We start from the raw sequence: 144,179 nt of genomic DNA, 5'->3' as shown, positions 1-144,179 counted from the left end.
ATATAATTTTTGTTCAATTTCTCTCATTTTTCTATGCAGTGAATTTTTCATTACATTTACTCTGCTCGAATTATGCACCGTACTTTTACATTATATATATATCAGGCGAGCGAGAATAGTTAAGTTTACAACATACTTCAACTTTTACTCCAAGATATAAGATTTTTTATTAAAGTAACGGGCTTTCAGGTCTGCATCAACTATGATCATGTATTGCTTGAAAACTGAAAAACTTAGATACAACCAACACACAATGAACTCTGACTTGCTCCATTTTAAATAGAATTCACAGGTTACCGAGCGTTAATTACCTGAGGTCAGGTGATGACGTATATACTGTAATTGCCAAATCCACACATTAACTCGATGTCGTCGGATATCCCGACACAAAACCACTATACGGCGTGTGTAAATTGGAACTGGAGCTGGTTCTTGTAAGATTGAGATGATAAATATAAGAATATAATTAGACAAAACGTTAAATCGATGATGAATATATCGGTAGAATAAAAGTATTTTGCATGATTTTTAACTATGTAACGCTTTGGGAGTTCAGGATAAGACAACAACTTTATTGCATTTAATATAGTTGAAATTGCCGAAGCGATGATTGTATGAAGGTGAAGTTTAATACATGGAGTATAGTTGTAGAATGTAGACAAACAATACGAAACATTTGGTTTACGCTTAAGGAGCAGATTAGGGACATGGAAGAAGTTGATAAAAACATATGCCAGTCGAGTACGAATGATTATAATTTCTGAAATTTTCCATAGTGCGGATCTGCATAACAACTGCATATTGCGTCCATTACTAACATTATATAACATCCATTATATAACATTTTAGTTGACTGATGATCCACTCGGCTAATTTCAGTCCTCATTGCAAGTACTTTCCAAACAACATAAATTCATTTCCCCGCGTAAATTAATATATAACGTAGGCTATTACATTCATTTATTCGTATAAAAACAAGGTTGGCGGAGAATTGAAACTATTTAATTTATTAGAAACAAGACAAAAAAGAGCAACGATGCATATCCATCCATATTTATTTCATCAGAAAAAGCTATATATCGCAAATAAAAGGATTCCGGCATTAACAATATTAATAAATAATTTAGCTTACGTCGTGAAATGTATATACCATGGAATCAGTGTATTGCTATCGTTCATCGTGTAGAATTCACAGGCAAGGCCATTGAGGTGTCTCGCCTGGTATGTCCATTTATTTGTTGATTTAGATATCTTCCGAAACTAAGTAATTGTATTAGAGAAACATATTAGATTTATATTGTATATACAGAATATAGAGATACAACAGAATATACGCAGGTCAGTCAGGCGCCAACACAGGCGTCACATAGAAATGATATGGTATGAATATTTTATATGGTTTTAGATAATGGCCCAGCGAAAATTATTGCGGTCGCATTGACGCCTGTGGTGCCCAACTCTTAAGCTAAATTCCGCAGCCATGAACTCCTTTTCGTATTCGCCAATTAGTTGCGTTTTCCACGTAGATGAAGCACGTAGAGCTGAGGTCTATCAACTCAATAAGAAAATTTGGGATTATGTACCACATATCGCCAACCAGAATGGTAAAAATGCAAAAGTGGCGCGCACTTTATAACATTTAGAGTCGTATGCTACGTAAATGATGTGGGTGCTTTGCTAGTCTCTGGCATGATACTAATCTTAGGTTCAAAGACACATTTGGGCATAAAATGTTGAATTGTTGAATCCATTCCCAAACTCGATAGACTTACAATTCGTACTGAAATAGTACAACATAGACGTAAATGAAAACGCAAGAACAACCATGTTCGCAAATGGATATTAGTCGAAAAAGTAACTTATAATTTAATTTTTGTCTAAAAGCTTTCGATTTTCCAAGACTAGCAGGTGACCTCCAGCTAAAATTAAAACGGAATTAATATAAAATAATTTTCCCGCAGGTTCTTTTATTTATTTGAGAGTGTTATCCTACATCAGTCTGTGGTTTTATACCCTTCAACATTCAGTAATGTCCAACCGATATGCAAAATGAAAGTTAGAAAATGGATGATGTGTCTGTTGATTTTGACTTGTTCTATGCAAATACGGATAATAGCTGGAGAAGATGACAATATCGAATGCCCCTTGGGATGTATGTGTTTTCCTGTGGAAGAAAACGAGATGTACGATCCTCCTACTTACAGCAGAGTTAGCGTACTCAGTAACGAAACCGTGATAGCCGTATCATGTTTGAGGTATGGAACTAAGCAAACGAGAAACACGATTGTTCCGTAATGGCAATTAGATAGTTTTGTGATGTACGCGGAGCAAATAGTAAAACGCTGTTAGGATTTCTAATGGTATTTCAGAATTAGCTGTCAATCGTTATTAAATATCGTCTTAGACAAAGTATATCGATAATACTTTGACAAAAAGCTATTGCGTATATTTGGACTACTCCAGATATAACTGTTACAAATCGGTATGCGGTATTTCTTGATACCAGCGCAAATTCGTTGAAATATGATTTGATATTGGATTTTAAAATTTCATATATACTTCACCGTTGTCGAATAATAAGCGCCAGTAAGTCGCTTTCGAATAGCCGACTAGCAACGATTTTTTTTATCAAATCGTCTCTTTTAGATCGTTACAATGCTGAAACGCCAATAGCTATCAGACTTGAATTCCCCAAATATCCACGGTCATGTTCGCCTTATTCGCAATAAAATAGGCACAACCTACAGAATAATTTGCGGAATGTCTGATACAATCCTAAAAATGATTTCATCATTTTGTTTTATTTATTTAGTCCAAATTTTAAATACAATAATAGTTGCGATATATTTGATGAACTGCATTTTGATCTTGGAATATTTATATTATTAAATAATCAATAAGCAACATTCACTACATGGGCAGATCGAAAACTTGCATGTAATCAAGTAAATACTACAAGGTGACAAAAAAGGTCATTTTTTGGTGTGAAAAATATAGACATTTTTCTTTAGCATTCTCAATTCGAACAAGGAGCCTCTGAACGCAAACGAAATTTTCCTCACGACAGTATATCTCTATGAAGGGACTCTATAAGAAAAAAAACTGTGAATGGGCACAAACGCTTGTTACAGCACTTATTATAAATCTTTCTATATGATTTGCCTATTTTCCAGATCCTTTCGTCGCCCCTGTCTGTAATTTTTATTTTTTTGTTCGTGTTCTAGAACTAGACGAAAGATTGAAACAAAATTGTATTGTATATTCGTCTAGGGTCATTTAAAATTCGACTATTACATAAGCGTCATTTAAAACTAACTAATATATACATTTTTTCCTGATATACCGATGGAAGACAAAATTTATTCAGATACTTTATTACAAAATCCATGATTACATGCTAAACTTTTGGCGGAATATTCGGCAACGTATTAAGATATAACATTTGGTGAATAATTGATGAGACAAATTGAATGAATTATGTTCAAATATAAAACCCAGCAATATTTCCACGTCGTATATTTATTCACATTCGATATATTATGCTACGGTTTTACGTCAGTATAAGCAGAGATAATAATGTTGGAAATGAGGTCGATTCTTGTCAAAATAAATAACATACTTTCAAAACATAAAAGGCGGTTGGAGGTCAAAAGACTCAAGATTCTTAAAAGAAATGAGATTTCTCGTATTTCAAATGTATATACATTGATGCTGATTTTATTGCTGGACCGCATATCCGTCATTGATATTTCATCTCGATTTAATTAATTTTAATTTCCTTGAGAATCAGTTTTATGCGAATACTCTTATCATACCCGCATGTTAAATGTTATCGGTTCAAATCCCAATTAGTTCAACTATATTCTATATTGTAAACCAAAGATTGGGCAAGCTAAGACAAAGAAAATATTGTAATAAAAATTTAGGATTTTAAAACGCATATCATGTCACGTGGAATGCAGTGGTTTGATCACGTGATACTGGCATATAGCAATAGTGTTTACTGTTTAGTGAGAAAATTAAACGATGTTCACTATTTTCAAAATTCAGGCAGCAGCTGACAAAAGTTCCCACGGGATTCGCACCAAACACAGCGGCGTTATTCCTCTCCTACAATGACCTAAGTCAACTTAATCGAAGCATGTTTGCTGGGCTAAACAAATTGAAGATCTTGGATATCAGTCATAATAAATTAGTCAGGTAAGTTCGTCAACAAAACACACGTCCTCGTGCTTGCCGAGAGCTGAATAAATGTGATGTTAAGCAAAGTCACGTTGTCTTCATTACCGTTCGGCACTCAATTCGGGCATGACACTAAGCTGAATTAAATATAGAGTTAAAATATAACGGATGAATTATCAAAAACGAATATTAATACTGTATGTATAATCAATCCAGCATTAATCAGCAGTCAAAGCGCAATTAGCTGATTAGCAATTTTATTTTTAGATTAGATTTTTTCTTTTACATAACATGAATACCTTGAACCAAAATTTTTCAGTCCCTCTTTTCTATAAAGCTGCTAAAGGGCCCAAGCTGCGGCCAGCGTGTACAATCACATAATAAACCACATAAAATTGTGAAACAAACGAGGGTCACTAAAACGTTTATTGCGGGTTATCGAGGGCCGCATTGCATTTTGCGAATTGTACATAGGGCCGCAAACAATTTTTGATATATTTTGATAATGTATACTTGGAGCATATTTGTAGATGGGTGTAGTCTGTGACATATATTGTGTTATTTGTGATGCAATAAAACAGCCAAATAAAGTTTTGTTATTTTCTTAAATTTCAAATGCCATTTACATATTAATTTTTGCATTTCACTATTATTGCAAATTACTGTATTTATTACAAAAATCAAAAATGTACAACTATCAAAACATTTTTGAACAAAGTTTTACAGTACCAACTCTAATTAACAAGATCACATGATCATCGGTTAATCGGGATCGTTGAGAGTGTTCGATTAATTTCAGTAATGCAAAAATATTACGTTTATCATTTCATGTATAGATCATTAAACAAACAAATGACTGACTTTTCGGACCAGACTTTTCCTACCATTACGTGGCATAGGACCGCTTGAGTTATGATTGATATTGATTTTTATCAACTATAGGTATAGTGTATAATTAGAATAATATACAAACACATAAAAATTTTCTGTTCGAAGTTGATCTTTGAATTTGTCATATTGACTGCTGAGCTTATTCTGATAATGTCTACTTATATTGTATTCTTTCATTGTACTGATGAAAATGTGACAAATTAAACGATGTGCTTTAGAATTTTGAGAAATGCAAAATTATTGTAACACCCATTTTTCTTTAAAAATGCTACCTTCTTCATGTACTTTGCGTTTCATTTCATGCCTGGAGTTTTTTTTTTTCCAAGCATACTTTTGCTAGCATGATGTGTATCCATAATTGGGAAAAATTGAAAACAAATTTTTTTTAATTTTTTAAAACTACTTTTAGTAATTGACGTTTTCTGTGTAAATAATCAATTTCACTTTGAAAGATTTGAAAAATGTATTACATTTAGATAAAAAAAATATTACAATCATTGTCAAGCGTTCGAGGGCCGCATTGGAAGTTCTCTGAGGCCGCATGCGACCCGCGGGCCGCGAGTTTGACACCCCTGATTTAAGTCATAAGGTACAAATACGAAGTGCGGTTTCTTCCTCCTAATCCAATAGATTTTAATCCGCAGAAAGTGCCACTCAAGAAAATGAAAACATCCTGGACTTGCGTTTTTATTTCAATTGCTTAGTTGGGGGTGTTGCATGTACGTCTTTATTTGAACACATTGTTTTTAATCATACGTACGCAAAAACAAGTCTGGACGGCTCTCAAACGTTAGCCACTTGAATAGTTGCATTTCGAGGAATTAAAAAAAGACTTTTGGCTGAATGGCTTTGCAATTATATTTTCGTTAATATAGTAAATCACCGATTTATATGTCTTTAACTATCTTCATATTCACAGCATTGCGAACGACACATTCGATGACATGCGTGAGTTGGAGCAACTTGATCTTAGTTACAACAAAATACGATGGCTACCGAATGGATTCTTATGCCCTTGGTATCGACAAGGATTCGGCACTCATTTGAGCAATCCCATCAGTTGCAAAGGGTGGATCACAGCTAAAACCCAGCTACAACTTGTATTGGGAGAAAATCCATGGCATTGCAATTGCGCGCTACAGCAATTCGTTGAACAATTCTCTTGTGCATACGAGCAAGCTCCTTGCATAGAGTAAGTTGTTGCTATTACGATTATTATATGTTCTTAATATAATTTAATAACTTCCAGTGTTGCGTTTAAGAAAAAAGTTTGCAAATTCTCTTACAGCCCAAGAAGTACATAAAATATAATCACAAATTTGTGTAAAATGCATGTTTGATCATGTGGACGCGTGCTAGCGTTAATTCGCTAAGTTTCCTTGTTTTCCAAGGTGTCAAAGCTATTTTGCGGGCAGGTAGACATCAGGGCACAGCTGCTCTATTGTCCGCCTAACTACATTGTCTCCAATAAAAATCCAAAATTTTACAAATCAATAAAATAGGGAATTTAGGTTGAGCTTTTTCATTAATCAAATAATATTGGCCTTCTATTAGAATTGCCAAATCCCAAACACATCTTTATCGTTTCGAAAAATTTGATTGTCACCCATGCAGGCTGAGGCGTGAAAATCTCTTCTAAAGCTTTCATATATATGCCACTAAATTACATCATCAATTATATATTTATTCAATTCATCAAAATGGCTGTCTAACACTCCAAGATATTTCAGAATGTGAACATTTTAATTAGATATAAATACATAAAAGCAAGTCACGTTAGCAAAACATGTGAATAACAGATTTAGAATAAAAAATGATCGATTCTATGATAATATATACGAAATTTAAGCTTTTTCTCTATTTGTTATTTGTAAAAACCAATCTCTTTCAAATTATTTCACTTTAAACAGTTTTTCAATTGGCAAGGATGACCCCATCGGACATTGCGGATCACCACCAAACATGCGAGGAATTTCTTTAACGAGGTATACAATTATAATAGAATGAATTTTTTCGTTTCCTTTGACAGCAGATCTTAATAAACATAACAATTCTGCATCTACAGGCTATCATCATTTGAGAGTCAGAAAGGTCATATCAATGTATGCAAATATCGCCAAGTTTATATAGACGTACCACTTCTGGTGACAATGTTTACATGGATAGGCGCGGTTCTAGGATATGTTGCTTATTTCATTTCCTGGAACAATCGAGACATCGCAAATCACCGATCATACTTGTCCACTTTAAATTTCAGACAACAGGTATGAGCGGATTCACACGCAGGTTTTTAAAGTAACTTCTTTATCTCCAACAATTTGCTATTTAAGATTCACATTTACTCATACGTTTGCTAGGAATCTCATCACAGAGGCCAAGGCGAACAGTCTGCGATGCGAACGACTAATTCATCTCCAACTGTGCCAGGCGATTCTTCAAATGCAAGGCGTATATTTCAGAGGCGGAACGGTATGTCAATTAGGGTTATAATTTATGCTATAATATGGCGTCAATTTGAAGCATTTTTAGCAAATTTTCGAAGGTACCATGAATACCAAATGCCACGTAGGGCAGTGAACACGCGAAGAAAAAGTGATAATTCGTTTAGTTTCTATTGAACATTTAAAAAATTTAAATCAAGATCAGATAAATAGAAAGCATAAATATGAAGAATCGCAAAGCAACAACTACTGCTCTTTTACCTTGTTATGCCTACGTCCGAGGTCGTGTCAGCATTGGTATCGGTAGTTGCATTCCGGCAGTATGGTATGGTTCACATATTTCTCAAAAGAATCAGGCCGCCTTTGTTACACGGCTACTATCGCTGAAATGTTTTCGTAACAATTAATAGTCTCAGAAAAGCTACCCTAGCTTTCTGGCTGCGTGTCAGTGGTTTGCGATCCCTCATCTGGGTTACCTCAAAAACCGATTAGTCGTTCGTAAACGCCTTGAACGCGGATTCAAAATAACAGTAGAATTTAAATGTCATGAAATTAACTTAGTTTACACTTTGTATGTGATATTTTTTTTTCTCAAAGTAGGTAGGCATATTTTCGCTCACCAGTAACTTCTGCATTGACTTGTAGACTGAACAGTATAACATGATTTAAAAAAATGTCGATTTATCGTTCGGCTCTTTACCAAATAGATAAAAATGCATTTAATTTGGGCAATGTCAAAGGAATCTACTTTAATATATGCACTAAATGCATCTCATGTAATTTGAACTTTCATGAAGTATAGAATTACCGTTTACATCCATCGTTCTGTGATGCGGACCAAGCAGATGCCACGCTGTTGGTAGTTCTAAAACTGTGACACGATAAGCCGTTGAGGCTTTCAAACCAAAAGAAGATTGTATCGCGAAAAATGCCAAGAAGGTCAGATAGAAGCAAGTTAACATATGATGTGGATAACATAACTGTGGAAAGAAATATTGAATACCAAACTTATACTCTTTATGCAGAAAATAAAGAGATTCAAAAAGATCTGCCGACTGTTGAAATAACTGAAGTAAATAGTCCGGACATATGGATTGAACGGCCCAATTGGGATTTCGAAACCCACAGTGGTAATGCACGCGATCAGATCTTGCACGTCTTCTCAATGTTTGTTGTAGTTTTGGTGAACTTAATAAAGTGTGAATAACCTTGAGAAGCACATTCACATAGAGCACACTAAATCAACTAACCTGCATGTACGCTCAATCTAACACGAATGAATGCAACTAAACTACGTGTCATCAATACAGCGAATCTAACGAGCGCAGCAAGCAATTTTTTTTACAACAGCTCTTGATGTTCTTCGTATCTTTTGCTCATTTCCATAGTTAGAGTTTCTTAAACCATGGGTTATAATTGAATTCCCCTTTTACTGATAAAATTGCAGTATAGTATATAAATGGTATAATAGTATATAAATATCTCTAATTTTCTTTACTATATTTAAGATAAATGATCGTGATCGCAGCATTTGAGAAATATAAGACGTCACTTTCATCATTGGATTTACATTCTTTTTATAGACGAATGTTTACTTCAACCAAGAGCTCGCATAATAGAGGTTGAACCTGCCCGAAGATCCAGTGAAGAAAAAACGTCTAGAGGTTCAATGGAAAATATTCAAGGGAATCATAAACAAATAGATATTTATCATCTGAGCAGCTTGTAGCAAGCACCTGGTCCTAGAAGATCTGCAATTTATTTATAAATCGTCTATTCCGATTGACCTTGGGAGTCATCTTGTGTCGAATATATATATATGTCGCACTTTATTCTATATATATATATCGGAGATGAGTTGGAAGGACTTTTTGATAAAATCTTTCAAACGAGGGGTCGGTATGACTTCTTTGAGCCTTGCATTATTTTTCTATTGTACATAATACACTAATTTTGTACATAATAAAAACGATTCCAGTTTTGTCTCATGTAAAACTATCGACAGCGTTGACAAATTCTTCAGGCAAATGTTTGTAGCGCTTTGGTAGTTCAAGTTTACCGGACGCAGGAAAAGGGTTGCCGATGCGTGCGCGGGCACTACTGATATATACAATGGCTTTTCAAAAAATGCAAATTTTTCCCAAACCTTGTGTTATAAATAATATATATATTTGAGAAATTTAGTTTTTTACTCTTCTGATCTTTAACTCGGTTCTTATCCGCACAGTAAAATACAGCACTTAATTTTAATCACATATGATATATACTGAAAATAAAGTGAAATGAACACATACGAATATAAGAATGTCGGCGTCTCAGTCGTACCACATCGCTAATAAACTTAGGCGAATTTTGTAAAAACAAGGTTAATGAATAGACCTTCCAGTTTTTACTATGGCGCCGGAGGACAACGCTGTCAAATAAAGATGTAATTATATGCGGTCGTGAGACTTTAAACTTTCCGGCCTCGCATCCAGCTTTCCCAAACTATCAACATTCGTGAAAAAGTAGCCTATACATATTCGATTCATCTGGTACGCTATTGCTAGTTTTCATTTGCCTACCTTCGGGAATACACTTTCTTTGGTACTCCCGTAGTTTGTAGGATTAGGCCATAATTTCATTCCAATTTACCTTTTTAGTTCTATTACGAGTTCAGGGACCGTCTGTGTCGGCCAAGTGAATACACCCCTGCCCATTAGATTCAGTCCATTTGCACAGCTCCATGTGAAGTAGGCGAACAAAATTAGTTACCTCCATATTGGTACACAAAACAACACTTCTCGGGCGCTCTTTCTAGTACGTACAACACGAGTTATGATTGTGATATTAACAATAAAAGAGGACCTCTTGAAGTATGCGCACCAAGATAGCGCACAACCTGAACTCAGGTTAGGTTTCAGGTTATGCGACATCTTAGTGCGCATACTTCAGTAGAACCATAAAAAAAGGATATGGCTTTAGCCATCTCGCAAGGACTTTGTAGATAAATGGATTGCATGCAGCCTTCATGCGGTTACTTAAACAAATTCCAAAACCATTTATTTCTTTAACTGTTAATCCGAACCCAGATATTTAATAAAAAGGTCAATGGAAAGTACCCGGCATCTCGATTGAGTAAAATCAAACGTCCGGAATAATTTAAAAAATATAACCTGCCAGAAGATCGCGCAGAGAATCACCCCAAACTGATTGCAACAGCGCTTGCTGTATTCGGACAATATTTAATAGATTTTCACAATTATTTTATGGGATTTTATTAAACAAAATCGGTCTATGCCAAGATGTTTCATAATGTGTAATCATTTATTTTGAAATAATGTTTTCATCCCAATGGGGGAGAATTGTCCGGCTCGATTCTTGCACTACTTCCAGCCCAGACAAGCTTACTTTCCACTCTATTCCAAATGTGCCATGCCCGAAAACCAAGAGCAGCATTATAAAAATTACGATTTCACAAGTCATGACCCCTCTCCATCAACTTCCAAACCGACTGCATACAAAAGGTCAGATATGCAGCATTCCGTGACGAAATCGGCTGCTCTTGCAGAAACTGGCTTGTGAGCACTTTTGGGTGGGTGTTTGAACTTTGGTCCAAAGTTAACAGAGACTGTACAGTTTTTGTATATTGAAATACAGGGATAATATGCTCCTTCATATACTTCGTCCCTCCATGCTGAGCCCTGAGAAACTCCATTTTTGTAAAATTCAATAAAGGCCCCTTTTAAGTGTTGCAGTGATTTCACTGTTTTTTCAACTTCATCCTAAACAAATTTTTATACAAAATAAAACCGAATGAGCACAATATGGTAAAACGTTCTTGGGATAATTTTTTTTCAATTTTTCGGGAGAAGGAGAAAATAAGAGTGAACTTCAACTTCTGTGATGATGAAGGTTCCAGCAATCATGCTACAATCATATATCATGAGAATGGAACCTGCACATCCAAGCAGAGTAATCAGCTATGCTAAGGCAAGCCTGTTCCACGGTAAGCACAATACGCCAGCCACCTAAGGTTATTCCAATAAGCCCACAAGCTTCTAATGCCACACTATGGACAGGTGTCACAAATGCTTTAACATTTGTAGTGATTTTCCATATTTGTTTTGGGATGTATCCACATTTCACTATGAAGAAATATTCAGAACTCAGAATTTGGTTTCAATGCTGATCTGGCAGAGTTTTCCATCAGTGAGCCTGAAGGTAGTCTACAAAGTCTGAAGGTAGTCTGCATCTACAAATTCAACAACTGAAAATCGCGAAGGAGCCTTATTGACTGAGGAATAAGGTAGCTGTAGCTCAGAAATGAGATTCCCTGCTAATGCTGGCCAAAATAAAATAGAATACACTTTTAAGGCTTCAGATCACTATCTCACCATGGCCAAAACTGTCAGAAAAAAGGCTAGGTGGGAAGGAATGCTAGACAGTAGAAGTTCTTGAAAGAAGCTTTTCAACAAAATTTAGTTCACAAGTGAGAACCTTTAAGGGGGAATTCATTGCTAAATAATAAGAATATAATCTAAAAATGGCGTAAATATGTGGAATATTTCATTCTAATCATTCACTTATTTTCTCAGAATCATTTAAGGGCATTATTCTTCAAGGCTCAAAAGTTTTCAATACAACAATACAAAAAATACCACTGCTTTCAATATTATATAAACAAGATGGGAACAATACATGCACATCTTTATCTCGAAAAGACATGAGAATTGTTCATATGCAAAATTCAAATGAAATAATTTAACGATAATAAAATGCAAATCACGTAGTATGTAGAAGGCTTTTGAGTGAATGAGTTACCATAAGCTATGCTATAAAGTGTAATACATAATGAATTACATACTACCTTTTCTTCAAAGTAAAAGAAACTTTTAAATTTGATCAATGCATTTTCTTTATGCGTGTCCGGCAAACATCGGGCAGTTTTTGTTGTCTCGGGTAGATGTATGAAGAAGCCTAGCACATCGCCAGCACCATAACCTTTGTCACTATAATGCTTCCCTGAACTTTGATGAAACCTACGGAAGCAATAATTTCAGTATGAAACATATCATATTTCATATTCATATTTCCATATTCTTTGCAACCTTCAATTCCAAAAAAAAATTTTTTGCTCAAGAGAGTATAAGAAGATCAAAATGACTTCCTTTAATTAAATTGATCTCCACTGAAGTAATCACCAAGGTTATGGGTAATATGGCGTAGTGTTGAGAGAATTACTATACCTAACTAAGTTTTGCCTGACTACAGGGTGTTAAAAAAGTTTCAGGTAAAATTTTTCGTCATGGCAACATTAATAAAGAAACTGTTAAAAGGCCTCAGTCGTGAAATGCTTAATAAATGGCACTTCAATAAAGATGTCAGTCGTTAAATGTTTCAAGTAGCATTTCATCTTAACTTCTGTTCCATTTGCGTTACTTTTTTAACACCCTGTATGTTTTGGGTGTAAACATTGGCAGGCAATGCTAACCTAAAACTGAAAAATTTTGATAAAAAAACACACTAGATGGGAATATTTATGTACAATTTGCAATTTAGAACGACGTCTCACCTTGTACCTTTCCGACTTCTCCATGAGTAACCAAACTTATCATAGCCGAGAGGTGCTTGAAGATTTCCCAATTTTTGCGACCAACCAAGGCGAACATGAGTGTTTTCAGGCATGTCTTGAACAGTAACTTCATAGAACCATGAGCCACTTTTAACATAATGACTAGCACGAATCATACTATATCCTTTTTCCCCAGTCACTGACAAACGATCATCACTGACTTTTAGCTGTGGTGCTCTACAAATGGAAGGAAAATGTTCAAAAGAAATATTTTTTTATCACGTAACTTTGCACAAGAATCTAAGTGATCACAAACGTAGAACCTTAATACTGGATAAACAGTTTTGTAGTGATGTGTGTGCCTAATATAAATGCCACATAAGCCAACAGTATGGCTTTGACTCCGCAAAGTTTGCTCCTGAAACATATATTCCAATTTCTTCTTTCTTTATAAGGCCTGTATTCACGCTTTTCAGCTACCACTATATTTGAAAGAAATTGCATAATGCATACCTAATTTATTGCATGGGAGTTTAACCCGATAGGTGTAAGCTCAAATGTGAACACAGTCTTTGAACACATTTCACTTTTCAAGGAGCAATTACATTCATTTTAAAATTAAATTTTACCTATCATGTAAAGATAGCAGCACCTTTTCATGCAGCCACCTTCGATACAATTTTCCAGGAATAGGTTTACCAGGTATATCAGGCTCTGGATCATTGTCTGGAATATGTGGATCCGGTTCAGCAAGAATGTAACGATAACCATCTTTGTTATAAGGATGTTCGAGAGGAAAGCCATGAGCCGGTAATCTCTAAATATTTAAAGACTGAAATTATCAAAGTTAAAAAACACAAAATAAGTAATATATATCTCACTGGGATGAAGTAAAGCTGGTAGGAGATTTACATATATATGGTGAACCAGTCTCCCTGGCTGCCATGCAAGGATACAGTAACAATTACCAATGCAAAGTTCTATATGTACATGGTTTATCAACTAATTTAATGTTGAATATCGTAAAAAATCTATACTTCAAATTATATTTGAGAAATTGGACTTTGTCTGTTTGGTCGACCAACTACCGATCTTTTCCTAGGATTTTAAGCTGCTTTCCTCGGGATAAATATGTAAGTCCCAGCCCATTTACTTTCAAATTGTATATTATTTATAAGATACTATTATTGCGGTTTGTCCAATCTAGAACATATCCGCCTTCCAAGATCATAAACATAGCCATGAATTTTGGGCTGATGGGAAATTATGAATGCAGATATGATGAATGATTAAACCGCACTGCAAGAATATTTTACCTGACTGTAAGGAATTTCAGTTCTACTTCTTTTGTTAGTAGATGACCCACTAGCATCTTGTTGTTTACGCTTCTTTCTTGTTCCCCTTCCTTTTCCAAGGTTGTTATTCAAAGATGCTGGCTGAGCAGGTGGCGGTGGTGCATTGTTGTATGGCGAATTCATTTTTCCTAATCAATAACTGCAGTTTTGCTAAACCAGATGTTAACTTTCAGGTTTGTATGTCCAATATTAGAACATTTAGCAATGCCTAGGCTATAAGTAATTTTAAATTTTTTTCTGCACTAAAAATACCAATATCATGAATATTGAATAGGTCATATCAAGTTATTTTTTATATTATCTAAAACGGTCTCGGGCATTCAGCACAAGAGAATTGTGCATTCATGATTTTATTTATCAGTTCACATATTACAGTATTAACGTTACATGCCCGCACTGGATGTTGACGGGTACAGGTAGAAGGACGAGAAGGCATGACTTGCAATACAAATTTTTTCCTTCAGTAAATCGGATTATTTTTTTTCGAGGAATCCAATGGTGACGATTTTAGATTGGGCTTCCTTTTAGTTTATTGTGCAGTCTCGGTTTGCGGAATTGTGCCGATATTGAGGCCTACAACTGTTTCATAAAGGAGGGTTTGCACTCACTGTTGGATAGGATAGGATTTACATATTTATCCCGGGGAGAGGAAAGCCGATAAGACGGCTTATCCATATGGCAAACCACGGCCTCTCGTCCGGTTACCATTCCAAGTCGGGTATGGGATTAGTTTTACTGTATTGTTTGTTTTCGGAAGCATGGACTTGGTGGTGGAGGAAGCCGTAACCGTCCAGCGGTTACATGAACCACCCAACGACGGCGAGGAGTCCAGCAATCCTCTCGCACATAACCATCCCTGCATGGGATTCGAACCTGCGAACCCACACAGAGTAATTAGAGGTGCGGTGGCGAGCGTATTCCTCACGCTTAGCCAGTTGTAATTGATGTCTGTCAATGCGCCCTATTCTCGAAATTGAATAACTGTGCTGCACTGCCCGACGGCAGCAAGGAGTCCGGCAATCCTTTCACATATCAGCATATGCAGACATGATTATTCCAGAGAGATTTGAACCCAAGCAGGGTACGGTAATACTGTAATAAGAGGTGCTGTGTGGAGCGTACGGTACCGGTATTCCCAGCGCTTAGCGCGATTCAACACACTGCCGAATCAGGATATTATTAAGCCATCTCATTTCAGACAATATAAACAAGTAAATGTATGGTACGCCAGGTACCGTACCACCGTACGACCACAGCCAATACAGCAATAGCAGGGGAGTGGTGCTCCTTCTCACAGTCTTATAGGCGACTTCCAGACTTCATGATGTCAGAGTATTCATACGGGACCTCATATTATATTTGTATCATCATGTGCCCGCTCACCAGCACACATTCACAACCCTTGTTATATTGGTAGACTACGGGTATAGCCTAGCCCAGGGGTCGGACAACCTACGGCCCGCGGAGCAATATAATCCGGCCCGCGACGCTTTACTGATTTATAGTACGGTACGGTAACAAATGATGGCTGTTTTGTCGATTATATTCTTTACGCAAAAGAATTTACGTGTAGACTAAATTATATTATAACGTATAAGTATAAGTATAAGTTTATTTCGACTCCATAATCAGCATAACAATACATTTGACAGATAAAAACAAATAAATAAAATCTGATTATGAAATCAGGGGAGCAAACAAAACCTTAGATAAGGTTTATAACGTACAAAATATAAGATGAAAGGTTTTGCTAAGAGGAAGTGGTACGTGTTTACTCACCTAAAATTATCAAGTTATTTCACACACGCTCACATGCTCCCACCAGCCACACACACACACAACCACTGAGAAGTTATTTAAGTAAGAATGAAACGCGATAAATTTAGGGTATACTATACAGTAAACAAAAAAAATAAATAAACAAATACTAGAAAAGAAAATTATCTGCCACACCATATTGATATTTTTGTAATGGTTGCCATTGCCAAATTGATCGATCTTCTAATCGTTGATTAGGTATATAAAAGGAAGATTCTATTGAAAAAATATTGCCAAGCTTATTATAGTTGGAGTCAAATGCCAAGTTGCCCAACCAAAGTTGCCAGAATTGGGTGCATGAAGAGGTGGGCGAGACCATTTCATTCCCCAAATTAGAGCCTATTATTGCCAAATTATAGTCCAGATTGTAATAAGTAATTAAGTTACCGGTAACAGTAAAATTACTATAATTAAGTAAAGTAGGATGTGGAAATAAATTGGTTACAAAGGGTGTAAGTGAGGTTTTTCATTCTTGGGTATTGATTTCAGACAAGGATATGGGAATGAGGTTGTTATTTCACAGGATATCGGGAGTCTTTTTTTGTTTTTTTCCTTATGTGTTTTACTTCATTTAATCACTTTGAAGTAACCTGAAAAACAAAAAATAAAACTGCGAGTAGATGTTTCAATGATTGAGTGAAGGGGAACGCTCTGAACTATTTATTACAGGCAAAAAATAATTGTTTAATTAAATGGGATGTATTGTCATTATATAGCGATGGATAGATGATCTATGATGACATTCTGCTTGGGACAGAGAAAAATTTATCACACCATGCAAAAACACACAAAATTTTACTATCTATACCTTGGCCAACAAGTCAACTCAAACACCATGCCTTAACATAAAACGCATGCATACATAAATGATATAAAAACCACATCCAATTACAATGACCCACAGCAAATTAAAATCTGAAGGGGAGAATCCAACATAGCTCTACTGCTCGCCTAGTTGCAATAATTAGTAACCTTGCAGGAACAATATTGTACTATCTACAACCCTTATACCACCACTCAAACATAAGACCAAGCGTGTATGATAGGGACATCACAGCTAGAAAAAGATAAAAACACGAGCGTGAAGTGATAGAATGTGTGCAGTTATTTAAAGAAAATATCATCCGAGTACGTTAGCTACCTATATATTTAAAAAATATATATATATACTCATGCATGTCACAATACCATTTCTTTGGTGCTGGACTAGTTCTGGCCAAGTCGTGGCAAGATATTATTATAGTCGTGGCACAATATTATTATAGCTGTTCAACATTTTCATTAAAACAATAATGTGCAAGTGTGGAGTGTCCCAAGTTTTTGTCATCGAATACCACCAGTAGTAATTTTTAATATTTAATATTTGGAAACTAAATGAGACTTGACTTGTTTTTGAAAAGATTTTTTGGACTTTAACGTCTTCAAATTTAAGGGAAGAGAATTCCAAAGTTTGGGTCCAGTAAAAGACAAGGAATGCTGACTCACGGATTTACTCATGAAAGGTACGAATAAATCAGAACTACTTCTTCGGTTGGAGGTATTTTTGACAAGTATGTCATTAAAGCAATTGGGCAGCGCATTATTATGGAAGTCGTGAGCTAGAGATAATATTTCAAATTTCATCATATCTTCAACCTTAAGTATATTTAGTGATTTGAAGTAAGAGTCTACACTTTCACGTTTTCTTTTACCAAAAACTATTCTTAAAAAATTATTACAAATACTCTGCAGTTTTGAGACAAGTGTTTTATTACCATGAAGCCAGACTGAACAACAATATCGAATATGGCTAAGTAGTAATGATTGAAACATTGCTAGTAGAGCTGATTGGTCAACACACTGGGATACTTTGGCAGAAACTGCTAGGTTTCTTTTTGTTTTACCAATAACATGCATTATTTGTGATTTCCATGACAGATTTTCATCAAAGATAACTCCTAGAAATTTTATTTCTTTCACTCTTTCAATTTCATTGCCATTGAGCAGTAGTTTTTTTGAACAACTCACACTTTTATGCTTGCTTGGATGGAATAATACAAATTTAGTTTTGTTAGCATTCAGAGATAATTTATTAACTAACATCCAGCTATGAATGTTGGTTAGTTCTTGGTTTGCAACTGTGAATAGATCTTCAAGGTTTTCCCCATGAAGAATCAAGTTAGTGTCATCAGCAAACATGATCGACTCAGAGGATTTCAGACACCTGGACATGTCATTAATGTAAGCTAGAAAAAATAATGGGCCAAGTAAAGATCCTTGTGGAACTCCGTGCTTCATGACACAAATATTTGTAGAGAATGAGTTGTCATATTGCACAATTTGCTTCCTGTCTTGAAGGTAGCTCTTGATCCAATTGAATGGAACGCCTCTAATTCCATAGTGATAGAGCTTACTTAAGAGGATGGAATGGTCAATGGTGTCAAAAGCTTTTGAGATATCAAGAAATATTCCAATTGCATGTTGTTTGCATTCAAACGCATTGGTCAGTTTGTGTACCAAGTATATAATTCACAATTACTCGTTTAATGAGCCTCTAATTTAGACAAATGGCAACCAAACGCAGAAAAGTTGATGCTAAGTTAGGGCTACTATATTTCAGTATTTGAAAAAGCAAAATTCCGGACAATGCGTAACTATTTTCATGGGACCGTATATATTATATATTCGCTACCGAAATGCTAAGGCTTTTTTTTTTTTTTTTTATTGAATTTTTATTAAATAAAAACAATATTGCAATAAACAATATCGCTCAAAATCAAAAAAACAATAAATAACAATATCATTTCAGATCACTCTATAGGACATGCATTTTTTGGATTTTCATAAATTATAAAACATTATATAGCAGCAAACAATATTAATAAACTCCTTAAATCATTCCATAGATAATTTTGGATTTTATACATAAAAACATAGAAATAAATAAATAGTAATGTTACTCTATAACACAGACATAAGAGTATTTTTTCATAACATGAACATAACAGTTTTAATCAAATTATCTTACAGAATAAACATGAGAGAATTATTTTTTATTTTTTTTCTAAATCTCACACTTTTAAATATATATTAGGCTATATAAAGACTATAAACAAATTAGAACAAAAACACAGTTGTCAGGTTTAAGCTAAGTAATCAATGATTATATAAATAAACGCCATTTTGTATTATGTATCATGATTTTACCATTTTTCATTGCGATATATTTCTCATTGTTTCGAATATCAGAAATGAATTTATAAAAAACATCAAAAACTGGTTTACGCTTTTGAATCCGACATCTATATATAAAAAACCGTGCAGCTAACAGCACACAGTTGATGAATTGTATATCAGAAATGTCATCGAAGCCAATAAAACATTCTTTCATTCCAAGATTAAAATCCAAGTTATCGGTCTTAAAGACAATCCATTGGTCTATGTCAGACCAAAATTCACTGGTGATTGGACAATAATAAAATAAATGCAAAAGGGTTTCAATATGTAATTTACAGAATTCACAGAGGTTTGTTTCCACTAGTCCGAATCCATATAAAACATTATTCAGAACTATAGCTTTATAAAAAAATTTAATTTGAAAAGATCTAAGTTTTGTTTCAATAGTTGATAAATATGAGTTTGTGAAATACTTGTTCCATTCCACACAAGGGATATTAAAAGATTCCTGCCAAAAGGATTTGTACATGTCTGGTGGGACAAATATTTTTCCAATCATTATTCTATATGCATTTTTACATGAGAAGTTTTTTGTAGTGGATGAAAGGAATGCACTAAAATCAAAATCACAAAAGTCATCACATGATTGAGCAATCTCATTCCATTCCTCAGGAATACTGCCTATGATTTTGTAATAAGTTCTATAATCATTAGCATTATATGGCATGCAATATTTACTAATTAACTCGAAATAAGTATAAAAAGTATTGCTAGAAATCAAGTGTTTCAATTCAGAAATACCATGCTCTTTCCATGTTGAAATATAAAAAGGTTTTCTGCTGTATTGCAACTTTCTATTGTACCATATGGATTGATTGAGTATATGTACATTTGTAACAATATTTTTAAAGTTATACCAGTATACTAACATGTCCTTAATAGTGATAAATGGAATATTTTTGATAAAATGAGAGTTCCGAAATAAATTTCCCTTTAACAAGGATACCAAATCTAAATCATTCAAATAATTAAGTTCAACAAGTTTCCACTTACAAACTTTGGCATCGTCTAATAGAAATCCCACCCACTTAATTTTTTGTGCTATTATAAAGCTATGTACATCAATCATGTCAATCCCACCCAACATTTTTGGACCAATTAATGTTTTTCGTTTGACTCGTTCCCATTTGGAGTTCCATAAAAAATGATATAATGCAGCATTCAGTGACTTTATATATCTATCTGGTATAGAAACGGGTATATACGTAAAACTGTAAGTGAAAAGAGAAGCAATTAATGTCATAATAATACACACCTTACCTAATAATGTAAGATTCCTCATCTTCCATACTTGAATAATATTTTTTGCCTTGTTTATGATTTGGGGGAAATTTACATCAAATAACTTGGATAAGTCAACAGGAATGTTTACACCAAGCAACTTTAAAGAGGAAGTCAATTTGAGGCCAAAATAAGCAATGTAATCTATGTTTATAGGTTTTCCAATTTGCATTATGTGCGATTTCTCCAGATTAGTTTTGCATCCAGAAATATTACCAAAAACATTTAAAATATTAAAAAGGTTTTCAGCACTGGTACTTGAGCCATCTGTAAACACAGTTGTATCATCAGCTGCCATTGCTAATTTAATAGTAGAATCGCCAATTCGTATTCCCCTAACTCCTTCATCTGATCTAATCATAATGGCCAAAACTTCGATGCACGCTATAAAAAGGTATGGTGAGAGGGGATCTCCCTGTTTTAACCCTCTTTCTAATAAAAAGTCATTTGATATGTAATTATTATTTATAACAGACGATGAGCTGTTTTTGTACATGATCTTGATCCAAGATATAAAATTTCTGTGAAAGCCAAATTTCTCAAGAACTTTAAATAAAAAGGCCCATTCAACGCTATCAAAAGCTTTACAAATGTCCAAATTAAAAATTGCACCCGGTATATTATGATGTGATGTATAATTTATCAAATCACATACCAATCTAATGTTTTCACCCATTTGTCTGTCCTTAAGAAATCCTCTTTGATCTTCATTGATGATATTGTTCATAACTTTCTGTATTCTGGTTGTTAATATTTTGCTTAAGATCTTATAATCTGCATTGAGCAAAGTAATCGGTCGGTAGTTTTTAATGTAATTTCTTTCTTTATCCTTCTTTAATATCAAGGAAATTAATCCATGTTGTTGGGTATCGCTGAGTGCTCCTATATACCAAGAATGATTGTAGGAATTTAACAAAGGAATCTTGATATCGTCCCAAAACTTTTTATAAAATTCACAGGGGATTCCGTCTGCTCCTGGGCTTTTATTGTTTTTCATTGAATTGAGTGCTTTACTGCAATCCGCCATTAAAATTGTGCCGTCGCATTGTTCAGTTGTTTCTTCAGCCATTTTCGGAATATCCAGGTAGTTAAGGACATCGTCGATCTCTTTTTCCTGTGGCATAGTTGAACAGAATAAATTTTTATAAAAATTACGAATTTCTTTTAAAATAATCTTCTGATCCGTTTCTGTGTGGTTATCAATTTTTAGTCTTGTAATAGATGAATTAGTCTTTCGTCTCTTTTCTAACCCAAAAAAATATTTAGAGTTTTTTTCACCTTTTTCGACCCAATTAGCCTTGCTTCGAATGATACATCCTTGAGTAATACTTTGATATAAATTATCGTATTCCCTCTGTTTTAGCAATAGATTGTTATATACCTGCTCAGAGTTGTCTGTTAACAATTGTGCCTGCAAATTATTTATGTCGTTTTCTATCTCAATCATTAATTTAGTACTTTGTCTTTTCTTCCTGCACGAGTAAGCAATTGTTTCCCCTCGGATTATGCATTTAAGAGTGTCCCAAAAAATATGAGGATTGACAGGATGATGTGAATGATCATATATGGTATTAGATATAACAGTGCGTATTAATTGAACATAATCCTCATCGTAGAGTAAGCTGCAGTTTAATTTCCAGTATCCATTACCACGTGGTGTTGGATCAAGCTGTATGTCCAAAGTACAGAGAGAATGATCTGATCTTATGCTTGGTACAATATTACAATCTTTAACTTTTTCCAGAAGCGTATTTGATAATAGAAAGAAATCAATTCTTGTGAAAATCTTTGTTGGTTTTTGTAAATGAGTATAGGCTTTTTCCGTAGGGTGAGGTAAACGAAATGCGTCGCATAAATTATATTCATTTATTATATTCAGTACGGTTTCTCTAGATTTTTGATTACTATGCTTCGGTCTACCACCATATTTGTCCGAGTCGTTATTTATTACAAGGTTGAAATCCCCTCCAATTAATAGGTGATCATACTCTAAATCATCTAAAACTTCAATCAAATCTTCAAAAAATTCAGGTTTGTCCATATTGGGTCCATATAGATTAAGAAGACCAATTTTTTCACCTCCAATAGTTGTTTCAAGAGCGATGTATCTTTCATTTGGGTCTGTCCGTATTTTGTGAATAATATATTTCATAGATGTGCTGAATAAAATTGCTACACCACAGGATCTACTTGTATGATGGTTAAATACACCAGGTCCTCCCCATTCCTTCAGCCATAAATCTTCATCTTTATCTATTCCATGAGTTTCTTGCAAGAAAATCATGTCGAATCTTTTTTTTTTGAGAAATAAAAAAATTTGCTTTCTCTTTTCAAAGTTTGCTATTCCCTCTGTATTGAAGGAACCTATATTTAATGTTGCATTATCCATTAGTCGGAGACACTTGGTAACTACCACAAGTACATGAAGGGCCATTTTTTGATCCACTTATTATGCCACATGTACAGAAAGTTATAATTTGATTGCATTGGACATTATCACAATTTTTGAACATTCCTTTTGCAGGTGGCATGATTAATGAAGAGCAATGAGATTTTGATAAAAACAGTTGAACAGGTTTTACAAGTAAGTAGATTTTTATCCCATTCACTTATGTCTAGACAGCATGGTGAATAATTGACAGGCTTTTGGCACAAGTTGCAAGGAATGGAATTATTAACATCTGCCTTGTCTTTCGGTAGAGCAAAATAACCATCATTTTGACAACATTGCTTTAAGATCAAATTAGATGTGCTACAATATTCGCACATTACTTCTTTTGATTTATCAGACAGTACTATTTCGGATCCACATTTGGCACTCATTAATAGTTTGCTTGTTTCTTCATCTACCATATCTACATCATGTTTTTCACTTGTTGGTACATAGTCATATTTTCGTTGAAAACGTGGCTGGTCATTTGGACTATCTGAATGAAAGCGTTTTTGTTGTCCGACTAACAAACTTGGATCTTCTGGTGTTCTGGCCGGTTGTGTTGTCTTTGGTGTTTCAGTATTTATATTCAAGTTGGTTAGCACCTGATTTGATATTTCTGTTGGTATTTGTGTAGAGGCTTTCTGATTACTTTGTACTTGAGCAGTATAAACATTAGACAATTTTATAACTTGTTCAGTTGAATTTTGTTGAGGTTGAGACTGTGTCAGGCTATCAATATTCACAATATCTGTTAGTATAGAAGTTTTGTTTCGTCTTTGCATTCTTTGTCTGTTTTCTTGGTTCTGAATTCTCATTGGGCAGTCAATTTTGAAATGATCAAATGAGCCACACTGTTTACATGTTTTCCTTTGGCCATAATATTTAACTGCAAGAATGTATCCATCTACATATATGTAGCTTGGTATAGGGTTTTCGTGAAGTAATTTCGGTTGTATCTGAATGTTCATGGTTCCTTCTCCTATTCCATCTTTATCCTTTGATTCAGAAACCTCAGAATTGAACTGAACAAATTTAAGTAAAGCTGATTTCACCATGCTTGTATTTAAATGGCCTGGTACCCATGAGATGTCAACCTTTATCTTTTCAGGCTCATATAAATGCCACATGCATAGAGGAAGAGGTTGTGATTCCAAAAATGTAGCTAATTTCAGTATACCTGCTCTTGATACACATGTAACATCAACAGAGTTGTATGGTCTTATTGCGATGGTTTTAACCTGATTTTTTGTTAAGCATTGTAGGATAAGGTTCTTAGCTGCATTTCTGATACCCGTCTCAAATTGATTTTCTTTAGAAAACTGTATATGCAAGCAATGCGGTCTATTAATTTCCCTAATTTTCATTTTGTCTCTAAACGGCGGTATAACACCAGAGTGATTCTTCAAAACCTCGGAGTAAGAAGCTGCCATGTCGCACACCGAACGATTGGTTACGGGTCCGAAATGCTAAGGCTGCAAACGTTGTACGATACTCGTGCTAAAGCGCCAGCTACCGAAGTGAAAAGTATTGTTTGTTTTTTTTTTCACCGCAAACAAATCACAGAAAAAACTTTTTATCGTCGACTAAAATACCGCCGGCACTCGACCAGGCGTATTTCGCGCTTGGGCGATAGGAACGGATTTATCAGCGACTCGAAATCCAAGATATATGTATTTTATTGGGAGCACAAAATAAATGTAACAAAACGCTTTGTTTTACTTTATAACTTCTATTTCCGGAAACCGGGTGCCGTGAAAAGTAAAATTTTATCTAAATTAATCGCAAAAAATGTTTTATCATCTAACGTCTGGTATTCAGCATTTTCCGAGAGAATTCGAAAAGTCATTTAATTTAAAATGGAGAATGTTTCACTATTCTAAAAATGAAGATTGTTGTAATCTAAAAATTGCCTGTATGATGGCAGTCGGCACCAAAAATAAAACGGTGCAATAACGCCGTCTTCGCGTTCTGAATATTCAAGCTGGGATTACAGTAGGGTTGGTTTATCCGGATAGCGGTTATCCGGATAACCGGTTAACCGAGAGCTATTTTGCTATCTGATATCCAGATATTATTGTAACGGTTAACCGGATAATAGCCGAATAGAGCAGTATAAACACTGCATATGCGCATTAGTGATTTTATATTTTTTGTTGAGTGGCGACTGACATCTCCCAGAGCATATAATAACAACTTTTATTCACACTACTCTGACGATATTTGAACCATCCGTGAAAGCTGGAAATGAACTTCACTATTACATCACAAAACACGTAGAACAAATGTGATTATTGCGTATTTGCATTGGAACTGGAAGGTCTTACCATTGATGACTACATAAGGTATCAATGTTATTGTTAAGGCATCAATGGTCTTACTACTTACTGAATAAAGCGCGAAGAGCACGAAATATTATTATAATATAGTAAACTATGGTCGTAGACTTAACGGACATCCAGCCGTTCAGGGATTCAAAGGACCTCTCACTAAGTTTGGTTGTTAGAAGAATACTACAAATCAATAAGAGTTTTAGAAAGAATAACAAAATTAATGGACATGCCGTCAATTCTTTGTATTTCACAATTTGCTTATAATATATTAATATTGGAATGTATTTGGCAAGGTCGCCGCGGGCCGGCGGTTGAGAACCACTGCTCTAGAGTCTAGACTAGTGTTTCCCAATGACAAAAGCAGTCAGAACTAATTTTATCATTACCGTATTTTACGGATCATAAGGCGCACTGTCAATAATTTGCCTAGATATCAAAATCGACGAGATCAAAACGACTGTCAGAGCAGGCACCGACTCCATCATACAGGCCAGTGTTTCCCAACATTTTGGCCGCGGACTATTTCCGAATCGAAATGTATCGCGGCGGACGCAAGACACGGAAATTAAATAAACGTTTATTTTATAGAGATTTTTTATTAGGAAAACTATAAAAACTCCGTTTATTGCTCAACATTCGCTACATTTAATGAAAACCTCGCCCCTGAACTTCTCTCCCCAAGTTTGTCGAAATTGGGGACTATGGTAGTTGAAGGGCATCTCATGTCATCTTCAGGTTGCCGTGCTTGGTTTTGAGCAAAGCCAATGTTAAAAAACCGGCAATAATGTTTTTTGTTGCTTGGCTACACAAATCTGCTCTTCTAGGCTGTCTACTTTGCAACTAAACCAGCTGGTCAGTAACGCGATCTTTATCTGGATGAACCTCTAACGCTGAAATTTCAAAACGACTTCGCACCCAATAATAAATATTTTGCTGTAGCTGAGGGATATATCTGTATCTGAGGGATCCTGTGGAGGGCTCGAAAAATATTGGAAATATATCCTTTATATCTTCCGCAAATATGTCTAAGGCGGTGAAAAAGGTTATCCTGCCACTTCCCATTCGATGTATCCGCAATTTCATTTTAGCTTTGAATCCGACAATGTCTTCCAATACATCCAAAAATATTTTTCCTTCCACCTTCAGCTGATTCAAATGACCGAAAAATCGGATGATAGCACTCTCACAATCCACGCATTGCCGCTAAATCCATACGCAAGTTTGTGATTCAGTGCTATTAGAAAAACACTAATTTCACTCCGCAGACTAGCAACTCTCTCCAACACCCTTTCCCGTGGTAGCCAACTGATAATTGAATGGAATGCTTAGTCTCGAAATGGTGTCGTAGTTTAGCTTTCCTCACTGAGTTGTGAGATAGAACCTCAAAGCACAACATACGTTGCGCTCTGGTTTCGCCATTTACCGGTACCTCAATCGAGGAAAACGCAAGCTTAAAAACCAGTGGCGGTGCGTGGTCATTTTGACAACCGGGGCAAGCTACTGCGGGACCAAGTCACCCCCATCTACGGGGACAGGATGAGCGCTGTAAGTTCTCCCATCATTTTATGAGTATAAAAACCATTCCATCGGTAACAACCAATCGGCAAAAGCGACAATTTTTAACGATAAGAAAGTGTCTTTAAAACCGGTCCAAGTCAAGGGATTAATAAATATAGACATAGTTCATTTTGAAACCTCTTTCAAAAGGAAAGGCAATATTTACCCAGATAAATACAATGACATATTAACAGAAACTTCGGGAAAGCAGACAAAACCTAAAATAAGGTTTAAAACGTTACTATGAAGAAAGGAAAGGTAATGCAAAGATAAGGACATGCGTCGCTCACTCATAGATATATATGCTGCTAGACTTCTACTGCTTGAACATATATGCAACACGCCGCGGTTTCTTGGAAGCAAAATGCTCAATAACGCGCTGATTAAAGTCATGCATCCCAGAAATAACGTCTCTGTGAATGGATAAAACAGCCAAGGAATTTAATCTATCTTGCTTCATTGTGTTTCTGAGATACGTTTTAATACGCTTCAGCGTGCTGAATGTTCGCTCTGCGTCGGCGGAAGAAATAGGCGTCGTCAAAATGATGTCCAGAAATTTTGCAGACGCCGCAAAGGTAGTTACTAGAGTGTTAGCTATGAGGAACCCATAGAGCGCGGAAGTTGATGTGTTGTTCAAAAAAGTTTGATTGGTGTATATACATCGCAATTCATTTTCCAATTTACCCACGTTTGTCATGGGGTAAAATTTGGAGACAGTAGCCAAAAAATGGATGGGAAATAGACGTGCAAATTTTGAAAAATTTTTGGGGTTCATCAAAGAGAACGCGGCAAGGTGTTCAGTGCGCAGACGATCGCCTATTTGATTCACCAGAATGTCACAGCATTCCTTTGCAGACAAAATCAAACGCTGCGTTGTTTGCCCGCGGCGTAAAGAAGCACTCCATGTGTCGTCGTATTTTGACTTCGCGTTGTAAGGCTGTAACACTTCTTTCAGTACAGCCGATATCCCGCAAGCCGTGCGATCAACGATTGGTACACAGCTGTGAAATCTCTCGGTAGGTTTACCATCTTTCACAAACCGAAAAATCACAGCCAGTTGGGAAACGCACGTGATGTCAGTTGTCTCGTCAGACTGAATCGAAAGGAACTGGCAATTCTCAATTTCCAGAGCCAAATGTTGTAAATAAATTTTATACATTGAGTCGAGCAAATCATTTTGGATATCCTTAGATGTCCCTTTCGAAACAGTTGCGGCATCAAGATGATCTCTCAATACTGTATCTAGGGATGCGGTGTATTCCACCATATCCAAAAATACCCCTCTATTAGAAGAGCCAGCGCGTTCATCGTGCCCACGGAGGGACAGCTCGTGACAACCAATGAACTTCAAAACATCTATCAATCGACCGAGAACATGGCGGTTTTTCTCGACGTTTTGGTTGTGCCGACGAATAGAAACCGCGCGTCCTTCATCCAACTGTGCTGCAATATTAACATTTCCGAATGTTCGGTATTTTACTGCATTGTCCAGATGCTCCATAAAAGATTGATGATCCCTGGCACGCTCGGAAAGATGTTTAAGATCTCTAAAACCAAATTTACACCAACGTGAGTCACGGGCGGTAGCAAAAAGTAGGCAATAAAAACAAAAAAGTACATTTTTGTCCTCGTTGTAACACAACCATTCGTGTTTTTTATACCAAGTTTCTGCGCAGAATGTACGCCGACGCTTTCCTCCGTCATGGGATTGTTCCAGTGAACAATTTTTTGGTTGATAAGGCCCAAGACGTTGTACCTCTAATTTTTGTTCCAGCGGCAGCTGCGAAAACGGAGTGCAAAGTAGTGCATCAACCTTATTCATTATGAGGTCTAAGGCTAAGAAATGCGAAGCCGGAAAGAAGTGAGGAGCTCAAAAGGAATGTGGAAAATCGAAAGCAAATGGACTAAAGGTCTCTAACTGATTCAAATAGCGAAACAAGCGACAAAAACGAAGGCGAGGAAACTATCAACTCTTCAAGCAACCAACGAACGAGAAGGAATGCGTGAATATGTCAACACGTTGTTGTAAGAAACGTCGGCATTGTGTCGTCATAATTTCGGGGCTAGCCCCGATGATTTAGTAAAAGAAACAGAAAACAAACGCGGCGAGTGGAAGATAAAAGAGAGAATACGATATACAATGAGCAACCGGGGCAAAATCGGCGTCGACGTTCGGCGAAGGCTTTGCGAGCGAAAAATGAACCATGTCGGGAGAATATGGCTAGTGTAGACAGTCTGTGCAACCGATATTGAGGTATTTTTCGAATATTTTTTATTATACCGAAAAAACAACCGGGGCATTGCCCCGGTTGGCCCTATTGACGCGCCGCCACTGTAAATAAAAACAATAAATAAAAACTGACTATGAAATCAGGAGAGCAAACAATTTAAACAAGATTTGAAACGTACATAATATAAGATGGAAGGTTTTGCCAAGAAGAAGTGGCGAAACTTTCCATCCTCTGATTACCCCGCGGTTACGACTTCCTCCGCCGCCACTTTGGGTGTCGCAGCTCGATATCCAGCTTTGGCTCCTCGCGGCTTGCCTTCCACATTTGAAATGTGTGATTATCTTTGTATTTTGTGTAAAACTTGCTTTTTTTACTGGTTGGAAAATATAAACTTGACTTGACCAACATCTAGTTCCAGACAGTCCATTTTTGGACACGTGAGTGGACCTGTGGATCGTTTTCATATTTTTGATAATCTTTTTCTTGTTGGTCATCTTCTACTTCGTATGGCTTTGAAAAAAATCGCTTTTCTCCTTGATTAATGGACCAATTGCTTTGAAATTTTTAGTGAGTAAAGATTATATTTTTCGCTAGAAGGCTATTACTTTTATTTATCGTTTTTGTGTGCTATGACGCCATCAAAATTTGCCACTATATTTGAGCATAACTCTCTTGTTATTACATAACAAATGAAGAAGATTTTGCGCAACTTAAACGTGGAGTCAAATCGAATGCGATTGCTTTACTGTTCTTATAATGTTTCTCTGTACAAATGATTATTGTAGCCAATGCGCCTGCGGACTTACCAGTGCCGCGGGTTAGGAAACACTGCACCAGGCCGCTAATGCGAGTTGCACTGAAGCGTGCTACCGAAGACAACCTCCGGCCAAAAAAGCCGGAGTTGCGCAAGGTGTTCTTTTATTACTTATCGATCTTGATCGGTAATTATGTTGATATATAGATCTGTTTGATACACGCGATTCTCACGGAAGGAAGGGTAAATCTAAGCATCCGTCATATCTCGGACCAGAAGCCTATTAAATTTGGATTAATTATGTCGTATGATTAGCGAGTTAATATTTAATTAGTGATGGGACACACGGTGTCACTATGGAGTAAGAGTGGAGTGGATCAGGATAAATCGAAACAGCAGTTTCTGTTTTGGGGATCACCTAATTTTCGATCGATAAGTCTTCGGTCTCCGACCGATATTCTCGTTTAATCAGTCAGGCCAGACCGCCTCAAACTAGTGCTGTAGTGGTTAGATCCGAAATGCACTCACGTTCACGCTATTTTTGCTCTCTTCAGCAATTAATTACTACCGGTACTGTACTAAGATTCTTGAAGTAGGTATCATTATGCAGTTCTGCAGTTAGGCTATGTCTGTTGCAAAAATTTGGCTTTCTCAACTACCGGTACCCGAATGGTTTTCCTCTTTCTGTCTTTACTGGGATAAGCATGAAAATCGTGAATCACGTCTTTGCACACAAAAAGGAATCCATAGAGGATAGAGCCCACAGAAATTTACAGAAATAAAATAGTTGGCACATGTTCACTAAAATCCGTACTTCTAGTTGGCGTGGCAAAAACATTTTTGCATATAGTAGGCTATTCCTAACTCCCACCTGACCTGACTACGTCATCTGGTACCGTAACTACTACCGGTAATTCTGAACAAATTATGGCTTACTTGTAATTAACAAATAGTGATTCATAATATGAATATTATGGAATTCAACCAAACTGTCATAACAGCATACCGTAACTGATTATAGCCTACTTATATAATACCGGTACTTGTACTTCTTATCCTGATTTGACATTTTTACAAATCATTGAATGGTCAGATCATATGAAAAACTGTGCACAGTTATTATGGTTGGAGCTTTTATTGGTATATCTTGTCGCATGGACTTGGTTGGTATAAATCACCATAATCGTCGGTGTTCATTAAACAGCAATTTTTGTGATATGAAAGAGTATTTTTTGCCTTTCATATTACAGTTTGAAAATTCTGGAAGATCTGCACTGAAGCCGTGTTGACCAATTTTGGTATGATTATTAGTTCACCTTTAAATCAAAGACCCTACTCTGTTAGAAATAAAATGCTCCATCTATAAAATATACTACATTTTTCCCTCTAGGCATAGGATTAACTAGTTGATCCTGAATAATAGGAAAACACTTAATTTCATGAAGCAGGTTTTCCTGTATTCAATCTGTCATGCCGGATTGTAGGATCGCCAAATGGAATACGAATATGGAGTGTTATTAGTTAGTTGTACACCAAGTATATTAGGACTGTATAACAAAACAGATGATAAGGAATTGAGACATACTGCACTTATCCTTGGGGTGCTAGCACTTGTTACTGGTGTCTTAGAAAAGATCAAATTGCCTGTTGCTCTCTCTAGAAATGGATCACCTGGTCTGTTCTATGGATATGTTGTTGTTGCTGCAGTACTCCTACAATGTTCGATGAACCAAGAAATGCATGCAAAACAGTTTATGGCTATGAGTATGGAACTCACACACTTCTCTATATGGATGATTTTGTTTTCTTTGACATCATGGCTGTTTAAGTGTTCTTCGGCAACGATTAATTCATACATCAGGGATTTTGCTTTGGTGACCATAATTGGGTATTTCATGCACGCTGCTTTGAATTTGCCAATAAACTTGACATTGTTTTTAAGAGTCGTATCCTGTTTGGTGGTCATTAAGATTACCTCGTATTATCTTCCCAATTGTTTTACGTTGGGTGAAATGCTCTTACTCTATAATTTGCTGACAACATTTCTGTTGAATGTGACTTATTTTGAATCAAATTTTGAAATCACTGTAATTGCTACTTGGGTATTATTTTTTGTAATGCTTTTTCTCATGTCACTAATTCCTATTTGCTTAGTTGGTATTATGTCCACTTGGTACTTTTATTCATCTGGCTTTCTTCTGTTGGCATGTTTACTTATTGTTTTATCAGAATCTATTGTTCCAAATGCAATTCATTGGACTATTGATTTTTTATGGGCTAATTGGCCGCACAGGCAATTGTTGTTAATTTCATGGCTGATAGAAATCTTCATAACTGTATTGTATGTTACCTTTTGGAGGGATCACAATGGGAAGTCATCAACTTCTGAAAGAAAGATTTTTCACATCATAATTTTACTAACTTATATTCCTGGTATTTGGTACGATATTCCTCTACTTCTCCTCTGCTCAGTTGGTTCTGTTTGCATATTGTTGATCCTGGAGACAATGCGGGTTTTAAAAATTCCGCCACTTGAAAAAGTTTTAAACGATAGCCTTTCTGTGTTCATTGACGCTCAAGACTCTGGTTGTTTAATCTTAACCCCGGTTTATCTACTTTTGGGCCAGTCTTTACCAATATGGATATCTTGCCTCCAAGACCCCAGTTTACTAACGAACCCTAACTCTAAAGTGCCAATCGCTGCATACAGTGGAATTTTATCAGTTGGGTTAGGAGACACTGCAGCTTCTGTCATTGGCTCTAATTTTGGAAGGCACCGATGGATGGGAACCAACAAAACAGTAGAAGGGACATTTGCTGCCTTTTTTGCACAATCAGCATTTGTGATCTTCTTGTCTGAAACTAATAGTTTAATATATGTTTTTATAGCAATTTTGTCAGTCTCTTTAATAGAAGCATTTACATGTCAAATTGATAATTTAATTCTTCCTTCATATATGTTCTTTTTATTAAATGTACAATCGTCATAAGTCACTGAATGGTTATGCAAGTCATTAGGGGTATTTCAGGACTTTCAAGCATTTACATACATATCAAATTCGTAATTCTCTCTGCATATATATAGGTTGTTAAGCAGTTGCGGATTCAATGGTTTTGTGCAAACTCATTCTTGTGATGTTGTTTAAACGTTAGACAACCCCAACAAATTGGTAACGTGCAGCGCAGCTTACGACTTTGGCTTTTTAACAATTCTGTTTTACCGATCATAAAACGCAACCGTTTGTCCTCAAAATCGTTCCTTATAAGCATGTGCGCCATATGCTTTATTGGACACGTAGTGGACATAACGATCGTTTCAATATTATGTTGTTGTTGTTGTTCTTTGACACGTTTTTAAAAAGTCGCTTTTCTATTCGAATACTGGACCAATTGCTTTGAAATTTTCAGTGGTTGAAGATAAAATTTTTCTCCAGAAGGCTATTACTTTTTTTTTCGCTATGACGTCATCAAAATTATTGCCATTGGGTGGCGCTACGTGTCCATATATTTGAGCATAGCTCTCTTGTTTCCTACATCTTATGAACAGACATCCGTTTTATGTTTACTTGAATGAAAAATACAATTACCATAAAAAACAAGAGAGCTATGCTCAAATATATGGACACGTAGCGCCACCCAGTGGCAATACTTTTGATGACGTCATAGCAAAAAAAAAGTAATAGCCTTCTGAAGAAAAATTTTATCTTTAACCACTGAAAATATCAAAGCAATTGGTCCAGTATTCGAAAAGAAAAGCGACTTTTTAAAAACGTGTCAAAGAACAACAACAACATAATATTGAAACGATCGTTATGTCCACTTCGTGTCCAATAATGAGTACCGTATTTGCTCGTTTTGTAGCCCGGGCCCATATTTTTTTCAACCAACTCACTATCCGGGTCCTTATTCAAACCCGCCCTTATTTAAGCACGGGCGCTTGTTATTTTCGATCAGCTTTTACATCGGGCGGCTATTCAAACGGGCCTCTTAATCAAGATCGGGCGCTAGAACGAGCATATACGGTATTTTCGTTTAATGAGTTCTGTGGAGTGACCCGATACTCCTTACCCGGTAAGCATTATTCATGGACAAAACCGAAATCTGAGCCTCAGGGTCCGTAAAATACGGTGGATTTACGTAAAGCGTGTAGTATATTGAAGTGGCATACCGAGGGATTGCCCAAAACGATTACAGTACTTTTAACTAATTTTAGAATAATTTCGAATCAAATCTATTTCTGCCGTCAGCAATGTGTTGGTTTCGTTTTCGAGAAAAATGTTCAGATGATTTTTTGCGCTTTGTCACGTGTTGTTGAGATAATGAAATAGAATCGGCACTCTGATTGTTTTTATTACCTTCTGTGCGATCGCGCGGCGCTTATCGTTGCAACATTCTTGCGCGGTGGACGTTGTCGCCATTTCTCTGCAAGGCGTGCACTTCATTTAATGGGGAGTAATATTGAACAGATACAACCAAGATCAGATATTAAATATGTTGTGTTCATGGCGCTTTGTTACGATACCCAAATTAATTGTCGCAAGTCGGAAAACGAGCTGATTTGTATGTGTATGTATGTATGTTTTTTCGTCTCGTAAAAGCAATTTGAAAGAATTAGTAAGTATAAATACTGAAGACGGGATGTATGCACAAGACCATACTGGCCTAAAACACAAATGTGCAATAAATTGCTCACAATAATTTTATTGTAATACTAAATTTGAATTAAAAAATGAGTCTCGAGACTATTTGTACCATATTTGGTCATTGATGATTAAATTTATTTGGACCAATCCCCATTTGCACTAATTGCTGTGCAAACAAACAGATATGTACACCAAGTGAATGGCCATATTCAAGGGCATTATATCTAGATGACTAAAAACATCAGCTTTAGAGCGAAAGACTACCCAGATTCGTTGTTAAAATTTGACCTGATTTTCTCTAATAAGTGCGTGAAAATTTTGTTAAAACCAATGAAAACAATCCGAGAATATTCAGTCTCTTTCAAGAGTAGGAATACCGTCAAACAATACACCAATTGGGCTCAGTTTTTTTTATTTTGAGGTTTACGCTGGAAAAGAAACGGTTGAATTTAGTGGAAGTGTCGGAAGAGAAATTGTAATGTAAATGCTGAAGGGATTGAATCGCAGGGGTTTCTTTGGAAACAAAACACGATGTGAGTCGTAGTTGCTTTTAGCACAACCTCTCTGCAATTTCAAAATTAGGCTTAGTTGTGAGATTGTGAATAAAGTGCCAAAAGTAGGGTAAATACACATTGCTTCATAAACGTTTTACTGGTACGAATGCACACCTGAAAATGTATGTACTGCCGGACATAAAAACATTTAGGCAAACTATTGGTCACATCGTAACGAACATGTTGTCATTATAAAATACGGATCTGCTTGTGAATCATAATTGTAGTTGCAAGCACAAAATCGATAGGAGCTGTGGAGTCGGGAAGAGAGTAGAAATTTAGAATTCTTTGGGGTGGGACTTTCAGATTTCAAAAAGGCCTAATATATGAGCAGAGGCGTGGCATTAAAAAATTATTGGTTTAAAGCAGCGCAACCCATCCCCATTCAAGACAATTGTTCACACTACCGAAATTGCTATTCTTATATGGAAAATTATTTCATCTGATGTCATTGTCAAATGTCAACGTAGCACACAAGTATAAGGCTTATATATATTTGTCCAACGAGTCGTAAGAATATACCCATAAGAAGGGAAGCACAGATTAATCTGCATGATGTTTTCCATATTGTATTCCTTTCACGACGCATTTTAGACATCATAAACAGGCTGCCCTGGGCGCATTGAAATCCTATGACACCGCTGTCCAGGGGCGTAGCCAGGAATTTTCAAAGGGGGGGTTCTGAAATTTAGGTGTGTACTAAATGTCGCACAACCTGAAAATAGTATGTGTGTCAGGCTAGGGTTCAGGTTGTGCGTCACTTTCGGAGCGCCGAAATTTGTAATTGCCAAGTTTGACAGCAACAGGTGCTCTGGCCGGAGGCCGTAAAACGCGAGTTTCTAAGAGAACTGATGTTCTAAAAATTGCTATGTGTGATACAGATTGTTTTTAGAAATCGAAACTGAATATGTCAGGATTTGCCAGGAATAAGGGCATCAAATGGAAATTGCGGACTGAATGGATGTTTCCCCGAGCATCGACTTCCTTGTTTACTTCGGGACATTGGCCAATCAGCAAGATGCAAAGAGTGACGTAGTTTCGCATCCGCTCAGACACTTTCTCGCTCAGACTGATTTTCAGGCGTCGTCGTAAACATTACCTCGTTTTCGCGTTTTTGAATTATATTCGTTAATTTTCAGTTCTGTTTCGGATATTTAAATATAAATCAAATAATTCAATGATCACTTAGTCTTCTTAAAAGTTTCAGTTTAATTGCAGTAATAAAAAATTAGTGTAGAAATAGCTGCAATAGACTAGGCTAAAATTCTTCACCGGTACTTTTAAAAAACAGAAGGTAAGAGCCGCAACTCGAAGGTAAGAATGTTACCTCGTTTTTAATGAATTTCTCTCGGCATTACGTGATGCCGGATGAGAGAAAATTTTTATGCATGGTTTCCTAGGTTCTTGTAATGCCCATACACATAGATCATGTAAAAATATGCTAATCACTTTCGTGATGACTCGTTTGTGACCAGCGATAGCTTGTTATTTTGTTCTACTTCGTTATTTTCCGAAAGATCCTCCATTCGGCGAGACACTGTCTATGCTTTGTGCCTCACTAAATATTTCTCCATAGAAACTTTTCGACGAATATTTCTAACCCATCATCGATTCACAATGCTATCGTAACTAGAAGAGTGTTTTGTACAATAGTGTTCCTTGCTTCGATAAACCCCAACTTGATTGTGCCGAACAACGATGTATTAAGGCACCACTAAGGGCTGAATTTCGACCATTAGTACTAAACCTTGCTTTTTATTGGTGGACATTTTACCTCTTTTTATCACAAAACGGCATCAATAAAACAGGGTACGCCCATAGTATGTGAATCAAGATGTCGTGCATCGGAACGTAGTATATTTATATGTACCAGGTTAAGGTTAGGCCATAATTTCAGGTTACAAATACTATGGGAGTCACTTGGCTAGTCCCTGAACTCGTAATAGAACTAAACTTTGAAAAAATTGGAATAAAATTATGGCCTAACCCTATCCTGGTGCACATACTACGTTCCGGTGTCCGCCATCTTGGTTCACATACTACGGGAGTACCTAAAAAAGTATCACGTTGATAAATTCTTGTCAGTCGAATTTCCATCCCAATATGGTGTAGTCGAACGTCGATGGTGTCGTTAAACTATTTAAGCATTCAAAAATAATGGGATATCAAGTCTATTACGGGCCACGTAACTCGGTTCCGCATGTCTTGTCGTGTCCTGCTTTTCCCTCTTGCCCTGAGACTAGGGCTCAACATTTCGAATCGAATAGTAAATTATTTGAATCGGTTCAGAGCAAAATTTCGAATCGCCGCCATCTTGTTTTTTTTTTCTTTCTGCCAATGTTCGAGGTGAATTCCTCAATTTATTTTATTGAAACCATATTTTTTCAGTGCAATTTTGACACGTGACTATTTTCTGTAGTGAGTTATTGATAAAACGTCGTTCTTATTGTGTGTGAGCGCTCAGCAATCTGTCTGAATAATGTATTTCATGTTTTTAGTAATTCATTTATTGACAGGACCAATTACAATAAAAGGTCGCATACAAATAAATATATCTCAAGTATTCGAAATTCGATTCGAAAAAAATATTCGATTCTGAAATCTTCAAGTATTCGAAAATGCCCAGCCCTACCCGAGACACGACATTTTCGAGACACTCGGTTGAATGTGAGCTCTCATCCGTTTACTGCTAATGAACCGTCTAACTAGATTAGAAAAATGCAATATATATACCAACGGCCCGCTGGTAACTGTACCGCATGCGGTACCGAGTTACGTGGTGAGACACGACATTTTTGAAACACCCGAGTGAGACGGTTGAAAACTAAGAATGGGTCGAAATTTGGATCCAGGCTCATTTCGGATCGAATCCAAGATTTTTTGGACTCGAATTCGAGTTTACAAGTATTCTCCCGACGTGATAATAAACACCTATCCTGTTTGGTATATAAATAATAAAAAAATAGGTGTTGACTCAATATATATATGTGAGTTTTCGGTTCATGTAGGAATAAAACATGCACTACTAGTAGCAAGTATCCCATTTGTAATTAAGGAGAAGCAAAGCAGTCGAAATCGTGTTTATTTTTCATAATGATATGTGCGAATTTGTAATTTCCGACGTTTTCTGTCTTCAGATGGCCACGTAACGGCGACATTACAACACCATTTGTGCTAAATAGTCGCACGGAATTAATTTGAGCCGGTAACAATTACAACCAAGGCAAGCATTGCACTTCAGTCGCGTTTATATTGGCCAAAATCATTTTAAAGTGAAGTAATCAGGTTAAAATATTTTGTATTTATTTTATAAATATCGTTTTGCTCCTGATAATTTGGACTGGACGCTGAATGATTTCCTCAAAACACATCACTTTTCACGGATATATATATGTTCAATTACGTTCAACCCAAGTAATATTTTAATGATATTCCGATACTTCGTAATCGAGCGTCGCTTTCTATTGCATCGCTGATCGGTGTTATCATGCCCATCAATCGACTATTATTTGAACTAAAATACTCTAGTGAAAATCAAGAAATATTTATTGAAAGATTTTATTCCGAATGATTTGGTATATTGGTGCTATGTAAAAATCTGTCTATGTCATCAATTTGAGCGAATGTGCTTGGTAAATAATTTCATTACATCATTATGATTGAACTCAAGCCGTCGGTAACTGTAGAGCAAATCCGGGCCATTCAGACGCAACTTTTCCATAAGGAACACAAGTAATTTTTCACGTGTTTCAGTGTACTAAAGGAAGGTTGATTCCATGCAACGTTGACGGGTAAAATACCTTATATTTGCAAAAGCACTGACGGAAATATATATTGATTTTGAAAATAAAAAAATGGCTGAAGCAGTATCATCTTTAATTGACATACTCTGTCATCCAAACATTTGCTTTCAGCTCTATTATACCAGTTCGAAAATGTTTCATTTAAATGACGTATGGTAATATAATACTAACGCATAGCAGTGTCTTATTGATCAGGGGTCGACATCCACCCAGTGAATTAATTTATCAATGTCATGAAACAGCAAAAGGCTTCCATATCTATATACAGCCCATATGCTGTATATGTTTGGAAGTTTTTAAAATGAACCAAATACCAGATAACGATTTGGAATATATACAAACCCGTCCAAGAGTAATCGAAAAGTCTTTCAATGTCAGATACACAAATTCAGCCAAAACATGCACATTCAGCTATTCATATGAAACCAACCAAATATGCGCATATAAGTGAACCAAATATCCACATACAGTCAATCAATCGATTGTATAATCATGTACATGCCCAATGTGGTTGCCTCTGAACATATGGATACATGCAGATCTCAAATAACTTTGATAACAATTTCCCTCATATAATACCAAATTCTGCAACTAGTGCCCAATTAGAAAAACAGCCCTATAACATTCAAATTATAAAAAGAATTGCCTCCCCCCCTGTAAACAATAGCTTAACGCATTTGTTTTTAGTGTTTACCTGTGTACTATTTTCTTGTAATTTATGCCTGTGCTATTCATTTATTTTTTACTGGTTGGAAAAAAAATAAACTTGATTGATTGCAGATTTAGCCGTGTGTAGTGGATGAATACGTAGAGTAGCCCGCAATTTCTGAAATCACGCCTCACAAAAGCTGATCGTTCATAACATCAGCAAGTGAAAAAAAAAGGGGGGGAATTTTTTCCTGAATAAACTATTGCTGGCCATTGGTAGGGGACAGACAACAAACCATAGTATTCTCACTCACTTCGCAATTTGTTTATTCATAAAGCAACGTCGGATTAATTTGTATGGCGATGATAAACTCGTTGACGAAATGTGGTCGCGTTCTTTCGCTTACACAACATCTAAAAATGGCAATTGACTGAAATATGAGAAATGCCTCATCACGAGTGTAAAACAAGTGTGATGAGATAAGAGTCTCCCTTTCGCTAAATCACTGATGATTGTGTTTAACATCGTCATGTCACCCTATAATATTTTACGTTGATACTCCATCAAAACCAACGACTGCACCCTGCTTGATCAGAAACGAATGAATAATAATCAATTTCACATCTCGAGAAAGTATTTAAATATAACAGAAATCGAATATAGTTGGGATTTTGGGAAAGTTACCGAATTGACATCAAGGCTAAGTTTGAAGATAAATCTCGTCGTCATATTGCTTGCGGCCATTGGACATAAATTTAAAACACACTTGTCTTTCACAGCCTCAAGTTTGAAAGCGGATTTCTCACTAAAACTATTGTGTTCCAAAAGCTATGATGCAATATCACAACACACATCACGCCTTCATACGACAAGTTTACTATACCATGTATATATAATAAATTATAAGATTTGAACAATTCAATAAACATTGACGCCATAGTGGAGTCACTGAGACAAAAATTGCCTCTGGTCACGTAGATATCTAAAAATGACGGTACTCCTGAACTTGTAAAAATTGGATTGCACAATTTGCTCGACAAACAATCGGATTTGGGTACACGGTGCTTTGGACTGACTTTTTCTCCGAATGTGTATGAATTATTCTAAGCATCCAGCAAGTAATTTCAAAATAAATATCTTCTTCATGAAGAAATCATTAACACATTTTAATTTAACATATCATAAATGCAATTATATATAACAAATTTGGTGGTTAACTGGGTTGGCCTAACTAATAATGTATACCAATTCGATGGGGACACGAAATGCAAGTTTGCAGCAATCCCACACTATTACTTTGGATCACATAGGGTCAACAAAACGTGCTTGTTCCAGGTGTGCAACTAACCAATTAGCTAACATTATTGGCAAAATTAATTCATATTCACATGAATTAAACTGCCAGTTTAATTTTACTAAATATAAGCAGAGCTAAAATAAATTTCCGAAGCAGTGAAAAGAAATAAACTTGAATTGGAGACGGGTTTGGCACCTCCCGACAATGATGGTATACTGAGAACTAAATGACATAAAATAAGAAAACAATTTTCATAAAAATAGTCAGTTCATAGAACTCACTTCTTTGGTATCCATAAAATAATAACTACATATCCAGTTAAGGTAAAATTCTGCGGAGAATTAGTATGCCCATGAAGGTTGCTGAACTATTATACCCAAATATTGATATACATGATCAACCGAGCAAAAAGGTTCCAAGCAAATGAGCATCAGTCATAGTTAGCTTTGAAAATTCATGGGCTTCGGGTCACCGTATACATGACAAATCGAACAAAAATTGGAAAACATATAAAATTGAATTCATGGTGATATTAATCGGCTGTAAAAAATATGCCCTTTCAAACATCCTAATTTCGAAATTGAGTGCTCAACTTGGACATAAACTCATGATAGAATATGTTTTAACTGGTCGAAATAGCAAACTTAAGAGATGAGATTTAAGCAAAACTATTCAAGTCGGTGTGCAGTTTTTTCATTAAATTTGTTCTATAAACTCATGATTGTCAGTTCATCTAAAAAAGAACATTTGGTGTTGCAGATAAGACCCACACAAAACATCATTATAAAGAGGTTCAGATATTAACTCATGACATACTATCGATATTGTTAGGAAAAAGATTCAAACGCATAAGTGCTCAATTTTAATAAAAGTGTTATAATGCAAAAGAAGTTTGGCGATCCATGTTCGAAACTCTGGTGATGAACATGATATACAGTTTACCAACACTGGATAAAGATCCAAAAATTGTTTCCAAAAAGATTGATCTGCAGATTTAGGATTCTCAATCAATGACTTAAGTAGAGTATCCATGAACTGTAAAAGTCGCATCGTATCATTAACTTGCTCTTGTGGAATTGGATAGCGCAATGTTAATCGGTCCTGTTCTAAGTATGACAATAGAGACGTGTGACATTGCTTGATCAAACTTTCCAATGACAAATCAGTTAGTTCAGTAGAATGCGAATTATGAGAATCATTGCTTTTGGAATTTGATTTCTTGGTGATGATAGAAAATTGAAGAAGCGTATCAAAACAAGCTTGTCGAAATAATTCTCTCGCTCCATGAACATGAATATCAGTATTGTTCATGGTGACAATGTGACTAGAACCTTTGTTGAGCATCTCGATGATATTGGAAATAAATTTACTTGGTATACTAGAGTTATGTGGAAGGACCTCATTTTTTAGCAATTGCACAAGCTTCACATCTAGTTTTTCCTGAGTCGCTTGCTCCTCAACCGATAAGTCAGCAGGTGTTTGTGACACTGGGAAAAGAAAATTTTCAATGCACTGATATAAAACATCCCAAAGTTTATCAAAATAGGAAGACTGGGAATACTGTCTAACAACCGGCATTCCAGTTTGCATAACATGCATTAACGAGTCCACTGCCAACAGCCAAGTTGACTTAGTTTTGGCATTATGCCTCTTCGATAATGGTATATGCAAGGCTGATAGGATCAATGTCAGCACATCATGTTGTATGACTGATTTGTGACATGCTGTTTTCTTGTACAGCTCTACAGCCAACCCCATTGAATATTCTGCAAACGGTGTGCAATTAGGACATAACCATTTATGTTTTCCATTTTGTAAAATCTTGTCAGATAATTTACCATATCTAGGAGGTTTAGACGCATATTCTACATTTTTCAACAAATATCGAAATATTGCTGGATACATTTCATCATCGGATTCTGATGAAATATTTTTTTGAACCAAGTTGATAGAACGTATAACTTCATCCTGTAAGGGTGTGAGGTGAAAACCAGAAAGTACAGGTAATTCAAATGCTGCAGAATCCCATCGTACTGGTATTGTCACAGCACCGACAAGAACATTCTCAAGATCTTGAAAATTTTGCAAACTGAACTTGGATTGAATGTGTTTGTACAATGTACAAAATAGAGACACATATGATGTCAGATAGCTTTGTGAAATAACATTATCCAGATCTTCAACATCGCTTGAGGGAGATTTTGTAACACTTACACCTATTCGACACCAAGTTTCCCACGCTTGAACCCACAGCTGTGTATTTTCACTCTCCAATCCCTTTGATAAATCTGACAATAACACATCTTCAAAACTGCACATTGCTGCTCCAGATACTTCAGAACTATTACACAATGCAGCTTTTTCAAGATATGCAAAAAGTTTTTCCCATGCTTTGGAAAATCTTGGTAGGTCAGTGAGAATGTTTTGTTTGAGTTTAAATATTCTTGATAATCCAGCCAAAGTTAGAACAAGTGTTTCCTGCCACTGTTTCTGTGCCGTATCCCTGGAATGATGCATTAGTATGTCATTATTGCTTCTTTCCTGTGACGCAGAGTCACAGGCATTTTGTACATTATCCATTAAAACAAATAAAACATCCCAAATTGCTTTATCCCAAGCAGCAGGAACCAGAATTGAACCGTGGGTGGATATAGTTGAGAACATCGTCTGTCCTGCACTCTTCCTCACAGCTGGTCTGCCATCCATACACAATTCACTTATTTTAACAAATAAATCCAACCATAATTCTTCCATTGTAGGAGATTCGGTGCTATTTTCTTCCTTTGATAAATTTTCACTTATTCTTTCACTGTTTTGAAACATAAAATCAGAGACACTCCACAACAGCCCGATTGCAGTGAGGCTTATATTGAAATCTTGAGTTTGTAACCCAAACTTTGTGACAACATTAATGCAGCATTTTAAATATTGACATGGCATCGAGGGCAAAAAATCTGATACAATCAGCTGAAGACTACGAAATCCAGTCCTGATGAGATTTTCCGATGAGGTTTCAGTTGCTGATTCAACAATATATAATAAGTCAGGCCAGCCAGATGATAAAATATCTCCGGATGAATGGAGAATTTGTAGAGTGCTATCCAATTGCTTTTGCTTAACATCTGTGTGACTAACTGTGCTCAATTGTTTGAGTGGATGCAGAAACATATGCAGCATTCTAGGATTCTCACTTAATGAAACATCATGCTTAAATCCTATGGCTGATTTTACTAAAGACGTCACACCTTCTGCACCCCATTCTCTCAATATAGAATTTGGATGCTGACATACTTCCAGGAGGTGCCCAGATACTGGTCTCCACAGAATCTCAATGCGACACATATTTACTAAACCTGTCTCCAACAGTTTGGCAACTGCAAATAGACTAGGTTCTTTAATATTGTTATTATATGCCGCATCCATCGCTTCAAGTGAAAGAGAACACAGGGCATTTATTAGATGATGCAATGCAACATCATCAAGGTCTTTTGATGCTTCAAAAACTTTGCTGAGTTTAGATGATAATATTGGCAAGTCTGTCAGCACAGCCGTAGTGAGAACGGTATTGTTCCCTGTGTTGGGTTCACTTGATGATCTGGGATTTGGTGCCATTTGACCACCAGATGTTGGTTTCAAACCCAATATCCAAACAAGGTGTTGTAAAGTTGTTAAAAGTATTTGCCACGATGTGTTCAATATAGACCCATGGCACAAAGCCAAATTTAACACTCCTTGCATGCACTGTATATTTTTTGCAGTCAGCATCACAGATATTTGACTGCTGTTAGTCACAAGTGATTGTCCCATTACAACTACTTGTTGCTGAAGACTACTATTGAGAACTTCTTGCTGTTCTGAACCAATCATTATTTTTTGAGGCAGATAGGCAAGAGATGCATTAAAAATTGGCAGTGCATAATGTGCTGGAAGACATGCTTTACATAACATGGTTATGAACGCATCCCTAGCAGGCACATTTACTAGATGACCACATAGTGCCGCACACAACTCAATACACTTCAAAACGGAGCCTGCGGTTGATTCATCTGTGCAGGAATCAAGTAATAATGACAAAACAGACAGCATTTCACACCAAACAGTCTCCAGCATTTCTTTACAAACGTTGATCAATTCTTCAGAGTTTTCTACATCTTGTGTCCTATTAGGCGTCGTTAACTCAGGATTTAAAACATTAGAATTAATGATTGAAGCAAGCCCCTCAACAAGATCTAAGTACGCATAAAAAGCCAATCCCAACACATAGCCATCTGGTACAGGTGGTGGTTCAACTTTATCCAACATTTCTCTATACAAGTTCTTACTGTTCTTTATGGAACCAATCGGCAACAATGGTATTGATACTCCTTTGTAATATAGATTTAAAGGTGCCACTATAAGTGGAGCTGTTGGAAAGGTTGAAGCTCCATTGATAACATCACCGCTTGTAGGAAAGGTGTTCAATGAATGTGCTGCCATGATGTTTTGTATGAAAGAACCAAGGGAAGATACCAAATTACGAAAAATCTTATTGTTATGTATTTTCATATCATAAACACAACAAAATGATCTTAGAAGTTCAGGCTCTATGCAAATTTGCTGTAAAACCTCAATTGCTAAGGCTCTCTGCCAAAACGGTTTATCGCTGTCAAGAAATTTTAAAAGCAATGAAATAAAAATTTCACTTTCTGTTACAAGGCAATAGAGATAATTTTTCAGCAATATTGACACCACTCGAAGTAGTCTCATTGAAATTGGAAAAAAAGGTTTTTCCTGAACTTGTGTTGAGGATGGCGGAGAAGGAGCTCCTTGCCTGTGTTTGATATTTGGTGAGAATAATTTAATAACCAGAGCACAAACTCGATCCTTAAGCAGAAATTTGAATTCTGCATGTTTATTGAAAATAGGTTGATAGTTCTTAAGAACTGCTTCTAGCAGTTCAAGTCCAAATGTACGGGTCATTTCTGTTATCCCAATCAACCAGTAAGGACTTTCCGCATTCACAAGTTGGCATAAGTCTTGAAGTAACATGTATGCATCTCTAACTGCTGAAGTGGTATTTGGAGGTGGACTATATTTTTCTGAATTCTTAGGTATATATGGTTCTCCATTACAATCTTCAATGTTTCTTAGTTTATCTTCTGCTAATAATCTGTCAAAAACCACTGCCACCACCTGACGAATTGTTGCTTCAGCAGTATGATTGGTCACCTCATTTTTAGTGAAGTGTAGTCGAAAGCACAGAACGAGAGCTCGAGATAAAATATCACCCGCCACAGCACTTCTCTTGCTTGTGAGTAACACTAAAGTTGTTTGTAGCAGTCGTAACTGCAACTCCTCAATACCCTGATCATACACTTGCCACAAAACATTCGCAACATTTCTAGCTAAAGATGGATCAATAATCTCATAGTTTATTAGTCTTTGTATAGAAGTTAGACATAACTGTATTATTGTCAAACTCTTTGTGTCACATCCCATTAGGAAAGGTTGCAATAAATCAGCACACGACTTTTGCAAGCTTTGAAGATAACTTGCTTGCCCAAGAGTTTCACCACATGTGGCTGACATTGTACGAATCTTCATTATTGCAGACTCTGACGCTTCCTTAACTGGGGGGTATTTTTTCTTCGTTTCATTAGACAGGCTCCTAAGGTCTCCTTGGAGAACTTCAATCAACTTCTTCTCCCGACTGTGGGCCATTTTGATTGATTTCTCCAAATATGACCAGTTACAAATAAATGGAATTGCTTATAATAAATCACTGTTAAAATAAATCAATTGATTAGTATATTGTAATGTAAGGACAATGCCATTAAAAACTTTTATAAAAAATTCACAATGAAATATATTATGAACTCAAAGATTTGTGGAAAACCAAGGTCTGCAAATTTTATTCCAAGGACAGCCCTTGACTACTTCTATTATTAATCAAGGACTAAAAAATAGTATGTGTCATTTTTATCTTAAAACTGCAAATTTGCCATATTTATTATTGTTATTAAATGTACTATGTACATTGTACCCATAGGAAAAGACATTGATTATAACAGTGAGTGTACAACCTCCTTTACGAGACAGTCATGATCTTTATTATTTGAGTCTTTAACTTGTGGGAATTGTGATAATATGAGAGGGTAGTCTAGGACAAGGCTCAACTCAACTGGCGGACCGCGCTCCGAATCCGGACCTTTTGACCATTCAATTTGGACCGCGTCTGCTTGTTTTTTGGCAGCACAAGCACCGTTTCATAGTTTCAGATGATTTTAATAATGTTTACATACACAGGATGGAAAGATTCATAGGATGTTTCCCCGACCTTTGACCTCAAAAAGGTTTTCCCTATACTTTACTATTGCAAAATTTTGGAGGCGTATTTTGCGAGTGTTTCAGAGAGTTGACATTTACAAACTGATTTACATTCTCAAAACCATTATTTTTATGAAAATATACAACCACGTGCCGCATACACGCTCATTTAAGCCTAGTCTATCGCAGCTTTTCTGAGACTCATTTTTGATTATTGTAACTAAACTAAAGCTTATCGGAAGGCATAATAAAAATTACAATACTTCATTTACAACTAATTTTCAGAAACACAACCAAAAACTGACAAATAACACGCAAATCCGAAAAACTTCGAATATCTCTGTCTGAGCGAACAAAGTGTCTGAGTGCCTTCAAAAAATTTAATTGTTTTGTTATACGTCATCGTTGACTTTTTGCTGATTGATCATTGTTACGGAAATAAACAAGGAAAACGATACTCGGGGAAACATCCATACAGTTGTCGATGTGCGACATGTGTATCCATATTTGTCAGCCATTCATTGCTTTTGTATTTATTAATTAATTAATAATGCATTTGAAGTTTCGTTTAGGTAATCAAATAAATATTCTGAAATGTCCGTACCCCCGGTAATTTTGAAGTTTTGTAAACGGACCTTTGGTGAAAATAGTTGAGTAGCCCTGGTCTAGTCTAGGACTTACATTGTCTTCAAAACTAAAATATAATTCAGTAATTGGTTATTTACAACAAATGGCAAAATAGGCATAGAAAAAAAAAAATCTGACACAGCTTAAATGCCTTAAAATAATATTAGTTAAATAAGGTAGGCCTACCGCAGTACCGAAAATCAAGATAAACCAATTAATTTTAAGCTTTTTCTATTAGACTTAAAATTGTGACATTGTTGACTTGCATCTGTTTTCTCAATTTCTCTCTGGAGACTGGATACCATTTTAATCTAATATCAGAATATTGCCCCTTCCCTAATTTTCTTATCTGCTTTTATTTGATTCTGTTTATCTTAGCTTCTTAGGTCTGTAGGTTGGGTTCGGGGCAATAAATTAAAGTGTAGATAGTAAGACATAATCAAAGTTGTGTGTTTTTGCATGGTGTGATATTTTCTTTTGCATTCCAAACAGAATTTCCTCTCGGATCCTCGGTACCTACTATACTGCCCTAATTTTAGAATTGAAGTATACCTGTATTTTATTTACCCACACGGTACCAGTACCTACTTCTGTACGTAACATTTAATACCGTACTTTATGAAATACAGAAATTTGGCCAATAATTTGGCGGGTGGTCTAACTCCCCTCGGCTAGCCCGTACGGTATTTCTGCATTTTATCGTCTATTATGCGGATTGCGAACTATCGGTATGAGGTCGAAATAAACTTATACCGGTACTTATACAGCCCTCAAGTCAAATAAATGCTATTCAATACCGGATACGGCACTACTGTCAGACCGGAGACAATGCAAAACATCTCACGTAGGGTACCGTACCGTAACATTTGTGATCAGAATGTACGGTACGCCGCCGACGGTCTGCTGTAATTAATTCGCCAGAAGACATTTCAATGTAAGCAGAGCCATTATATAATGGCTCTGATGTAAGTATCGCTTCTAACACTTTTGCGAGTGGCACTGTTATATTATATATACTGTACTGTGATATTCAGTAATTTATTTTTCTTCTACTCAAAATACGAACTATACATACACAAATTAAAAAAATCGCATTTCGGGATAAAATGGAGACGCCAAAAACCAATCTTGGTTATCGAGTGGCGGCACTCTTGGGACAGTCCAACACTGACAACGGAAAACTACGGCCCGCGGGCCAAATCCGGCCCGTTGGGTGATTCAATCTGGCCCGCGTAATGCTGTCATGAAAATATGCCTTTAATAAATGCTGGATGCACTACATAGCTGTTGTTATTAAAATCTGTATAGAGGACTTGCACGGGTCACGTGACTTTATTTACTGAACGGCAAAAAAACAAAAACGTCCAGCTGGCTCCTGTCAGTTGCAAGTCGGATTATACGTTTGCGTTTTTCTTGGCTGTTGAAAATGGTTATTTCGTATTGTGCCGTTGGCTGTACGTATAGTAGCCTATACTATAGACAACGAAATGGTTTCCCAGTTATATTCCACTTTTTTCAAAAGATCCGGAACGTCGCGCTATGTGGATATCATTTATTGGCAGGACTGCTTGATGATTGGTGTCAAGTCCAGACGTCATCTCGCTTGTGTTTCACTGTTTGCGGACAGCACTTCGTTGATGGTGAGTGATAATGTGCCGTTATCAATTTCTTTCAATTTTCATAAGCTCCCTCATTTCAATGTAAAGCAGATGACAAACTAGTGTTATTGGTAGGCCTAGTTGCAGACTTGAATTGCTGACTTGTGTATGGAATTAATCATCAATTGCCATAATGTATTGTTTCCCTAGTTAGCAGGTAATTTATTACTAAGTGTTAAAAGTTGAATAGATAACTAAAGTTTAACGCCAGTGGTCATGCAAAAAATAACCAGAATTCAATTGAATTCGCCATCTAGGAATACGCTCGCCACCACCTCTCTGATCACCCTGGTAGTTTTACAGGATCCAATCTCATGCGGGGATAGTTATGTATGTGCGAGAGAATTGCAGCTCTCCTCCCATTGAGGGTGGTTCACACGACCGCTGGTCGGTTACTTACGACATCCCCCACCAACCATCAAGTCCATGCTTCGGAAAACAAATAACTGGCTAACTAATCCCGACATAGAATGGTAATCGTGCGAGAGACTGTGGTCCGCCATATGATAAATCCTATCCCAAAGGTGCTTGTACAACTGACCAAAAATGTCTTTTCATTGTCATTGGTAAAAAAGATATGTTACCCGTAATCAAATTCATTTAGGACTAGAGTTTGTGGTGGGATATGGACATAAATTTCACCACTTGATCGTTAGATTTTATGAAAAAAATTATTACAAAGCTAGTGCAGGATCATGATATCGAATGAATCTGTATCCATTATCTTACAAATATGGATGCGACCATGGAATACTGTAGATAGATGGCAAAGTATAAGTTGCAACAAGACCTCAGCTTGCGTGACTTGATAATACATCCTCAGTATCCATTTATTGATGCTTGCCGTAATGACGAGGTAACTTGTGATTACTATGGATTGGTGGAGATAAAGTGTCCATTGTGCTTGAACGAAAGCAACTTCACTACGGCCCTATCAAAAATTATTTGTTCGGGTGGGTCTGGTAGTGAAGGTTTCAGTTTAAAAAAGTTGGACACCGATACTACAACCAAATACAGTTGCAAGTGAAACTTAGCGAGGCGTAATATTGCGACTTTGTGATCTGAAAGAAAATTCTGATGGGTAGCCAGCTAGCAGCAACCTTTTGTTCAAAGAATAATATAAGATATGACTTAAGAGTCTAAAATTTTATTTGAGACGGGTGTTATCCAAGCTAATTTGCAAATGATATTCCTGGTACCAAATGTATCACACACTTTACAGTAATTATAAATTATATTTGAAAAATGAAGCACATCAAAAATGTATTTTTAAAAAACAATTGGTTTTATCTGCAGATACCAGGTTTATTATATTAAGGTCGACCATTTCAATGCTAAATTTTCCTTAGTCAAAAGGCACACTTGATTCGCAAAGATTTTTGAATACGCACAGTACATCAATTTGGAGCAGTGGCGGCGCGTCAATAGGGCCAACCCGGGCAATGCCCCGGTTGTTTTTTCGGTATAATAAAAAATATTCGAAAAATACCTCAATATCGGTTGCACAGACTGTCTACACTAGCCATATTCTCCCGACATGGTTCATTTTTTCGCTCGCAAAGCCTTCGCCGAACGTCGACGGGGCGACGCCGATTTTGCCCCGGTTGCTCATTGTATATCGTATTCTCTCTTTTATCTTCCACTCGCCGCGTTTGTCTCGTTTGTTTTCTGTTTCTTTTACTAAATCATCGGGGCTAGCCCCGAAATTATGACGACACAATGCCGACGTTTCTTACAAGAACGTGTTGACATATTCACGCATTCCTTCTCGTTCGTTGGTTGCTTGAAGAGTTGATAGTTTCCACGCCTTCGTTTTTGTCGCTTGTTTCGCTATTTGAATCAGTTAGAGACCTTTAGTCCATTTGCTTTCGATTTTCCACATTCCTTTTGAGCTCCTCACTTCTTTCCGGCTTCGCATTTCTTAGCCTTAGACCTCATAATGAATAAGGTTGATGCACTACTTCGCACTCCGTTTTCGCAGCTGCCACTGGAACAAAAATTAGAGGTACAACGTCTTGGGCCTTATCAACCAAAAAATTGTTCACTGGAACAATCCCATGACGGAGGAAAGCGTCGGCGTACATTCTGCGCAGAAACTTGGTATAAAAAACACGAATGGTTGTGTTACAGCGAGGACAAAAATGCACTTTTTTGTTTTTATTGCCTACTTTTTGCTTCCGCCCGTGACTCACGTTGGTGTAATTTTGGTTTTAGAGATCTTAAACATCTTTCCGAGCGTGCCAGGGATCATCAATCTTCAATGGAGCATCTGGACAATGCAGTAAAATACCGAACATTCGGAAATGTTAATATTGCAGCACAGTTGGATGAAGGACGCGCGGTTTCTATTCGTCGGCACAACCAAAACGTCGAGAAAAACCGCCATGTTCTCGGTCGATTGATAGATGTTTTGAAGTTCATTGGTTGTCACGAGCTGTCCCTCCGTGGGCACGATGAACGGGCTGGCTCTTCTAATAGAGGGGTATTTTTGGATATGGTGGAATACACCGCATCCCTAGATACAGTATTGAGAGATCATCTTGATGCCGCAACTGTTTCGAAAGGGACATCTAAGGATATCCAAAATGATTTGCTCGACTCAATGTATAAAATTTATTTACAAAATTTGGCTCTGGAAATTGAGAATTGCCAGTCCCTTTCGATTCAGTATGACGAGACAACTGACATCACGTGCGTTTCCCAACTGGCTGTGATTTTTTGGTTTGTGAAAGATGGTAAACCTACCGAGAGATTTCACAGCTTTGTACCAATCGTTGATCGCACGGCTTGCGGGATATCGGCTGTACTGAAAGAAGTGTTACAGCCTTACAACGCGAAGTCAAAATTGATAGCTCAAACTTATGACGGCGCGGCAGTCATGAGTGGGTAGAAACATGGTGTTCAAGTTTATATAAAAGAAGATTTTCCTCATGCGCATTTTTTACATTGTTATGCACACCAATTTAACCTCGTTATTAAAAATATGTGTCTTGATTCCCCCTCTCGTCCGTATATTTTTTGCAAATGTTTCGGGGTTTTCTTCATTTTTTTCCGTTTCGGCGAAGCGCTCTGACCTCCTTCGCCAGATATATAGCCGCCGTTTCCCAGCTTGTGCACCAACACGTTGGAACTTCCAATCACGCGTGGTGCAGGGCGTGTCCGAAATTAGGTCTGAGCTCATTGAGTGTTTCAATGGCATTCAGAGCTCTCCGGTTTGGGACGAACGCTCTGTGAGGGAGGCGGCAGGTCTAAAGCGTCTGCTAGAAGATGGTGAGTTTTCATTTTTTCTCGCTTTTTTCTCCACAATATTCTATCACGTGGATGTATTATACGGCGCATTGCAGTCAAGGCTAATGGATGGAGCGTCTGTGCAGTCGTGTATTTCAGACTTCTGCGATGCTGTATCTCGTATCCGGGAAACAATAAAATACGACGACACATGGAGTGCTTCTTTACGCCGCGGGCAAACAACGCAGCGTTGGATTTTGTCTGCAAAGGAAAAAATTAATCTTCAACCACTGAAAATTTCAAAGCAATTGGTCCAGTATTCGAAGAGAAAAGCGACTTTTTAAAAACGTGTCAAAGAACAAGAACAACAAGAACAAGAACAACAACAACATAATATTGAAACGATCGTTATGTCCACTACGTGTCCAAAAAGACTTGATTACTTTTTTTATTCTATATCAGTGAGACCTTTGCTGCTGCATTAACGCTGATAGATATTTAGGCTTCCCGCTGCTTGTCAGCAGGGAACCTATTGTATTCCTGTGTTTTATTATTATTATTATTATTTATTTATTATTATTTATTTTTATTATTTTTTTTTCAAATTGTTCCTACAAACTTGAAATTCACCTCAAATGTGCAGAAGTTCTCAGCTAGCAATAAAATGCAAATTTTATGCATGAGTGACCACGCTTTCACGCTCCAGTGAGCAAAACGCGTTTTCAGTTTTTTTGCGATTTCTCAAAATTGATACATGGTATTGGTTTGAAATTCATAACAATGATTAATGGACATGTTCCGGATACGATATGTAAAGGATACGCATGAGTGACCTCGGCGATACGCTCCAGTGAGCAATATAGGATTTTCATCTTCTTCTTGAGAACGACACAACTTAGAGACTTGAAATTTACATCACATGCAGAGAATAAGTCCCCCATCATAAATTGCAAATTTTATGCATGACCGACCACGCTTTCACGCTCCAGTGAGCAAAACGCGTTTTCAGTTTTTTTGCGATTTCTCAAAATTGATACATGGTATTGGGTTGAATTCCATAACAATGATTAATGAACATGTTCCGAATGCGATATGTCAAGGATACGCATGAGTGACCTCGGCGATACGCTCCAGTGAGAAATATAGGATTTTACATTTTCATCTTATTCTCGAGAACGACACTACTTAGAGACTTGAAATTTACATCACATGCAGATAATAAGTCCCCCATCATAAATTGCAAATTTTATGCATGACTGACCACACTTTCACGCTCCAGTGAGCAAAACGCGTCTTCAGTTTTTTTTACGCGGGAAGCCTGTTAAAGCTGCACGCAGCTCTAGTTATTATTATTTTTTTTTCAAATTGGTCCTACAAACTTGAAATTCACCTCACATGTGCAGAAGTTCTCAGCTAGCAATAAAATGCAAATTTTATGCATGACTGACCACGCTTTCACGCTCCAGTGAGCAAAACGCGTATTCAGTTTTTTTGCGATTTCTCAAAATTGATACATGGTATTGGGTTGAAATTCATAACAATGATTAAAGGACATGTTCCGGATATAATATGTCAAGGATACGCATGAGTCATCTCGGCGATACGCTCCAGTGAGCAATATAGGATTTTACATTTTCATCTTCTTCTCGAGAACGACAATACTTAGAGACTTGAAATTTACATCACATGCAGACAATAAGTCCCCCATCATAGTTTGCAAATTTTATGCATGACTGACCACGCTTTCACGCTCCAGTGAGCAAAACGCGTATTCAGTTTTTTTGCGATTTCTCAAAATTGATACATGCTATTGGGTTGAAATTCAAAACAATGATTAATGGACATGTTCCGGATACGATATGTCAAGGATACGCATGAGTGACCTCGGCGATACGCTCCAGTGAGCAATATAGGATTTCACATTTTCATCTTCTTCTAGAGAACGACACTACTTAGAGACTTGAAATTTACATCACATGCAGATAATAAGTCCCCCATCGTAAACTGCAAATTTTATGCATGACTGACCACGCTTTCACGCTCCAGTGAACAAAACGCGTCTTCAGTTTTTTTACGCGGGAAGCCTGTTAAAGCTGCACGCAGCTCTAGTTTATATTGGGTTTATATTTTCTAACTTTCAAATAAATACACGGACTACCGGTACTGGTTTCATCTTACAGGTTACTCCTATTACGAGACTTAATGAAGTTCATAACTGAAAACAGAGATTCACAAGCATATGTAGATGAAAATATGTAGAATTGTAGAGTAATGCAGTTGCAAAGTTTTTAAGACACGGAAACCTTTCGGGAATGGCATCCCAATCACGCAAGCAATAGTTCATTTTATGCACTTCTCTCTTGATACCTTCCCTAATCGTTTTATTTCTTTCGAAATCAATTTATAACAGTAAGTTAGCAAGTGACTATAACCAACGTGGGCTGTACAACTTTTAAATCGAGCAGAAATGACGAAAAAGGATGGCACAGACGATCTATATTACGTAAGAGTGTAGCCAAATGAATGCTGAGCTTTTCTCGACAAAATTTCGCGAGAGCTCACTCATTTGTTACGTCATATTTATTCTTTGTAGCCATATGTCATGAAAGGACAAAAAGATTTTAAATAAATACCAGATTGTTAACATTCGATAATACACATACGAACACCTATTTTCATCAGATAATTCTAATAATCAGATAGTCCTAAACCTTTTTATCTACAGGAGAATGATCTCGTTTCCGAGGCCTCGCTCGCGGAGGCGCAGTTCTTACCACTTCATGGCAGCTCCTGCCACGAACGAACCGCGGCAGCAGCTCTTGCCATGGTTTTATAGCGCTATTCAGTAATCAGTATTAACGGTATATTCACAAATTAATGTACCAGATATTAATTGATCATGTGGAATTATATCTACTTAAACCCTAACCCTAACCCCAAATCAATCAAAACTGTATCCATAAGAAAAACGTTCCAACTTACCCAATATTTGTCACCATAATAGACAGCCCTGTCTTTACGGCCCACCTGCCGCGGTTACGGCAGCAAAATTTTACCTGCCATTGGTTTTCAATTTGCTGCCGCGGTAACGGCAGCTCGACATTGGTTTGTGGCAGCTAAAAAGTCAGTTGCCATGAGTTTGGCCGTAGCCGCCATGGTATGGAAATACTGCCATGGTTTTGCGGCAGCTGCAGATGCCACAGAATACTTAAAACTGCACTTGCGCTCGCCTGCCGAATAAATGGGCTCGCGTGCCAAGTTTGGCACGCGTGTCAGGGGTTGCCCACCCCCTTTAAAAAAAAATTACACACTAATCATCATTTGACAATGCCGAGTTCGAGTTTCAGATCAGTAATAGATTACCTGCTAACAAACGAAACAATCAGACAACACCTTCTGACCATTGATGAAGATTTCTTTCAATTTAAAACGCAAATATGCCTACCAATAACGGTAGTTTTTAGAATAGGATTTTTCACACTTACTGATAGATTATCTGCTAACTAGGTAAACAATACCTTATGACAATTGATGATTAATTCCTTACACAAGTCAAGTCTGCAAGTAGACAAGCAAGTAGGCCTACTCCTACCAATAACAGTAGTTTGTCATCTGCTTTCCATTGAAATGAAAGAGCTTGTGAATATTTAAAGAAATTGGTATCGGCACATTATCACTCACCATCAACGAAGTGCTGTCCGCAAACAGTGAAAAACAAGCGAGATGACTTCTGGACTTGGCACCAAGCAGTCATGCCAATAGATGATATCCACATTGCGCGACGTTCCAGATCTTTTGAAAACAGTGGAATATAACTGAAGATCCATTTCGTTGTCTATAGCAGTGATTCCCAAAGTGGGCGATATCGCCCCCCAGTGGGCGAAAACGATACAGAGGGGGGCGAAAAAGTCTTAGGGGGCGATAGGGGGGCGATTTCGCGAAACCTGTTTTATGTTCGGCGCACTTAATTCTGTACTCTGTGTGCATTCGCAGGCTTGAATCACGTGGGCGATTATCACACGCGAAAGGATTTCTGGTCTCGTCTTCGCAGTAAGGCAAGGTAGTTTGCGTATCCCGCTGGTCGGCAAAATACGGCCGGAATAAAATAATCTGGCCCGGGACGATTCACTGAATGGACCTTTCCCCGACCTTTGACCGCGGAAAATTCTTCCCATACTTCACCATTTTAAAATTTTCGGTGCTTATTTTAAGAGTGGTTTCGCGAGTTGTTGCCTGTGAAATGGGGTATTTGTTTCAAACTATAATTCTAATACACACCATTTAACAATCTGTTTTTTAAAAGTACCGATAAAGAATTTTAGCCTAGTCTATCACAGCTATTTCTACACTAATTTTTGATTGATGTATTTAAACTGAAACTCATAGAAAGACAAAGTAATCATTGACTTATTTGATTTATATTCAAATTTCCGAAAAACAACTAAAAACTAACGAATATAATTCAAAAACGCGAAAATGAGGTAATGTTCACGACGACGCCTGAAAATCTATCTGAGTGAAAGTGTCTGAGCGGATACGAAAGGGGGCATTGTTACGTTTTTTGCATCTTGCTGATTGGCCAATGTCACGAAGTAAACAAAGAAGTCTATACCCGGGGAAATATCCAAACGGCGGTTTTGACGATGAATTTTTTTTTATTTATAATCTACGCTCGAGGAGTAAATTACATTTTTTTACGTAACAGAATTTATCGCGAGACACGTTTATACTGAATTATACTATATCCTAACAATTTAGTGAACAGCCACTCGTTTAACGAGCCTACAATTTAATTATAATTAGACAAATGGAAACACGCAGAAAAGTTGATGCTGAGTGCAGGGGTTCAATAGCGCAGTAAATATTCGAATATATTGCAAAGCAATAAGGAAATAAAATTCATATTCTATTCGAGAGATTGATCACTGCATAATTTTTGTAAAAATGTATCTTCTTAAAGAAAATATTCATCAAAATTTCACAAATCATGCGGAAATATTCACTTCGATGTTTGGAAGTACGTATTTGTGCAAACCATTATTTTCGAAAATGACCATTACAAAGAACAAGCAAAGAAGTGGGTTTGGTGATGCCCATTTAGAAAATGTTTCAATCTTGGCGTCGTAAAGCTATGCAGCGTGATGCAGCAACAAGACAGTGTCACAATAAATGTCATTGTAATATTTTTTTAATAAGACGACTGAGTTGAGTTCACGAATTGTCGCAGTTTTTGCGCGCTGTTCCGTTTTTAACTTTCGAAAAATATGAGCAACCCTGAATTTGTCCTGCGAGCGACATAAAATTTGCCGACCCCTGGGCCGTAGCCGATAGTCAGTCACGTCTTCTTCCACATCCGAGTCTATGAATCCAAAAACAAATGGCTAGTTAATTACGGACTGGTGATCGGACTGGAGGCCGTGATAGGATGAGGAATCGGGGATGAATTTTTCCGAAGTTTTTTGGTGCAGGTCATCAGGCTGTACGAATGAATGAGATGTACGAAAATCATTATTATAAGTTTGGGAAAATTAACTTTGGTTTTATTATTTTAATGTGACATGGGGTGGATTTAGGAAGTGAAATGCTATAAGGCAAGAGTACACGGCGGTTTTTGAGGAGGTAGAACCCTGGATTCTTTCATTTCCGACCTATTATATGGTAAAAAGGGGGGTTTTCAGTCGTGCTACTATTGCTATTAAAACAACGAAATCACCTTTCCATCAGTAAACGGGGTAATTTTAGATATATATAATAAAAAAAACTCACTGAAAAACACCAAGCTCATCTATCTCATTAAAAAACACTATAAACTATGATTTGTCTTCTTATTTGGTCTGTAATATATTCGTTTCTGACTTTATATTTTTTTGTAGTACAGGGGGGCGATGAAGTTGTACAAACTACTTTAGGGGGGCGATGGTCAAAAAAGTTTGGGAAGCACTGGTCTATAGTATACTATACGTACAGCCAACGGAACAATACGAAATAACCATTTTCAACAGCCAAACAAAACGGAAACGTACAATCCGACTTGCAACTGATAGGAGCGAGCTGGACGTTTTTGTTTTTTTGCCGTCCAGTAAACAAAGTCACGTGACCCGTGCAAGTCCTCTATAGTGCAATAGGCTTGTTAGATTATGATCGTAGTCTGTGTAAGTTGTATTTTAGGTTGCCACAGACGTTAACAAAAACCTTACGTTTTCTTGCTCACTCGATTACACGGCGTGCTTTTCACACATCTTTCTTCCGCCTCGTGCGCTTGTCACGTCGTGTGAATGTAAAGCTGCAAGAAAAATACTCTTTGCTCGAGAAATGTAGGCTACACCAGCAATGTTAATTCTTTCAATTCGAAATTGACTTTATTCTCAGAACAGTTATCTAACAATTGTTTTGCGCTTTTTTTCCACGCTCCCAAGCATGCTATGAAATACAGCAAACTACTGAATGATCTCCATAATAAAATTCTGCCGGACATTCGAAAAGCTCCAAGAATCATTTGAAATTGTTTTGTCTCCCATTTCACAAGTCACTGCAACAGGCCTACAATAACTAGGAATGCTCGACATTCCACGTGTCTGTTTTAAAGGAGAAATTTAAATCCTTGCTCTAAATTGCTACAGCCTACAACCAAACTAAAACCAAATTTTGATGTTTTAGCTGAAAAAATTGCTCATGGAATATGTTGAAATTGCGATTGAATTTAGTTTTGGCACGAGATGTATCTCAGATTCTAAAGCACACCAAAAATAGAAGTCATGTGGGAATTATTTGAAAAACTTCAAATACCGTTCAACAAACTAAAAGGTTTTGTACAATTATCGAATGCAAGTGTAGATGTAAGATTTGAAAACTGAAAATTCGCTGTTCAGGTTGATGCAAACTCAAAAGAGAAGGTTTACTGTAGACTTATCGTTCCATCGTCTTAATGTAGGCTAGCTGAAATAACCGATAAACATGAAGGAAATTCTGAATTATTTTAGAACGTTTTATGGGAGTGCAAATGATACGGTCGAACTGCTTGATAAAATGTGACTGAAGAAGGGAATCCCGTCAGAAGTTTTGTTAAAATAAAAGGACATACATTATTGGTTAAATATTGGGGACAAACTCCAACATGTAGAGTGGCCCAGGGGTTCTCAATCTTTTTTCCTGTTAAGTATCCCTTGAGTCATGAAATAATCCACATGAAGCCCCAGTATTCAGACACCAAACTAGGTAATAATATATTGACTAATAATTTTTAAACTGTGTTTTAAAGCAGTGGTTCCGAAACACAGGTCCGCGGACCGGCATCGGCACCGGAAGCTTTTTTGTCGGTCTGCGATAAATTTTGTGCTATACTATAGCTATACTTTCTCCCAGTTGGACACGAAATGGACCCATGGATCGTTGCGTTATATTGTTGTTTTTGATCATGTTCGTATTTCATTTATTCTCATTGTGAAAAAAATCGCTTTTCTCATAAACTACTTGACTAATTGCTTTCAGTGGTAAAAGGTTGTATTTTTTAAGAAGGTTATTACTTTCATTTATTTCAACAATTTCAGTGGCCTCTATGAGATTCGTTTTTTTTTGTGTGCGATGACGTCATCAAAACTAAAAATTGCTTTTTTGTGGTGTTAGGTTTCAAAATGATGTTGTATGAAATATATTGCTGGTGGTTGGTTGTATTGCTGTTGTTGTATTTTCTGGTGATATGCTGTCTGTTCCTGGATCTTATAAAGACAATGCGTACTCCGTTTTCTGAATACATGTAATGATATCATATATTATATATATATTTCCTAATACGAGGCAAACACTTCCAAGCAGGCTGACAGCCAGACACAATTCAGGTTACACTGCACAAATGTAACTAATATTTCTACAGCTGATTCGTTTGTTGTTTTTTACCGAACCAGTGGGCATTTTATAGAATTATTCCGTGAAGTGATAGTTACAGGCTTGATATTTTGATGCAACATAACTTGGATCGGCCGACCGAACGAAAGTCCGACGAAAAATTCAAACTTGCCTGCTAAATTATAGCGCCCACTGTATCGATAATTCTAAAAGGTTTGAAGCAATTAATTAGTTTCCTCAATTAAACAAGATATTAGGTGTATAAATAATAGGAGAAAATAAGTGATTTCAGGCAGGAGTGACGGTTGCGCTTTGCTGTGCCATCCCACTTTACATTGACGCCAATATATTTTAATATCAAAAGTCCCAACTGTTTCGAGTTTGTCGATTTTATTTTGAAGATCCCCCAATTTATATCTAGAATATTGAGGAACATGTCCGCTTCTCTGTACTCAGACTTTCTCTACGATATGCGCAGGCTCTATATGCGCCTTACCAATGGATGAACACCACCGATGTAACCGTGGATCAAAAACAAAGTCATTATATGAATAATTCTTCATATGTAACTCAATAAATGCGACCGCCAATATTTTTATTAAAATTTCGTTCAATAGTTGGCTGACGAATGTAATACGGGATAAAGTCTAGTTTTTGATTGACTAATCTAAGGATTCAAAAAACTGTTTCTGGGTAATTTTTAAAACAATCCTCTGAAATGCGACAGGAGTGTTCAAGCTTGTATAGAATAATGGGACGGTTTGTTTCATTTTACAATTGCAACTCCACCAATTCTGGCGAAGGCCAGGTCGTGAGTTTCTAATATTACATCAGATCCCGCTAATAATGTTTTGTTGTCCGGTAGTAGTTTCCGGAGTTAAAAATTTCCGTGTCAAAAACTCGGTCATGCGCTGAACGTCGATGTAGCGACTTAACGAAAGATTTAAAATTGACATACCGCTGTCATCAAACTTCCATCATTCTATTCGTTATCTGGATGTTCAACATCAGGGTTTGGTAATGAGCACGTTTTGATATTTGTCAGCTTCTGGTAAAATGGACAATAGATGTGAAAATGACCTGCTCTCTTCTAGTTTCAACCAAATCATTGTCAGAAGCAATAATTGGCAATTAGGCCAAAATAAATCATACTTAACGTAAACAAATGCCGATGCTTGGTAAAACCAGGACTGATACAACACTGAATACAATATGGAAAATGGGCTATATACCTTGGTGAGTTATTAAAGTGTTCAAATGCTGTGAAATCATAGGGAAACACTTATGAACTGACACAATGCATTTGAGTGGTTCTTTGTGGAGGTAAACAAAGTAACAGACAACACGTATATATATAGCGGATAAGACGTGGATTGCCCCATCACAACGTATTCTGATTTTAAAGTCATTTTTCTCTTCTACATCAAGCGATGTAATTAGCTTGATTAATCAATTTAAGTTGAAATTGAGAATATTTGAATTTTTCTGCTACGTGATACTGCTGATATGTGATATCGTTTTTTATTTTTTGAAGTCAGATTTTAGAAAATTAGATTTTTTTGGACAATGTAATATCATATAACATCCGTTAAAAACGAAACTGAACACAAAACACAATTATATTCACTATAATGGACTTCATTCACGTTGTGCATCTATTAGAGAATATTCAACACAAAATATACTTCTTAAAATATATTTGCATCTACTCAAATATTTACAGAATACCACAGGTATATAATACAAGGACAAGAAATGTTATCTGAAATATTTAAAATAAACTCATACAGTCACCCCACATGTGCAGAAAGTAATTTTAATTCACATAATCTTAAATCTTATTCTATGCCTAGCAAAAAGAACAAAGCTGATATTCTAAATTGCATACTTATTCAATTGAAAAGATCCAAGTCTGAATGTTTGTCAAATCTTGATTGATTGACTTTATCATTGGAACCAAATGGTAATTGGTTTTAACCAAGGACACGTTCAACATTCATAAAAATATATCATAAATAAAATATTCGAGCTTAAGAAAATAGTCAGCGAAATTTTGAACCAACCTGAACGTACTTAATTAAGCAATTGTCACTAAATGAATTTAATAATGTCCAAGATTTATCATGATGTAGGATTCTCACTCTCGGCTCATTTTAAGCTTTGTCTTGTTTCTATCTTGCAATATAAAGCGGTAATGCGAACAAAAGTCAGATATCACTGATTGTACTGGAAATTATGGTGTAAAATTATGCACAGGGTAAGGTATACCTATTTACCGAAACAATTTAAGATTCAGTTTTGTCTACTATGTTTAATCCTATACATAAAATTATGTCGGTAAAAATTAAGCAACAATAAAACTTTCTAAGAAATATATAAAGTGAAACATGTAGATATTTTTTTTACAATTTTTACATGGATTAAAACAGCCAAATAGATGGAAACAGGGGAAACATTTAATAAATTCTACAAACAATATACTAGCTTATTGAAAAGCAAATCCTTCTGCTAATGTAATTACTAAATAGAAATAATTATTGGTTGAAACTGTTTAAGTAAGTTTTATATTTATATCTATGGGGAAAAAAATGAAGAAAATGACGGAAATACCCCAGAAAAGTAGTCTTTAATAGAAACGAAATGACTCGAATCTTTAAGTGAATTTAATCCGTATCCTTTTTCTTGCTATCTTTAGAGTCAGAGTCTTCCGAACTACTTTCTTTTGATTGTGACGACATTCTAACGTTTTTCTTCGCCTTTTTCTGTTTCGCTTTACTAGGTTCTGCCGTTGTTGGTTTTTCCTTGTCACTTACTTCCATGCTCTCGGATTTTCCAGTCGGAGCACTGCGTACGCCTGATTTTCGTTTGTTTTTGCGTTTCCGCTGTTTAAAAACATATGAGTTACGTTACGAAGTGAGCAAGCTCAATAATATAAATTAAAATTCTGATGCAGCTATACTGAAAACATAAAAAATTATTTTATGAATTGCGTGTCATGGATTATCGATTGGGGTTGAGACTTGAAGACGTCCAAGTTAATAAGATTAGAGAAACGGAGTAGTGGTAGTGACATTTAAAGGTCAAATAATTGATATTTATGCTACACTTGGAGTACATTTTGTACATTACTTATACTAAAACGGACGAACTTGCTCCTCAATGGTCTTCCACCAATTTTTAGGATATCTCCCAATATTATCCATGAGAGCTTCTGCTTCTTGCCATTCTTTTTCCCATTTCATGTGATTATATTCTGGTTCGCGCATTGTGATGCGATTTAGTATAGATTGATTTTCTCTTGTTACCCGCAGAAGTTCACGTTGTCGTTTTTCTCGATTTAGACTAAAATGAAAAAGATATTTATACTTGTTGAAGTCACCACTATAATCCGGGTGCTTCTATATACATTAAGGTAATTCAAATATGGTTCCATTTTCCTTGTGCTAAGTTTGATAACGGCATTCAAATCAAACCATGTATCGAGGTGATGAATCATATTGTGTATATATATATATATATATATATATATGAGTGTGTATGTGTTAAATATTTTGGACTGCTCGGTCAATGATATGACAACGGGATTATTCGCCATTTAAATTCAAACATGTACAAGATTCTTAGTTTTTTTTGCGGTTGCATTGTTTTACAATTACTGTATAGAGCGAAACGTGGAGTCGCTGGGCGTAAACTAAGTCCTAATCTAAACTAATACAGGTCAAAATGGATTTGTCTTAGCGTTGTTCTTAGCTGCTCCTTCAAGAATAAGATAAAAAAAAAAGAGCAAGAGAGACGTACGCGGCGAGCACAATTGTTAGAATTGAATATGCGTACATTAGATAGGTTCATCAAGGGAATTTTAAATTTAAAAAGTGATTGATTTGCGTTGATATCAACTAAATTCCCATAGACAGCAATCGCTACCGTATTTGAAGAGCAGTTAGAATCCGGATTAATTTCACGTGACAGCTCAGGCAATCTAGACTGTTTCAGTATTTACCAAAACACAACATTTATCTAACCTTTTATTCTGATAGTCGTTTCTATTATCGACTCTTCCTCTGGTTCGCATAACAAAACTCATCTTTTCTAGCAGAATGCGATTATCTCTTTCTATAGTACTCAGCCTTTCTTCTTCCAATTGTAGTTTTTTCATCTTTAAATGCATATGGACGTAGGTTTGTGGAGCACTCGTATCAACAACCGATCTTGCTGATTGCACCTTTGAAAATGCAAAACTTTTTCAAATCAAGCCCAAAACAGCGTTGAAAATGATTCGTGTTGGAAATGTGTTGGAACTCGGGGGTTATATATATATTCAATTTTTGAATTTTATCTTTGTTGTGTAATTCAGCTCATAAAAGTTATAAACATATCAATAAGATGATCTGATTGTTGGTTGATTTTGCTTGGTTGTTAATAAAAATGGTATATATGTTAGCCAACTATAACATGTTGCATAAAATTTTATAACTATGCTATCTTTTTGAAGGAATTTCATTATCTAAAAGCAAAACAACTTATTTTGTTTAGAAGTAGATATCTGTGAAGAGATTAGTTCATTTTTGGACATGTAAGCGCCTGAACATGTATATTTAAAGTAAAATGATAAAGGAGCGGTCCAAATACATATCCGTTTTTGTTCCTGAATGTACCAGGATTATCCATATGCAATCAGTTCTCCCTAACTGAATCCTAAAGTATACCAATTATTTATTATAAGTTAAAGCGTTATGGGAATCTACTCAAAAACATGTAATAGCAAAGAAAAACTATGAGTGGTGCGGGAACTAACAGCTCTGGCAAACAATTTATGAAAAGGGCACTATCTCTTGCCAGCTCAACGATTGTCAAATTTGTTCGATTCGTAAAATCTAAAATTTCCTAATAATTCTTCGATTTTATATACACTGAGATAAGAGATGGTAATCGACTCCATATTACGAGTCAGCGTGAAATAAATAGAAGCTGCGAATAGTTGTGCTAGTGAATAGAAGCTGTAATGGTCATATTTATTAAGTTTAATAGTTCACCTTCCGTCTGTGTTCGTTGTAATAGGTTTCATCCCACTTTTGTTGAAGCAACCTGTTATGACTGGGCAGTATTGGTTGATACGCACGATGCATTTCTCTCACTCTTCAGCTAATGTATCAAAGCAAATATTTTAACAATGAAAAGCATATACCTAAATGAATACAAATACTTTACCATAATTGGTCGATGACGGACTAATTATGAAATTATGACTGGATTGAATTTCAAAATTACAAACGGGGATTGTTTCTTACCTAGTTCGTACGCGAACTGATTGAGCAGATGATCTAAAAAACTAACTTCTAATATATATTCGATATTGAGATGGAATAGATTGATTGAAAAATGATGAGTTCCACAGTTTCTCAAATTCGGCTTACAGGATCACCATAGGGTTTAATAAAATGGCATCATAAGCGTCTGACAATAGGGGTTCACTGACAACTAAACCTAAGCTGTGGGAATATTCTTGTACCAAAATAACCCATGAAGAATTATACTACCAGGCAGGGAAATCAATTGATACTAAACTGAAATAATGGCGAACTGTTGAAACCATATAGCTAGAGTCCCCCCAACAACAGTTCAATAATGCAATGCTATTTATTCCATAATTTTCACATTTTACTCATCCAGAATATTCTAAATGTAAGCTGTCGTCAAATAAACATCAATAGACTACATAATTCAAGTCCATGTCGTAATCCGGAAACTCTGATCATTCTTATAGGTATTAGGTCTGAATATCTCGCTATACCTCATTTTTCCACTGGCTTTCAACAATGGATTGGGTCGCTATGTCAACAGCTTTATTGTGTGGAGTTCCACTTCATTGCACAGAAAAGAGCGCACTCCTTTATTTGCTATTCGACTGCCTCACTAGTCGAGGAGGCTTGTTGAATCAGTTCGCGTGAAATCCACGTAGGCTTTTCACGTGTAAGTAGATGTTTTTGCCGTCGATAAGTGGTATCACCAGTTTCTATATTGGCTATATCTATACGGGAGCGATGACGAGACATGAGAAGATTAACTTATATGATGTTTTATGAATACCAAAGATAAAAAATCAAATCAAAGTGTGCTTGCAGTGAAATCAAAATTGCACAGTTTAAAAAAAATGGTATCTCGATTATAACTTGAGGAAACCCGTCATTTTTGCATCCCCGCTTTTATGTATCCATGCATATGAACTTTAGAAAAATAGAGCACTCTTTGCATAAGCATACTTGAAGGCAACGTACCGACACAAAATGTTTCAATCGTCACAATCTTTACACCTATACCCTTCTATATCACCGACAAAAATCGGAACTGGTCGTTCAGGCCACCTCACAAGAAATAAATAGATAGTGATGTTCGCCAATGATATCCATATATATTCGCAACAAATAATAGTCGTTTCGACAAAGAATTATCTTGTACTAGATATCACAATTTAAAATTCGTAGTTTTTATTATTTTTATTTTACACTATCAGCATTTCATAGTTGAATGAAATATATTAACGCTAATTGCTCGACTCGTGGCGCGTTGTTAGACGGATATTACATATTAGAATCAGAGCTGGTTTGAAACCAAAGAGCTTCATTTTTTTATGTCGGAGCTGGACTCCGGCTCCATACCCATTGAGGTTTTTAAGTGTTGCTATTGACATGAAATATCGCCCTCCGTGCATTTACCCGCATGGGTAAATGAATTGAATATTGGGAACTATCGGTTTGCAATACAGATTTGTAATGCACTGGTTTCGAATTTGCGGCTACAAATGTATGAATAGTCATTTGTCTTTACTCTATATTATTTATTTGTCCGTTCCTCAAAGTTCATCCGGTCATTGCGATTTTATTAAAAAATGCTGGAACAAATCGTAACTATCGCTGGCGCTCCCAAGGACTTGTCTCTTACAGCCAGAGAGCGCCATAGAAGCAGCCGCCCCGGGCAGCACGTAGAGTTCGCATTATTACACATTTTTTCTCGATATGTATTGTCTTGTGTGGCTGATTGGGGTGACGGTGAGTCAGAAATGACTGCCCTTTCCCGCCAATGTGCTCGTGCGGTCCTTGCGTGATTTGGCACAATAATACGATATCCACTCTTACTTGACCTTTAATTTATTCATTCTCGCGTATAACAACATCTTTAATTTATTTATTAATTTAATTTAATATTAATTTATTAAGTTATTTTATTCCGACTGCAAACTGGCCATTGCGCACTGAATGCACATTTACATAAAATTTGCTGTCATTCTGACGGATTTTGTGAACAGTGTTTCGTACCCGAGACCGTAGACCACTCACTACCTATTGCATTGTCAACAATATAATCATCAAAGAAGACCAGTCATTAGCAAAGCCAGAAAACTTAAACTGGAAATGACTTTGGAAGAAGTGTTTAGTAACATGGATATTATTGAAACTGTTATCGAATTTGTTTTGTCTACGGGCAGAAATATTTAGAAAAATTACCTATTGTAATTGATTCAATTGTATAATTATATATTCGTAAATATTGTATTATATGTTAGTATAGGATTTTTAAATTCAAAATGATCAAAGGCGCAAAAGACCACTGAAGTTATAAGCGCCATAAAACATAACAACAACAACAACAAATTTATTTATCCCGTAAATTATTTTTGAAGTTGGGTATAAACGGCATCATTATCATAAACTCGCCCGGGGGAGCAGAAAAGTTTGACACGGCCATGATTACAGAGCATGAGATATGGTGCAATAAAGAAACATAATGAAAATCATACGTCGGATACAAAAGTAGCCTACTTGGATAAATTATACGACAGTGGGCAACTTGGATGGTATTAGAATCAGTAATTCGGACATTCAGGTGAAATTATATAGAATTACCTTACAACTTTTTAGTACCGATCTCACATTTATATATATATGTGTAAGTGAAAATTTTCAAATCACCTCGCGGGTCGCCTAAAAAACTATCGTGGGCCACATGTAGCCCACAGGACGTACGTTATGCAGGCCTTTTTTAAGCGATGGATTCTACATATTAAAAATATGTGGCTGAATTTTAAACCATGCTCGCCTTTTCCATCTACTGTACTTGGGTGAAGTTCTAAAATATCGGAGTTGGACAAATTTGTCAAAAATCAGATAACAAATGAAAATAATCAAACTAACAGTTTCTTGAGAAGCGAAGCCTGAGTAATGCAGTCATCATGGGCTCAGGAAGATGCACACAACTTCCACGCAAATCAACAACATTACGCGCACAAATTTCAGCCTTTGCCGCACAGAGATCGCTTCGTGTGTCTGTGGCTTCATCACAGGTTGTGATTTTTCCAATATAGTCTACAATAAGTTCTCGGAGACACAGTTTAATAATACCCCTAATTTATCTAGTCTAGTCATCCGGTTGGTAATTTGAAAATCGGACAATACCCAACGTGGTATTCGTAATGCGCATGACAACCATGCACGGTCGGACGGTAGGCAATTCAGAAATGTTTGTTGTTAATGAAAACACTCTACAGGAGGGGTCGGCAACCCCGACATGCGTGTCATGTCTGGCACGGACGGTATTTCGAGTTCACCAGACGACTCAAACTTTCAAAATGTTCGCTTATTTTTCATCTTCAAGTATCATATTAACTTTCTTTATTAAAAATAAACATTGAAACTTATTTATTTGACACGAAGTGGGCCTATGAGTTGTCTTCTTAAATTGTTGTTGTTTCTCTTCCTAGTATCCTCCTTGTTGCTGCATTTTTATTTAAAAAAAATTATCTTTTTAACAATTGGACTAATGAACTATTTACACTATGTGGTGGTTCCACGATCGCATTTCAACGATCTAGTGTTCAGCGAAGTCGGAAGTTTCTAGATAAGGTAGACCAGGGTGATCCAAACCCTGTCATGCTGATACATTCCGTGCGGCCCACAGACCAATTTTAGCGTGTATTTGTATCTGATAGCAGAGCGTTTTTTCAGCTATTCCAACTGGAGTTGGGATCCCGAGATTCAAATCCTCTTTTCTAACGCTTTGTGCCTTTATTTTAGTAAAAACAATCCTCTGTTTTTAAGCGTTGGCCATGTGACAGTAGCGAAACGCAGAGCCGACTTATCGCCGCGCAATCCATTTTTTTAGCTTGGTTGTTATTTGACGATGGCACTAAGCTTGCTCACGCTCAAGTTTTTAAATTACTCAAATATAACAATTCGTAATAAAACGAGTGTCACATGAAGGATGACATATGGAAAACACGGCGAAAACGTATTTCATTGCCCATCACACAGTGTCTAGTTTGATTTCAAGTAATATCTGCCACGAAAGAATATAATTTGAAGCGACATCAAACGCGACATGCAAAAAATACAACGGTAATTCTCGGGAATTAATTTTAAAATAACTGAAGACTTCATATATCTTCGTTAAATAAACGCCACTCATGCAACATAATATTAGTCTGATTAGAACGGTAAACTCTCGTTGTTAATAAATTTGAAGTAAGTAAACTCGCAATATTTTGATCACTTTTGGGTTTTCTCCGACTTGCGGCCCGCGAGATCTTCTCAAAAGTTTTTGCGGTTCTACCTTGAACCACCCTGAGGTAGACTACTAGGTACCGGTAAAATTTCAAACTACAGTTGTGACTTGTATCCTGGTATTTCGATTCACGTTGAGACCGGAGGCATGAATCTTTATTGTCACACGCCCTCAGGATTAGAGCTCAACCGATATATCGGCCCGATATTGCGTGTTTGGCGATATATCATATCGACAGTGACCGGCCGATATATATATCAGCTATATATAACAGGTAAAAAACCTAAAAATGTTCGTAAAAGTTGTTTTATTTACTGTTGGTTCATAAAGGGGGCACCAAAGTCTCCAGTGCTCAGGGCGCAGAAGGGGCACAATCCGCCCCTGAATGGTGGGCATGATCATAGTCGGGTGAAACGTTTCTTCTGTCTTGTTTCGTAGTTCATCAAAGATCTGACTTTCCTTATTTCAACCCCACACATAAAGTTTCATGATGTAATCTCAACACAAATAATTGATTTCTACCAGCTTCCAGTTATCACCTAAACATTCAGTCACGGAATTAGAAGCTACACACCATCTGATAATACAAATACCTGCTGTAGTATAGTCAACACGCTTACTCAGGTAACTTTAACTTCAACGATGTTACTGATTTAATTGTTTTTCACAAACAGTTTTATAATCACGTATACATAGCGCAGCAAATGTACAATTATTTTGCATTGCAATGAATATAAAATTAGTTTACTGTAGGGGGCTTCTCTACTTGAATAGGGCTGCATTTAATAAAATGATCCTGGAAGCAAGTTGTAAAAAGGTTCTATAAATAGTATACACAAAAAGATTAGTTTTAATGGGAAATCCGATTCCAATAAAACGCATCTATCAAAATATCAGTGCCAAGATTATTCTACTGTTATATTTTTCTTTTTATGCAAGTTGATTTAGGTGAACAGTTAACTAAAAACATCCAATAAACACGAGTGAGAGAAAATCAAATATTTAGAAGATTGAATAAATTAAAAATGGCCCATGTTTTGATGAAAATTCAAAAATCTTTTCCCCCCTTCAAGATCGATTTATTGTCTCAATTTTTACATTAATTATGGGAAATGGTCAGTTCAAATGGTAATGTTTTTCTCATCAGTAGCGTAAGTATCATATATAAAACCACTTTAGGCGAATTAAAATCAGAAAAAAAATGATTGTCCATGGATCACGTTGTAAAATCACAGGCTTAATTAACATTGAAAAATACTGAATTTATTTCTTGACAATTTCAGTGTTTCCGAGCTTATTAGCTACAAAGTTACCATTACAATTTAAAAAATATTTTTGTAATCCAATGTACAATTCAATGTTTAGTATTTAATAATGTCTGGTTTTTCCGTCTGTATTTGCTGCTTGTGACTGCTTTGTTGAAACTGCTTTGATGTGAACTTTGAACATCAAACTGTTGAAAATGATATAACAATTGATGAAATGGAGTTGCAATAATTATTACATGTATGGCAGAAAAACCCATTTAATATTCTTCATAGTAAGTTTTTTAACACAGCTTTGTTACTGTGTCATAATCTCTAACATCAAATTTGTTTAAATGTTCATATTAAGCAGAAAATATTAATTTGATCTCATGAAAAAAATGATTATGAGTCCAAAATTATTTCAAAGAAAAGTTAGCACAGAGTCCGATAAGTGCAGATGTAACAGAAGGTCAATTTTCTCTATACATCATAATATAATACCTAAGGGCATTTTTAGAGTTGTAATTTAAGTGATTAGCTCATTTTGCGAAGGAACTCAATTTGAAATAAAAATACAGAGAATTTTTAGGTTTTCTTTCCCAAGCCCAAGCCAATTAGAATAATTACATATAATTTTATCTAAGAGACATTGCGTATCTTAAGTCGAATTACTTTCCTCACTCCTGTACGTTCATGCCGCGTGGATGCTTATCTAGCGCTTCATTAATTCATTTTAATATATCCTTGAACCAATATTTACCAGATTATAAATTTTATCACACTTTCAACAATGTGTGGTGCAACATAAAAATTTTCACATGGTAGTATTTCCTCATTAAACGTTACTGTTTTACACTTATATAGTAAAATTAAATCGTTACAACTGGTAATACATACAACTCGCAAATATATTTGTGTTTCACTCCAAATGATTCATCCACGCATGTCTCTTGTTTCCAATGTGTTCCCCTGTAGTTCTTGCTGATAGCCACTCTTTCGAGAGCTCGAGTTGTTTCTCCAGTGCTCATACTAAACACATATTATACTTGAATTATTAATAATGTACAATATTCGATATGTTACAATTGGTGCTTGGTAAATTCCAAATAATTCCACATTAAATTCAGAAAGTGATTAATATAGATAGCTAAAATTATTTAATGATGTGGTTTACCATTGGTTCTTATCAAACGGAAAATTGTAAAAATATTGAAAGTGTAAAATCGACTGTATTTGAAAATCCTATGCAAAAAATGATCCTATTGATGATATAATATCATTACAATATACTAGAACATGTTTAGCCGTGTTTTCCGTTTTATTTGTTATTTGCGCGTTCATACCTAAGGCTAGACTCTGTGAGAGTTTTATATGTTATTTATGAGTGATATTTACAATATGGTAATGAAGAACAGGTTTTGCTTTAATGGAACAAAAACCGACTTCCGCTACATGCCTAGCGGGCCTCATCAAAATATTAATCGCCACGTTTTCGGTTAGCGAGTTTAATTAATCGTATCGAAGACTGAGCGGGGCCGATCTCACAACAACACACTAGGTGTTGAATAAATAGAAATTGGTTCTTTTTTTGCTCAGCTTTTTACAATATAAAGAATAACAATAAATGAAGTTAACCTCAGATGCAAAGATTTCTTCACCATATTCTTAAGATCCCGTGTAATCGCATAACTGGCTTTTGTACCATCATCCCATGTCCATATAGGTATTCCACCATCTGTTCTGTTATAGGACAGACCTGAAAATATTTTATGCCTTTTATTTTAAAAAAAATTATTATTGCAAGATGATTTAAATATTATTATTTATTACTGGAAAATATTATGAACTTTTGTCAGAGAAGACTCGGCTTACATCATTAATAAAACATATACATCGAACCTTTAAAAATGAATACATGTACTGTACATCGCATTAATTAACAGTGGAATGTGTAATCCCAACTTCGTATAAGCAGACGTAAACATGTTACGTGGCGGCTGTGACCTTTTCGTCCCAACTTGTTATTGAACTATTTATTCACTATATGGATATACTATTCGCAATCTTATCTGGCTATTTTAAAATGCTTATATTTTCGAAACTGATTTATATTTAAGTAAAGTGGAAAATCGACTAGTGTGAAGTTTAAAATACATTTGTTTTGGGTGGCTCACACGGTGAGGGTATTCCCGTACGCAGATTCAAATAAAATTTCGAAAAATCATTAGTGTAAAGAAAATAATGACAAATGGGAAATTTTTAGCAAGAATAGCATAAAGTCGAATAAACTGATGCTGTCTGGATATTGAAACAATGCACAGACAAGTGTAATGGCGTAAAATGCTGTAATTGCGTGACTATACTTTGCAAAATGAAATTGGAACAATCAAATAACTCGCACCATAACTCGTCATTTGACTCGAGCTATCAATCGACAAGCAAATCTTACAATTTCTAAAATAACAAATACTGTGCGCTTTTCAAAAATTACTTCAATGTGGGCGATAAAACTTACAGAATTGGTCGCTTTTTCTAATTCTATACAATTTTAGTAAATTTTACGGAACATTATTTTCACAGTGCCTTTCTTTTTCACACAGTGTATTTCACGATTATTTAACATCAAAGTATGCTCAATTAGTTCACTTAACTATCTATACATTTCACTGTAATCAAAGGTTTCAGGCTGACTGAAGTCAGACGTACGAAGGGGTTAACACAAAGAGATAAATATAAGTTGTAGCTTTGTGACGTTACCGTCGTGGTATGGACCGGGTCCTGTTTCTTTGAAGAATCATTAAAATGAAGGGATCTTTTGTAGAAAGCCCTCGCCGAATAAAACACCCTCGCCAACGTGGGTGCACCATGTGGCGAGCTTTTTTTTCTCAAATTTTTGCATTAGTGATGAGGGATTCCTACAAAAGATCCAAATTATAAGTACAATTTATTTGCGAATTTGGATAATACTTGTAATCGGACGGTAATTTTCGAAGCACGAATCCGTAAAGTTGTGCACACTTTACCGAAACCCCAAAACAATGTATGCAGCCCAAATTGCAATTTTGCTTCGGACTGTACCAATATTGACACTAAATAATGACAAAGACACCTGTCAGCTTGTCGAGAGTAGTCCATACTGCGGAACAGCTTTTGCTGCGGTTTTTACATTAATGTGGTAGATGTATGGAAAGCAATTTCGGAGTTGCTGTAGACACAGAAATTAAAACCACAAGGCTGAACAAGCATAAAATTCATTGAAAGTTATTTCAAGTCGATACGGATAGCACTGTATTTTTATACAATTCAAATAAGGCACCAACCAATTATTTTAATTTATTGAAATAAATTATGAAATTATTTTCGTTTGCGCCAACCAACCATTGAATCACTGATATTATTCATATATTCGGTTGACGTGAATCTACAAAACAGGAGTTGAAGATGTATTCGAACAATATATAAGAGGCACAAACATCCGTACAAATATTCAAACGTACAAATTTAATCTTTCAAACAGGTTATGCTTCATAACGATCGAGACGTTGTTCGCTACATGCCTAGCGGCGATCTCCATTAAGTATTTAATTGCCAACCTCGCAATGACGTAAAAGATTAAAGAATTTCGAAAATTCAACGTCATAATGTTTATAATTGCTCTACGTGAGAACGGGCCGCGAGTGGAAGCTGATTTCAATAAAACAAATTAAGCTGAAGTTGCACTCGTTGGAAAGCAGGAAAGTTTAAACCCAGAATCTTGTCGTTGAACCAAAACGTTCATTTTACACAAAGTTTATCACCCAAAGCTTACTGGAACGAGAAACCTTTTTTTGTAACTCCAGTTACTCCAGAGTGCAAGACACGAACATTATTTGATGACATCTCAGGTAAGCGAGGAAAATTGACACAGAGAAACATGATCAGTAATAACATATTTACCAATCCAGTAAAAGGATTCGTCTGTTGGGTCAATCTCTCGGATGTAATCGGCAAGATCTGTCAGTCTTTCGTGGTCTTTGGCAACGGCGAGTCGAGCATTAACATCTTTGGAACACCTTAATAAAATATTGAGTTCTAACAAATAAGTTCAATATATACTATTCAAATCTTGTGGCGTCAAGTGTTTTCCAGGTCCTTCCGCATCATATTTCTACAAATGAATGGATAACTCATGATTTTGTAATTGGATTTGGGATATTTTGTTTCCCTGTACAAGCGAGGCAGAGAAAATACATGTGTGTACTATAGTAGGCCTATAGCTTGATGTTCTACATTGAATGAATAGAAAATATTAGACGCATGCATCCGTGTCTATGATTGAGATCGTGTTCAACATCTGAGTAAGTTGTTATAATTCCTTTATGGTTCGGTATAAATTTGTATTAATCCCCCTACATCTGGTAATGGGGGTGGCTCGAAAAGATTCAACGACTATATGGCATCTGCCAACTTACTCATTCACAGCTTCTTGGCAGGAAACGCGATTGTTTGAAATTTTTAGACAATGATATCCATCGTTTGTTTTGAAATATCCTTCCGGACATCTGCATTGCGGCTGTTTTGTGCAATCTGAACATAAGATAGCAGTATATAAATAACATCAATAGATATTACGAAATTCGCCAGAAGCGCTACCTAAGTATATATTGTTATTAGATCAGAAATGGGGGGCATTGTATATGCGAAAAGTATGAACACTATTCTTTAAGTATGGTTCATGTTTCATTAAAATATTTATATATATACTTAATCGCATAAAAATGATACGATTTGAAAAGAAGTGCCGTAACCCTCTACTTTACGAGTGGTATCAGGATTTTTCAAAAATATATATATATAAAAAAGGAGAATTCAAATAACATTCTATTGTTTCATTCGTCACAGTGATTTGATCAGCGACAGGATCGCATGAATATGTCAAGTTATGTATCAATTTGAGGAGTTATTGATGGATGGGTTTTCGATTACAATAATGGTAGTTGAAATTGCTACGAGACTCAAATAACCATCACTCTCGGTTTAATTGTTGACCTTAAGACTGGTGTATATCAACTTACCGTACGCAATCTTTGTAACTTTTTCAATAACATCGTTTAAGGCTGGAGGTCTGTAGTTGCTGCTCCGTTTTACATTTCCCATGCTAACCTGCTTAGTATATTCAGTGATTGCAGCTTGCATTTTACGAAGTGCTGGTTTAGCACATCTACAAAGCTTCATCCAGTTTGGTTCGTTATTATCCGCAATCTTTTCAGCCTCGAGTTTTCCACGTCGATTATTGTCTCTGTCCCTTGAGGCCTCTGTTGCCGAAACTGCTAAGCATAGCAGGATGAAATACTTTGCCCCAATCATTGTTGGACAAAGAATATGGTAAATTTTGTATAATCGATCTCAATTACTCGGGACTATTTTTTTAGTTTGTTTTCGCTATAAACACCATATGTCTAGGTAGTATTTGTTTTTAGCTAAAATAAAAAAATATATATAACTTGGTCAGAAGTTGAAACTCTATTGCACCCACCAATATTACAAAGAACGTTTTTTAATCGGATATATAGCAAGTTCTATATATACGAGCGATGCATCTGTCGTATATGGTAGTCCAAGAAATACAAAAATCTATAGAAGTTAGGGACATTATGCGAAATTCTGTTAAGAATGAGGGCATTCTAACATCTCAATGGCTTACAGGCTATATATCAATACTTTACATATTTCTTTACATCTTTACATTCATAATTTTTTCAACTACGCTTCCGTCATTGGATCGAAATCCTGTACACCTGAGATCGAAATGCCAGCTACAATGCTGTACTGTTGATCCACCAGTCTAATAATACGATGTACGTCGGCCTCTCGGACATAATTAGGAGACAGATCTCCTAAAATCGCTACTCGTTTAGTGAAAATTTGCCTCGGGGTATTTAGAAAACTTAAGTCAGCACATTTATATGTATCTATGGCTGCTTGTGGGATTGATCATTATAAAAAATTAGTTACATACATGTCACGGGATAATTGTCATGACGCCTTTGAATATCAAGGTAGCGAGGTGCGGATTTTACAACGAAAATTGGACAGCATCACAAAATAATAAATCTATATATCTGGAAAACTGTAAAGAGTCTTTATAATGCTCGACGGAATGAATCGTGTGCACTTTCTCCAAAACGGGAAATACTTTGAAAGGAATTCGTTTTATATTATAATATATGCAAACGGAGTGCAAATAAAGCAAATACAGTAAATGAAATATACTATGGGTATCGGGCTAGCAATCTTTTAATTAAAACATACGTAATCTAAATAAATAAAAAGGGAATTTATTCGAGAATTTATACTGTATGCTTAGAGTGGAAAAATGGAAAAAAGCCAAATCATGAAAAGGGGATTTTCAATTTGGCAAAATTGCATATGGATAGCCCCGTAACTTCACAAGTGAATATTCTTCAACTACTTCATCTATGCTCATCTTCGGACAATCATCTGGAGACGCGCTCCTCCATTAACTGTCATTTCACTATGTGATAATTTCAAGAACACTTTTGGATGAAATACAAGTGTGACAAACAATAGAATACGAAATCAAAATTTTCTCAATGTAATATATTTATTTCGGAAGTAATACTACACAAACAAGTTCTGAATACCTTATTGACAACATTACAGTAGCTCCTCCCCTCTGTCATATCGCTTCAATTCATTAGATGTGGTGATAGCTTGTCGTTGGTATAATATATTATATATTTTTATATACCATTGCTAACTCAAGACAGTTCATCAGGTATAGCCTCGTTCACAATTAGGCACATGCAATAAATCAAATGAAATCTGAACTTGGTTTCAGTAGAAGATGGACCGGATCAAATAATATAAACCTTCATATTATCCTTCAATTCCTAAAAAGGTTCACTAATTGTGATTTACCTTACTCTTGAAATATACACTTCAAAGAACCCAGCGGTCACTACAGTATGACTCCATAGATTACTTGCCACAAAAGGGAGGACAGAAAATCGTTCTACATGTGAAATATCGCACATATCGGACAAATAAACAAATGTTATGGCTCGAGGGTAGAAGGCGTTCCAAGAATGACATAATTATATTATATCATGGTATAGAAAGAATTACGACGCTGCATTTATAGTGATAATATATTTTATTGCCCTAAATTATTCACCAGGTAGTTTAAAAAACATTTCACGATTGCAAATAAAGTGACTTTTACTGTTATTGTTATTAACTATACAAGCCGGCGCCAAATTGATCAAATCTCTTGACTAATATCTTTGTAACGTTGTAATTTTGTAACGTATATTGTTTTTGACATATTTTGAAAAAAAAGTTGTCAAATATCTAATTGAAACGAACTAGATTACAAAAAATACTTCACCCAAAACGTTCGTCATATATATATACTGCAATATTAAATTTAAAATTACAAATGGCTGCACTGTAACAAAAAAGTTTATTGTGTAATGTATGGTATGAAAAAGATTGACAAATTAGACGATAGAAACAATACTGATGAATAAACAAAAAAAAACTTAATTAATTGTTCGCTGGTTCATTGCGTAATTTTATCGTGGGTCTATTTTGTAGTCAATATGACTGAATATCACATAATGTTCGCGTGGATTTTTATCAGAATGAAAAAATATAGATGGTCTTTGTCAGTAACTGGAAAAATTGAAATGAAATAAAGAAATAATTAATAGAATACTAAAACAAAAATATATTTAACTATGCAATAACCAAGAATACCAATGAAATATTTGAGTACATTCGAGCATTTAAAACAACTTCCCTCCGTCTATATGGATCGCAAGTCTTAAGTGTTTTATGTGTTTCCTCTTATAGGCTATGGACAATAATATGGGTTATAATATTACAACATCAAGTCTTTGATGTAATTGATGAAAAGACATTGCACCTGTCGGTGACGCAATTACATTAAGTAAACATGTGTGGTAATAATATATGGACAAACCCACTAATTTGGTTGGTTATACCTACAGCTGATGGCGTAGCAAAGCTTAAATTAGGCGCGCAGTAGCATCGTGATCATTATCCCTGGAATTAAGATGGCGCACAACCTGAACCCTAACCTGGTACACATACTATGTTCAGGATGTTCGCCATCTTGATGCACATACTTCTGGAGCTGCCAAAAAGTATTGTTCTAGCAATACCAACTTGCGTAACAAACCTTGTTCTTTTGGCTGTGTTTTGTGCCAGAAAATAACATATGAACGGTTACATTGAGAACACTAGAATGAAAACATTTCCAATGCTCCGTTAGGAGCCAATATTTTATGAAACCTTATGACTTTACAATTTTACAATAGTCATAGATTTCTCGATTGTCGAATGAAAAAATGACAGTTATATTTTAGACTGCTATTCGGTATGCGTCATTGGTATCACGGCATCGGTAAATAGATGGGATCAAAAATTACATTTAGAACTGTTTTTTCACTTCGAATGCTTATACTCGTTGGCCAGTAGCAAAATATTCTTCGTTCTCGTTATCTGTAGTCATTTCCAAGCTCGAAGGTCTTTCGTCAATATCAATTTGACATTCGCCAGTTGTCAAAACAGAGCCACCGCAGTTAATTATTATTCTTGGCGGAGAATCAGTCACCCCAGTTGGACGACGTTGATGAAGCGACAAACTTTTGTTCGTGTCATTGTTTCTGATTGGCTCAAGTGCAACTGTCGACTTTATTTGTGATACCTCGGAGAATATTGGCGAATGCGATAAGTCTAGTCCGATATATTCGTTACATGGAACCAACCGGGTACTTTCGGTTACTCGCGGTCCTGTAACCGGACTGTGATCCTGTGATTTAGTTGGTTTCGAAATATTACAACTTGAGCGACTCTAATATATGGGAATGTAATGTAATTTAACGATTATTTATTCTACACAGATGTACAAAATAAATTTAATTCAGAATCAAGAAGTAAAAAAAGAAGAATCAATAATAAAAATCATTAAAGGAATTTTTTTCATGTTTAGTCAAACTTTATATCCTGCACTAATCCTACCAAGAATTGTTCGAATATTTCTGGGTAAATCTTAAGGTTGAAATAAAATATTAGGTTTAAGTCGCAATACTTAATTCTTCAAACCCAGCAAAGCAAGTAGAGTGTACTGATACTGAAGGGAACATATAAACATATGTATTGTATAGTAGGGTTCACAATTTTATCATTTTGTTCACACACCTACCGCATTTACTCTAATAGAGTGATACACAGCTCTCATCTCGTTTTCTCTCTGTTTCTTGCTGATACATCGGAATAGGGTCTGAAAAAAGAAGGCAAGAGAAACTTTATACAAAATATAATTAGCTAAAAAGATCGTTATCCATTCGTTATCGTTGGTTTGCATCGCATGACGCTTGCTTCAATGTCGCCAAAACAAGTCTATGCTAGTTTGTACGAGTATTCTAATCGCTCTCCATCTATGACTTGTCTTGATGGGCTTTCTTTATTAATTCTGGTACACTGGCTAGTGACTCCCCACGTAGGAAAGCAAAACAGTATATATATCGTCACGCTAATAACCGAATTGCGTAAGTCATTTTTGGCGATTTTGAGTTTTTTATAATAGATATTTATGTAATGCTGCGCACCTACCTGTCTGTTAACTCAGATTTTATTTTAGGAATTCCGAAACTTGTAAAAATGGAGATTTAGTATGACATGCACATTTGTGCAATTGTTTCGTCATAATGAATCATCATTGTTACCGCAGGACTATTGTGACGTCAGAAAGGCAAATTAACCTCTGCGAAGTATTTTTGAGTTTTTGCATCTCGGATTCTAGCTTAGCGCGCATTAATTTGAATTTATACTACTGTATATAGGAAGACATGCACTTGTGATATTCACTGTCCGAGTCCAATTCACCTTGGTTGGCTTCTATATAGGGTGCATTGCTGTTTTATTCTTTATATTTAATCTTAGTCTTATTTCGGTGGGTGTGAACGTGTTATATTGATGAAATATATATTTTTAAACATAAAAAATAATGTAATTGAAACTGATTAGCTATTTTGGGGATTAGACATTGTAGATACTAAGAATTACATTCGTTTTTGGAATGGTTAGTTTTCAGGACTGGTGCATATAGTAAAGTTGCAAAATTGCGTATGTCCCCAAGTCATAGACACATTTCTGCCTAAGTCACAGTGCGCCATTATGACGTCACTTAACTGCGTCATACAAATTAACTTAAATCCGGCTAGGATCAAAAAATTGAACCATGGCAAATTATTGACTCTCAATGGCAAAACAATAGCATTAGGAAGTTTTTTACGTTTTTCTCAAAACTGCTAAAAATGACTTACGCAATTCGGTTATTTGCGTGGCAATATATATAATAGAAGTTAGGGTAAATAACCAAAATGAAAAAAATTATTGGACTGAACTCTATGTTGCGCCATTGCAATGGATGGCCTCGAACTAGACGCATGGCCTGAATGTCTATATATTGGCGGAGTCTCCACAATACTCTACAGATTTTTCGTAAGTTGGTTATCTCTTCCTCTCAATTATAAACCGATTTTACCGGTTCGTGCCTTGATTAGGATATCTACCTTCAAATGCATTCGATGAGACGGACTTGTGGAATATATCATGGGATTGATAACGCTGTTGCAAAAACTGAGCACGGTTGTAATTACGTGGAAAATGTAGACGTATTGATTGCCTCTCATTGTTGATGGTCGTGGGATAACTCTATATAATATAATGAAAAATATTAATTATGAACCAGTATCGAGTAGCGCACATGTAACACTCACATGTAATACAAGTTTCAGGGAATTGTCCTTACAAATATGATCCAATTATACGTTGAAATTCGAAAGGGTGTTTTTGCCACTACCGGTGATAGATTGCGATAACGTAACAAATTTTGAATTGGACTAATGTTTCCGATAGAAAATTATAAATTACAGGTCTTTTCTAATGATTTAAAAAGGAGGCAATCCATAATGTTGGCATTGCAATTTAAAAGAGCCTAAATTGAAGGTACGAAAACACCACATTAATATGAAATGATTGTTATGTGCAAATTAATTTATGCCCCGATCCCAACGTTCACATGACAAATGGCCGTTGCATGTGTTGACCGTGGTGAAAATTGAGTCAGTGGCGTTTAGAGGACCGTAAGGTGCACATAGTGACATTATCAGTGAACCAGCAGCACAGAATTTCAAGTGACACAAACAGTACGTCTGCCTGAAAGAAGTTGAACATGAACATGATAAATTATAGCTGATGAAAGTGTCGCAGGAGTTCAAGTAGAGCTTTTAGCTACATGTTGGCTTTACCTTAAAGACAGCAGCTACTGTACTTTAAGTGCAGTTTGTGCCATCTATAACGAAACTACAGCTTGGCCTTCAGATAATATACCTCACTAATAATTTAAATAATTTAATTTCATTCTCACCTGAAATGGAACAAACTGTGACAGAAGTTTGATATCTGATTCGGAAGCCAGCATATGACAAAGGCGACGATGATTGTCGTCACAAGACGGGTCACATGCTGTTGCTATTTTAAAAATAAACAAGGTGATTGTTTCGTCATTTATTTGAATAACTCATTTCCTATAACGTCAACATTTTCCGACCTTCGTATTTGTTGCGGAAAGACAAAAACCGAACCATTATGTTATTCATTTTTTTCAATCTCCAAGTTTAAAGACCCAAAACAATGGTATGGCATTTGAAATAATTATTTAAAAATCTTTTACATATCGAACATATGCTGAAATTGTGACTAGCAGTTATGTGACAGTCCGAGATAAAATATTATATAAAAATCAATAAGCAACGAACGAACTGTGACTGTTTTGAAATAAATGATGCCAAATGTGATTGATCCGATATTTGAACCCTAACAACATAACAGTGTCTCTCATAACCATCAATATTATTTATCAACGATTTTGGTAGTTTAGTCTCGATAATTATTTGGTAATATACTATGTACAATCGACTTTGCATTAGTCACAGCTTAATCTTTACTGATGAGAGACTTTCATACAATAACTCGATTTTGAAATACTGACCTGTTTATTTTTCACACCTCCGTCTCGACAATTTCGCTGAATCCCCGGTAACTGGTTAAATGAAGATGCCCGGGATTTCACATAAGCAACAATAACGCAATAGCATCGGCATATTATCACCACGGGTACGATGAAGCCGATGATATTTCTCAACACGATGTGTAGCGCCCACCATAGATCGGATGTGCCTGAAGGATATTTCCAACTGCAGATAAAATATTTACAGTCGTTACAATTTTTGCAAGTACCCCCGATATTGGAGGCAAATATTTATATTTATGTTCGTTAGTATATTTTCATCTATATCTTTTTCATCTGCTGCGCCTGAATATTAGTAGCATGGGTCAAGTCAAATGCAAATTTAAAGATTGGAGACTTTTGATAACGCGCCCAAAGTTCTTGTTTCACACTTAAGAATGATTCGCCTCAGAATCTATCCGTGCTTCGAGTTTATAAACAGAGGGTAAAGTGGCCCACCGATTTATGAATCTTCATAATCCGTCGTGATGTTTTAAATAAATGTATATCGTCTGACATATTCCGTATTCAAGTATAGTACGATCATTTTCTGATACGATGCCGCCTGTTCGATACTTCAGCATATCGGTCTTATTCATTTCGAAATATTCTGTATCCAATATAATATCAAAATTTACCATCGAGTTCATTTAAGATTCTTCACTTTATTTATTGCACCTTTACACGCTCACCATTAGTTGCACGAAAAACACCAAAGTTCTTTTACGTAATTTAATACAGGGCTTCATGGAATTACGGTATTCTTAAAATATGACATGTAACTTAAACCTTTATACATGTTTTTGTGCCCGATATCAAAATTGTCTGGCAAATTCCAGCATTTTGTCGATTAATTGAATTCCGCGGCAGCCACGCGTCCTGTCAGTCAGATAATTGGGAATGGGAGGTTTAGCGTAATCCGATTGTGTGGCGCTTCACTTCTTTTCTCGGCGTCGAAAAAACAAATAAACAGCTAACAAGGCGGCTCAGATTGAACTATCCCCTTAAATTGCACAATGACGTTACTGGTAGGGGGAGAGATTCAATGGAGTTGTATATTAAACTGTTTTAATTTGGTGATATCGTGTTTCGTCACAAAGCGCATTCGACAATTATAGCGTACAATTTATCAATCAGATCACGCCTCTTGGTTTTACCTGATTTAACACAGGCATATTTGACAATATTTGAATTTCAAAATATGCTTAGGTTGAACTGACGAATTTATTCTAGAAATGCACTAAATATATTATACAAAAAGAATCTGGTATAAAGTAGGCATGAGTCACATAGGAATAGATAAGGCTAGACATTCATTGGTTATTGACATGTCTGGAATGATAGACTCACATTTAGAACCCATAATACATAGTGTAGAAATTCAAATTCGTCAGCCCGATAGTGATTTTGAAACGTGATATCATATCCCATGTGTATATCGTATCGAATCAAGGGAATCTAAGCCAAGACTAACGCAAAATACAATTAATTTGAATAGGTACGAGTGAAATTTTCTTTCAGTCCGGTCAACATCGATAACGGATAGACTAGATATGTATGTTAAGTTATAGACTAGTACTGTATATATACGTATTTTTTACTTCAGATTTTTAATCATCAACCAGTAAAATTCCACACGTGATTAAAAATCGAAAACTTTGAACAACATTCACAAAAAACATATCTAATTTCATACATAGCAAAAGGCACATTACCTGCAGTACGTTTTATTATTATTGGTGATCGCTCTTCTCAAGACAAAGGCAGGTAACGATAATACAACAGCAAACGACCAAATTGTTACACATGAGCACACTGCTCTTGAAACGGTTCGAAGACTTTTTGCTCGTACCTTTACAGCTGTTAAACATTGTCAGGGTTAAGGCTTGACAAAACACCAAACATGATAACAAAATGGAATTTTGTGTAAACTCTATCCGTCGAATTTCAAATACGGGGTGACCCCAAAAATTTATAACTCATGATTTTTTAATTTATTCATTTTTTTTGCGCGTGGACTTCTGTTTGTGCATGATTATACCCAAAGTTTCAGAACTCTGGGACGCTTTGTACAAAAGTGATAATATTTGCGCAATAAATGCAAGTTCGTCACGAAGGAAGAGGAGGTCACTTGGAACATATTCTAAACGTCCTAGATTCCTGAAACTTTTAGGTACAATCATACACAGACAGAACTTCAAGTGTAAATAAAAAAAATAATAATCTACGCCACACTCATAAAAGTAAATAAGAAATTTATGGGTTTTGTTTTTTGGGTCATCCTGATATTATAATTTTTTAGAAAATGTGCGTGTGTTTCGGTCTCGTCTTTTATAATAGATGAAGTAAACTGCAATGTGTGTTTTGTAACAGGCAATTTCATTGTTTAAACATTCGTTTAATTGTATCGGAATGATTGGATTCAAACGCCATGGCATCCTATAGCAATCCCTACTCCAAAGCGTTTGATTCAATCGGTTTTAACTCTCGCCGAAGTGTAATAAAATCTCAATACCATCCGTGCGAAGACTGGCTAATTTCACCAAATGTTCAATAGCTAACGGCTAATTCGATGAATCTGGCAATATGACACGATATAAATAGTGAATGAATATGAAATTCCCGCTCAGTTATTGATGCCCAAAGCATTAATAATGTATTGTAAACGCATTCTATTTATGATTATGCCACATACTCATATAAAGGGCAGTTGTAAATTGTGTCGGGACTAGGACTAGACTAGCATGGTTCGAATATAAAGGCAGTAGAAAACCTCAATACATACTTAAAGGTCTGTAAATAAACAAAATTAAATACTGAACAGCCGCGAACCTTTGGTAAATCAGTTTAAGAACGTGGGTTTGATTTTCAATGGGCTTCGAATACTTGCGATCGACTCTAAATAACATTATCTTTAAATGATATAAATTATTATTTTCGATAAATTTGTTTTTAATGAAATTTTAAATTACAAAAAAGACGATAGAATTGATAAATTCATGTGGCGTGTTGATTCAGTAACAGTTAATAGTCTTTCAAAACGAATATCACATATGTAATATTCAAAGGTCTATCTATATTTTAAGACTATCCCAAATAAATATATATTACAATCTATCCATTTGAATCAACAGAAATCGAAATAAATCGAGCAATCAGAAATGCTTCCCTGTTTATCGATCGTTACTTAACTGAATCATGCAAAGTTTTATTTTCGGCATTTAAATGTTGAGATACAATTTTCATGGTGCCGAATATTAATTTAATATAAATTTTTTTAGATATTTTTTTTTGAAGTAAGATTTTTGTGATGTTACAGTTCTACAAAACTCCATAATATGTTTGAAGCCTATAATTATGAATTTGGATAGTTTCCAAAGTTCAATCTCAATTTTCATCATTTTAATTTTTTGCATGACTAATACACTTTCTTAGAACCTCTCACTACTCAACCCAGTGTTACCAAGAATTACTTAATGTTCAATACTAATAAATCTAGCGTTCAGCAAATTGTTCCATACACTGAACTACCCGTCTGGTTTTCCAATCCAATATGAAAATAGCTAACGAGTTCAAATTTTCGGATGTACGGATGCATTTGTCTATTGACGCCACAATCTACCGACAGCTACTTGAACCACTAGGCGATAAAAATAAATGCAACAATCATTAACTATTAAACCTGCGCAAAGGTGACGTGAGGTAATTAGCTGAAAACCGTGTTTTAAACCAGATTGGCAAGGCGAGACAATCAACTCGTAAGAAGTTTTCAACTGCTACTTGAAATGTAGTAATATTTGTTTACACACATATTTTTACAAATTCAAACCCGAATGAAAGCTATGTCCTCTTTGAACCGATAAAAAGGACCCCACTTAAAATTCTTTTACAAAAAATTACGATGCCCCAAAACACTTTAGTAGATCGGGAGTAATTATAGAATTTCAATTTTTCATGAATCCTGTTTCGATTGGAGGGATGGTTGTTATTCCCGGGGGTGCTCATAAAATCATTGCTTACATACGCATCATGTTTGCATGTACGTGATCCGGTTTGTGTCTATTCGATTAATATTTGTTGTCATTTGACTTTAGAGCATTTGAATTGTGGCCAATATAATGTGAGGTGGCATAGGTATTTAGAATCGCCCAATTTCATTATTCTTATATTGCGAATAAAAATCAATGAAATTTCCTGTTAAAACAATATAACTCGGTTTTTATTTACCTTTCACAACTACCATGTATCTGTCAATAGCCATTGCCGTGATGAAAAATATACTTGCAAACATGCTTAAATGAGTAAGGAAACTCATTATTTTGCATCTGTATAAATAACAAAGACGAAAAAGTTGTAGCAGAATGTGCAAATCAAATTAGAGACTGACTGTATTACCGTATTATTTTTCCATGCTGGTCTTGACTACTTTATCATGGAATAACATTAAACCAAATGTCGCATTAGTTTAACCTAGTCAAGTAAAATAATCTGACAAAAACGAAATTGTAATTAACTATATTTTGCTTTCCCATCGCTATTGAAAAGTTTTATTGAACATTGTATGAATTCAAATAGTCTACAAAATTTTAACTGTGTATAAAGTTGCACGTATTTTATATGTTAACGTTTTATAATAATATATATATTGATTTGGTTGGCGCTTACCCTATGTCATTGAAGACCCAAACACCTTCAATCATGTGCGTAGTGGCCCAGAACGGTAATGTAGTAAGCAAAGCAAGATCGGCCAGGGCCAGGTTACCAACAAATATATCGACCTGAGAGTGTCGTCCGTAAAAACAGAAAATAAGAGAATAAATTTATATTCGGCCTTTTATCTACGTGAAAGCTTCCCTGGGGATATAGCAAACACGAGGAAATGTTAGACGATCTATTATAGAAAAGATCCATATTATCACGTATGTATACGGCTTAGCCTCCTAGTGCGCCCAATGCCCGATATTCTCAGGGGATCTCAGTTTTGAAGAAAAATGAATTAAAAAGCGAAACATTTTTCACTTATTAATTATAAATACAAATAAATGAAGGAGGACTTCTGAAAGTAAGATTTAAATATTAATCATATTGTACCAAAGTTTAGTATGACCGTTTTGTTATTGCGCTTGTTTTTAATAATGAAACTTTCGGCTCTTATGTGAAGGCGACTATACGGCTCCTAAGGTCGCTGACAAGGATTGAATGAACGTCGACAAAAATAGAATGCCACGTGAGATTTTTACTTACCGCACTTTTTGCTTTTTTTGTTAAAAAACAAGAAACGTAAAGAACCAGTGAGTTTCCTAAAAAACCTATAACGAAAAGAAAAAAATATACAACAGGAACTATTGTTTCAGTGATCACTCTCTTTATCTCTGATAAAATTTGTTCTTCTTCGGTGGGGTGAAATTCTGGCGGCCTAGAAAAGTAATAGTCCAAGATAATTCATTTTTAATATATCAAACAGAAAACATATAATATATAGTAGTTTTGATAGGTATATTACAAACGCTTGTAAGCATATAACCGCATATTTTTTCTCTTCTCATTGAATGCCTCCCAGTGAAAAGCTATAGGAAATCAAAAACAGCGATACTACAAAGCAGTTTTTATTTAGTACTCCAATATATAATAAATATATATATTCATTAAAAGGTACTCATTCTAATTGCAACCTGCACTGCAAAGGGTGAGTGCGAATGGGAACCACATGATTTCATGTAATTATCTACGAGACAAATCAAGTCAGTTCAGTTGTACGCAGTCTCCCTGGCCTCGATTTAAAACGCTACCATTGATGTTCACACAATATTAATTATTGCATTGAAAACTAACAATCTTGCCGACTCAAAATGCGTGCTATGAAAATGGACTCCCAAATGAATCGAAACGTTTACAATTTATAAACTATATATATTACATGATAGACAGAGTACATGGGTGAGATTCGATATCAATCATTCGGTCGCGGACAAGCCTACATTGTATTTCATGTCTTGTGTTTTTGTTTGCAAAATGTTTTAAAAAAAAATATATTTCTACTAATACTTATGGATTTAGCGGCCATTTTTATAAACGTTTCGTTTATCGATATAAGGCTATATAAAAATCGAACTTGACTGCAATTTCTTATTCAAATTGACAATTTCAAATAAATATCGCTTAGTGAAAATTATTACAGTTTTTCTAAACTTGTCTCCCCCGTTTTTCATATGAGTTTTTGTGAGAAAAACAGCAATATATATAAGCCATAAACGAATAATTATCTTAAATTTGTCGAAACTTGGATTTTATACACGTGGACGTGATCTTGCCTAAGGATCGCATTTTACTGCAATGGTACAGTATAAATATTAGCAATAATTTATTTCGACATACAACTTTCCCAACACCTCCGAAACACGAAAAATTTAATTTTAAGCAAGACATACTCTTCTAGCAACTGGAAAATTGATGGCACCATAAAAATTCAAATTTTTTTAATTTATTTCAATATCGAATAATTTATAGTTCTGATGGCCTAATTACAGGCTAAAGCACGCCCTTCAATCTAACTACCAATTTTGGAAGATGAACGAAAATTACCTTCTACACTGGGACAAGGTAGCGCTTGTGTATTTTGTGATCCCGAGAACAACGAAAGTTATGATGAGTATTTGAGAAGAAGATGCAGCGTCGAATGTTTCGAGAAATTGTTGGTCGTCTCGGCATGAGGCGTTAGATAAAAGTCAAACTCAAAATAAACCCACTTACCGCTCAGTTTGGTATGTATTTTGTTGAATTGAACAGTTGCCAATTAAGTACCCATTCGCATAAGGTCCTCCGTCGTCAAAAGTGACTCCTGTTGTGCTGTTGCTTTTCATAATCATCAAGTCGACATCAGTGTAATTAGTCATGACTATATATTAGTTGGAGCAAGTTGAACTAATGAGAAAAAGAGGTTCAGAAGCAGTCAGAACAAAATTCTAAAAATATTATGGATAAAATATGATTAAAATACATAACAATCTCTGTTTATTTTAAACGCCTTTTTCTTTATACGTACACCATTTTATTTCAAAATAACTGGATTCATTTATAATGAATTACTATCCACACTCTTCGGCCCCGGGGAATAAGAACCAAAATTTGTTTTTGTGGCTTCGAATACGATAGTATTGGGATGAGGCTAATACTACATAATTTGACGCTAATAGCTCCTCTAACTCTATATGTATATTGTATATATACACACATGCATATTTATTTGCTACAGAGACATATCACAGTCGTATGGTAGTATATTGATAAATTCCTTATCTTCTCAAATCAATTGCAATATTTCATTTCGAAAATACTAATTCGTTTGTCCGCGCGGTTTTTAGGCCAGCGTTGAAAATGGAATTGAGTGCTTAAGGTACCTACCAATTAGTTTTTTGTATGAAGAAAAAAAACGGATCTACCATAGATGCGTCTACCCTCAACTAACCAAACAAACGTCTTGCTGCTAATTAACATTTTATGACGTCACAATTATATTAATAAATTTTAGGTTTAGTACATTAAATGACTGTTTGAATTCAAAAGGACGTCGTGAAGACGAAGACAAAAATGACCGCGGCTGTCCTAGCTTGCTGTCGCTACAACAATGACGACGGAGAGACAACACGAAAATCGATGGATACAGAATATAACACGGTGAGTTTTCCCTTCGGTTTTACTCTACCAGTATAATATGATTGAATTACAGGTATATTTAGCTGTTATTTTTGCTAATATTATGGTGTGTACTGTGAATTTGATTCATATTAGCTGTTATTTTTGCTAATATTGTGGTATGTACTGTTAATTTGATTCATATTAGCTGTTATTTTTGCTGATATTGTGGTATGTACTGTGAATTTGATTCATATAAGCTGTTATTCCTGCTAATATTGTGCTATTTTTGTAGTTGTCTGTGTTAATTGATTTGTTTGTGTCTTTCTACAATATACATGCACTGCGATGGTCTGGTATAATAAACAAATTGAATTGAATTATTAATTGTATAGTAGACTATACCGCGTCTCATTTGATTAAAAATACTGAAATGGTGAGATTTTTATAGACGGTTTTCACCAAATGGAGTAAGATGTGAAACAGAAGCATCTGTCAAAGTAACTTTATGAACCTGCATGAAGTTTATTATCATAAGTTTAAAAAAAACATGGTAATTATCCACCTGATAGGTTTCAGTGTGGCTCTGTTCTCATCTTCTCGCGGGCCATGTTCTTTACAGCTAGTTTTTTTATATTTTTTCAGGGTACCACTCATGCAATAACATCGTCATCAACCTTTAACAGTAGTCAACATTCATAGCCGATTGTGAGCGTTTGAGCGAGCGAGCGTATTGTAAATCGATTATTTGTCCAGACAAATTCGCTTCGCCATGTAATCAGCAGTAAAGTTTTATAGCACATATTATCAAGTGATCAATACACATGCCTGGTCCGTCGGTTTCAATCATTTCTCCAGTGAACCAGTTTTTATATTGCATAAATAGATATAAATTTAGTTTATCATATATTCATTGCAATAGCAAGAAAATTGGCAAGAGAAATAAACCGTACGCCATCTTCAGCTGTATACAAATTTATTGATTTTGTAGAGAGTTTTCAATGAACCGGTCATTTAAAAAACGATAATGGTCAATACCTAATAATATAAGATTTATTGTAGATATTTAATTTCAGGAATACCAGGCATGGCCGTATCAAGAAAAGGAACAAATTAGGCCGCCATCAAACAGAGAATTAAGCTTCGATGCATCGGGACAACACGACATGAAGACAATGTACGAACAAACCTACGTCAATCATCCCAGAACATCTAGAACGTTGTAAGTTTCCTTTTTATCGAATATTTATCAGATAAAAGTTTTGCATTCATGAGAGTAAAAGCCATTTTAATTGTTAAATGGCCATAACAGAAAATCCGGGAAATAAGTAACAATATAAAGCACAAACATAAGCATCGTTCGTGGGTGATAAGGATGTCCTAACACAGTGGTTCTCAAACTTTATGTGCTTGCGGACCCCCCATGCTTCTATGAAGTATCCGCGGAAACCCAAAATTTTGAAACCGAATACACGATAGAAGAACATAGCATAGTGCTATTCAGACAACATTTAAATTAGCTGCCACTCCTCACGTAAACAACAAAACCAACGTACTGATTTATCTCATGTGAACGTGTATATCAAGTTTGTTCCTTGCTTTCGTCTTGCTTTGAACAAGTGTAGAAAATCCATGTCCACATAAGTATGTGGAGACGAATGGGATAATGATTTTAAATGCAGTGTCGTTATGCTCACGACTACTTGGTTGGTGCAATATATTCATGAATATGATATTAAAACTGAATTTTAATCATCATTTTTTGATACGAAACGCCTAAATTGGGATAAGTCTTGGTCGTTTTCTCGCTTTTAGCCATTTTGCTGCTAACAGAATGAATGCGAAACTTTACAGTAGCGTTAGTCTGACGAGATCGCTGAAATTCCGTCACGGAACCACGGCACAGAGACGTCATCACACCGAAATTTTAGCTTTCTAGCGACAATAACAATCACCACTGAAATCTTGCACTGAAAAGAGCGATTATTTCACAAGAAGGAGAAGAAAATGCAAAATGACAACGTTGGCCTATAACGCAAAATCTAAAGGCTCTTGCGGTACTCCTGATATTCCATCGCGGACCCCAGTTTGAGAACCACCTGACCTAACATACATCCATATTATTCAGCGAACGAGTATCTAAAGTAATTATTCGTTGTTCAGTGTAAGTATCATTCCAAGCATCTAACAGAGTTCTACAAATTCACATAAAATGTACAAAGCAAAATAATGAATTCATTTCGGAATTAGACCCAGTGGTGGGATTCTGCCGGTTCGCACCGGTTCTAAAAAACCGCCTCGCGGAACTTTATGAGATCAGCGAACCGGTTAGCATTACTGGTTACTGGCAATGTTCTGTTTGTAACGCAGAACCGGCTGAAAAATATGACTTTTGTGAAGGAACCGGCTTACGAAAGATTTGAATCCCACCACTGACTAGAACACACCTCAAATATAGTGCCGATAGCCAGACCGACTTACAATTTTGCGCCGATGTGTCTAGAGGACGGCCCCCAGTGTCGCTATTACAGCGAATGAGCCTTTTCAAAACAATTTTATTATTCAATTTTATCTTATTTATTTTACACTATCCACGTCTAATTTTACAACGTTTTTGCAAAACGTACATACAAATCCCATCGCTATCCCCAATGTGTCTCTATAGAAACCTTTCGAAGGCCTGAGCACATGTAAAAAAAATTCTATTTTTTCTCATTATTAGATTTTCAAAATAGTGTCGAAGAACTTTTTATAATAATACCGAAGCACATAAAAACGGAAATTTTCATGACTGTATTAATGCTTCTCTACTCCTATTCACTCGTTCATTATAATATTTTACGGAATCATCAAAATCACACAAAGGTTGGTATTGACTCACAAACATTCACAATATATTTCTACCTCCTTTTGTAAGTTATTATCATACCCGATTTTTTTGAAATCTCGAATTATTACAAGCCGTTTTACCCGACTGTATCATATTTAATATATATCATATCTTGCGTTTATCTTATTTACTTCTTGGAGCTCATTTCGCTGGGTTGTAGGCTACTTCCCTAGGCTAAAGAGGTAAAAACATGTTACTATCTCATGTCAGAATACTTTTCCCGTCCTTATGATCATTGTAAATAGCAACTCTTTTACATAGCTACGTGATATTCAAGCCCAATTATCCTCGCGACCAAGCCGTGGGATGAAATTAAACCAGACGTTAGAGAAATAAAATTACAGATTTAAGCTCACGGTTCATCGTCATTGTCATTCATAATTCAGTGGATAATCATTATATAAATATACATGGATATGAAATTGCCCAGTCATAGATATTATATATTTTTTCATCAATCAATGCTTAGCAAGAACCGTTCATGTGGTTGTTACCAATACCTAATTAAGCTGTAACGTCAGAGCATCAATGCGAACCTGATTTTAAAATGGGAACTTGCTAGAACTGTGAACAGAGTTAGGATTAGAAGCATTACAAAATAAAATATTTATGAAAAATATAAAATAAGTAAAATTGCAGAGAGGCCTATGACACTATTCCTGTCGAAAGTAAAAAAGATATATTCAAATTTGCGTGCATAATTAAATCTTGATCCAAGTGGATGAAAGTTGGGAAGCCGGACTTGGCGCTCGTGGTACTTATTCTGCAATGAATGAATAGTATATTAGTAAACTAACACTACATTGAAAAGTACACGATACGCCCTTACGGCTTGCAAAATATAGCTTTGTGTTTACACAATACAAAAGTAGCTTCAAGCTTAATAACGAAAATAACAAACTCGACAACTTGCTGACGGCGAAGACGGAAAACCGCAAGGAAAAATAAGATAATAATTGGCATAGAACGAATTTGAAATATTTTTATAAATAATATCAAAACGAGAGAAAAAGAAAGTCAATCAAAAGTTAAAACCTGATTCGATATAATTTTGTCTTTCCTCACATTTATATAATAATAATTAGAAATCAAATAAGTACTAATAACAAGCTGCACTATAGTTTTTCTCGTTAAATCGACCATACCCATATTACCTAATGCACGTAATTCTGAACGCAACAATTAAAGCAAACAGAGCTCTTCTCTTTTAGATCGATTGCCCGGACCAGAAATCGACTTAAAAAAATTCTCTCATCCAACAATTCATATAATCGATATCTATGTACTAATTGTTTTCCCCTGTTGCTAATTAATTCTTTTGTTTTGTAACATCGATACCACCAATGAGAAGCATTCGATTATTTCCGCACATTCGAGAACAGGCCATGAATGGGAAGAACACATGAGCATCTTAAAACGAGAACGTTTTAAAATTATGGAAATTTACCTTTCCTAAAAAATTTATTATTTCTCTATTTTATTTTATTTTTTATATTTATGTTAGATTGTTAAAACAATAAATTAACTAAAATGTTAAACGCCTTTAATGCCGCTGTTTCAGCAAATAAGTAAACATATGGGCCTTTTGCCAATGCCAAATTTTTGTGGATTTTGTTTTTGTTTTATCTCCTCGTAAGTCCACTTTTCGAACGCAGGCTCGGGACTAGCTGGAAAATCTTGACTGGGCATATTCCGTCTCGTTCAACTATCATTGATATCTTTTATTAAATCAATTATGTCTGCTTGACAGATGCATCAGACCCCAACAGAATCAGCACAATGACCTACAAGAATATTTCCACTATATATCAACATACAAAGATAATTTTCGTGATACTTACGGTTTAAACCAGCGACGTCGATCATTTCGACCTTGTCTTGCGGATGGGAAATTCATAACGGTGAGACTTAGGATTATCATGTATTGCAATGTAATGTAAGATTATAAGAGAGAGTTTATTCCATTCGTCAAATCACAAAACACACAATATATGCAAACTCATATAAACAATAAATAGACCGATGCGTTGGTGCACGACTTGGAGGCAACGATACGAACTTTTGGGGTCACCAGATGAAGTTTGAAAAAATTCAATTACGCGAAGATGACTTAGGCGTTAAACTTGAAAAGTTGAAGTTTAGTTGGACCTGTCATGTCGTAGGAGGTCCTGGTCCAATTACATCGTTTCGAGACAAAAATTGACATACTGCCTGAGACTCGAGTTTGATTGGTTGCTTCAATCCTGAAATGTACATATATGGTCCATAACTTGATTACTGATAAATTTGATTTCTTTTTTGATTGACGAAATTCCAGTTGTTGAATTGAAATTGATTTCGAATTGATCAGGTAAAGTTCTAATTTGTATCCAAAAGCAGAGTGAAGTATGTGCATAATAAGCTAAATCAGTCTTCTCTGATCCAGAAGCAACATCCAATTTTTTTAATAAGGAGGCTTAGATCATCTTCTACATTTAATTCATCAGCATTTAGATCAGAAACAGCGTTTTCACCTTTAAAATCGCCATCTCTGAAGTATAAATTTATAAAGGTAACTTGATAAAACTAAATTTAACTAAACCTCACTTTATATTTGAGCAAAGTGACGAAGAGAAATTATCGGTTAGTCACGAAACATACAGAAGATACAGCAATAAAGAATGCTCAACAGCCAAGAGAGCACCAATAATCATTAAACCGGATATAGGTGGTGTCATTCCCAAATCAGAAGATATTAGAGAGGAGAAAACTACAGTACAAGATAACTTCAAGTACGTTGAAATGTTTTAAATAAACAAAATCAAAGAGCGCAATACACTATGACATTGATGCTCGAACATCTCCAAAGTATTTCAAAAATGAAACTGTCACAGCTGTGTTTCATTAAAGAAGTTCTTCTGCATTTTTAAATGATATTCGACTTCGAACGATAGCCGTGAAAGTTCACTGCTGAAAGTTCACCTCTGGGCTATAGTATCAAAATCATTGTGTTAAAATATGTTTTTCTCGCAGGTGGCCGGGTCTGCAAAAAAGAACGCAGTCAATAATTCCATGCCCAGCTAATAGCCTAAATAAAAATTGTCGGATGAATCTTTTAACAACGAACAAAGCGGATTTCGATTATAAACTACCTGATCCTTGCCAACCAGTGCCTATACTAGTAAAAGAAAAGGGAACACGGGAGAATTGGCGTTTCGATCCATTCAATCATCGATCTACAGTTCAGGTAATTCTCGCCTTTTGAATATATATTTATAATACTTATATGGCAAATGTGACTTTTCCAAGGATGAAATATCAGGATTTGGATCTATTATCTTGGAAGCTCAGCATTCTATAATATATTTCGTTGGTTGAGGTAAATAGCTGATTTGAAACTTTTGTTGCGTTACCCGTGCCTTTTATCGACCAACACTGAAAGTGTGTAACATGAATTCAATTAGCCAATACTGGGTGTTTGATGCCATTCTCTGTTCTGAATCTATTCTTCTACTTCATCCCAAGAAGAGTGCTATTTGATATACGTTGACTATTCCTCGATTTTATTCTAAGAAGAAAGGTGGCATATATACCACACTGATTAAACGAAGCGAATTTTAATTTCTGTTCTCAAATAGGATGATTATATCCAGCATCCGTTTGTGCTGAGACCGAAATCATTCAAGCCTCTACAACATTACGTGGTATCTGAGACCCCGTTCCAACCACAAACTCTGTACAAAGACGATTTCAAACAATTGCCATACCAGGTAACAATTTCAAATTTTAATAAAATTTTGTTGCATTCGCTCTGGAGATTATAAATTATTGAAAAGTATATTGTTAAATGTGAGTTACTGATGATCAAGAGTGAGAAATAGAGTTTTCATCAAAACAATCTCCATATTTTTTGGAATTTACAAAATAAATATCATTCTACTCATGTTTTGATTGACTTCTCACTGGATGAATTGCAAACATTATTACCCTTTGCACTATTTCTCTAGAACACCCCAAAAAAAAACTATTACACATTTCAGAATAATTAAAAAATAGTTCAAAACGCGAATCGCCATTGTGACTAAATTCAAAAGTGCGATCAAATATAGCAAATTAAATAATGAGGGCTGCAGCTAGTTAGAAATAAATCCGATAGAATCGCAATCAACGGTATATCAATCGATGTATATACCGGGTATAAACACATATATACTATATTTTCTCTAGGGACCACCAAAACCGTACAAATTGGACGGAAACCTTCAGGTACGACAAAAATGCCCATTTCAAGGATCAACGCAGTACACTGACGAATTTGTTCACCCACCTGCGAGTTACCGCCGTCGTCAGTTTTCAAAGTCCACACCAACAAGGGTGAGGCTATACGCAAACACTGTACAAATAGGCTATAAATTTGCTCAATGAACCGGGCATTTATGGAGCACTCGAGAACAATGTCATATGGCTATATCGTGGCCACCTTTAGGGCATCCTTTGATTGGTAATAAATTACTATTTTAGTACGTAATAACTTGTGATGTAATCATTAGCAGCCAATGTGATTCGGAATAGCCAATTAGTAACATCTTTGAAATCTTCATTTTTGGATAGAGTTCATAATTTGTGTTGGTGGCGGGAAGCCAAATTGTGTTAGTGCTTTGGTTGGTAGATGACACACCAGTTACGAAGAACCATAAAGTGCCACAGTTGGTGACATGGCGTTGATTCATAATTTCACCCCAGTCACAGGTATATCGTTTATCGTATATAGAGGATGGTGAGAAGCAGTCAGATATATCTGAGATATATGTGCCAATTAGTCAGTAGAGAAGTTCGCGAGTTTAAACTTCCAGTCTGCCCTACCCAGATTATTCCTGTGGTTAGTCGGGCCAAGTGTTTTGCTATGTATGTTCGAGATTGGGCCTCCCATTATAAAAACTCTTCACATTTTAACTATGACTGTATGGATAGTTAGGAATCTTGAATTAGGCGAAAATAAAAGCAATATATGTCGACAAAAACACGTAGGTAATTTATATGAACTAACGTAGTCTGCAACTAAAGCAATTCAAACATATTTTATTTCCAGGCACTGAAAGGAAAATTCTATGACGATACGTCTTATAGCATGAACTTTCGACAGTTCGATAATTTTCAGTCCGCCCCACGGGTTAACTTCAAACCGGTCAGAAAATACAAACCACCAACTATTGCTTTCCAGGTAAACAACCTTTTATTTATATCTCATTTAGAATTCATTAAATATCGGGTTAAAAAGTGCTGTTTGCAGTTATACCTTCAGTTTCAAATAGTATATTGTCTCTGACAGGTCGAATCGACAGCTCATGCACATTACAAAGGAGAGCAAGCCCCGCCGAGCACGATATGCAATCCCAAGACAAAACCTAGAATAAACGATGCAAAATGTTCATGTTCTTGTTAAGGGAGATTTCAATATTTATGTAATTTGATAACATTTGAATCATGTTCTTACAATCTTATTTGTAAAACAAGTAGATATGCTCACATGAGTTTATATTTTTTGTGTTATATGACAATGATCTGTATACAGAGAAAAACTAAAAGTACGCTAAACTTGAAAAATTGAGACAATTACTGCACTCTTGAGTCCCAAGTCGGGTCGCTTCTCTCTCGACTCACAAGTAGAGATTATAATTCATAGTAGATTTCATTTCAATTGATGATTTTGAAGAAAAAACAATAAAAAAATACGAATAAGGTACGTCAAGCTTTTTACGGTAAAAAACGACTTTATTAATTGAAATTCATCGAACAGTTTCTCTTCAGAGCATTATCGAATCATTCATTTCATATGGCCAGGAAAAAGCGACAAATGAACATTCAATAAAGCCTATATAGGTTAATTCAATACCGAGGCCGTGTCTGACAATATATATGATATAAAATATTGATTAAGTCAGGTTCAGAAACACGAGTCTAGTTAAACATAGTACGATCTGAAATAGAACTAGTGGGGCACTGACACTTTCAGGATCAAATGATTATGATTACCACCTAGGCAATATTATGGAGGATAAAGTAGTATTTTACTTCTATAATAGCAAACCCGAAGTGTAACTAGAACAAGTCACATTTATTTCCGCACATTGATTTATATTGAGGCTTCAGGGGTCAAAGTGGCCAATATTCATTACCAAATGAGTCATATTTTCATGAGATTGGTTGCAAGTGTGTGTCATTATTACAGACTTCCGATATTCTATGGATTTGATTCACAATTATTTGGGTTGTGACTTGTGATCTATCAGGGGAATTTATTATTAGTTATCTTTAAACTTAAAATATAGCTATGGCCAGCATCCGATCATGCTTGCGTCTAAAATTACTTAAAAAAAACACTTCCTTCCATGTTTGCACACAACTAAATATATCAGTTTTCTCCAATGGTGGGATTCAGCCGGTTCGCACCGGTTCTATAGAACCGTCTCACGGAATTTTATGAGATCAGCGAACCGGTTAGCATTACTGGTTACTGTCAATATTCTGTTTGTAACAGAATCGGCTGAAAAATATGACTTTTGTGAAAGAACCGGCTGAAAATGAAAAAAAATATTTGAATCCCACGACTGGTTTTCTCAAATATTAATAATGTCAACGTCTTCTACAATCTACACCATAGGTTCTCAAAGTACTCCATACGAAGCACCAAGGCTCCATGAGAGAAATCTAAGGGCTCCGCGAGCTATTCAAACTAATTGTTGCCAATTGATTGCCTCTGTGAGCGACTGCTTTATTGTCTTACCGACTACGTAATGATTCATGCACCCATGATTGTCTCGTTGCGATCTGTTTTGACCCTGCTGTTCTCACGAGTTCAACTCGTCAAAATTTTCAGGGGTTGAAGATTGTTGTTCTCGCTAGAAGGCTGATACTTTTATTTATTCTTATTTCGCAGTGGCGGCGCGTGGTTATTTTGACAACCGGGGCAAGCTACTGCGGGACCAAGTCACCCCCATCTACGGGGACAGGATGAGCGCTGTAAGTTCTCCCATCATTTTATGAGTATAAAAACCATTCCATCGGTAACAACCAATCGACAAAAGCGACAATTTTTAACGATAAGAAAGTGTCTTTAAAACCGGTCCAAGTCAAGGGATTAATAAATATAGACATAGTTTATTTTGAAACCTCTTTCAAAAGGAAAGGCAATATTTACCCAGATAAATACAATGACATATTAACAGAAACTTCGGGAAAGCAGACAAAACCTAAAATAAGGTTTAAAACGTTACTATGAAGAAAGGAAAGGCAATGCAAAGATAAGGACATGCGTCGCTCACTCATAGATATATATGCTGCTAGACTTCTACTGCTTGAACATATATGCAACACGCCGCGGTGTTACATCGAGAATCGCATTCACTTGATTTTTGTATTGACTTAAACATTGCGTTCGTTTAACTTGTGTAGTAATTTATTTGTTATTGTTGACGCCGTGATTTCCCCTGATTGACAGTGTGCTTCCACACACTTTGTTACGAAACAATTGAAAGAGTCTTCGTGGCAATTGCTTGCCCAGACATGTCTCGCTTAGACATGGATAGTTTCGGTAATATGCTTTAGATGGTGACAGCACATTTGAACCTACGTACATTTGAACCCGTACATCTGAACCCGTAATTTGAACCCAGGACAATTGCACCTGTATACTATTGCACCTATGGACATTTGAACCCACGGACATTTGAACCCATACATTTCCACCCATGGATTTTAGCACCCGCATATAGATTGAACCCGCGAACATTTGAACCCGTGTACGTTTGCACCCGCGTACATTTGAACCCATGTACATTTGCACCCGCGGACATTTGAACCCGTGTACGTTTGCACCCGCGTACATTTGAACCCATGTACATTTGCACCCGCGGACATTTGAACCCATGTACATTTGAACCCACGAACATTTGCACCCGCGGACATTTGAACCCATGTACATTTGCACTCACGGACATTTGAACCCACGTACATTTGAACCCGCGTACATTTCAACCTACATACATTTACACCAGCGTACTTTTACACCCGCGTACAATTGTACCTACAGACATTTGCACCCATGAACATCTACGCCCATGGGCATTTGCATTTACGGATATTAGCGTCTTTACATATACACCCTTATCCTTCCATGCTATATACCAGGGCTACTCAACTGGCGGACCGATACTTGGAAGGTCCGGATTCGGACCGCGTATGATATTTTTATTCCGGAAGATTGTCTCCACCTAATTTTGGATATGTATAAGGATGTGGAATATTTCGCGGTTACTCAGTTTTCCACAACTCGCTTTTCCTTGACTTTGTAACCGAAAAGATCGAGTCACTAAAATATTGTTGGGCGCAGTATGAAGTACATTTTTTGGCCAGACCGGACCCCAGGAATTTTCAAGTTTTGTATATGGACCTTCCTTTAGCAAAGATAGTTGAGTAGCCCTGCTATATACTATAGTATATAGGATTGGAAGGTACACTTAGGATTCTTTCTCCAAATGCATACGTTGCGAAAACACCATAGGATTCTTTCTCCAAATGCATACGTTGCGAAAACACCATGGAATTCTCGATTATATACTCGAAGGCTTTATTACAACTATTTTCTATATATTTAAATTATATTATATATTTATATTATATTCCGTTTGTCATTGTCATCGCAATTGTCGATATCATAAGACTCAATGGACAAAATGTTCCGCTGTAGAATGCGAGCCAAAATTGGGGAGTATGATTTGTGCTTTGAACGGTCGACGACTCTTGAAGAGCGCGATCGAGAATTTTAATTGATGTGTTAGTTCGATCCCGCGCAAAGTTTTTCCTCGCATCAATGCCCTTTTTCCCTCGCAGATAGTTCGATCCCGCGCAAAGTTTTTCCTCGCATCAATGACCTTTTTCCCTCGCAGACAATTCCAAACTGTTTCTTCAGGACGTTGCAGCTGCGAAGATGACAAGTTCCTTTGCGAAAATAAGTTGGAAACATGGCGCCTACATTTTCCAAGACCACAAGAGGAAACGACTTACTGATTTACAAAGGCCACAAATATTGTAAGCGAAATGATTGGGTTTCAGATGCTACTCATTGGCGCTGCCGTCAGTTTAGGAAATTTCGATGTAAATCGACTGTTGTTACGATCGGTGAAAATGTAATAAAAGAACTAGGATATCACAGTCATTCTGGCGACAGCATTAAGACTGAAGTTGGGATCATCCGTGCAACATTAAAAGAAGCAGCATCAACACCATCAAATACATCGACAAGATATATATATTTTAGGTGAAGTATTGAATAATAGATCAACAGATGTACTAATGCGCTTGCCAGGCAAGTCGACTCTGGAGGCCGATATTATGCAGAGTAAGACGACAGAAAAATTGTTCACGTACGAATCCTACAAGTGCAAGCTTTGATATTCCGAGCCAATATTTAGATATCATTTTGCATGACACTGGCCCGGAGGATCGTCATCGGATAATGGCCATTGGAGATCGATCACTACTTGCACATATAGATAGTGACACATATCTTGACGACGGTACATTTGATGTGGTGCCCGATATTTTCTTCCAGTTGTATACAATTCACTGTAAAGTGGGAGCATCCTATCCACCATGCGTATATTTCCTATTACGAGACAAGCGACAAGAAACATACGTTCAGATGTTGGAAGTGTTGAAAATCATTTTCCCAAATGCTAACCCCACCAAAATCATTGTTGATTTTGAAATAGCAGCTATCAATGCATTCCATGCACAATTTCCTCTGGCCGATATTAAAGGATGTTATTTTCACCTGTCACAAGCTATAATTCGAAATGTTGGTTCTATCGGATTAAAAGAGAAGTTTGATTGTTTACCCTCTTTCAATCTGAAAATTAGAAGTTTGGCAGCTCTGGCTTTTGTTCCCATTAACGAGGTTGCCGAAGTCTTCACCTTGCTTTGCGACACCTTCGACGATGCGCCCGAATGCAATCAACTTTTGCAATATTTTGAATCTACCTACATTCGTGGACCTCAAGTGGGTTCACGTCCAAGAGAAGCAAGATTTCCCCCTCGATTGTGGAACTATGCCAAAGAGATTGAAATCATGCCTTCGGCCCCAAGAACAACAAACGCTGTAGAAGGATTTCACAACGCCTTACAAGGAATGTTCCGATGCAAACATCCGAGTATATGGGGTTTGCTGAATGGCCTACTAAAAGACATTGCGGTCCACAAACTGACTGCGGCAAATGCTCATGTAGGAGTTACGGCCCACCAAAGATCAAAGTATGTACAACTTGCTGTTAGGTTGTCAGTTGAAGTTTTTTCATATGGAACTGAAACCGACAAGCCTTAGGTATCTCAACTCAATAGCCCAAATGCAGTCTATTTGATTTTGACTTTGATCGTGATATCGTAAAGTTTTGTTTATCGTCATTATTTTGATTTGTTGTTTAACTATTGTATCATAATTGATAAATTCCTATTTGTAAAACGTCAATAGCTACTCTATCTCAAAATTGATCGCCCATTCGACACAAATTTGTGAGTGATAACTTTATTGAGATATTAAAATAAACGTAATCCGTAACCTATGACGTCGTTTGTAAATTGCAATATCATATTTAACAGACCTGACCTGATATGTTCGATTTACTCTAAATAGTGTAAACAGCAAAAACCATTTTTGGCCACGATAATGATTTTAAAACTTCTTCACTTTCGAATATTCAACATATTTACATGACTTACGATTTCTATGTATAGTTTTGTTATGACATTCTAATGAAACAATACTTCAATAAAACTGGCATTTGGCTATGAACATGTTGTTACAAAAATGGCATAGTTTCATTATCTTAATTTCATATTTTCTTAGAAACGAAGAATCTGTGCGTTTATTTATTTATATACAGACAATAGTATTCAATTTATAGATTGATTTTAGGAAAAATGGCAAAACCTGATTTGAGACAACACTCATTTTCAACAGTAAAGCGTGGTCGTGTATGCATACATATAACAATTTTGTAAACATGCTAGCAAGAAAACATGGAGTGGCCACAGAGCTCCCAAATCTCATGCTGGGCGGGATATCATAGTAGGCGTTTTCGGTGCAATAATTTCAGAACAAATTTATAGGAGTTGACCACTAAAAATATTACTGTAAAGTTAGTTTTAGTAAGACCCTCATTTAAGACTTCATTAGTCTGTGAGATATTTGTTCCGTATTAGCCCTGGTTTCAGGTATTCCAACGAAATACCGCTTTCTAGGTCATCGTCTGTTTTGGAGATCGCGGCTAACGAATGAGATAAGGATTTACAAATGTCAATGTAAAAAAAACAGCAAAAGAAAAAAGACCTTGGCAGAACAATGTTGTTTATATCGTTAAGAGACGTTTATCCCTCGGACTACAATGACACTCAAAAATGCTTGCTTTGTAGAAGCGGGTAAATGCATATACACCAAAACTAACTACAAGGGAAACAGTGTTGAAATTTAGAATATTGAGCTTGCGCCTGTAACATGAAAATTATTTGCGACTGGAAATTGCCGTTGGGGCAAACATTTTTTGTGAAAATGTACGTGAGTTCAAATGTACGCGGGTTCAAATGTACGCGAGTTCAAATATAATATACGTTGGTTCAAATATACGCGGGTTCAAATGTCCGTGGGTTCAAATGTACGCGGGTTCAAATATACGTGGGTTCAAATGTCTGTGGGTGGAAATATACATGGGTTCAAATGTCCGCGGGTGCAAATGTTCGTGGGTTCAAATGTACATGGGTGCAAATGTCCAGGGTGCAAATGTACATGGGTTCAAATGTCTGCAGGTGCAAATGTACATGGGTTTAAATGTACGCGGGTGCAAACGTACACGGGTTCAAATGTCCGCGGGTGCAAAGGTACATGGGTTCAAATGTACGCGGGTGCAAACGTACACGGGTTCAAATGTCCGCGGGTTCAATCTATATGCGGGTGCTAAAATCCATGGGTGGAAATGTATGGGTTCAAATGTCCGTAGGTGCAAATGCCCATAGGTGCAATAGTATACAGGTGCAATTGTTCTGGGTTCAAATTACGGGTTCAGATGTACGGGTTCAAATGTACGCGGGTTCAAAGATAATGGAACCGCTTTAGATAGCGCTTTACTTTTGCAGAGAATGGCGCTCGTTTCGTTGTAATTTGTAAATAAGTTAAACTTGTTCAGCGACCTTGGCTTTCTGTTTTGACTGTAGGACGATTAAATAATGTAGATTATGGCTGCCCACATAGACCTAGTTAAGGATATTTTATGAGCATTAAATGGCCTTTTGTGATTGTTTTTACAGTTATAGTTTATTTAATTGATTTGTTCGGATTTCATTGACGATTAAATGATTTCATGTTCAACTTATGATAATTTAAGCCTGGAATAGCAGACAAATTCGGTATGTTATAATTTGTAACTCTTTCTGATTTGAAGACTGCAAGTTATTCAATAGTAATTTGGTTCGACTTAATAATTAACTATGTTTGATAATTATGTTCATAAATTTGAGTAGGCTTTTTAAAGGCCGAATTGTGTATGATTATTTGTTTCTTGCAAGTATTTTGTATTGATTTGTTTTTACGTTTGTATTAAGATAACCGTGTCAACTGTATACTTCGAGTTGTGTGATATTCTGGATTGAGGATACAAACTTGGGGCTTGAAAGACCGCGTTATTGAACTGTTAATAAATATCTAGTGTGCAGTCGGTGTCGTCCAGGTCACAAAGAACGGCTGTTACATTAAAGTTATCGAATTTCCGCAAATAAAGTTATAGAATTTATGCAAATAAAGTCATCGGATTTTGCATAAATAAAGTATCGTCGAATGCCGGCAGGAGTTCGGTAAATCGTCAAAATTGAAGAAATCATCCTAGTGTTGAACATTTAAACTTTTGTGTTGCATGTTTGATGAGCACTGTAATTGTACATTATGGATGCGCAATCTGTTTCGAAATCAAATTTAGAAGAGTTACGTGCTCGTCTGAAGGAATTATATCAAGATGCTGAGAGACTTATGACAGACTACAAAAATCGAGATTTGTTGAAATTGAAAAGTGCTGACATTGACAAACGGTTCACCGAGTATTCAAATGCTCATGAAATTCATGTGAGTACTTTACGTTCTGAAGAAGATCGGAGAAATGTCAGCGAATTTTTCCAGTGTGAACTGCGCGAGTTTCAAGAATTTAATGTGCACTTACGTGATTGGTTCAAAAAGAGTGACGCTGATGGTCATAAATCATCGACACATAGCCCTGAAGCACGTTCTGTAATTTCTAGAAAAAGTTCCCGTCGTTCATGTGCCAGTTCAAGTTCGAGTACTAAACGTACAGAAGCTATTGCCATTTGAGAACTTGCTCATGCTAGTATTTGGCAGCAAGTAGAAAAAGAAGCCGCAAAAAAGCGAGAAATTGATGCGAAAATGGCAGCAGAGAAAATGAAATTAGATGCCCAAATTGAAGCTGAAAGGCTGGAACGCGAAGCTATGGAAAATGCTAGAAAGCAAGAGCAGGGAGCCCGAATGAAGGCTGAAAAGCTCAAACGTGACGCTGAAATAAGAGCTAGAGAAATCGAAGAGGATGCTCAAAGTGGAACAAAGCGTTTGGAATTGAAGCATGCATATGAATCAGCCTGTATAGCTGCCGATGTATGGGAAAATGCTTCGCAGGGAGGTCAAGGTATGTCATTATATGAAAATATGTCTCGTTCACATTCACCTAATCAAAACCAAGAAGTACCAGTGAATGAAATAGGAGTGCCGGTAGCCCGGTATCGAAGCTTCCTGATGTGAGACCTAAATTGCCAGCATCAGATTTGTTATCACAATCTCGAGTCAGAATAGAAGATTCAGATTCAGATAATTTATTTTCGTCGTGCAAGAAACATTATGAACAACACAAGCATAGTAAATCAAGGCAAAAGAAAACAACAGACACATAATGTTTCGACTGCAATTAACGAGGAGCCGCGAAAGACTATCAAGTCATCGTGTCAGCGACACCATTAAAGCTGAATGACGTCAAAAAAACGTCAAATGATTAAAGTTGAGTTATATATGATCAGGGCAAAAATTTTGAAAACGTAAATCGAATCGAGAGAGTAAGCCAAATGAGAAAAGTTTAAATAAAAAGTATGAATGGAATCAAGAGAGTCGGGGAAGAAATGATTAATCTAGAATTAAGTTAGCTCAGGGGAAATTTAGAAAACGTAAATCGAATCGAGAGAGCAAGTCAAAAGAGAATGGTTTAAAAAGAAATGTGAAGGGAATCGAGAGAGAAATGTTTAAATGGGAACAAATATCCATCGTGTCGAGTAAAAGTCAGAAAAAACGCGTTTACGATAAATCATTATGTCAGTCTCGCAGCGTCATGCTCGGGTGATCGCAATCACAATATGAAATTGTTGACTGGCAGGACGCTGCAGAAACTTAGCAACTGAAGGGGAATTCCCAGCAACCATAACAGGGGAAGCCGGGTTGGATTAAGTATCGGTACTGATACGGCAATATATAAATAAATAAATATATAAGTACAATTCAGACAGGAAAAACAGTTTTGATGGGAAAAGTTCATTCCACATGTACTTTGGGCAATGATGCAAACTCAGTGATAATGGTCGTGCTCTGTGAGGACAATAAAGAAAAATGGTGACAATGCCAATGGCATTAAGAGGTGAAAAAAGTCACGATCGTTTAGGTAAAATAGAGATCCTGGACCGAATGACCAGTTATAGAAAAATCGAGCCACACAAAAGGTGGGGGACATGGGTTGTATACGGTACACTACTATACTTATAAGGGATCTATACCACTTATTGAAGCAGACTAAAAGGATACATAGGAATCCAGGTAAAATTTTTTCAAAGCTTGTTTGAATGAATTGTAATTCATAATTCGAATGTTATCGGATACAGCATTCCATAATTTAACGCCTGTATATTTTATCGAATTTTGAGTACGTTTGGTTGAAAAATGAGTTACATAATAGGAACTACTGGCAGAGGATCGTGTTCTATAAGAATGCACGCTGTTTTGTTTCAAGAAATAATCAGTGAATGTAACAGGGAGTTTTTTGTTGTGATGTTGGTGCATCAATTTCAATATCTCTAATTTATAAATATCCACCATTTTAATAATACGAAGTTTATAATAGATTGGATCAAGTTGGGCATAAGGTCCACTGCCAGAGACAGCACGAATGGCCCTATTCTGCATTATTTCAATTTTGCGTAAAAGAGTTTTATCAGCGGAGCCCCATGCAGAAATACCGTATTGAATATGGGCTTGGAATAACGAGTGGTAAACCATACGTAAAGTTGAAATTGGTATAAAATGCCTGAGTTTGTACAGTATTCCCACCGACTTAGATAACTTAGCAGCCAAGTTAGTTATATGAATATCCCATTTCATTTGACTGTCTAAATATATGCCCAGATATTTATAAGAATTGACTTTTTCTAATGTAATGTTGTCAATACAGATTAATAAATTATGATTGGCTTTATGTTTATTTGGTGAAATAAGCATAGACTTAGATTTATCGATATTTAATGTCAATTTGTTAGCCTTCATCCAATTAACCACTTTTACAATTTCAGAGTTCACTCGTGACTGTATAGCTGGTAGAGATTTGTCACTATCTAGAAGTATAGTGTCGTCAGCGAATAGTTTTGCGAAGAAAGAAGAACAGTGGGTGAGGTCATTTATATAGACGAGGAATAATAATGGACCCAACGTCGAACCCTGTGGGACCCCGTGAGTCACTGGTAAGACTGGGGAGCAGTGGGTTCCTACTTGAACGAATTGAGTTCTGCCACTCAAGTAACTGTAGAGAAGTTTATTTGGTATACCTCTGATACCATAATGCCATAACTTTTGGGTTAGAATATTGTGATTAACGGTATCAAATGCCTTTTTGAGATCTAAAAATATAGCACTAACAAATTCTTTTTTTTCTAATTTGTCATAAATGTAAGAGATGGTGTCTAAAATTGCATGAGACGTAGAGTGATTACTCTGGAAACCAAATTGATGTTTATTTATCACGTCATATTTTGTAAAGAAATTACTGAGCCTATTATGAATTAAACGTTCAAATATTTTATTAATTGACGAAAGAATTGAAATTGGCCTGTAATTTGACACAAGTTTTTTATTGCCAGATTTAAAGAGAGGAATTACACGAGCAACTTTGAGGGATGAGGGGAAAATTCCAAGCGAGAGCGAGCAGTTGAACAATTTAACTAGAAGCGGCGCAAGCGGGTCAGCAACGAATTTCAGGAAGCGGGGAGGAATGTTATCCGGCCCAACTGCCTTTCTCTCCTTCAAGTTTAGAATTTCCACTATCATTTCGGATTCTGTGACCAAAGTCATAAAAGCTGATTTACTAACACGGTTACGAAGAAATGGCTTAAATCCACACATGTCATTAGAAAACTTGGCTGCCAAGCTAGATCCAGCAGTTGAGAAGTACTTATTAAATTCGGTTGCGATTAAGCAACCGTCTTTAACTGTACTGCCATTTTCAAGACATACTTCAGCTATCGAATGCTTGGAATTATTTTTTGTGGTTGTGATTTGATTAATGATTTGCCACGTAGACCTGGGGTTACCCTTGGTCTGGGAAATAAGATTTTGGTAGTGAATTTGCTTCGCTTTGTCTAATACGGAAGTAAGTGTGTTGCGATACTTTTTGAAGTATGAGCGTTGCAAGGGGGTTCCACGTAAAAAATGGGTTTTAAACAACTTATTTCTGTGTTTCATACAAGTGATTAACCCTTTGGTTAGCCATGGCTTTAGCCTCAGCCTTTTTTGACGACGCGATAGAGGTCGAAGTGGGGCATGCCGGTCGATGGTACTAACGAATGACTGTATGAATTCGTCAAATGTGTTGTCAAAGTTCTCAGCAGTTATATTAATTGAGGAAAATCGATTATTCATAATGTTATGTACCTCAGATCGAAAGGCATCAATTGAGAACAGTGACATATCTCTTGACAATACACACTCATTCGTTTTTGTGGGTCTAATGCCTCTTAAACAACAAAGTATGGGGAAATGGTCAGTTATATCGGAATGCACGACAAAGGAGTCAATTTCTAGATGTGTCAAATTGGTGTACATGTGGTCAATAAGAGTGGCTGAGGTGTGGGTGACTCTTGTGGCTTCGGATATTAATGAAATAGCATTGTGTGACACAAGCATATTAATGTAATTTGCAACTTGGGTGCTGTTAGTTGCTGAAAATAAATTAATATTAAAATCACCAACAATGAGGAATTTTTTATTAGCCAATTTAGACAGGGATTGTTCGAGTAAGTTCGTAAAGTCGTAGATGTCATTGCGTGGGTGTTTGTAAATAATACCGATTACCAGGTTATCTATAAAATTTTCTAAAGAAATTTCAAACCATAAATTTTCACAATTAGAGTACCGAATGCTATTTTCTATGGTTACAGTATAGGTAACATCATTTCTAATATACGCACCTACGCCTCCTGCTTTAGTAAGAGATGGTGCATGGATGAAAGTATACCCATCTATGTTAATATTTGAAGAATAATTATCAACTAGTTTGGTTTCACTTATAGCTATTATGTGTGGCGGTAATGAGAAACAGGATAATAAGAAAGTTAGTTGGTCAAGGTTTTTATGGAGAGAGCGAATATTAGTATGAAAAATAATAAGATCAGAAGACATACGAATAGAATTCAATTTCGAAACTTCAATATTGTTGCAGACAATGTTAAAATTGTTGGACATTTACGTTAAGAGAATAACATCATGAATTTATAGAGAATCAGTATAAGAAGATGCGAGTAATAAAATATTATTGCAACTGACCTATTTGATGAATGCTAGGTCATTCTCATTTCTGATTTGTCTTGTTTTCGTGTCATCGTTTTTCTTGACAAAAATTCTCCCATTGTTAGTCCAAAGGTATTTGTATCCACATTGTCTTTTTAGTTCCCTTGATTGAAAATAAAGCGATCTAGCTGTTTTCGTTAAGTTCTCCGCAATGAAAATTTTGGAGAAGTTGAAGAATTTATTAGGGTCTTTTGCTGTTCTCAGTTTTTTTCTATTTGTAATTATGTTGGTACGGACTCTCCTAGAGGTGAAGCGAGCAATTATGGCAGAAGGTTTATCTGAGTTATCATGTGCTAGTCTATGTGAGTTGTAGATATCTGCGGTGGTAATGTTCACTCCAATGATCTTTGACAGTTTACATACAAGCAGGTCGGTGTTTTCGTTATTATTATAAGCTATACCGTGGAACTCGAGACATTCCAATCGTGATCTTCTCTCTTGGTCTTCAACACGGTCTTCCAGGTGGTCGCAATCATCCTCAAGGTCTTCCACAAGTTCTTCTAGATCTTTAATCTTTTTCTGCTGTTTTTTCACCATATCTTGTGTGGATTTAAGAGATTTATTAATCGAGTCGAATTTATCTGATAAGAATTTTTGGCTGTCCCTGAGGTCACTCTGAGCTTTAGCAATCACACTGAGTTCGCTTCTCATATCTTTCAATGAGGAGTCTAGTGAACTCAGAATGTGTTGAAAACTAGACTCGGCAACTCTTGAAAGATCCGATGGACTGGATGGTGTTGTTTTGGTGGTCAAACATTCATCAATCATTGATGGCAATTGTATCAGTACTTGGCGAAGAATAGTGCTTGTTATAACCGCCATTAGTGCGCTATCTTCCTCCTGTGATGTACTTGGCGAATCAGGAATTGGACGCTTGGAAGAATCCATACTCTACAAGTCTTAATCAAATAGCGAATAATCCTGTACTAAATGTTAGAAGACCTGCTTCTACTGATAATGTGCGAGATGCTGTGAATGTGAATATTCCTGATCAGTATGAATCAGTGAACCGACCTCCGTACACAGAAGCACACATCCCGCAACAAAGAAGCACGCATGATCAATCATCACCAAATGTGGAAAGTTTATTGGGCAATATGGCATCTATGTTGCAAGACGGAATTGATAGACCTCGACCTGAATTATTGCATTTTAGTGGAATAGAGACTGAATATGTCCGGTTTATCACTAACTTCAACCTAAATATTGATAGAAGAGTACATGATACAAGTACAAAGTTGTCATATTTGGTACAATACTGCGAAGGTGATGCGAGGGAACTGATTATGCACTGTACAATGTTGCCACCCGGTGAAGGTTATAAAGAGGCATGCGATTTGCTCAGAAAGACATACGGTCGACCAATGCTTGTGGCTAGAAAATATTCAGAAAAGTTGACTAAAGGACCATGGTTGAAACATGGAGATAACGAAGGTTTGTTACGTCTTTCTCAAACGTTAGAAGAATGTTTAGTCACTTTGACACATTTGAAATATTTTGGGGATTTGGATAATTTTGATACTATTTTGTCCATCGTATTACTTACGACTTCCTCTCAAGTTGCAGAACAACTGGGAAGAATCAGTGGCAGAATTAGATGGACAAGATAGAGAAGTGAGATTTAAAGATCTTGTTCGATTTATGAAGAAAAAGGCTGCGGCTGCAAATACGCCCTATGGAAAAGCCTTGAGAGCTCGAAGGGAGCAAGAACAGCAATATCGTTTACGATTGCAATCATCGAATAGGCGAAAGATTCACGCTCATTCTACTGCTGTGAATTCAGCCGTTGACAGCAGTGTTACCAGTGCAAAACATATTGAAAAGGGAAGAGATGTCTGTCCTGACTGTTTGAAGACGTCACACAAACTTGTTGACTGTTACAAATTCCTGCAGAAGTCACACGGTGACCGCTTGAAGATTGTTAGAAAGGCAAGATTGTGCGATAATTGTTTTGTATATGGTCATATGTCGAGAAATTGTCGTAAACCACCTGCTTGTACTGTTGACGGGTGTAGGTTGAAACATATTACTTTATTGCACAGAAGAGAACAAGAGACATGTACCCAGACAGAAAATGCTGCTGGTACGCATGAGTCAAAAGTTGAAGCATATGCGACTTCAAAAAGCTCAGCAGGATGTTTTTTGAATATTGTACCTGTCAAGATCTGTGCCAACAGAAGAGAAATAGAAACGTATGCATTTCTAGATGAAGGCTCTACTGCTTGCTTATGCGATGAGCGACTTCTTGATCTATTGAAGTTGAGAGGCAAGAAAACGCAGTTTTCGTTGACAACTGTGAATGCGGTACCAACATCACAAGATGGTTATGCGGTTGATTTTACTGTAAAATCACTTGATGGTAGAGAAAGTGTTGATTTATCTCATGTGCTAACTGTTGATAGACTGCCTGTTAAAGCTAATGAAGCACAATTTGATGTACAAAGTTATGCACATTTGAAGGGATTGAAGATTCCTACTCTGCCGTGTAAAGATGTGATGTTGATGATTGGGGTAAATGTCCCTAAAGTGTTTTGGACAATGGATGAGAGACGAGGGAAACACGATGAACCTTCGGCAAAGAAATCCATTTTAGGATGGTCATTGGTTGGACCAGCTTTATCTCACGAGAGAAACAGTGATGTTCACATTCATTGCGTTCAAGTGCAAGAGGAAGACTTGCTGAGTCAGCAAATCAAATGTTTGTGGGAAAGTGATTTTAAAGATGTTTCACTGTCGCCTATTCCATCAATGTCTAAGGAAGACAAATACGCATTGCAATTGATGGAAGATTCAGTTGAGATCGTGGACGGACATTATCAGTTACCATTGCCATGGAAGCCAGGATGTCCTGATTTGCCAGACAATCGAAGTGTTGCGATGAAACGCTTAAAGTACATTGAACGAAAATTGAAGAGTGATCCTGTTTTGAAAAAGAAGTACTGTGATACTATGGAGAAATATATTAGTCTTGGATTTGCAAAACGTATCCCGAATGAATATAAAGTTGGCAATAAAGGTGCAGTTTGGTACTTGCCTCATCACCCTGTGGTTTCTGAACAAAAGCCAGGCAAGGTACGCGTTGTCTTTGACGCTGCATCGCGTTGAATGAATACTTCCTTGAATGACCAACTATTGAGAGGCCCGGATTCGGCAAATTCTCTACTTGGAACACTTCTCCGCTTTAGACAACACGAAATAGCTATTGTAGCTGACATCGAAGCAATGTTCCATCAGGTGAAAGTGCACCCAAAGGATTGGAATGTATTGCGATTTATGTGGTGGCCTGGAGGTGATTTGTCACAAGATCCATCAGAATATTTTATGGTCAGGCACATATTTGGTAGCGTCTCATCTCCATTTTGCGCTAATTGGAGTTTGAAGAAGACGGCTCAAGATCACCAAGATGAATTTGACGAAAAAGTTGTCAAAGGAGTTGAGCGAAATTTTTATGTTGATGATTACCTGAATGGCTCATCTACTGTAAACCAGGGAATTCATATTGTTCGAGAAACGAATAAATTGTTGGAGAAAAAAGGATTTCATCTAGCAAAGTGGAAAAGTTCCAATCCTGAAGTTCTGTCTGAGATCCCTGCTAAAGACAGAGCAGACTCTGCGTCAAGTGTAAATTTAGAACCTGAAAAGATCGATCGAGTACTCGGAATAAAGTGGAATATCCAAGAAGATTGTTTTGGATTTGATGTTAATGTGAAATCAAAACCCGCAACAAAACGAGGGATTTTGTCTGTACTCAGTTCGATATTTGACCCGATGGGAATAGTGGCACCTGTAATACTTAAAGCGAGGATTTTGATGCAGCAGTTATGTCGAAATAATTATGGATGGGACGATGAAATATCGAATAGTGAAAATTTATTGTGGAACGGATGGCTCGAAGATATTCCTGGACTTGAGAATATATTCATGCAAAGATGTTTTGCGCCTTCTGGTTTTGGCAATATTGTGACTCGTCAAATACACCATTTTGCAGATGGCTCTGCAGTTGCCTATGGGACTGTATCGTATTTGCGACTAATCAATGAAGATGGGAAGATTCATGTTGCGTTTCTTTTAGGAAAAGCTCGACTTGCACCCATCAAAACTGTTTCAATACCACGGCTGGAGTTGACTGCAGTCAAATTAGATTTATTCCTGAGACGTGAATTAGACTTTGAAGAAATAGAGTCGATGTTTTGGACAGACTCGACTTCCGTGCTTTTGAGTATTAATAATACATCACGAAGATTTCCAACATTTGTGGCAAATCGACTTGCAAAGATTGAAGAGGGATCGAATGCTTTGCAGTGGAGATATGTACCTACAGATTTGAATCCGGCAGACGATGCATCCAGAGGGTTGTCGGTACAATCGTTGATGGATGAATGATGGCTGAAGGGACCATCATTTCTCCAAGAGCAAGAGGAACATTGGCCTAAACCGCCAGTGCAGCTACCTGAGCTTCCTGATGAATTTGTAAGATGCAAGACACGAGTTGTTGCGAATTATGTTACTGATTTTGCTTTGAAGCCAATAGATAAATTCATTTCATATTTCTCAACATGGTATAAATTGAAAAAGGCAAGTGCATGGATGATTCGATTCAAAGAATACCTTCATAAGAAGAAGAAGAAATATAAGTGCAATGAGAAACTTGAAGTTGAAGAATTGCGAGTTGCTGGAGACGACATTTTGAAATACATACAGAGACAAGAATTTGGCGAAGTTATTGATGCCTTGCTGAACGACAATCATAGAAGTACATCTGGGAAACAAGTACTGAAGAGATTGAAGATTGCAAATTTCCTGCATAAACTCAATCCGATTGTGAAAGATGGCTTCATCAGAGTTGGTGGGAGATTGAGAAATGCACCGGTTGATTTCGATGTTAAACATCCGATTATACTTCCACATAAACATCATGTAACTGAGATGATTATAAGAGAACATCATGTATCTACACATCATTCTGGTATGGAGAGTACATGGACTTCTCTGAGACAACGATTTTGGATTGTTAAAGGAGGCGCTATGGTGAAATCTGTTATCAGAAAATGTATGTTTTGTCGAAGAAGAAGTTCACCTGTGAGTAAACAGATTATGGCAGATCTTCCGAAAGAAAGAGTCACACCAGGTGAAAGACCATTTACCTATGTTGGAGTGGATTACTTCGGACATTTTCTTGTAAAGCAAGGACGAAGTACTGTCAAGAGGTGGGGCTGTATATTTACATGCATGACAACTCGTGCCGTACACTTGGAAGTTGCATACTCGATGGATGCAGATTCATTCATAAATGCGTTAAGAAGATTTATTGCACGTAGAAGTAGACCATTCAAGTTCATCTGTGACAACGGTAGTAACTTCGTTGCAGCAAATAAAATCCTACGTAAAGAGATAGAAGTTTGGAATTCAAGCAAAGTTGGACAATTTTTGCGTCAGGAGAATATTAAATTTCATTTCAATCCACCTACTGCTTCTAATTTTGGAGGATGTTACGAAAGATTAATTCGGTCAGTTCGAAAGATTTTGGTTGCTCTCTTACACGATCAGTTGGTGTCAGATGAAGCTTTGGCTACTATTTTTTGTGAAGTGGAATCACAGTTGAATTCCAGACCCATCACTCCAATAAGTTTCGATCCGAAAGATGATGAGCCACTCACTCCAAATCACTTGCTGTTACTGAATCCTACACGTAATTTACCTTCTGGATAATTCGACAAAAAGGACTGTTACACTCGACGAAGATGGCGACAAATTCAGTATTTAGCTGATCAGTTTTGGATCAGGTGGACCAAAGAATACTTACCCACACTTCAGACACGACAGAAATGGACCTCTAAAGAACGTAATATGGAAGTTGGTGATATTGTGCTACTTGTAGACAATACTATACCCAGGGCGAAGTGGCAGACTGGACGTGTTATGGAAACTACATCTGATAAACTTGGAGCTGTGCGTCAAGTTACTGTGAAGACATCCAGGGGTTTATTGAGAAGGCCAATTGCAAAGTTGTGCTTGATTCATAGAGTTAATGAGTAAAATGTTTTCAAGTGTGTTATATCCTCGATGTAAGAAATTTGTGAGTAGGATGTTTTCACTGGGTTCCAACATCTGGCTGGGGGAATGTTACATCGAGAATCGCATTCACTTGATTTTTGTATTGACTTAAACATTGCGTCCGTTTAACTTGTGTAGTAATTTATTTGTTATTGTTGACGCCGTGATTTCCCCTGATTGACAGTGTGCTTCCACACACTTTGTTACGAAACAATTGAAAGAGTCTTCGTGGCAATTGCTTGCGCAGACATGGATAGTTTCGGTAATATGCTTTAGATAGCGCTTTACTTTTGCAGAGAATGGCGCTCGTTTCGTTGTAATTTGTAAATAAGTTAAACTTGTTCAGCGACCTTGGCTTTCTGTTTTGACTGTAGGACGATTAAATAATGTAGATTATGGCTGCCCACATAGACCTAGTTAAGGATATTTTATGAGCATTAAATGGCCTTTTGTGATTGTTTTTACAGTTATAGTTTATTTAATTGATTTGTTCGGATTTCATTGACGAATGATTTCATGTTCAACTTATGATAATTTAAGCCTGAAATAGCAGACAAATTCGGTATGTTATAATTTGTAACTCTTTCTGATTTGAAGACTGCAAGTTATTCAATAGTAATTTGGTTCGACCTAATAATTAACTATGTTTGATAATTATGTTCATAAATTTGAGTAGGCTTTCTAAAGGCCGAATTGTGTATGATTATTTGTTTATTGCAAGTATTTTGTATTGATTTGTTTTTACGTTTGTATTAAGATAACCGTGTCAACTGTATACTTCGAGTTAAGTGATTTTCTGGATTGAGGATACAAACTTGGGGCTTGAAAAACCGCGTTATTGAACTGTTAATAAATATCTAGTGTGCAGTCGGTGTCGTCCAGGTCACAAAGAACGGCTGTTACAGCGGTTTCTTGGAAGCAAAATGCTCAATAACGCGCTGATTAAAGTCACGCATCCCAGAAATAACGTCTCTGTGAATGGATAAAACAGCCAAGGAATTTAATCTATCTTGCTTCATTGTGTTTCTGAGATACGTTTTAATACGCTTCAGCGTGCTGAATGTTCGCTCTGCGTCGGCGGAAGAAATAGGCGTCGTCAAAATGATGTCCAGAAATTTTGCAGACGCCGCAAAGGTAGTTACTAGAGTGTTATCTATGAGGAACCCATAGAGCGCGCAAGTTGATGTGATGTTCAAAAAAGTTTGATTTGTGTATATACATCGCAATTCATTTTCCAATTTACCCACGTTTATCATGAGGTAAAATTTGGAGACAGTAGCCAACAAATGGATGGGAAATTGACGTGCAAATTTTGAAAAATTTTTGGGGTTCATCAAAGAGAACGCGGCAAGGTGTTCAGTGTGCAGACGATCGCCTATTTGATTCACCAGAATGTCACAGCATTCCTTTGCAGACAAAATCAAACGCTGCGTTGTTTGCCCGCGGCGTAAAGAAGCACTCCATGTGTCGTCGTATTTTATTGTTTCCCGGATACGAGATACAGCATCGCAGAAGTCTGAAATACACGACTGCACAGACGCTCCATCCATTAGTCTTGACTGCAATGCGCCGTATAATACATCCACGTGATAGAAGATTGTGGAGAAAAAAGCGAGAAAAAATGAAAACTCACCATCTTCTAGCAGACGCTTTAGACCTGCCGCCTCGCCTCCCTCACCGAGCGTTCGTCCCAAACCGGAGAGCTCTGAATGCCATTGAAACACTCAATGAGCTCAGACCTAATTTCGGACACGCCCTGCACCACGCGTGATTGGAAGTTCCAACGTGTTGGTGCACAAGCTGGGAGACGGCGGCTACATATCTGGCGAAGGAGGTCAGAGCGCTTCGACGAAACGGAAAAAAATGAAGAAAACCCCGAAACATTTGCAAAAAATATACGGACGAGAGGGGTATCAAGATACATATTTTTAATAACGAGGTTAAATTGGTGTGCATAACAATGTGAAAAATGCGCATGAGTAAAATCTTCTTTTATATAAACTTGAACACCATGTTTCGACCCACTCATGACTGCCGCGCCGTCATAAGTTTGAGCTATCAATTTTGACTTCGCGTTGTAAGGCTGTAACACTTCTTTCAGTACAGCCGATATCCCGCAAGCCGTGCGATCAACGATTGGTACAAAGCTGTGAAATCTCTCGGTAGGTTTACCATCTTTCACAAACCGAAAAATCACAGCCAGTTGGGAAATGCACGTGATGTCAGTTGTCTCGTCAGACTGAATCGAAAGGAACTGGCAATTCTCAATTTCCAGAGCCAAATGTTGTAAATAAATTTTATACATTGAGTCGAGCAAATCATTTTGGATATCCTTATATGTCCATTTCGAAACAGCTGCGGCATCAAGATGATCTCTCAATACTGTATCTAGGGATGCGGTGTATTCCACCATATCCAAAAATACCCCTCTGTTAGAAGAGCCATTCATCGTGCCCAAGGAGGGACAGCTCGTGACAACCAATGAACTTCAAAACATCTATCAATCGACCGAGAACATGGCGGTTTTTCTCGACGTTTTGGTTGTGCCGACGAATAGAAACCGCGCGTCCTTCATCCAACTGTGCTGCAATATTACCATTTCCGAATGTTCGGTATTTTACTGCATTGTCCAGATGCTCCATAGAAGATTGATGATCCCTGACACGCTCGGAAAGATGTTTAAGATCTCTAAAACCAAATTTACACCAACGTGAGTCACGGGCGGTAGCAAAAAGTAGGCAATAAAAACAAAAAAGTGCATTTTTGTCCTCGCTGTAACACAACCATTCGTGTTTTTTATACCAAGTTTCTGCGCAGCATGTACGCCGACGCTTTCCTCCGTCATGGGATTGTTCCAGTGAACAATTTTTTGGTTGATGAGGCCCAAGACGTTGTACCTCTAATTTTTGTTCCAGCGGCAGCTGCGAAAACGGAGTGCGAAGTAGTGCATCAACCTTATTCATTATGAGGTCTAAGGCTAAGAAATGCGAAGCCGGAAAGAAGTGAGGAGCTCAAAAGGAATGTGGAAAATCGAAAGCAAATGGACTAAAGGTCTCTAACTGATTCAAATAGCGAAACGAGCGACAAAATCGAAGGCGAGGAAACTATCAACTCTTCAAGCAACCAACGAACGAGAAGGAATGCGTGAATATGTCAACACGTTGTTGTAAGAAACGTCGGCATTGTGTCGTCATCATTTCGGGGCTAGCCCCGATGATTTAGTAAAAGAAACAGAAAACAAACGAGACAAACGCGGCGAGTGGAAGATAAAAGAGAGAATACGATATACAATGAGCAACCGGGGCAAAATCGGCCGACGTTCGGCGAAGGCTTTGCGAGCGAAAAATGAACCATGTCGGGAGAATATGGCTAGTGTAGACAGTCTGTGCAACAGATATTGAGGTATTTTTCGAATATTTTTTATTATACCGAAAAAACGGCCCTATTGACGCGCCGCCACTTCGTATGAATCCTCGATCCGATATTCAGCTGTTTTATTTTCATTCGCGCGAACACGGTTTTGTTCCGCCAAGTGTAACGGCCTCCGTTTTGATTTTGATAGTTTTTAGTACCAAAAGTACTTCTAGTGGGTGTGACGTGACAATGTTTGCATATGTCATTCCCGACCCCCAACTGATTACGTCATTCTCTTCTATACTACATTCTATCGCAAGACTCTAAAACAGGGTGGTCCAAAGTTGTCGGCTCCGCGGGCCACAAAATTATTTTCGCATTGTTCGCGGGCCACAATAGTGCCAAAAATAGGTAAACAGTGCAATACAAAACAAACAGTTTTATTATGCAAACACATAGTTATCAGGCATAGCCATTCTAGGCTAATAGAATCTGCATTTGATTTTTAGTTTCCTATGATGCCTATATTGTCAGCATATAATTATTCCCGACCAAAAAGTTAGAAAGCCAGATAACAATTTAGACTGCCAAGCACATCATTCAACTTCGCTAGTTCCCCAGCTAGCCATAACACTATTTAATTCAGTGACATTAGTGATGACAATATGTCAAAAGATTTTTCTGATTGATTTTATGACGAAACAACAAGAAATGCGATTTTTTGATTACTCTCCGAATGTGACGCGGGCCACAGATAACGAAGCAGCGGGCCACATGTGGCCCGCGGGCCTGGGTTTGGACCACCCTGCTTTAAAAGGTTATTATGTAAGAAACGGAATTCAACTTATGGTAAATAAACTTTATTTCCGCGAGAACAAAAATGCCTTCTTTTGGTTTTCTCAAAGCGAAGACATTATCTAACAAATATCTATATTATAGTCCAAAAGATCACCGATGCACTGGAAAGTACATATTTATACCCAAAATAATGATTGAATTGTACACCACAGGGGTAATTTCTTTCTGTTATTGATCTTATGGCCTTATTTGGGGTTCTTGCAGAAATGATGAGTTAACACGGAGAAATTTCTAAAAAAAAACTGCTATTCAAATTTATTGTCACACATACTTTAATAAAACGAATTCAGTGGAAAATTTGCAGCTGGCTTCTTTTCCGACTACATTTTCCAAATATACTTTAATCGGAGTGCTAGCAATTCGAAAGTCCATTTGCAGAAGTAGATAGTCTCGCGCAACCTCTACTGATATTCATGAAGTCCATTTAAAAAAAATTTGTTTGCGCAAATATGATGCCATTTTTGAAGACATACCTTCCAAATATGGAAACATCTTGGTTAAGATGTTTTCTGTAAAATCGCCAAGATTCATTTCCAAATACTTCTGCTTAGCTGTCAAATCTGTCTCATCCTATATTAGATTTCGACTGATATGATGAAACCAAATCTCATCTGAAATGATCTGTAATTGCGTGGAGCTATATAGTCGTCAAAATGGAGTTTAGAAAATTTTCACCTTTTTCCCGACTGTTTCGCAATGACGATGTTACAATGCAGACTGTGCTGTGCAGTCATTCGGAATTAACGAAAGTCGGTAAAAAGAAAGCTATCAACCATGGCGAACACAGTTAGACATTCGCATTCATTCTGCACCAATCAGCACCTCCACCATTTCAACTAGTATTGTGGTCAAAAAACTGTGTGAATGAAAATATGGGAGAATGCGCCCTATGTTATTCGGATTCGTAGAATCTGAATTGCGTACAATAGCCTGACGAGAAACCCCAGAATCATAAAACTAAATATCAATAGACGCAAATATACAAATTCATTAAACACAATTACATAAGTAAGGAAAATGCTGAGATGTGAAGGAATCCATCCGCATCCGTGAATTATTGCAAGATTGCGATATTTCACTGTTGATTTAAAATACTTTCAGAATGTTGTGAATCGTTCTAAGTTCCCCTAAACATTATACCACTAAACACTTGTTGTATCAGGCAAATCCTAAACAACAGTTTAATGTCAGGATTACCTCCAACAACTTCCTTGAAATTGGCGGGAGATACATTTATAGTCGCAACAAAACAATAAACGTAGCAACAACAAATTTATTTATCGTCTGCGAGTATATCAACTGTATTGCAGAGACATCACTATCAGTTTAACCACATTTCGAATTTACGTCTGACAGTTAGGGTAGGTGTCATCGTGAGTTTCTGGGGCGGTCAACATGTCCAATGTTATTGTTATTTGTTGCCAATAGCATATAACGCTATAATAAACAAATGCAGTGTAGTTTAATGCTCGTTTATGCAAACGAATTACCAATCTCGTCTAACCAAAATCAGTGCGTGAGAACCGAACAATATGATTCTCTTGTCATAGCTTTCGGGTCGGCCTTTGGAGCCGGAAGATTGCAAACTTCAGTTCTGATCTCGACTTGGAACTGGTTCGAATCAAGCTAAGGTATCTTGTGAACACGATATGTACCAGACCAATAATGTGGCGGCTGAATATTGAAGTGCATTAACCAGACAAAATACTGAATTACAACTCGTGTCAAGTGAGTTAGATCATAGTGTTTTCGCTTCACAATAATACTATATATCGAAACGCCACGTGTCTGTTTCGTAGCCTCTGTTTTACTGCTGCCACTCTTTCTGCTAGCAGAATAGAGTTAGAATTTTCATACTTAATACAATCGGATCGTCCCTGTAATTGGTTTTCTGCAGATAGGACAATGCCTCCTTAAACTATCTGCACAGTCATGGCAAAATCTGTGACCGCATTTCAACGCTGTGTCTCTTTGTTGTTCCATACAAATTATGCATTGATTTGACTCTTGCAGTTCGCGTACCTATAAAAACAAATTTGTAATTTAATACAGTTGTTCCGAACCGTCGGTCGATACAAAAGCTTTTTTTTTGTCAGCCTGCGAGAAATTTCATTGTTTTGTTGCCGGTCAACCGCCTCACAGAAACCAAAAAAAGCAAAGCTACCTTGCTTTTCAGGATAAATATGTAAATCCTATCCTGTACCGTCGTTATATTGCGTGTTTGATAAGTGTGGTATTTATTGCACCAACGCACCTTGGCGCCGAGAAATCACACTTTTATTCCTGGCAAAAGCGCACTGTTAAATATAGCAAGTGTCAAAAAACTAAATGTCTACACATTTGAGGCCACATCGAGCCCCCATGGTGTTATGTTAGTTTCAGTGAAGAAATACACTTTTTTTTTTTAACTTGCATGTACCGGTAATTAAGAAGATGAATCTGAAGCAAAGTATACTTGACACATTACCCCTAACCGCAAAGACATAATTATTCGTTCACTAAGAGTAGAGTATTGCATAACATTACTAATTCCTAATCATTCGAAAGAATTGTACATAATATCAAACTATTCAAATAGGGCAAAGCTAACCTTCTTCTGAAGTTTTATTACTTCAACTTGTTGTTGAATACTGGGTAACGAAGACGGCATTGATATCAATGAAGATAAATCTCTTCCGCTCTCATCAACTTTTTCAGAAATTATTTCATGACATTTAATACATTTCTTCATTCGAACACAACATTCTGAAATTTTTTTTATTGAATATTCAAATTTATCTGGAGCTGTCCTTCTATAAATGAGTTCGATTAGAAACCGATTTTGCATTGTCCAGATATATTATCCTAAACTTCCAGGAATGAAAAATCATTTTAATGAGTGTTATAGAAGTGGACAAAACACTACTCACTCACCAACACAAACTATTTTATGTTGACAGGGTTTAAAAACAACCGTCGCTTTTTCATCCTCACACGACATACACTCTTGTTTCTGTAATTCTTCATCACCTTCAACAGAATTACGCAGACTCTCGCCATGGGGCAAGTCGATAAGATTACTTTGTGCAATCGGCAGAATGGATTCACCATGCTTAGAACACTTCTTCAGAAATGGCTGTGCATCCATATTGAGTTTCGAAAGTTCATGATATCTAGAAACATTCAAAATATGGTTATTTAAAAAATTCCTAAAATCTCTACTTTTCAATATCTATTCGACTCTACTGTTGCTATACATTTGTTAACAAAAAAAACTTACACAGGTTTTCGATGATGATATATCCGTAGAGCTTTAAGAGCAGATTTATCATGAGAAACAAGCTGGAATGCATCTAATAGAAATCCATCATCTGAATTTTGCTCCATTGATGACTTGACTAAGAAACAAGCTATTGCCAGATATACTGAATGCTCAGACAGAGCAGTTAGGAATCGCGACAAAACTTCTAATATCTGAAAGGAAAATTCAAACATACATTTTCTCAGAGTTAGTCACTCTTCAGGATTTTACCCTCGGTTTTCTGATACCTGGAATATTAGTTAGGCTCGTAAATAAGAAACACCAATAAGTGCTTGCAAAAAGCATTACCTCCAAATTGAGGTTCTGAAAATTAGTTAAGGCGAGTGCTAAGAATCTTAAATTTAACATGGAACTTTTTTGCTTTGTTCGATCACTATTGCAAATATTACCTAAACTTGGAATATATCCCAAATCACAATCCAGAACCAGTTTAGAAGCTTGTGGAAAATGCACAACTAAAAATTGCGAAACACAGTCACTACAGCAGTGCTTATACTTGTGAATAGGTGTATATAATTTAACAAAATACCATCATGTCCATCAATTCGATATTGGTCAACTAAGACCAATGCTTCGATCATTGATACTGCTGCACTGTCCAGAAAATAGCCTAGTCACCATGCTTGGCAGTATATGGGCTTTTTTCTATACAATCTAATTTAATTCACTGATATATGGATCTGCTACATGTGATCACTAACTATCCTCTCATAATTATAAATATCGACTATACTCATGAACAAGTTCTTTATAATTTGAGATATGTCAGTTTTGATTTATACCTCGACTTTTGTGTGAGGTTTCTCCTTTCAGTTTCGGTTCTTCGACCTTGCCTTAGGTACCGTAAATATTTCCAAAAATCACTATAAGGCAGTTTAATTTGATCCATACCTCTTTCCAATCTGAAGTCGTTGGAAAAAAAGAAGTCATCAATGTGGTGTAATCAGATGTATCGACCATTGTCTCTGTATCCATTGAAGATCCAATGTCATTTTCCTCCATTTCAGTGTCCGGATTAGCGTACTTTTCCAAGGCTGCATGTACACATGACTTATTGTCCGTGGTTAATAAGTCGATTCGTGAACCTTCTTTTACCAAAATCTCAACAATAAAAGCAGATCCTTCTGAAGCAGCTATGTAAAGTGGAGTTTGCCAAGATTCATCAACTTTGTGTAATAAAGATGGACACTAATACAGAATATTGGAAAAAAGAATACATGAGGATGGCACAACTGATTTCAATTTTTAATGCAATATATGAAGGATGAAAGTGAACAACAGTATTTCTCATTTTACAGTAACAGAACATGTTTTATCAAACCTTTTCTTAGTGCATGTACTTTATTTAATTGCTGCATTCAGGGAAATATTTTGTAGTCCTATTGAAAAAATGAAAATAGTAACCTTTTTGGCCAAAACGCTTGTGACGGCTTCATGTTTGTTTAATACACTGATGTGAAGCGCAGTGAATCCATTTTCTCGCGCATTCATTGCTAGTTCAGAAAACTTTTCCAATATCACTTCAGATGCACTGAATAAAGTTTAAAAACTTTGTTTGTTTGTTATTTACTATAAAGGTTTATGGTTTTATGACCACATCTCAATTGCTGTACTTAATTGCAAAGAATCCTTCAAAATTTTCTTCTCAGAGTAAACAAATTCCAGAATTTGGAAATGTAAAATATAAACATAATATATGAACATAATTTTATAGAACGTGATTGTTCGTATGATTAAACCCATACTATGCCAACATACCGAACTCGATTTTTCATAGTAGCTTTAAACAGAATGTTAAATCCTCGTTCATCTTGTTTATTTACATCATAATTACTTTGTGATAATAGTAATCTCATCATATCAGCATTGTCTGTGTTTCTCACACAACAATGTGCCGCCGTATCTCCCTCGTTATCCTGGCAAAATGATTTATTAGACTTCAGTTTTGCTGAAGAGTAAGTTTGAAAATCTTTCAAACATCGATCAACACTTATTGTAGGAAAAATAAATGACTCCACTGCTCCTAGTTTGTCAGTGGTTGTATGTAAGTCTTATCTTAAATTCATAGAAAATTATCAACAAAATTGAAGCGGGAAATATGTATGTTTATAGTATACCATGCTCAATTTAGATAAACAGGAATGCAATCCTGCCATTGTCATACATGGTTTAAGGTCTAGGTAGAAATGTATGAAGTCTAGAAGAATAGATATACCGGTACATATATAAAAATGATATTAAAACTCAGTGTAAACAAATCTAATGATCATTTCCAAACCTGCATATTTACATCACATCCTGTTTCTAATAGCAATTTTGCCCATTCAACATTATCTTTTATAACAGCTATATGTAGTGGAGTTTGCTTTTTTTTGTTTGCAAGGTTTACATCTTCAGTTGTTGATTGTGCTTGAATTAGCCGAACACATTCATCGTTACCACTATTCAGAAAATAAATATATTAAGTTATAATATCCCATGTCCAAATTTTTATGGCCTAAATAGCCTGATTGCATCGAAAAATCTGACAACTCACCCAAGAATAGCATAATGAAGTGCTCCATCACCCTCACTATCCGTAAGAGATATTAGTGCCGACTTTTCAAGGAGAAAACGAACAACTTCTGTATGTCCTTTGTAAGCCGCAACTTGAAGTGCAGTTCGCCCATTCTTACATTGGGAATTTACCTTCAAGCGGTAGAGAATTAATTTTTTTTAAATGCAAATAAAGAAAGAGCAAATATTGTCTCAAAGTCAAACTGTTTTGATATCTGAATACTAACAAATACCTATACTGGGGTGGGCAGTTATATAGACTTTGCAATGTTCAATACCATTAATCCATAATTCTCAGCTGGAAAACTAACACATACAAATCATCTTGGAGTAATTCTAGTAGTCAGATCTAACAGACCAGTCACAAATTAATTGCCGAGACAACCTCTCGACAGTTTGCATCTGTTTCAATGTTGAACCTTTTTTTTTTTTTATGTACATTTTCGCACACCGAATAGGTTATAAAATCATTTATGGTATATAATTAAAAATAGTTGAATTCAAAAGTTTTTGCTAGCACCAAAAAATTGACCAGAAATTAACAAATATTTTGGTTCAGAACGTTGCCAATTGCTTCATAATATCTCTATATATACATTTTGTTTCCAAATAATAAAACACAGCAGCGACGAACGCTCCAACCAAACTCAATTTTTGTGTATTTCTATTTTTTGAATGAGATTAGATAAAAATAGCCAATGTTTGTGCATTGGTCTCTTGTCCTCAAAATTGATAATTTTTTGCCTAGAAAGTCAAAAAAAATAATAAAGAAATAGCCTTCTGTTATTTTTCAACATTTTGTCACTTCCTATTCTAACAAATAAACATTTGGTTAAGGGAATGCTGATTTTTGTTCCGATATAGTGAATTGGCAAAAATTTGTGAGTACTTCATGTGTCAGCTAAAAAATATAATTACCAAGTTGGCATATGTGTGCAAAAGCTTCTTAATTACCGGCAAATTACCATGAAGGGCCATGTTGACAATTTCCAATGAAGCTTGAGTACCTAAAAAATATTATTCAACAAAATTACAGGCAAACTATGGCCAATAGTCAGATACAGTGATACCTCGGTAGTTGAATGACTGGACTCTCAAACATTTCGGTAGTCGACCAAAAAACAAATAAAAAATGTTGTGGTACTCAAACGGAAATCCAGAGATTGAACACACGACCGGGTGAAATGACGCCAACTCCCCCCCCCCAAATTTTATCCGAGCCGCGCCTGTCGGCTGCCGCTCGACCATTCAATTAACATCAGTTGGCGTCAGAAAGTAAGAGGGATGCCACGTGTTGAGAAACTTTTGTGATTTAGAGCTTCTTCTTGCCTTGTTGCCGTTTATCATGGCTCCAAAGAAAAGTGATGATAAAGCGACAAAGGAGAAAAAAACAGTGAGAACAACTATCAAGATTACTAGTTACCTATTTAAAACTATTTTCTTACAATATGTTGCACAAGAGCGCTATCGCGCCACCTCACACCTTTGTAAAAAGGTGCATGGCCGCTCATTTAATATGTGGTCTTTGAACGCACCGCCAATCCTGCGCTTGGGTTTTGCTCGCCCTCCCCTTCAACGTTACGCCCTTATTATTATCATAGGTGTTCTCACTTTTGTGCAACCTAATTCATTTTTGTTACAATTTAATATGTCGCTCCCGTTGCCAAAATCATTCAATAGTGTTCGAGTGCTTGAAGAAACGAAAGTGGCAAACAAACTGTATTTCATTACAACAATTGACTATTATCGCTGATAACACTAAACATTGAATATTTATATCGAATCGAATAATTCAAATATTTTTAACGAATTGTCGAATATCGGGTATTTTCAATATATATACAATAAGTTGGTTTTTTATATTCCTGGCAAAACTATGCGTTCACATCGGCGGAATATGTTAAAGAAAATTAAGGAGTGAATTCAGAATTTTAATCTGATTTTTATCTTTTGCGTCGGCTTCGATCTTATTATTATTGTTGTTTAGGTGCAAGTTTTATTAATATTTTGAGTATTTTGGAATGCGTACGAACATATTGAAATAATTACCATTGTTTCTTATGGCAAAAAAAGTTTCGGTACTCGAACAAATTGGTAGTCAAACACCAATCCCAAACGAATTATTTCTACTACCGAGGTAAAAACTGTGTAACATTCTACCGGTATATCCAAATTATCATATTACCCATTGCTCATTTTAAAAATACTCATTGGCTAAGATATCATCATCGGGATTTTACCAGCATTGTCACAATACACCCAATTAGCAATAAAAAATGGCAAATCTATTAATTGTCTTTGGTTATTTTCAATAAAATAAATACCTTCTTATATTTTCGGACTTGTGAGTGGGTATGTAAGAGATAGATATGCGCTTTTTTGTTTCTCTTTTATGAATGAGCAAATTTATGAGTTTTGTTTTCATTAAAGATTCAGTTCAGGAAGTGAAAAATTTCTAATGAAACGAAATTTTAAATGGCCGACCAGCACGCATCTGGTACCTAAACTATCGTTATGAAATACCTACCAGAACAAGCACCCTATTATAGTCTAGAATCCCATCCTCAAAATCGTAATTTTAGTATTACTATGGAAATACCCAAGTTATAATGGTATGCAATAATACTAGTCTGGTTAAGAAAAAACGGGCTCCCATTGAGTCCCATATATTTAGCATGGTGCTAAATGTGAAAAAGATGCCATGGTAGGCAAACTGCAAGAAGTATGTTCGTGAATCAATTTCGCACATTACTATTATTTCTTAACATGAACGATCAGACCAACATAAAGAAACTTTTATATCGGTTGATGTAACTAAAGTTTCGAATTCATAATTACAATGATACCTGATATAACCAATATAGTCATTAATTAAGTGCTCTTACTTTGTTTATCAGTGACAATTTCATTTAAAGGTACAGGAGGTGATACAGTCAATTCGCCAGTGACAGAACTGCTGTTTGTTCGCCCCGCTGTCATATTAAAAACTAGACAAGCTGGATTAAAAGTCCACTGCCTCTGTGATGAAAACTCAACTCTAACATCACCATCGGCATACACTTCTGCAATAACACCTTTTTGGCCAAGACACTGAAAGAAACAAAGTAAAGAATAAAAGGGCATCATATGAAATTTGAAAACATTCAAATATGTCAAACACTCAGTATGTGTCTCGCATTTTCTATATTATTTACAGGGGGAAAGATATTTGTAAATTTAGGGGATTGCAGCAAAATATTAGGATTAGGTGAGTCCAAGTAAATTAGCCTATTGATCAAATAATATTGTTTACCTCTTTCATTTTTTCATTCCAATTACCGTGCTCTGATGATTGCATTTGCTTAACTTTGGCATAATCGTCAATAACAATAACCTGATTTCCTGTTGACAATATAACATCATGTATTTACTCCTATTTTTCAGTTTTGATGAAATTTACAAAGTGGAAACTTATTTCATACCTCATGTTAGGAGATTGGCAGATTGAACTATTTTTAATTTACTAATGTGCATAAAACAGCTGAAGCTGATACCAATTAAGATTGTTTAAATCTAAATTGTGTAACACATTCAAAATGCATGCACGAAGTATCAAAATCATATAAAGTAAAACGAAAACTAAACAGCAATGCTTTCTGATATTGATGAACATCATAGTTGAAATCCTCAAGGAATTCATCATGTATACCTTGCAGCTAAGAATTTTGGATACGATTTATTCATAAAAATCCACTTATCAACCTTCATTTATTTTTGTTAATGCATCTGGATTGATAGTCCATCTGTTACTATCAGTAGCTGATGAGACAGACGGTGTAGATGATACTTGTGGAGACGATGATTGTGTTGGCATCAATTTATATTGAACTCTGACATCCCCAGTGTTAGTTATACGATGAACAACACCAACAATTCCAATTAACTGCAAAAAATGCGCAGTGTGAAAGTAATTCCTATTCAATGAAAACATCATGACAATCTAATTTAAAAACATTGTCAAATATTGTGATCCAAAATAAGTATGCGCTAGTAACACTCGGCTTGCATATTATTTTACGGATTTACGAATCTTATTTTCAGTTACGTCGGTAAATGTTGAATTACGTAAGGGCAAAACGCACATATTCCTAGTGAACATCTCCCAAAACGTTTCCTCTGGTTTAGTTTCGTGCTGCACAACTATTAATATACCTCGTGAACAAACGTTGAAGTCGAAATGAGAATTTTCAAAAATGGATGCGCCTCCGTGAAAAGTCAAATGTATGTAGAACTACCGGTAAGCGAGTTGGAATACGGCGAATAGCATGTAATCTAATGCCTTGGTTATATTCTGCAACATATATGCTCTTATTTCTACAAGTTGAGAAATATGCAACTCTGCTTGTTATTATATTATGGCGGAATTTACCCGGGTGTTTAAACGGTGCGTCTAATCATTACTTGATATATGCGGAATCGGGGGCGCAGATTTATTCGAAGTTTTAACAAATAATGTTCACTTTTATCTGCTTTCGCAAATAACAGTTGTTTATTCCATCGCAAATATTCTTGTCCGTTTCATTTTGTTTACCCAGTATCAGCTTATTCAAATAATTTAAATGTACCGAAATGCTTGCAACACATGTCGTCTTGATTCCATACTTTATGACCACAGAAATGTATAAGTGCGATGTATGTGAAACTATTGCAATAACGTGGTCAATTAGCAGTAATTACGGAATAGATTTTGTTCGAATATGTACAAGCCATGTCAACACTCACGTTTGCCATTTTAGGATTCCATCCTCCATGCCCTTCCTGCATTTGTCTGAGAACATCAATAGATAAACAGACAATGACTTTGTCGCCGACATTAAACGGACACAGATTTGGAGGTTGAACAAGAGCCAGATTTACCACATCTTGTCCTAAATATTCATTAAAAGTAAGTAGACACAGTTGAAATGTTCTCTTACAATATTTAAAAATGTATAGAAAATAGGCCCTGTAAATAAACTTATAGTTGAAATCCTACCTGCGACTGGGAGGTGATCTTTGTAATATAATGGACCTTTGCCTGGTGAAACATACTTGACATCCATTTTTCCTCTGTGTCCAACCCTGTATACATTGGATCGGTTGCCGTGCCAAGATACAGACGCCACACTTGCATCAGACTCATTTTGCCATCCTCTGTTAAAAGAAAAACAAAGTGAAACATCGGTTATACTAAGATATATATGCTGAAAGAAATCGTACAACAATACCAAAAAAGCTAACGATATTAAATCATCCGATAATATGAGATTCTTCTAAAAATCAGCACAATTAGCCTACATATCAATAATTTGCATTGTCGAAAATTATTTTATTTTTCACATAAATGTGAATTAATTTTTAATATTAATTTTTTTGAAGTTTTTTAAGGAGGGGTTTTCATACCTTTCTATGAATAAGACCAAAAATAACAGGCCTCACCAAATAATTAAAGAAAGAAAGCCAATACGTAATACGTTTCCTAACTAAGTCAAAATTGTACATTGCCCTATCTAGGGATGGTCAATTGAATTTGTCGGATGTGAATCCCAAAGTATTTAAATCCAAAAGAATCTGAATACAGAATTCGGTTACTTCAGCACCATGCGACAGTTTAATCAGAGATAGACTAGCTTTTTCTTTTGCAATAAAACCAGAGTCAAAATCTCTCCTATTTGATTGTTTGCGTTTGCTCGCAAAGCACATGCCCTTCCATATTATTAATACCTTAATGCTGATTTATATCTATTTTTTTGCACCTCACTTTTTACTATCAAAATCTATAATGCAAGTATTAATTTAGCCTATCAGTATTTGAGATTACATAAATAGGCAGGTATAATTTCAAGTCGAAAATAAAATGTATATTGCCAAAATTATGAAAATTTCTGCTTTATAAATTTTCAATCCAGCCCTGTGGTGGAAGATTTCCCCCTATTTTCTTATTTGCTGCAAAAAAAACGTGAATCAGGATTCAATATTCTGGATTCGAATTAACTATTCTAGAATAATAAATTCATATGTAAAGTAATTGAGCATTTCTTTCAATACTCAAAACATTTAATTTTAAAATGTCATTCGACCCAAATCATTTTCATCCAGACTCCTATGTAGGAAATGAAGTTATTGAAAACAGGCACATATTGAAGAAGGGAAAATTTGTCTTACCGTGTTTCGGTAACAATCCCAATGCTACCTTGGCCTCCATCTTGATTTCCCCAAATCCAGTCACAGCCTCTGACAACCTTTGCACCCGGAAAAATTCCATAAGCTCGACTCTTTCGACTTTTGGCTCGTTTATGAATCAAAACACTAGAAATTAAAGTAAATTGTTTAAAATGGGGCGAAATGTAATCACCAATAGAACGTTGTGACCCAAAATTTAGCACCAGAAAGTTATATTTGGGTATCTTATTCTAAATCTCAAATAACTACAAATTCAACTATTAAATCACTTAGATCAAAAATTAGTGTCACGTCAACTTTTTCACAAAATAAATGAAGCATATTGTGGAGACATATCAATGAGTTCTCTTATAAACAGTTGCATTCTGAGGTTTATTCATCTTTAAATATAACTACTGTTTAATATAACAATAAAATAAAGGCTAAAAATGTTCTATGATCTGAACAAACACAAATAATGGAAACAAATCATATTTACCCTGTTGAATTATTCGACAAAAATCTTCTAAACTTGTGTTGCAAATTGTGTACATTATCCATATAACACTTTGTACAAAGGTCATAATCGTCACATTGGGTACATTGCCATCTAATACCCTTAATGCCACGACGACCACACCCATCACAACGTTTGTTGAAATGTTTAACACCTGAGGAAGAAAGCAATAAACATAAACAACAAAAAATCAGAAAATGAGTATAAATTTAATTCTCAGTTAAATGCCAATATAAATAGTGCTGGCAGCAACAACAGTGAGTTGATTTATAACAAGAGAGCTATGCTCAAATATATGGACACGTAGCGACACCCAATGGCAATAATTTTGATGACGTCATAGCAAAAAAAAGTAATAGCCTTCTGAAGAAAATTTTTATCTTTAACCACTGAAAATTTCAAAGCAATTGGTCCAGTAATCAAAGAGAAAAGCGACTTTTGAAAAACGTGTCAAAGAACAAGAACAACAACATAATATTGAAACGATCTCTATGTCCACTACGTGTCCAAAAATACAACTTTAATAGTTATCAAACTTATCAAACTCTGAAATAATCTCATGTTGCCATAGCTACCAAAACTTTAATTTAAATGTTGTTGTGATTGTTGCTACTAGCGATAGAAAACAAAAGTGAAATACATTAAAAATATAATTTGGGGGCAGATTAAGAAGACTTTTAAAAACAGAAAGATCCCTATCCTGTTATGCTGTAAAATTTCATTTTTACCAAGTATGCTCTCCTTCTCAAATATTCCGACTTGAATTATACAGCTGTTGATTATAATTAATTATAATATAATTATAGATATTATGAAAGTTGTACATATTTCACATATAAACAATGGATTGGGATAAATTTAGATTAGAACATTCAGACACTAATTTAGGTCTAATTATTTTTAATTTCATCTTTCCACTGATCAGTCGTGACACCAGCACGTCTTACCTGAAGGGGCGCCATCGAAGACTAGCAAATCGAATGCATCTTCAAGCCCCACACGATAATTCGTACGCCTGCCGTTGTCCCAGCGAACCATAACAGTTTTATCAGGCAGCAGTCTGTTACCAGTGTGTCCAACTTCAACCACTGTTCCAACGTGTCCATCACCACCATCCTGATATTAAAATAATATGAGCCCGACTCAGAGATATTATATATTATGTTTGATTATATAATTAACAATAAAAAGGATTGAATTAAGAATAATATGGTGAAGCTTTCACATGGCTAAGTTTTGTTTCAAACCCAGCTGTAGCTTTCAGTGCACAAGCCGACATCGGTAAGCTTAGTTCCGTCACTTACCTCTATCTCACAAGTATCAAGCCTTGTGTTATTACCGATATCGCAGATGGAAATTTTTGTTTTACCCGTGAAAATATACGCTCAGTGGGAAAATGCAAAAGGTAATAAAACTATGATCAAAGCAGTGACCTACTTTGACTATATCCTGTACTATATCAGAGTAAACAATAACGTTTTCAAATACTATCAAATTAAGCGATCGTCGTCATTACGACGCTAAAGATAAATCGAATGAAATGGATCCGAAACCCAAATTTCTAAATGCCTATGAAGTATTGAAACTCAGAAGCTTGAGAAGCAGAAGTTTTTCAAGTCGGCCCAGGTTTTAATCTTATGGCGGCTTTGATCGTCCTCATCTATGCTCATAAATTAATTCCCCCCGATTAAATTGAACAATATTATCATCAACGACACGCGGATAACGACTCAAAATAATTGCTGAAATTCGGTAAGGTTTTAAACAATATCATCTACACTGGAAACGATCGTTGCGCAAGACACTGTAATTCGCAAGTAAGAAAAAAAATTTCGCATTCTGCTTCGTTTCGACCGAAACTCAAGATGAACAAACAAAATTAATTATGCGCGCAACGTGCCCCTTTTTTCGTGTTATAGGTTTTACAGCCGTGGCCGCACATGACTATCCTTTATTATGATGAAATATAAGTTATGATTCTTGTAAAGAATGAAAATTAAAAACGCTATTCAGCATTTGTAGTATTTGAATACATTCGACTATTCGATCCGATCTGGCACACGCATGGACATGCATGGTAATGAGAACGCCAAATAAAACGATAGTAACAATGCTCAGCAAAAAAAAAAATTCAATCAACAATATATATATATCGATTTTCATTTGGAATAGAATCCATTTAAATGGTTTATTGTACTGTATTGTATTAATTCTGACAGCAATGGCATGGTGTTTTGGTCACGATATACGAATCAATTTACGGTAATGGAAAGTTGCTCTAACATACAACTTATAACGAAATACGCGAGAGTACCTGCTCCCGACAAAATACTTGAATGACAGTTCGAACGATTAGAACGCATATCTGAAAATATATATTTCAACCTACACATAACACAAAAAAAAGATCGAATGGAAGATTAATAAGGTCAAATTTATTCACAGTGACGTAACGCGAGAGTTTGAGCAAATTATTCATCTCTACAGCTACTGACCCACCTTTTACACGCTTCCTATGGAAAATTTATGCTATAAAGAGGAAATACGCCCTAAATGGGTTGGCGGAAAACCATCTGCAACGCCCGCTGCGAGAATCTAGTTTCCCAAGAACGGACTTTGGAGAAAACGTTTTCGAGTCTAATTGCAGTATCTCTATTGTTAACTTTCAAATGACGTCGCATGCTGTCCTAAACTGAATACTGATTACCTCACGAAAAACATATTTTCTCCGCACAATTTTAAAGCTAAATTTTTTTCACAGAATAGTTTTATTTTCAAAATATAAACTGCAAAACTCACAAAAATACATCAACCTTTATTTCTTTGTTTGCGAAATGGTTATATCGAGCGAAAGTATATTCACGCAGTTTCTTCGAGGACTATTTTCTCCTGGGAGAATATTTTCTCGTAAGTTGATCATTCCCGGCAAGACAAGTTCTTTCTGTCAGTTCCTTTTTAGTAGTTTGTCGACAGAAACGACAATACAATACAACAACAATATAGCACAACCATTGAGATAAAAACCTGGTTTGTTTTCAGGCAGGGGATAACTTGTCCCATATTTCTTCCTTTCCGTATTGGTCGACAACTTCGTTCAATCGCGCGATTTTTTATTTCCAAATTATCGACCCAAAATGTGGTCTCGCCATATTTTCAATTATTTATTATCAGTGCAACGTCTCAATGCCTTGACCAAAGTATGGTTTTTATTGAAGCTACTGTCGAACTTTCTAAACAAAGACAGTTATATTTTCGAATTACAATGTTTCAAGTAAAAAATTATCAAAATCAATAAAAAGCTCAAATCTGGTGATTTATATCCACTTTTACAGATTTTTCATGTATTTCACGTCAGATAGGACCCAACAACTTTCCAAATTATACACAAACACCACGCGCAACCCGATAAAGGGGTTTGGAAAGTTAATATCATTTATTAAATATAATTATACCTTAAAGTAGCAGTATACCAAAATAATTCATATTCCTAACAAAAGTTGTTTCCTCGGTCGATTACGACAGGGTTTCTCGAAATTTCATTAACTGCCTTCATGCAATTTAGTACGCGAACGTAAATCTCGAACCAAAAACAACCTCCACAATCCATCACAGACCACGCTTGGGAAAGGTGTAGCTTCACTGATATTATTAAGTAAAATAAGAGCGATCCAATAAGCAACATAATTTCGTAAAAAACTCTCGATAGATGAAATGCGTCCCCGCTCCGACATGAATGCCTAAATCAAAGTTTGAGGCGAATATAGATCAGCTAATGTTATTTGTTCATGCTACCCTCTAACTCTTTCTTCTGTCGAAGCTCGCAAATGTAAAAGGGGAGACAACAAACTGAAATTGCTAATCGAAGAACAGGAAAAGGCATTATGCGTGCGTGCGTGTCCTTATCATTTATTTAGTAGGTGCAATAAGAGTCGAGAAACTACGACTCGATTTATTAAGGCTTCAATGCATGGTAGGAAAGACGCCTTGTCGGACCAGCCTGCACACAAATACCGAAAGTGAACATATTCTATAAGAATAACATAATCTCGTTACACGAAATAGCAAGCACATTTGTAAGCTTTCGTTAGATCATAGACTAACTTCTTCACACAAAACAAGATTATAATTTATAAGTTTATTGAACAGCGAATAATCATTCGCATACGGATCAGAAGTAGGAAGTAGACAAGGAGAAAGAACCTGCAGTTCAATAAACAATATCCTAATGCTTACCATAAACATATTCTGTAAAAAATTTCCGATAATAGAGCCTAGCAGACAAAAATTGATCAAGTGTTAGATTGGCAGTTACGTGTGCCGAATTAAAAACTACAAGTTTGTTTTAGAACGCAACTTTTTCCGGGAGGCCTCATATATAGAACAATTTGTCCGTGCCAGAGGCGTGCAACTTGCGGACCGCGGACTTGTTCATCTGACACGATGAACAACACACGTCATTGCTATATTTCGCTACGTCACACTGCGATGAAATTTCGTCTAGACAAACAGTAAAACGTCTTCCCGTTGCCGAGCACATCCGTTATTTCGTTGTCAATTCCAAGTGGTCTTTTTCGGTTTTTGCTTTAAATTTCTGTCATATATATCTAAAATTCCATATTCGGACGAGCTAGCCTCTTCAAATAACATTTACATAATGCAATATCTAACTTAGTCCTGAATACAGGGTTAATTTAAGTAACTACATAACTGTATACCAAGTAGAGCTAGTCATTACTGGAATACAGAGCGACAGAAAAGTTTAGCTTGGTAATTTAGTTCCCAAATGGAGTCAAATGTGTTTATAATCATGAAATTGTCTGAAAAGGTTATTTTTTATTATAAACTGGTATGGCTCTGTGGGCATACACTGACTAATTTTCATAGTGTTAGCTTTACATTGAGTTCATAATTTTCTGTTTAGATAACTTTTAGATAACTTTTCGAGGGAAATCTTCAAACGTTTTTCTGCGATTTGTCAGGTGTTGTTATAACGATGAAATAGAATCGGCACTTTGTTTGTTATCTGTGCGAGCGCGTTTTGCAAGGCTTCCACTTACCGTTATTTACGTATTCATTACCAGCTACGTCGAAAAATTGAGAATTACCGTAAAGCCGCAATTATTAATCAAACGCACTCACATTTAGAAATCCGTACCATAAAGGGTTTACTTCAGCCAAACACTCCGGTCCTGCACTTCGAGAACGGAATTGAAATCAAAATTTGATTGTGTCCTTTTATATGGATCGTGTTAGACACAATTTAGTATATTTCTTGAAAACTATTGATCAAATAAACGGAAAGTAATATTGAACATGGTGACGGTTCACGCGTCTGGCATAGATCCAACCAAGGTCAGATATTAAATAAGTTGTGTTCATAAATTGTCGCATGTTGAAAAACAAACTGATTTATTCGAAAGAAAAATAACTATCTCCCGTTTTTCCGCAAATATTTTTGATAATAATAGTTAGAAGAATCGACTTTTTTAGGGTATGATTTTCTGTTGCGCAAACAATCCAACGTGTGGCTGATACCACGATTTAAAATGCCTTGCCGTATTAATTCTGTTTAACGTAACTCACGGTTGCGTCGACTTACGATAAATATCTAAAGTTTAAATACCACGACAATCTGCGGACATAAAATGTGTGGTAAAGTACCACAGCAATGACATGAAACGTGTGGGAACCTGGCCTATAATTAATTTTTGATTCGTATTTTTGCGATCTTGCGGAGTCGTTATCGCCGTTAAAAATACCAAGATCCGCAAAAGAATCGCAAAGAATACTACCGGTATTTATTTTAGTAAAATATTAATTTGATTAAATAGGCTATACATTAGTTAGCTTATATTCTTATATTCATCATAATCGGGAAAAAAGTGGGATGTGGCACAACGGTAATTTAACAAAAGATAAGAAGGTAGATCGCGAGCACAATTCACTGTTTCAACTTCGATGACTATTAACTATATTTCAAAATTTTTCAACATATCATAATGTGTGGCGTAGACACATGAAATTATCGTTTTTATTTGTCAAGGTGCTACTATAACAAAAGTTATGGTGCTTTTCGTGTACTGATGATTTTAACTAATAGCAACAATCTATTAAAAATTGAACATATCTGGTGGTATTTTCCAATTTTCTTACAGAAATTTTAATGTGATGTCTTCTTTGTCAAAAATTCAACACTTGGTGAAATTCAAACACCCTCATTTCAGATTCATTTATGTATACTTGGTTCAAATCTTCTACTTGTCTTTAGGAATCTTTCACTTATATGTAGATTATGAATTAATAAGGTGTCATTTACGCAAATATTATTAAAACCCATAGCTCCCTACGATTTCTCACGCCCAATGATCAGAAAGCAATGAAAAGTGCTATCATAGAGAAATACATCCAAGCATACAACATCTATGACGATTTGAGTTTTCGATGAAGTGTACTGGAATTTCAAGGAGTAAGGTGACAGTTATTGGCAAATCCACTGAAACTTATATCTGCACAAAGCTACACACAGCTAAGCTATTTTATGAGTTGTTTAAGAATGTGAGTTTGTATATCTGAAACGAACTAGTTGCGGTAGTTATTTTTGCATATTTAGTAGGCTGGATTTGGGAAAGGTTTAATGATGTACAACTGTTTCAGAGGACGTTCCTCAAACTCTTGGAAAAGCTCCACCAAACCCTAGGCCCTAGGGGTACGATTGTACCCATATTAAGAAACATGATATATATATATAGGAAAGAAAAAACATCTAATGAAAATCTTAACTATTGCGTGTCATATTTATGTCATCTAGTGAAGCCATTGGGTGATGCCTTTTGAACATGGAAGCCCAAAAGAGCTTGATTTTAAAAAATAAATTGAATAACATTATCTGATAAAGATATGAAGTAGTGAATTAGGTGTTAAGGAAGCAGACATCTGATTGCAGTGTACTAATTATTACATATTACCGGTAATGTCAACATGTATGTCCTGACTCAATATTTTGTCATCTGTTGGAGAGCTATGGAAACTAATGTCGCAGTCAATTCGGCTACCGAACGTTTGCACTTTATCAAGATTTAGGTAGAAAAATGATTTTACAAAATTCGAACTAGTTTTTATCAAGTTCAGTTTTTCACATTTTTTAAATATTTTAAATATGTTATTGTAACGAAAGTAGAAAGGTTTCAATTTCACGCCTTGACCTTCGGTCTGATGTATAGCAAAAGAAGGCAAAACTATTGTACATTTATATTATAACAAAATCATTATTTCATATATTACCTGATCACCCCATTTCCAGTCCGGCCCACGAATAACACGGTATCCGACTTCGACCATGTTACCAGATATTGCACATTGAAGAAAGCTAGTTGATGAATTTATATTTGATGAGTCAAAAAATTTTTCTTCATTGAGAAATTTTGGAAAACAAGAAAAATCACAGCCCATATCACTAGTTGACTATGATATTCGCTAAAACAGCTTCATATGAAATATATATTATATATCCAGTAGATCTGAAACAACATATATAGACATATTTCAGTATTTTTTTTTATATAAGCTAATACTGTAATACCTGTATGTCTTCGCCCTTTTTTAGGGAAAATTAGAATTAGTTTTACCCTCAACAATTTAGTGATGGAATACCACCAGCAACATTTTTGCAAATGTATTTATTATGGCAGTATGGAGGTGCTAACTGCAAATCTCTTACTGCAGTACTGCTGTACTGTCTTACAGGATACAGATAAAGTTCAAATCAGAAAACTAGGCTATAAAATGCCACCTTCAAACAGGTCACAGAAAACTGTATTAACTCAGAATCGAGAAGTTTAAAAGTACCGGTACCGGTATGCTATGCTTTTCAAAAAGAAATATTTGGAACAGAAATCCTTGGATTTTTTGGAGAACTCAGTTTACAGTTTGAGGAATGTGATTAATAGTGTACAGTACCAGTATCGGTAGCTTATATGTGTATATTGGAATGCATTACGGCTTCCTCCACCATAAATTCCCTGCATCTGCAACAAATACGGTACCGTACCGGTAACTGGCTAACTAATCTCATACCGGTACCGGTACGGTAACCGAACAGCAGGACGAGACACCGTGGTTTGCCAAACGATTAAGGCATCTTATCGACTTTCCTTTCCCCGGTAGTCTATAATCATGTAAATGCTATCTATGTCGCTGCGTGTGATATTATACGGTACGGTACCGTACTGGTGTAAATTCAGAAATTGCTCAAGCACTTTTTTTTTTTTTTTTTTTTTTTTTTTTTTTTTATAATATATATTGAAAAATAACAAATAAAATAATATCAAAAAGAATTACCAACAGTACATTATTAATATGTTAAACATGTTTTTCATGGTTGTTCCAAGGAAGAATTCATCACCGTTCATTTTTTCCATAATTCCATTTTTTCATAATCATCATTTATAAGATTACAATTATTTTTAAGATAAAGCATGTAAATAAAAGTTTTTCCAATTATTATTTATCTAATAAGTACATACACTTGTATAGACATACATACACTTGTATAGACATTTGTATCAAATATATTCATTCCTTTTTTTTTTTTTTTTTTTATTTATAAAAACAGTCAATATTATCAATACTAGTCAATCTTAAAAATGTACTATCAAAAGCTATGACATTACCGACTTTTCTAACAAGTTTTCAATTCTTCCATCCTCCAAAAAGCTATTTTTCATATTTGATGCCATATTTTTCAGCATCCCTCTAATTTTACATTTAAAAATTATTCTCATAACTGATTGGAAATTATCCAAATCTTCAAATATTATTTGATTCCTGAATTCCCAAATAGCTGCCTTTCCACATGCAACTATCATAATAACTGACAGGTCACATGTATTTTGTGCAAGCACCATTGACAACATAAGCCAGCAAGGACTTTTTACGCAGTTGAGGGTATTCCCCAAAAAGAAAACAACAGTGCGGAAAGAAACGTCAGTGCGGAAATGACAGGAGTCTGCATTTCTATATCGGAGTCCGGAGAGTATTCATTTAAAAACAAGGCCACTTAACAAGTATCAGATATTAAAAATAGTCATGATAATACAAATAAACAATATACTTAATCTCATATACCTATATGTCGTTCTGGGATTACGTCTTTTGTCATTATATTCATATTTTTTACTCTCATTCATTTGCATCTTTATCTAAAAGTTTTTTCAATCAATCAATCATTTTATTTCGGCTCTCTGACTAAAACGGAACAATACAAAAAAGTAAACAGACAACAAATACAGAAATACCTGATAGGCGAGCATAACTTAAAATAAAGTTAAAAAACGTACAAGTACGTGCCCACCCAACAAAAAAAAAAAAAACCTAGCCTATATCG

The 144,179-nt window shown here is 36.1% G+C and overlaps 12 protein-coding genes across 15 annotated transcripts; 6 read left to right on the top strand and 6 right to left on the bottom strand.

Moving 5' to 3' along the window:
* Positions 1-1,950: 1,950 nt before the first annotated feature.
* LOC120328282 (leucine-rich repeat-containing protein 3B-like) lies at positions 1,951-9,512 on the top strand. 2 transcript variants are annotated; one of them, XM_039394723.2, is made up of 8 exons: positions 1,951-2,255; positions 4,051-4,200; positions 5,993-6,265; positions 6,984-7,058; positions 7,139-7,337; positions 7,431-7,542; positions 8,540-8,644; positions 9,098-9,512. In XM_039394723.2, the coding sequence occupies exons 1-8, from the start codon at positions 2,050-2,052 to the stop codon at positions 9,241-9,243; spliced, it is 1,266 nt and encodes a 421-aa protein (XP_039250657.2). In that variant the 5' UTR covers positions 1,951-2,049; the 3' UTR covers positions 9,244-9,512. The 2 variants fall into 2 exon arrangements, with proteins under 2 accessions (XP_039250657.2, XP_039250658.2); XM_039394724.2 differs by lacking the exon at positions 8,540-8,644 and having other exon boundaries at positions 1,953-2,255.
* A 1,243-nt stretch (positions 9,513-10,755) lies between these two features.
* LOC120328283 (set1/Ash2 histone methyltransferase complex subunit ASH2-like) lies at positions 10,756-14,681 on the bottom strand. Its single transcript, XM_039394726.2, has 5 exons — positions 14,385-14,681; positions 13,698-13,885; positions 13,069-13,305; positions 12,364-12,535; positions 10,756-11,278 (listed from the first exon to the last, which is right to left on the bottom strand). The coding sequence occupies exons 1-5, from the start codon at positions 14,544-14,546 to the stop codon at positions 10,976-10,978; spliced, it is 1,062 nt and encodes a 353-aa protein (XP_039250660.2). The 5' UTR covers positions 14,547-14,681; the 3' UTR covers positions 10,756-10,975.
* A 16,724-nt stretch (positions 14,682-31,405) lies between these two features.
* On the top strand, positions 31,406-33,038 carry LOC120327881 (dolichol kinase-like). Its single transcript, XM_039394236.2, has one exon. It carries the CDS (start codon positions 31,538-31,540, stop codon positions 33,032-33,034), a length of 1,497 nt encoding a protein of 498 aa, XP_039250170.2. The 5' UTR covers positions 31,406-31,537; the 3' UTR covers positions 33,035-33,038.
* Positions 33,039-40,546: 7,508 nt separating this feature from the next.
* LOC120327727 (protein MON2 homolog) lies at positions 40,547-46,768 on the bottom strand. Its single transcript, XM_039394073.2, has one exon. The coding sequence runs from the start codon at positions 46,688-46,690 to the stop codon at positions 41,831-41,833; it is 4,860 nt and encodes a 1,619-aa protein (XP_039250007.2). The 5' UTR covers positions 46,691-46,768; the 3' UTR covers positions 40,547-41,830.
* A 15,563-nt stretch (positions 46,769-62,331) lies between these two features.
* LOC120328191 (sperm axonemal maintenance protein CFAP97D1-like) lies at positions 62,332-65,838 on the bottom strand. Its single transcript, XM_039394612.2, has 4 exons — positions 65,685-65,838; positions 64,674-64,873; positions 63,801-63,993; positions 62,332-63,533 (listed from the first exon to the last, which is right to left on the bottom strand). The coding sequence occupies exons 1-4, from the start codon at positions 65,775-65,777 to the stop codon at positions 63,315-63,317; spliced, it is 705 nt and encodes a 234-aa protein (XP_039250546.2). The 5' UTR covers positions 65,778-65,838; the 3' UTR covers positions 62,332-63,314.
* A 4,993-nt stretch (positions 65,839-70,831) lies between these two features.
* Positions 70,832-76,799, bottom strand: LOC120327607 (uncharacterized). The gene is made up of 6 exons (XM_039393938.2): positions 76,508-76,799; positions 75,905-76,019; positions 75,390-75,505; positions 73,089-73,209; positions 72,351-72,482; positions 70,832-71,659 (listed from the first exon to the last, which is right to left on the bottom strand). Exons 1-6 carry the CDS (start codon positions 76,797-76,799, stop codon positions 71,575-71,577), a joined length of 861 nt encoding a protein of 286 aa, XP_039249872.2. The 3' UTR covers positions 70,832-71,574.
* Positions 76,709-91,026, bottom strand: LOC120327605 (type-1 angiotensin II receptor B-like). 2 transcript variants are annotated; one of them, XM_039393935.2, is made up of 10 exons: positions 90,307-91,025; positions 88,801-88,972; positions 88,222-88,334; positions 87,784-87,881; positions 85,272-85,416; positions 83,539-83,743; positions 82,915-83,018; positions 82,058-82,199; positions 80,686-80,763; positions 76,709-80,292 (listed from the first exon to the last, which is right to left on the bottom strand). In XM_039393935.2, the coding sequence occupies exons 1-10, from the start codon at positions 90,447-90,449 to the stop codon at positions 79,939-79,941; spliced, it is 1,554 nt and encodes a 517-aa protein (XP_039249869.2). In that variant the 5' UTR covers positions 90,450-91,025; the 3' UTR covers positions 76,709-79,938. The 2 variants fall into 2 exon arrangements, with proteins under 2 accessions (XP_039249869.2, XP_039249870.2); XM_039393936.2 differs by having other exon boundaries at positions 80,088-80,292; positions 80,682-80,763; positions 90,307-91,026.
* A 93-nt stretch (positions 91,027-91,119) lies between these two features.
* LOC120327606 (uncharacterized) lies at positions 91,120-99,593 on the top strand. Its single transcript, XM_039393937.2, has 9 exons — positions 91,120-91,230; positions 92,265-92,410; positions 95,829-95,979; positions 96,677-96,849; positions 97,091-97,304; positions 97,696-97,827; positions 98,285-98,431; positions 99,147-99,278; positions 99,387-99,593. Exons 1-9 carry the CDS (start codon positions 91,144-91,146, stop codon positions 99,498-99,500), a joined length of 1,296 nt encoding a protein of 431 aa, XP_039249871.2. The 5' UTR covers positions 91,120-91,143; the 3' UTR covers positions 99,501-99,593.
* A 14,025-nt stretch (positions 99,594-113,618) lies between these two features.
* LOC144425211 (uncharacterized) lies at positions 113,619-115,082 on the top strand. Its single transcript, XM_078114695.1, has one exon. It carries the CDS (start codon positions 113,619-113,621, stop codon positions 115,080-115,082), a length of 1,464 nt encoding a protein of 487 aa, XP_077970821.1.
* LOC120343903 (uncharacterized) lies at positions 115,083-116,360 on the top strand. Its single transcript, XM_039412923.2, has one exon. The coding sequence runs from the start codon at positions 115,083-115,085 to the stop codon at positions 116,358-116,360; it is 1,278 nt and encodes a 425-aa protein (XP_039268857.2).
* A 204-nt stretch (positions 116,361-116,564) lies between these two features.
* LOC120343902 (uncharacterized) lies at positions 116,565-117,686 on the top strand. Its single transcript, XM_039412922.2, has one exon. The coding sequence runs from the start codon at positions 116,565-116,567 to the stop codon at positions 117,684-117,686; it is 1,122 nt and encodes a 373-aa protein (XP_039268856.2).
* A 5,524-nt stretch (positions 117,687-123,210) lies between these two features.
* On the bottom strand, positions 123,211-142,317 carry LOC120328171 (E3 ubiquitin-protein ligase MIB2-like). 2 transcript variants are annotated; one of them, XM_039394590.2, is made up of 19 exons: positions 142,079-142,317; positions 135,745-135,913; positions 134,780-134,951; positions 134,284-134,427; positions 133,115-133,272; positions 132,862-133,007; positions 131,842-132,022; positions 131,393-131,481; positions 130,986-131,190; positions 129,019-129,107; positions 128,081-128,232; positions 127,823-127,985; positions 127,303-127,460; positions 126,949-127,075; positions 126,436-126,732; positions 125,503-125,696; positions 125,157-125,395; positions 124,834-124,988; positions 123,211-124,265 (listed from the first exon to the last, which is right to left on the bottom strand). In XM_039394590.2, exons 1-19 carry the CDS (start codon positions 142,244-142,246, stop codon positions 124,101-124,103), a joined length of 3,171 nt encoding a protein of 1,056 aa, XP_039250524.2. In that variant the 5' UTR covers positions 142,247-142,317; the 3' UTR covers positions 123,211-124,100. The 2 variants fall into 2 exon arrangements, with proteins under 2 accessions (XP_039250524.2, XP_039250526.2); XM_039394592.2 differs by lacking the exon at positions 142,079-142,317 and adding an exon at positions 137,822-138,046.
* Positions 142,318-144,179: the final 1,862 nt, after the last annotated feature.

Source organism: Styela clava, chromosome 7, assembly GCF_964204865.1.
Source record: "Styela clava chromosome 7, kaStyClav1.hap1.2, whole genome shotgun sequence".
In the NCBI taxonomy this organism is placed as follows: Eukaryota; Metazoa; Chordata; class Ascidiacea; order Stolidobranchia; family Styelidae; genus Styela; species Styela clava.
Note: the sequence above shows the minus strand (reverse complement) of the source record. Positions and strands in the feature narration are given on the sequence as shown.

What these genes read in the sequence shown, in the direction of transcription:
- LOC120327607 (XM_039393938.2), bottom strand. Translation starts at nt 76,799, where the DNA reads ATGATTGGGGCAAAGTATTTCATCCTGCTATGCTTAGCAGTTTCGGCA. An exon ending in AGTTACAAAGATTGCGTACG is followed by an intron (nt 76,020 to 76,507) that starts GTAAGTTGATAT and finishes TCTTATGTTCAG; the next exon opens with ATTGCACAAAACAGCCGCAA. An exon ending in CGAATCCTTTTACTGGATTG is followed by an intron (nt 73,210 to 75,389) that starts GTAAATATGTTA and finishes AAATATTTTCAG; the next exon opens with GTCTGTCCTATAACAGAACA.
- LOC120328171 (XM_039394590.2), bottom strand. Translation starts at nt 142,246, where the DNA reads ATGGGCTGTGATTTTTCTTGTTTTCCAAAATTTCTCAATGAAGAAAAA. An exon ending in AGATCACCTCCCAGTCGCAG is followed by an intron (nt 133,008 to 133,114) that starts GTAGGATTTCAA and finishes ATGAATATTTAG; the next exon opens with GACAAGATGTGGTAAATCTG. An exon ending in ATTAACAAAAATAAATGAAG is followed by an intron (nt 131,482 to 131,841) that starts GTTGATAAGTGG and finishes TATTGTCAACAG; the next exon opens with GAAATCAGGTTATTGTTATT.
- LOC120328282 (XM_039394723.2), top strand. Translation starts at nt 2,050, where the DNA reads ATGAAAGTTAGAAAATGGATGATGTGTCTGTTGATTTTGACTTGTTCT. An exon ending in GAGCAAGCTCCTTGCATAGA is followed by an intron (nt 6,266 to 6,983) that starts GTAAGTTGTTGC and finishes CACTTTAAACAG; the next exon opens with TTTTTCAATTGGCAAGGATG. An exon ending in CTTTAAATTTCAGACAACAG is followed by an intron (nt 7,338 to 7,430) that starts GTATGAGCGGAT and finishes TACGTTTGCTAG; the next exon opens with GAATCTCATCACAGAGGCCA.
- LOC120343902 (XM_039412922.2), top strand. Translation starts at nt 116,565, where the DNA reads ATGATTCGATTCAAAGAATACCTTCATAAGAAGAAGAAGAAATATAAG.
- LOC120327727 (XM_039394073.2), bottom strand. Translation starts at nt 46,690, where the DNA reads ATGGCCCACAGTCGGGAGAAGAAGTTGATTGAAGTTCTCCAAGGAGAC.
- LOC144425211 (XM_078114695.1), top strand. Translation starts at nt 113,619, where the DNA reads ATGAAGAAAAAGGCTGCGGCTGCAAATACGCCCTATGGAAAAGCCTTG.
- LOC120328283 (XM_039394726.2), bottom strand. Translation starts at nt 14,546, where the DNA reads ATGAATTCGCCATACAACAATGCACCACCGCCACCTGCTCAGCCAGCA. An exon ending in CTGCTATCTTTACATGATAG is followed by an intron (nt 13,306 to 13,697) that starts GTAAAATTTAAT and finishes TTCCATTTGTAG; the next exon opens with AGCACCACAGCTAAAAGTCA. An exon ending in AGAAGTCGGAAAGGTACAAG is followed by an intron (nt 12,536 to 13,068) that starts GTGAGACGTCGT and finishes TTGCTTCCGTAG; the next exon opens with GTTTCATCAAAGTTCAGGGA.
- LOC120327606 (XM_039393937.2), top strand. Translation starts at nt 91,144, where the DNA reads ATGACCGCGGCTGTCCTAGCTTGCTGTCGCTACAACAATGACGACGGA. An exon ending in CAAAGTCCACACCAACAAGG is followed by an intron (nt 98,432 to 99,146) that starts GTGAGGCTATAC and finishes TTTTATTTCCAG; the next exon opens with GCACTGAAAGGAAAATTCTA. An exon ending in CACCAACTATTGCTTTCCAG is followed by an intron (nt 99,279 to 99,386) that starts GTAAACAACCTT and finishes TGTCTCTGACAG; the next exon opens with GTCGAATCGACAGCTCATGC.
- LOC120328191 (XM_039394612.2), bottom strand. Translation starts at nt 65,777, where the DNA reads ATGCATCGTGCGTATCAACCAATACTGCCCAGTCATAACAGGTTGCTT. An exon ending in AACGACTATCAGAATAAAAG is followed by an intron (nt 63,994 to 64,673) that starts GTTAGATAAATG and finishes TTTTCATTTTAG; the next exon opens with TCTAAATCGAGAAAAACGAC. An exon ending in GGAAGACCATTGAGGAGCAA is followed by an intron (nt 63,534 to 63,800) that starts GTTCGTCCGTTT and finishes GTTTTTAAACAG; the next exon opens with CGGAAACGCAAAAACAAACG.
- LOC120343903 (XM_039412923.2), top strand. Translation starts at nt 115,083, where the DNA reads ATGAATACTTCCTTGAATGACCAACTATTGAGAGGCCCGGATTCGGCA.
- LOC120327605 (XM_039393935.2), bottom strand. Translation starts at nt 90,449, where the DNA reads ATGACTAATTACACTGATGTCGACTTGATGATTATGAAAAGCAACAGC. An exon ending in ATACATGGTAGTTGTGAAAG is followed by an intron (nt 85,417 to 87,783) that starts GTAAATAAAAAC and finishes AATGTTTAACAG; the next exon opens with CTGTAAAGGTACGAGCAAAA. An exon ending in CTCATCGAATGCATTTGAAG is followed by an intron (nt 80,764 to 82,057) that starts GTAGATATCCTA and finishes TTCTTTTTTCAG; the next exon opens with ACCCTATTCCGATGTATCAG.
- LOC120327881 (XM_039394236.2), top strand. Translation starts at nt 31,538, where the DNA reads ATGGAATACGAATATGGAGTGTTATTAGTTAGTTGTACACCAAGTATA.